Below are 121,896 nucleotides of genomic sequence, written 5' to 3'. Positions count from 1 at the left end.
GTACTCCAAGGCCAAATTTGCCTGTTACTCCAGGTGATTCTTGACTTCCTACTTTTGCATTCCAGTCCCTTATAATGAACATCTTTTTTTTGGGTGTTAGTTCTAGAAGGTTTTGTAGGTCTTCATAGAACTGTTCAACTTCAGCTTCTTCAGCATTACTGGTTGGGGCATAGACTTGGATTACTGTGATATTGATTGGTTTGCCTTGGAAACGAATAGAGATCTTTCTGTCATTTTTGAGATTGCATCCAAGTACTGCATTACAGACTCTTTTGTTGACTATGATGGCAACTCCATTTCTTCTAAGGGATTCTTGCCCACAGTAGTAGATATAATGGTCATCTGAGTGAAATTCACCCATTCCAGCCCACTTTAGTTCACTGATTTCTAAAATATCAATGTTCATTCTTGCCATCTCCTGTTTGACCACTTCCAATTTGCCTTGATTCATGGACCTAACATTCCAGGTTCGTAGGCAATATTGCTCTTTACAGCATTGGGCCTTACTTCCATTACCAGTCACCTCCACAACTGGGTGTTGTTTTTGCTTTGCCTCTGTCTCTTCATTCTTTCTGGAGTTATTTCTCCACTCTTCTCCAGTAGCATATTGGGCACCTACTGACCTGGGGCATTCATCTTTCAGTGTCCTATCTTTCTGCCTTTTCATAGTGTTCATGGGGTTCTCAAGGCAAGAATACTGAAGTGGTTTGCCTTTCCCTTCTCCAGTGGACCACGTTTTTTCAGAACTCTCTACCATGATCCGTCCATCTTGGTTGGCCCTACATGGCAAGAATCATAGTTTCATTGAGTTATACAAGGCTGTGGTGAATGTGATCAATTTGATTAGTTTTCTGTGATTGTGGTTTTCAGTCTGTCTGCCCTCTGATAGAGAAGGATAAGAGGCTTATGGAAGCTTCCTGATGGGATAGATTGACTGAGGGGGAAACTGGGTCTTGTTCTGATGGGTGGGGCCATGCTCAGTAAATCTTTAATTCAATTTTCTGTTGATGGGTGGAGCTCTGTGTATATATAGTATATATTACATACTATAGATATTGACTATTTCATCACAACCATTCATGTGTTTATTGCAGTTACATAATAAGTCTTGAAATTGGGTAAACTAATTTCTCCTACTTTATTATTTTTCAAAACTGTTTAGGCTATTGTAGTTTTCTCACCTATCCTTATGAATTTCAGAATAATATTGTCCAAATCTACAAACATCTGACAAAGATACGCTGTAAATATGGGTATAACTGGCATCTTTACTAAGTTGAGTCTTCAGCTATTTTTATCAGTCGTGGCTGGTGGTGGTAGTTATGTTGCCTTTTGGATTTTTAACCAGACAAAATCTTTGCTGCACTGCTAAGAGTCATCTGTGGTCATAACCTTCAAAGAGTGTAAGAGTGAAAGTTGTTCAGTTGTGTCTGACTCTTTGCGACCCCATGGACTATACAGTCTGTGGAATTCTCTAGGCCAGAATACTGGAGTGGGTAGCCTTTCCCTTCTCCAGGGGTTTTTTGCAATCCAGGGATAGAACCCAAGTCTCCCCCACTTCAGGCGATTCTTTACCAGCTGAGCCTCAAGGGAAGCCCAAGAGTCATTTCATCTCCTGGCTATATTCTTACGCAAGGAGGGTACTCACGGATCCTAAGGTATTAAGGCTGAGGCAGAAAATAGGTGAGCTTACCGCACAGGGTCCAACAAGATGCCTGTCAACCCATCCCGTCTCCCACTCACTCCCAGGAGAGGGACCTCTTAGCCTCCAGCTAGCTAGGGACAGGGTTTAGGGGCATGACCTCCGCTCCAGCGGCCGAAGTTCCTCCTAGGCGCGTGGGGGCGCTCTAAAGTGGCTGCAGGTCCAAGCGGCGCTCTTTCTCAGCCTCTTTGGTCCGGACTGAGGCTTTCGGGACGGCGGTGGGAAGATGGCGACCTCCAGGGACCGGCTTGGAACCTTGGAGGCAGAGGGGAGCTCAGGTCGCCAGGGATACTCGGGAGTCGAGGTGGTGCTTTCTTCTGATCCCGCCACCCCCGCCCCGCTGTGCCCTCACGGTGGGTCCGCGTCTGGGCTCTGCCTGGCTGTCGAGCGCCAAGGGGCGTGGTTAGCCTGAGGGCGCCTGGGGTATTTAGGGCTCCCAAATTTTTATCTGCCTCTCTCTCCCACTGAGTATAGTTCTAGAAGACGCTCCTTCCTCGGGAAGTTGAGCTTTTCCACTTACTTAAGAAACCTTCAAAGAAGCCTCCTGTTGTGATTTTGGCTCCATCGCGGTGACATCTTTTTTAAAGGGACGAGGCAGAGACTAGGCAAAAAGGATGTGTGTTATTGAGTAATTCCCAGTGCCAAGTACTTGGATATTTCATTTGTTGATTTGCTTTATTTTTAGTTAAAAAAAAGTTAGGGAGGCGCGAAATCATGAATTCTTGCTTAGAAACCAGACCCAGGTTTTCTCTAACTCGCGGAGAGAGAGTGTATCCAAATCTAAAAGCTGAGGGTTTCACTGAAAAAATAACTGAGCGGAGGTAACAGTGTTCGAACTCTGTTGTGTCAGGACCTAGACGGTTCACCATGTGGACTGCAACTGTACTGGCACTAGCATTTTCTTTCTGGAGAGACTGGTTTTCAAAATATATTTCCTAAGTAGTCGGTGCCTGAATGTTGTGACTTAAGGTAAAAAAAAAAAAAAAAAATATATATATATATATATATATATATATATATATATCAAAGTATTGCATTTAAGCTCAGAAGGTAAAGCGTCTGCCTGCAATGCGGGAGACCCGGGTTCGTTTCCTGGGTCTGGAAGATCCCCTGGAGAAGGAAATGACAATCCACTCCAGCACTCTTGCCTGGAATATCCCATGGACGAAGGAGCCTTTTAGGCTACAGTCCATGGGGTCGCAAAGAGTCGAACACGACTTCACTTTCACTTTCATCCATAAAACTAAAACATTTTATTTTAGTTTTTATTTTCTAGTGAAAATAGTTTAGTTTATTTTCTAGTGAAAACTAGAAATTTGAAATTTGATTGATATCGACTGTTTGACATGTTTTTTCTCATGGAACTAGGACCTACTCTTCTGTTTGTAAAGGTGAACCAAGGGAAAGAAGAAACACGGAGGTTTTATGCCTGCTCAGCTTGTAGAGACAGAAAAGATTGTAATTTTTTTCTATGGGAAGATGAAAAGGTATATCACCTTTTTGGATATATTTATTTATTTTTGACGTGTGTGACATTTTGTTGAGAATGTATGAGATAAACCTCTTAAGAGATGAAGATACCATGTTTTTTGGTCCAGAGATTGGAATTTATATTTACTTTGAACTTACTCTGACTATTGATGTCTTAAACTACTGTCTCAAAGAATGAATTTCCTTTAAAACTTTCTGAGGTATTAATATTGAGTTTGCAAATATAGATTTCTTTGTGAAGAATGCAAGTCATGATCATTCCAGGAAATGTTTTAGAAAAACCCTTTTTGGGAAGTGTTTGCATCAAAGATCCTTTTTTCAGCTACTGGATGGCTGAGGAAGGCACTTAGAGATACATTTATGAGCTTGGTATCCTCTTGGCTCAGTGCCAATTCAAGTTTCTGAAAGTTTTGACTAGAAAACTTTCAGCTTTGTTAGGTTTATTGGCAAACAATCTGTGTGCCACTCTTTTGTAGACTTGTTAAGATCACCATGTGTGAATTAATCTCTCAGTGCTTCAATACGTTGTTTACTATTTGAAACTGCTCTAGAGTTTCCCCAGGTTAATGTCTTTTGTTTTCCCCTGAAATGAATGCCTGTTTACCGCTTTGAGCTGCTTGAGTTTCTGGCTTCTTGGTGTTTGAATATGATACCACTTTTTCTAGGATATTAGCCAGTTTGATGATTTACTAAGTGGGTTTTGTACTTTCTTTCAGTTGTCAGGAGCCAGACTTGCTGCCCGGGAAGCCCATAACCGAAGCTGTCAGCCTCCTTTATCCCGATCTCAGTGTGTGGAAAGGTACTGATGGGATGTCACTTTTAATTTATTATCCCATTGTTGATTTTTTTCTCTGTGCCTTCAAGTTTACTTTAAGTAATTAGTGTATTTTTGTTGTGGTAAAATGTGTATTTAACATTTGCCAGTTCAGTTGCTCAGTCGTGTCAGATTCTTTGCGACCCCGTGAACCACAGCACGCCAGGCCTCCCTGTCCATCACCAACTCCCAGAGTCCACCCAAACCCATGTCTATCGAGTTGGTGATGCCATCCAACCATCTCATCCTCTGTCATCCCCTTCTCCTCCTGCCCTCAATCTTTCCCAGCACCAGGGTCTTTTCAAATGAGTCAACTCTTTGCATGAGGTGGCCAAAGTATTGGACTTTAAGCTTCAGCATCGCTCCTTCCAATGAACACCCAGAACTGATCTCCTTTAGGATAGACTGGTTGGATCTCCTTACAGTCCAGGGGACTCTCAAGAGTCTTCTCCAACACCACAGTTCAAAAGCATCAATTCTTCAGTGCTCAGCTTTCTTTATAGTCCAACTCTCACATCCATACATGACCACTGGAAAAATCATAGCCTTGACTAGATGAACCTTTGTTGGCAAAGTAATGTCTCTGCTTTTTAATATGCTGTCTAGGTTGGTCATAACTTTTCTTCCAAGGAGTCAGCGTCTTTTAATTTCATGGCTGCAGTCACCATCTGCAGTGATTTTGAAGCCCAGAAAAATAAAGTCAGCCACTGTTTCCACTGTTTCCCCATCTATTTCCCATGAAGTGATGGGACCGGATGCCATGATCTTCATTTTCTGAATGTTGAGCTTTAAGCCAACTTTTTCACTCTCCTCTTTCATCAAGAGGCTCTTTACTTCTTCTTCACTTTGTGCCATAAGGGTGGTGTCATCTCCATATCTGAGGTTACTGATACTTCTTCCAGCAATCTTGATTCCAGCTTGTGCTTCCTCCAGCCCAGCATTTCTCATGATGTACTCTGCATACAAATTAAATAAGCAGAGTGACAATATACAGACTTGATGTACTCCTTTTCCTATTTGGAACCAGTCTGTTGTTCCATGTCCAGTTCTAACTGTTGCTTCCTGACCTGCATACAGATTTCTCAAGAGGCAGGTCAGGTGGTCTCATAGTCCCATCTCCTTCAGAATTGGCAGGTCAGGTGGTCTCATAGTCCCATCTGTTTCAGAATTTTCCACAGTTTATTGTGATCCACACAGGCAAAGGTTTTGATGTAGTCAATAAAGCAGAAATAGATGTATTTCTGGAACTCTCTTGCTTTTTCGATGATCCAGCGGATGTTGGCAATTTGATCTCTGGTTCCTCTGCCTTTTCTAAAACCATCTTGAACATTTGGAATTTCACGGTTCACATATTGCTGAAGCCTGGCTTGGAGAATACTGAGCATTACTTTCCTAGTGTGTGAGATGAGTGCAATTGTGTAGTAGTTTGAGCATTCTTTGGCATTGCCTTTCTGATCACGTGGACCACAGCCTTGTCTAACTCAATGAAACTGAGCCATGCCGTGTGGGGCCACCCAAGATGGCCAGGTCATGGTGGAGAGGTCTGAATGTGGTCTACTGGAGAAGGGAATGGCAAACCACTTCAGTATTCTTGCCTCAAGAACCCCATGAACAGTGTGAAAAGGCAAAAAGATAGGACACTGAAAGATGAACTCCCCAGGTTGGTAGGTGCCCAATATGCTACTGGAGATCAGTGGAGAAATAACTCCAGAAAGAAAGAAGGGATGGAGCCAAAGCAAAAACAACACCCAGTTGTGAATGGGACTGGTGATGGAAGCAGGGTTCGATACTGTAAAGAGCAACATTGGATCAGATCAGATCAGTCTCTCAGTCGTGTCCGACTCTTTGCGACCCCATGAATCCCAGCACGCCAGGCCTCCCTGTCCATTAACAACTCCCGGAGTTCACTCAGACTCACGTCCATCGAGTCAGTGATGCCATCCAGCCATCTCATCCTCTGTCGTCCCCTTCTCCTCCTGCCCTCAATCCCTCCCAGCATCAGAGTCTTTTCCAATGAGTCAACTCTTCGCATGAGGTGGCCAAAGTACTGGAGTTTCAGCTTTAGCATCATTCCTTCCAAAGAAATCCCAGGGCTGATCTCCTTCAGAATGGACTGATTGGATCTCCTTGCAGTCCAAGGGACTCTCAAGAGTCTTCTCCAACACCACAGTTCAAAAGCATCAATTCTTTGGTGCTCAGCCTTCTTCACAGTCCAACTCTCACATCCATACGTGACCACCGGAAAAACCATAGCCTTGACTAGACGAACCTTTGTTAGCAAAGAAATGTCTCTGCTTTTGAATATGCTATCTAGGTTGGTCATAACTTTCCTTCCAAGGAGTAAGCATCTTTTAATTTCATGGCTGCACTCACCATCTGCAGTGATTTTGGAGCCCAGAAAAATAAAGTCTGACACTGTTGCCACTGTTTCCCCATCTATTTCCCATGAAGTGATGGGACCGGATGCCATGATCTTCATTTTCTGAATGTTGAGCTTTAAGCCAACTTTTTTACCCTCCACTTTGACTAGGACCATAGCCTTGTCTAACTCAATGAAACTAAGCCATGCCTGTGGGGCAACCCAAGACGGGCAGGTCATGGTGGAGAGATCTGACAGAATGTGGTCCACTGGAGAAGGGAATGGCAAACCACTTCAGTATTCTTGCCTTGAGAACACCATGAACAGTATGAAAAGGCAAAATGATAGGATACTGAAAGAGAAACTCCCCAGGGCAGTAGGTACCCAATATGATACTGGAGATCAGTGGAGAAATAACTCCAGAAAGAATGAAGGGATGGAGCCAAAGCAAAAAGAATACCCAGCTGTGGATGTGACTGGTGATAGAAGCAAGGTCCAATGCTGTAAAGAGCAATATTTCATAGGAACCTGGAATGTCAGGTCCATGAATCAAGGCAAATTGGAAGTGGTCAAAGAAGAGATGGCAAGAGTGAATGTCGACGTTCTAGGAATCAGCAAACTGAAATGGACTGGAATGGGTGAATTTAACTCAGATGACCATTATATCTACTACTGCGGGCAGGAATCCCTCAGAAGAAATGGAGTAGCCATCATGGTCAACAAAAGAGTCCAAAATGCAGTACTTGGATGCAATCTCAAAAACGACAGAATGATCTCTGTTCGTTTCCAAGGCAAACCATTCAATATCACAGTAATCCAAGTCTATGCCCCAACCAGTAACACTGAAGAAGCTGAAATTGAACGGTTCTATGAAGACCTACAAGACCTTTTAGAACTAATATCCAAAAAAGATGTCCTTTTCATGATAGGGGACTGGAATGCAAAAGTAGGAAGTCAAGAAACACCTGGAGTAACAGGCAAATTTGGCCTTGGAATACGGAATGAAGCAGGGCAAAGACTAATAGAGTTTTGCCAAGAAAATGCACTGGTCATAACAAACACCCTCTTCCAACAACATTGCATAGGAACCTGGAATATTAGGTCCATTAATCAAGGCAAATTGGAAGTGGTCAAACAGGAGATAACAAGAGTGAACATAGACATTCTAGGAATCAATGAACTAAGATGGGCTGGAATGGGTGAATTTAACTCAGATGACCATTATATCTACTACTGTGGGCAGGAATCCTTTAGAAGAAATGGAGTAGCCATCATGGTCAACAAAAGAGTCCAAAATGCAGTACTTGGATGCAATCTCAAAAACGACAGAATGAAGTGGCGATAATTATATTAACAGTGTTGTGCAACCATCACACCACTATGTTCCTCACCCCAAAGAGAAATTCTGTCACTGTTAAGTAATAACTCTCCATTGCACCTTCCTCCAGTCTGTGATAACCTCTGATCTACTTTTTGTCTCTATGAATTTGACCATTCTGGGTACTTAAGATAATGGAATCATCCATATTTGTCCTGTTGTATATGGCTTATTTCACTTAGAGTAGGGTTTTCAAGGCTCATCCATGTTGTAGCATGTATCAAAACTTCATCCTTTTTATGGCTGAATGATATTCCTTTGTATATGTGTACCACATCTTGTCTATCCATCAGTGGACACCCAGATGTTTCCACCTTTTGGCCGTTGTATATAATAGTCAACACATGTTGGTGTATAAATAGTTTGAGTCCCTGTTTTCATTTCTTTATATATATCTCTAGGAGTAGAATTACTGGATCATATGATAATACTGTTTAGTTTTTTGAGAAATTACCAACCCGTTTTCTACAGTAGCTGCACCATTTTACATCCCCCCCCAGCAATGTAGGCAATGGCACCTCACTCCAGTACTCCTGCCTGGAAAATCCCATTGGACGGGGGAGCCTGGTAGGCTGCAGTCCATGGGGTCGCTACGAGTCAGATACGACTGAGCGACTTCACTTTCACTTTTCACTTTCATGTCTTGGAGAAGGAAATGGCAACCCACTCCAGTTTTCTTGCCTGGAGAATCCCAGGGACGGAGGAGTCGGGTGGGCTGCCGTCTATGGGGTCACACATAGTCGGACACGACTGAAGTGACTTAGCAGCGGCAGCAGCAGCAATGTAGGAGGGTTCCAGTTTCTGCATGTCTTTGTTAATGTGTACTATTATTATTTTTTGCTAGGAGAGACATCCTAGCCGTTGTGTAGTGGTATGTCATTATGCTTTTGATTTTTGTTTTCCTTCTGTATTAATGGTGTTGACCATCTTTTCAAATGCATTTTGGCCATTTATATATCTTCTTGGAGAAATGTCTATTCATGTCCTTTGTCTACTTTAACAAGGTCATTGCTGTTTTTGTAGTTGAGCTGCAGGAGTTCTTTATATGTTCTAGGTGTGTGTGTGTGCATGCATGCACTCAGTCGAGTCTGACTGTTTGTGACCCATGGACTGTAGCTCGCCAGGCTCCTCTGTCCATGGGATTCTTGGGCAAGAATATTGGAGTGGGTTGCTACTCCAGGGGATCTTCGCAACCCAGGGATTGAACCTGAATCCCTTGTGTCTCTTGCATTGGCAGGGGGATTCTTTACCACAGGAGTGTATCAAAGGGTCTCATCTTTCAATTTTTTTTGTTGTTGTTGTGTGTGCTTTTGTTATCATAGCTAAGAATCATTGCCAAATCCAGTTCCATGAAGATTTACTGTAATCTTCTTTATTGAAGTAGTATTAATAAAAGAACTAAACAAATTTTTTAAAGCTATAACATCTGTCTTTAAAAATCTACATTTTTAAAATGTTTTATTGGGTTAACTGGAATTGAGTCACAGGTTTAATTTGTTGGTAAACTTGTGAAGAAAATTCATCCTTTCCTTTGTGGTAGGCATTGTGCTGTATGTGCTGGGAGATGCTTCTTACCAAGCCTCTAGTCTGGGTTGCTGATGACAAACAGGTTTTCACTCTCGTGACAGCTCTTTCTGGTTACCTGGGCTGCTGTGTTGAGAAGGATTCTGAAGTCTTGTCTAGGTTAAGTGGAAAGGATACTGGGATCTGTTAAAAATGTCTTCCTGAGCTTTTAATAGATTTTAAAGTCCTTTGATGGAGGTGACTTTTTTTAAGATAACTCGATTGCCCCTTAACTACAGTACTTAGTCATATCTACTTAATTTACGGGAATTAACTTGGTATCTACTTAATTTATAGGAATTAAATCAATAACGAAAAACGTTGAAAGGAGAATTAATGAAAATTGGGTATCACTGAGCCAGGCATTATGTGAGGTGTTTTCCATGAGAAGTGAAGTGAAAGTCACTCAGTTGTGTCCAACTCTGCGACCCCAAGGACTGTAGCCCACCAGGCTCCTCTGTCCATGGGATTCTCCAGGCCAGAATACTGAAGTGGGCTGCTGTTTCCTGCTCCATGAGATACTATTTAATCCTGCCAAGGTGGTTTACTTAGATGAAAATTGAGGCTTGGAGAAGTTAAGTTAACCTCATCAACTTCATACTACTAGAATGACTGAGCGGTGACTCAAACTTATGCCTCTCTGACTCTGAAGTGGTATTTTTAAGCATATAGTTCAGTTGAGTTCAGTTAAGTTGCTCAGTCGTGTCCGACTCTTTGCAACCCCATGAATCACAGCACGCCAGGCCTCCCTGTCCATCACTAACTCCTGGAGTTTACCCAAACCCATGTCCATCAAGTCAGTGATGCCATCCAACCATCTCATCCTCTGTCGTCCCCTTCTCCTCCTGCCCCCAATCCCTCCCAGCATCAGGGTCTTTTCCATTGAGTCAACTCTTCACATGAGGTGGCCAAAGTATTGGAGTTTCAGCTTTAGCATCATTCCTTCCAATGAACACCCAGGGCTGATCTCCTTTAGGATGGACTGGTTGGATCTCTTTGCAGTCCAAGGGACTCTCAAGAGTCTTCTCCAACACCACAGTTCAAAAGCATCCATTCTTCAGTGCTCAAACCAGATAGTAATTAATATATGATGTGTAGTAATTTAATTTAAGGAGATTTAAGAATATAAAAGTTATATAGAGATATATTATTATGAGGTTATTTTAACGAGATAGAATAAATGCAGAAAGTAGAAAGTAGGAAAGCATCATTGTGGTTTCTCCTTTTGAAGCCATCACTTTGGTCATTTTCTAGTACTTCTGGCCTTTTTCCTGTGCAAAGGGGTTGTGGTCATAATGTGTACTTAGTTTTGTACTCAACCATGTCACTTTTAGCTAATAAGCATGTATTTCATGTTATTGCATAAAAATATTGGTGATTCAGTTAAACTCCATAAGAAAATTTAGATGATCTTCTTTCCTTACATAATAAGATTTTAGCCTGGAGCTAAACCACTGTGCAAATCTTTGTACTGCCAGAGTATGGATTTTGATACTGAAGAATTTTTGAAATGCATATTTCATGATAATTAGAAATAAAAACACTGGCTAGAATATGAAAATATTAAAATTTTTTCAAAAGGTTATTTCCTGGGGGCCATAATTTCATCTGTTTCAGTGCTGATTATTGAGAGCTTGTCTTAAATCATCTGTGATCCAAAACCTCAGATTTTGTTTCCCAGGCCTCTGTCCGTTTATCTATCCTTCCATCCATCCAGTCATTTATTCATTCTTTGGTGAGGACTCAAAAAGAACTTAAAATGCTAGTAATAATGGAGTTGAGATATATTTAAAAATAATACAGTTCAAAGAAGAATGTACTGTGTTGCCAGTATTCTTAGAAAAAACTGGGTATTTTGGAAGGTCAGAAGCTTTACAGATTACTTGTGCCTTCACTAACTGATTTCAGTTTAAGGATATGGTATTTAAATAGGTTTTGGAGGATTGGTAAAAGTTTCCACTTTTTAAAGTGTAGTGTCATTGATTTTACTGTATCACTTTATAGCTGATGCTCTTATGCTTTCTTATTTGCTTGCTACAGAGTGAAAAGTTTGAAATTAGTCATTCTTCAAAATTAAAAATGTTGCCTTTCTAAAACCAAAGCTTATTAAATTACCTGTTCTATGCTATTAATTGCTTATTCTTTTAGTGTGTCTTCAGTTTGAGACTAGCAAATTATTTTTGTGTGTAATGGACCTAAGGATGACATACTATTACTTGAGATTATAATTGTTTTCTAATTTAATTTTATACAACTCATTTGTGTTATCTTATTAAGTAACTATATTTGAAAGTGTTAAAATGCATTTAAACATTATATCTATTCTATAAAGCACACTTTTATCTGTTACTGTGACATAGCATTAGCTTTTCATTGATTTACTTTTGAAGTTGTTAGAAAAGAACAATTGTAGTTATTGAGATAAATTGACCTTTGCTACTTGATTTTTATTATGGAACTGGCAGTGCTGCACAGACTTCTAAGTTCTACAATATAGGATTTGATAATCATTTTCCTAATGTTACTCTTTGAACCATGCTTTATATTTCATATGTGTTCAGCTGACTGATTTACATTTTGTGCCTGAGACTTGACTTTCCTTACAGTTTTTAGCTGCCTGGTATGTATTCTATTATGTAGTATGGTGGCATCTTTATCATGATCCCTGAAGTCTTAGAGAAGATATATTTTAATGCTAAAATCAGCATTAATTTATGTGCATCCAGATAGTTTTGTTTAGTTGATAATTCATTTGGTTATATTTTTTTCAGAGCTCATTTAAACTCAGATTTTCAAGGTCTGCTATTAGGGAAATGCCATAAACATAATTTGTCTACTCCTGGAAAGGCAAATGGAATGTCAAATGGAGATCAATAAAAGTGACATTCAGAATGCTAGCCTGCAGTTTGTGAGTCATGCTGAGCCGTGCAGCAGAATGAATTTCTTCTTGCCCCCGGGTGTGTGTAGTAAGTACAAATGAGGAGGGAGCGCTGAGTAATCCTTCGCTCTGGAGAGTCTCATCTTCTTCCTACCAAGCTTAAAAAAACTCTTATGTCTGAATGTTACATAAAGCCATGTCGTTGAATGATGATGTAATTTTGAATAGAAATATGCCTAAGATCTCAGTTGATCTTGTCAAGAGAAGGTTACTAAACTAGCAATAAAAACTTTCTGAAGGATAGTTTTGACCAGACACAAAATATGTAAGTGGAGGTTCATTTAACGTTGTTCTTTTTCTTTTCTTAAAAATAATTATACTAAGTGCCTTAAGATAGTCCCATGTAGTTAGTGAATTGCCACACTAGCCCCTGGCTTTGAACTTTAGTCTCTTCCTGGTGATTTGCACTTTCTCCTGCCTTCAGTTGGCTTCAATGGGTGTGTGATAGGCAGTCTTTTTGACTGTTTTTAAGTAGCAGAAGCTGACATATCATCATGTCTTTGGGGAGCTTCCTTTCTCCTTTTTCCTGTAAGGCCTTTGATTGTTTTTGTCATTCATTCAATGATGAGTATTTACTTCTCTGATATCAAAAGTGTGCTTCGGTTCCCAGGGCTTCTTCAGGCGGTGCTAGTGGTAAAGAACCTGCCTGCCAGTGCAGGAGTTGTAAGAGATGTGGGTTTGACCCCTGGGTTGAGGAGATCTCCTGGAGAAGGGCATGGCAACCCACTCTAGTATTAATGCCTGGAGAATCCCATGGACAGAGGAGCCTAGCGGGCTACAGTCCATAGGGTGGCAAAGAGTCAGACACAACTGAAGCAACTTACATGCCTCAGCTCTGTTGCTCTGGTTTGGTCCTTGACTGCAGTACAATAACTTTGTGTTTCGGGACTGAGTCATAGGATGATGGCAGTGACACTCCACCTACAGTCTGGCTGGTGGCAGTTTTAAATCATGTCTCAATATCCTTGATGCTAAAATATGAAAATATATGCATCTTAGAAGTGATGAAATAGGCTGATTGGATTTTGCTTTTGTGATCCAGTCTTTCTTCTAATGGGTGGGTTTATTTAGCCTGTTTGAATGGTAGGTACGATAGATACGCTTGGTCCTGGTTTTGTTGTATGATTTTTATTGCTTCTTTTTATTCTCTTTCACTCTATGGTCTGTGTTTGCTTTTATTTTTTTAATGTGTGTTCCTTCTGTATTTTTGTTTTCATGGTTGCCTTTGTGGTTTTTTAAACCAGATTTAATTTTTATGTTGCCTTCCTTCATCTAAAAATGAGAAATGGTGACTTTATATATTTCTCCTTCTTCTGTCTTTCCTTCTCTATAGTTACTATCTGATTTCAGTTGATTATTTCTTTTTAGGGTTAACCTCATACCTTTGATTATTGCTTATAGCACTTTTACTTGATTTTTCAGTTTTAAATTATATTTGGCCTTTGGCTCTAAAACATGAGAAAATCACTGTACTTCTGCTAACTTCCCCTTTCTCTTCCCCTTCTTCTGCTGGTTTTATCTGGATTTTTATTGTTTCCATTTTATACTCTGATACTCATATTTTTTTCTCATATTAGTCTGTGGTCAAATGGATTTAGTGCTGACTGACAGTCTACTGTTGTTTCATTTGGCTGAAATTTATCCTCCAGCAGTTTTAATTCTTTCATAAAAAAGGCTTTTATTAATTAAAAAATAATTTACATCAAAATATCCATGTGGCTATTGTGTGATTCCATTTATATTAAAACATGTATTAATCATAATGACTTCTTTTCTGTACAACTTTTGTTTTCCAACTAGCTAATAACAGTTTTGAGTTTATTTGTTTTGTAATGACTGTCTGTTTAATTATTTATGTGCTTCAGAAATGATTCAACTGCAAACTCTCTGCCTGTTGTCCGAACTCCCTCAAAACATTTAGATGTAGCATAATCTCTTAGCTTCACCTTCTTGAAGAAATCTGTCCTCAAACTTTCTGAACTGCTCCTGACTGGAAAAGTTGCCCTTTCTCCTTGACATCCAACTGTCCAGCAGTTTCTGCATGAAGTACCCAGATTACAAAACTGTATAACCCGTATTCTTCCAAGTCCAAAAATATTTAATGCCTTTATTCTTTGTTGTTTTTTTTTTTGCAATTAGAAATTTAATCTCTGTTTTTTTCTTTTCAGTCAGTTCAGTTCAGTTCAGTCGCTCAGTCATGTCTGACTTTTTGCGACCCCATGAATCGCAGCACGCCAGGCCTCCCTGTCCATCACCAACTCCTGGAGTTCACTCAAACTCACGTCCATCGAGTCGGTGATGCCATCCAGCCATCTCATCCTCTGTCGTACCCTTTTCCTCCTGCCCCCAATCCCTCCCAGCATCAGAGTCTTTTCCAGTGAGTCAACTCTTCGCATGAGATGGCCAAAGTACTGGAGTTTCAGCTTTAGCATCGTCCAATAACAAAACTTGTTTCCTAAGGCACTTTTATCTAAGAAATTGCTGGGAGAAATATTAATAACCTCATATACTCAGATAACACCACCCTTATGGCAGAAAGTGAAGAAGAACTAAAGAGCCTCTTCATGAAAGTGAAAAAGGAGAGCAAAAAAGTTGGCTTAAAGCTCAGCATGCAGAAAACGAAGATCATGGCATCTGGTCCCATCACTTCATGGCAAATAGATGGGGAAACAGTGACTGACTTTATTTTTTTGGGCTCCAAAATCACTGCAGATGGTGACTGCAGCCATGAAATTAAAAGATGCTTACTCCTTGGAAGGAAAGTTATGATCAACCTAGACAGCATATTAAAAAGCAGAGACATTACTTTGTCAACAAAGGTCCATCTAGTCAAGGCTATGGTTTTTCCAGTAGTCCTGTATGGATGTGAGAGTTGGACTATAAAGAAAGCTGAGCGCTGAAGAATTGATGCTTTTGAACTGTGGTGTTGGAGAAGACTCTTGAGAGTCCCTTGGACTACAAGAAGATCCAACCAGTCTATCCTAAAGGAGATCAGTCCTGGGTGTTCATTGGAAGGATTGATGTTGAAGCTGAAACTCCAATACTTTGGCCGCCTAATGCAAAGAGCTGACTCAATGGAAAAGACCCTGATGCTGGGAAGGATTGAGGGCAGGAGGAGAAGGTGATGACAGAGGATGAGATGGTTGGATGGTGTCACCAACTCAATGGACATGGGTTTGGGTAGGCTCCGGGAGTTGGTGATAGACAGGGAGGCCTGGCGTGTTGTAATTCATGGGGTTGCAAAGAGTTGAACATGACTGAGCGACCGAACTGAACTGAACTGAAGTTTGTTATTAGTCTTTGTTAGTTTGATTAGTATGTGTCTCGGTGTATTTGTCCTTGGGTTTATCCTGTATGGGACTCTCTGTACCTCTTGAACTTGCTTATTTCCTTTTCCATGTTGGGGAAATTTTCAGCTATAATCTCTTAAAAATTTTCTCATACCCTTTCATTTTCTCTGCTTTTGGGACCCCTATAATTTGAATGTTAGTGCATTTGATATTGTCCGAGAGGTCCATGACACTCTCCTCAATTCTTTTCATTCTTTTTACTTTATTCTGCTCTTGAGGAGTTATTTCCACCATTTTCTCTTCCAGCTCACTGATTTGTTCTTATGTTTCAGATATTCTGCTATTGATTACTTCTAGAGTATTTTTAATTTCAGTAATTGTGTTGTCTCTGTATGTTTATTCTTTAATTCTTCTAGGTCTTCGTTAATTGATTCTTGGATTTTCTCCATTTTGTTTTCAAGATTTTTGATCACCTTTACTGTCATTATCCTGAATTCTTTTTCAGGTAGTTTGCCTCTTTCCTGTTCATTTATTTGGACTTCTGTGTTTCTAGTTTGTTCCTTCATTTGTGTGGTATTTCTCTGCCTTTTCATTTTTTTTTTTTTTTTTAACTTACTGTATTTGAGGTCTCCTTTTCCCAGGTTTCAAGGTTGAATTCTTTTTTCCTTTTGGTTTCTGCCCTCCTAAGGTTGATCCAGTGGTTTGTGTAAGCTTTGAATAGGGTGAGGTTTGTGCTGAGTTTTTGTTTGTTTGTATGTTTTCCTCTGATTGGCAAGGCTGAGTGAGGTGGTAATCCTGTCTGCTGATGATTTGGTTTGTATTTTTGTTTTGTTTATTGTTTAGATGAGGCCTCCTGCACAGGGTGATACTGGTAGTTGGATGATGCCGGGTCTTGTATTCAAGTGGTTTCTTTTGTGTGGGTTCTCACTATTTGATAGTTCTCTGGTAGTCAGGGTCTTGGAGCCAGTGCTCCCACTCCAAAGGCTCAGGGCTTGATCTCATGAAATGGGCTGTTGTCCACCATAAAATGCCTGTGGTACTGCACACAGTTCGTATTCTCCAGGTTCCAGTAGCTCATTGTCAGAAGATTGTTGGCACAGGATCAAAACCAAATTTCTCTGCTTAACTTTAAGTGCTCGAGAGATGAAGGATTCCTCTGAGTCCTCCAAAGTGCTGGCTTAATGAGTTACTGGTCTCTGTGACTCCAGCTCCAAAACCCTGTGGAGCAGCAGAAAAGCCCCCGAGAAGGGCACTTCTGCACACCAGCCTGTGGAACCCCAGAGATCAGCAGGACAGAATGTTTTGCTGTTTTGCACGTGAGCTTCTCAGAACTGCCTCCATCAATAGTGCTAAGAGTAGAGGAACTTTGTGGGAACATTTTTTCTTTTAAGAGGTAATTTTTCTTGCTAAGTATGCCATAAGAAATTGAAGAATGATCTTAATTTCTCATTTTAAAATGACTGTCTTACTGAGCCAGACTGGTTAACACTTCCAAGTTGGAATACATGGATTTGTCAATAAATTTAAAGGTGATAGTAGTCTCCATTACTATTAAGTTGTTTGAGTAATATATTATATTCACATTTTAAATGAATATTGATCTTTATCCAGTGGCTAAATTGGAGCATCTCAATTCTTACGAAATCGCTGATCCTTTTCTACTTTAGGTATGCAGCCAGACATAAATTCTAGCCAACATTGTACAGTTTTTTGTACCTTTACTTCCTCATACAGCACTCTTTGGGCTTCCCAGGTAGTGCTAGTGGTTAAAGAACCAGTCTGCTAATGCAGGAGACATAAGAGACACAGGTTTGATCCCTGGGTCGGGAAGAGTCCCTGGAGGAGAGCACAGCAACCCAATCCAGTATTCTTGCCTGGAGAGTCCCATGGACAGAGGAGTCTGGTGGGCTACAGTCCATAGGGCTGCAAAGAGTTGCACACGACTGAAGTGACTTAGCATGCATGCTTGCACGCGCAGCACTCTTTAAGAAGTAATACTTTTTGCATATTAAAACTGGCAAAAATCAAATGCCTTTAAAGTCACCAACTGAGACTGTATTGCTTTGTGTTTTGTTGCGTCTTGAAGGTACTTGAAGTTTATCGAGTTGCCCTTGTCTCAGAGAAAGTTTTGTCAGAGCTGTCAGCAGTTGCTGCTGCCGGATGATGAGGAGAAGCATCATGAACATCAGGTAGTGGGTGATGTTTCTATCACCCAGTTAAAAAGGCCCAGTAAACTCCTCTATCCACTGGAAAACAAGAAGACAAATGCCCAGTATTTGTTTGCTGACCGGAGCTGTCTGTTCTTGGTAGACCTGCTCTCGAACCTTGGATTCAGAAGAGTACTGTGTGTTGGGACCCCAAGGTATGTGATAACAGTGTTTTAAAGGCTTCTCCCATCACCACTTTCTAAACTATAAGAAAATGTAGTGAGTAGTTATTTGCTGTATAGAGGGTACAACGTGCAACCTTAAGTATACAGTGTAGTCCTTCTCTGAAGGAGTTTGTAATTTTTATTCCATTCAAGAGAAATCTTTCCAGATTTCTGATGTATGGTAGAAGATTCTGGTTTGAATCTTCAGTTATTTACTATTAATTCTAGAGTTTTCTGTTTTAGATGAGATCCAGCATTTAAAAATACTTCGAAATTGAAACTTTGCCTATACCTGCGAAATTTTCTTCAGTGTTTCATTGAAATGTTAGAAATATCAGGAGACCACTGATGGGTTTTTTGTTTGTTACATGTGACATTAGTCGTTTCTTACTAAATTTGCTTTCACTAATTGCTTTAGGTTACATGAGCTGATCAGGTTGAAAGAATCAGGTGACACGAAGTCTAACATTAGAAGCCTTTTATTGGATATTGATTTTCGGTAGGTTTACAAAGTATAATATTTATTCTCCTTCATTGTGTTCTGTTTTTTTTTAATGTTTTCCTTTTACTAATCCTGTTATAATCCTTTACTTAATATAGAAGTAGTAATTGTTTATAAGGTATTTTTTCAGTTAGATAAACTCAACATGTAAAAGTGAAAGGCACTCAGTTGTGGCCGACTCTTTGCGACCCCATGGACTATACAGTCTGTGGAATTCTCCAGGCCAGAATACTGGAGTGGGTAGCCTTTCCCTTCTCTAGGGGTTCTTCTCAACCCAGGGAGTGAACCCCAGTTTCCTGCATTGCAGGAGGATTCTTTACCAGCTGACAGGGAGGCAGTAGGCTTTTTGCTAGTATGCTTCCTAAATTTTTTCTGTGAATGTATCTAGTTGTCTTTGGCTTATAATTTAGACATACATTTCTATTGAGTGAAATTTCTTCTTATATACTTACTTTTCAAGGGTAATTCTGAATTTCGTCTAGGATTTTGTTTTATCATAATGTCTTAAATGGGATAAGATGTGTATTTTAATATTTTTAATGAAGGATGTGCATACTACCTTTCACTGGGTGAAGCCTGGAGTGAAGGGAGTGCTAACTAGGAAATAGGTTCTGAGGCGGAGGCTAATTAATAAACAAACAGATAAGCTTTGTGGGAGAGAATCAGAATTTAAACAGCACCTGATATGTTCGAACAAACAGATGAGACAGTGGACCACGTTTTGAGTCTTCCCTCTGGTTGTAATTGAGAAAATACAGATTTTTGATTTACAGCACAGGATGGCAGATGTGTCCATCCACGGACTCTCTGATTCTGTAAACTTGAAGCACCCTTCCTGTTTTCTGTAATTGTTTGAATTCTAGGAGTTCATGGTAAGTCTGTGAGACACCATGTCCTTAGTATATTTTTCTTGTTCTTGAGTGTATTGAAGGAATGAATCTTTAAGTTTTTTTTTAATCTGATAGAACCTATTTGGCCAATAGTCCAGTAGTTGTTGTGTTCTCTCCAGCATTACTCAGATTCTCTGTGAAATTACATATGCTTTTTCTCCCTAAAACAAGGCAGACAGAATTTTAAAGTGTAGAAGTCACAATAAAAAGTACAACTTTCATCATTTATTTTTCTTTAGATTTCCAGGTTAGCTTTGGGTTATCTACTGTAAGCCTGTATGTGTCTCAGAAATAACCCACATTTTCTGCAGCTCATTCCTTATTAACAAGACGAGCACACTCTTTACAAATACCTATTTGATGTTAGTAATCTTTGGGAAAATGAAATTCCACGAGTGATAATACAGACTTCTTAAAGATAAACTCAATTTATTTTTTTAAACTGAGATATAACTCATTTAAAATAGACCATTTTAAAGTGTGTATTTTAGCAGTTTTTGGTATATTCACTGTTTTGTATCTGCATTCTATCACCCATAATTGCAGAACATTTTTAATCACGCTAAAGAGAGACTCCTTACTTCTCCTGATAAGCTCCTTACTCCTCCTGATAAGCGTCAGTCTTCTTTCTTTCATTCGGATTTGTCTCTTCTGGATATTTTATATAAATGGAATCATGCAATATATGCCCTTTGTGTCTGACCTTTTTCACTTAGCATAATGTTGTCAAGATTCCTCCATGTTGTAGCATCTAAGTGTACTTCCTTTTATGACCATATACTATTCCATTGAGTGAATATATCAATTTCTTTTTTAACTACCTTGTTTATTTCCTAAAGTATTATTAAATGATTATAAAGGTATTATTTTAAAGGTAGAAATTTAACTTCTGAATTCTTATAATAACATGAAATATTAACTATAACTGATATTTAGTAAATGCTTGTCACATATCAAACCCTATTCTAAATTCTTTGGTCCCCACAGTAGCCCTCTAGGATAGATACTATTAACATTCTCCTTTCCTCAGAACAGAAAACTGAGGTACAAAGAAATTAAATAACTTGACCAAAGTCACAGTCATAATTGTCCTATGGTAATCCTATGTTTAACTTCCTGAAGGACTCCCAAACTGTTTTCCAAGGTGACTGCACAGTTTTTCTTTCCCAACAGCAATATATGAGAGTTCCAATTTCTTCACATGCCCATGAACACTTGTTACTGTCTGTCTTTTTGAAATAGTGTCTCATTGTGGTAATGATGTTGAGCATCTTTTCATGAACTTATGGCCAATTGTTTATCTTTTTGGAGAAATGTCTATTCAGTCATTTGCTCAATTTTAAAAATTGATTATTTGTCTTATTGTTGAATTGAAAGAGTACTTAATGTATTCTGGGTACTAGACTCATATATAATTCATAAATATTTTCTCTCATTCTGTGAGTTGTCTTTTCACTTTTATGTAGTCAAAAGTTATTCTCTTTTCTTTGGTTGCTTGTGTTTTAGGTGTCATACCAAGAAACTATTACTAGTCTAAAAGCATGAATATTTATACTTCTTTTCTTCTAAGAGTTTTTAATTTTTAGTTCTTACATTTAGTTAATTTTGAGTTAATTTTTTAGTAGGATGTGAGGTAGGGGTCCAGTTTCATTCTTTACATGTGGATATCCAGTTGCCTTGGCATCATTGTTTAAATGATTATTCTTTTCCCATGGAATGCTCTTGGAACCTTATTGAAAACCATGTGACCATATATGTGTGGATTTATCTGTAGACCTTAGATTCTGTTCCATTTATCTGTGTCACGTGACCATGTATCTGTGGATTTATCTGTAGACCTTAGATTCTATTCCATTTATCTGTGTCTGTCCTTATGCCAGGCCCATGCAATCTCAATTGTTGTTTTGTAGTGAGTTTTGAAATTGGGAAGTGTATATCTTTCAACTCAATTCTTTTTTGAGATTATTTTGGGTATTGTGGGCTTATTACATTTCTGTATGAATTTTAGAATTACCTAGTCAGTTTTTGTAAAAAGCTAGCTGAGCTTTTTAATAGGAGTCACATTGAATTTGTAGATCAATTTGAGGGGTTGTTGTTTAGTTACTTGGAGAAGGCAGTGGCAACCCACTCCAGTCCTCTTGCCTGGAAAATCCCATGGACGGAGGAGCCTGGTAGGCTGCAGTCCATGTTACTAAGTCGTATCCAACTCTTTTGTGACCCCATGCACTATATAGTCCACTGGGCTTCTCTGTCCATGGGATTTCCCAGGCAAAAACACTGGAGTGGGTTGCTATGTCTTTCCCCAGGGGATCTTCCTGACCCAGAGGTCAAACCCACATCTTTCCATCTTAAGTGTTCTGTTTCATGAATATGAGCTATCTTTCCATTTATTTAGCTCTTCTTTAATTTCTTTAAACAATATTTTATAGTTTTCAGTGTGCAGGACTTGCACTTCTTCTTTAAATTTATTCCTAAACACTTCATTCTTTCTGTTGTTTTTGTAAATTAAATTTAAAAAAAATTTTATTTTGTGTTGTTCATTGCTCATGCCCTGATTTACTTGCTTTTTTTTTAAAGTTGCAATAAAATATACATAGTATAACATTTACCATGTTAGCCAGTTTTTTAAGTATACCATTCAGTAGTGTGAAGTAAGTGAAGCATATTCCCATCAGTGTGCACTGTTCTCCAAAACTCTTTTTTGCATCTTATCTGATTTACTAGTATTATTTTTTTAAGTTAATCATTGTCACATTAATTTTTAAAAATTGCTTAAAAAGAAATTCTAAGTCTTATTACTGTTTTACTTTTAACTTGAAAGATTTATATTGTGCTTTGACTCTTTTGCCTTAAATGCCATACCTTGCAGTTTCACCTTTCTTGAGCCTATAGTTAAATCCCCTGGTCTAAGTAGGGAGTACGTGATGTAGATAAAGTTGTTTTATAACCTATGGAACACACAGAGGCTTTTTTCTTTCTGTGTCTGCAAACCTCTGTGTGTTGCAAACAAAAGCTGAAGGTATTGAACTATGGTCTCCTGGCTTAGCTTCTTTGAAAGCTACTCTATTTTTGAGTCAGTTCTATAAAAGGTCAGCACTGAGTGCTAAGAGAGAGCAGGTTTAACTGAAATATGTTACTAGTCAGAATGAACTCTGCCTGTTGCCTGTATTTACATTATGATGGAGTGTGGGGTTGGTTCACATTTTTCACAGAGACCACAATTAAATCAGGGAAACATTCCTGTGTAGTATAGTGTGGCAGTAGATAGTTCCTTCGGCACTTTGAATTTGGCTTGTTGTTGCCCTACAGAAGGTCTTTGCAGAGCTGCAGAGAACTATCTCAACTCTAGGGCTCTGTGTATACGTGCTGTACATGTTCTTTCCTTTCCTTCCCTCCCTCCTTCCATTTATTTTTGCCTGCATTGGGTCTCTGGGTATGGGCTTTCTCCAGTTGCAGCAAATGGGCATCTTATTGCAGTGGCTTTTCTTGTTGCAGAGCACAGGTTCTAGAGTGCAGGCTGAGATGCTGTGGCTCGCAGTCTTAGTTGCCTTGTAGCATGTCAAATCTTCCTGGACCATGGGTAGAATCCATGTCCCCTGCATTGGCAGGTGAATTCTTAACCACTGGACCACCAGGGAAGTCCTAAATGCCCTTTTCTGAACATCTAAGATATGAACTTCATAAAGAGATGGAAATACCAGATCACCTTACCTGTCTCTTGAGAAATCTCTGTGCAGGTCAAGAAGCAACCGTTAGAACCGGACATAGAACAATGGGCTGGTTCAAAATTGGGAAAGACGTATGTCAAGGCTGTATACTGTCACCTTGGTTATGTAACTTATATGCAGAATACATCATGTGAAATGCCAGACTGGATGAATCACAAGCTAGAATCAAGATTGCCAGGAGAAATATCAACAACCTTAGATATGCAGTTGATACCACTCTATAACGGCAGAAAGCGAAGAGGAACTAAAGAGCCCCTTGATGAAGGGGAGAGTGAAAAAGCTGGCTTAAAACTCAGCATTCAAAAAAAGAAGATCATGACATAGTCCCATCACTTCACAGCAAATAGATCGGGGGGAAAGTGGAAACAGTGACAGATTTTATTTTCTTGGCCTCCAAAATCACCACAAACAGTGACTACATGAAATTAAAGATACTTTCTCCTTGGAAGAAAAGCTATGACAAACCTAGACAGTGTTTTAAAAGGCAGAGACATCAGTTTGCTGATAAAGGTACATATAATCAAAGCTGTGGTTTTTCCAGTAGTCATGTATGTATGAAAGTTGGACCATAAAAAAGGCTGAATGCCACAGAACTGACTCTTGAATTGTGGTGCTGGAGAAGACTCTTGAGAGTCCCTTGGACAGCAAGGAGATCCAGCCAGTCAATCCTGAATATTCATTGGAAGGACTGATGCTGATGCTGAAGCTGAAGCTTCAGTACTTTGGCCACCAGATGCAAAGAGCTGTCTCACTGGAAAAGACCATGATGCAGCTGTCTCACTGGAAAAGACCATGATGCTGGGAAAGATTGAGGGCAGGAGAAGAAAGGGGTGACAGTGGATGAAATGGTTGGATTGCATCACTGACTTGATGGACATGAGTTTGAGCAAAGTCCAGGAAATAATGAAGGACAGTGAAGCCTGGCATGCCGCAATCCATGGAGTTGCAAAGAATCAGATGTGACTTAGCAAGTGAGCAACAAGAAAAAGAAGATATGAAGTTAACATTTGCTAAGATGGATTTCTGTATGCTCCAATTTTAGCATGAAAGATGTGAAATTCTGTTTGGCAAACTACATCCAAATAAAGTTATATCAAAAAGCTGAATTTCTTAAGTTCATTTCGTGAACTAATTTTATTCAGCTCTTGATTACATTTCCTGTGTGTAGAACATGTTTCATACTTGGTAACTGGCTCTCATTTAAAGAGAATGAATGGCCAAATTAAATGGATGTCCTTTTGAGCAGTTTTCAAGTGTATGCATTTCTGATTGGTTTTGTTTGCCTTATTCAATGGAGAGAATAATTCTTTGTGGCCAATTTCATTTTAAGAGGGTAATGTTGAGTGCTTTTTCGTAATTTAAAATATGAATAATTATGCTCCCTTATTTGTGTTTGATGGAAGCTTAGAGCTGAAACCTTGGCTTTTTTCTCTCTCTGGCTCTGCCCACTGCTACTGAGAACATTTTGGACAAGTGTGCTGTGCTGAATTTTATGTAAATAACATTTTCTTTTTTAATTAAAAAAAAATATCTATTGCATTGTGAAGCAGTGAAAAAAGTGGAGGGCGGTAGAAATACATTTAAAAAGGGATTGTACACTGGGATGACCCAGAGGGATGGTATAGGGAGGGAGGTGGGAGGGGGGTTCAGGATTGGGAACATGTGTACACCCGTGGCGGATTCATGTTGATGTATGGCAAAACCAATACAATATTGTAAAGTAATTAGCCTCTAATTAAAATAAATAAATTTAATTAAAAAAAAAATTCCCACTGTTGGTGGGAATGCAAACTAGTACAGCCACTATGGAGAACAGTGTGGAGATTCCTTAAAAAACTGGAAATAGAACTGCCTTATGATCCAGCAATCCCACTGCTGGGCATACACACTGAGGAAACCAGAAGGGAAAGAGACACTTGTACCCCAATGTTCATCGCAGCACTGTTTATAATAGCCAGGACATGGAAGCAACCTAGATGTCCATCAGCAGATGAATGGATAAGAAAGCTGTGGTACATATACACAATGGAGTATTACTCAGCCATTAAAAAGAATACATTTGAATCAGTTCTAATGAGGTGGATGAAACTGGAGCCTATTATACAGAGTGAAGTAAGCCAGAAGGAAAAACATCAATACAGTATACTAATGCATATATATGGAATTTAGAAAGATGGTAACAATAACCCGGTGTACGAGACAGTAAAAGAGACACTGATGTATAGAACAGTCTTATGGACTCTGTGGGAGAGGGAGAGGGTGGGAAGATTGGGAGAATGACATTGAAACACGTAAAATATCATGTAAGAAACGAGATGCCAGTCCAGGTTCGATGCACGATACTGGATGCTTGGGGCTAGTGCACTGGGACGACCCAGAGGGATGGTATGGGGAGGCAGGAGGGAGGAGGGTCTAGGATGGGGAACACATGTATACCTGTGGCGGATTCATTTTGATATTTGGCAAAACTAATACAATTATATAAAGTTTAAAAAAAAAAAGAAAAAAAAAAAAAGGTAGCTTTCTCCAAACAGACATGAGAGCCTGTGGAAGGCCTGCATGCAGCCACCTGTATGCCAGGGATTGACTTTTTCACTCACTGTAATTTCCTTATGATCCATCCAAGTTGTTTGAATTTTTATTACTGAGTTATGCTTCATTTATTATTTTGTTTCTTATTATTGCCAAGTGATGCTCTATTGTAAAGAGATATCAGTTTATTCACCCATTAAAGGATATTTTGGTTCTTCCAAAAAAAAAAGGGATTGTATTTTTCCCTTGCTCACACAAGGAAGAACACCTCAATGATGGTTGATCTACAGCTGTCTAGTCTTAATATATATGTAAATTAAATAATTGATATGGATATATTATCAGCTATTTGGGATTTGGTTAAAGAGGAAGACATTTGTTAAATAATGGTAATTGACATTGTCCCACAGTTTTTGGAGTATTCCTTAGGTTACAGTGTATAGTTTAAATATTTTCCGTTATTTAAGCCTTCTGTTTATTTCTTCAGTTTAAATTTATGTCAGCAGATGTACTAACAGTATCTTAAATGATATTGAGGGATATTGTATTGAGAATGGTGAACAGATGTTCTTCTGTCTGCACAGAATAAGAGGAAATGGGTTTAGATTACAGGAGGAGAAATTTTGGTTGGACATAAACCTAATTCCTTAATATTAGAGACATTGAGACATAAATCTTTATAGCTGGTATTTATTAAAATAATGATACCTGAAATCTCAGTATGTGCTTTATAGCTGGCATTGTATTAAACACTTTACATAATTATCTTATGTATTCTTACCTAGTCCTATGGGGTAGAAATCATTTTCCCATTTTGCAGATGAAGAAACTGGGGCTCAGATAGGTAAAATAAATTACTAAAGTTATACAGCTAGTAACTGAGAGACTTAAGAGTTTGAAACCATGCCCCCTGACACTCGAGCTGTACTCTTAGTCACGGTGTAATAGAAAGAGGATAAACTAGGCTTCTTCATTGTATTAAATACTCAACATGGTTGGTGATTATGCAGATGGTATTAAATAACTATCAGTAGAAGTAGACTCAAAGAAGTGCCTCTATCATGATTCGGTAAAGAAGTTGTATAAGTAAATATGTGTCCATGATTTTTTTCAGTCTTTCCACTAGCTTATGTGTTCTGTAGAAGGATGGTGTGGTCCTGTGTGAATCGTTTTTGACAAAACTATGAAAGTTCAGAATCCTATTGAGATGAAAGAGGTTTCTATATTACACAAAGAAAACCCTCAGAAGTCAGCAAGAAAGACATTAAGACCCATAGACATAAATGGGGAAAACAGAGATAGGCAGTACAAATAAAATTAAGGAAGAAAGAAATTTCAGTTTTCTAAGAAATCAAGTAAATGCAAGTTTAAGCCATAAATGTGATATGAATTTTGCCTAGTAAATTAGTAGAAATTATAATGTGTTAATACCCAAAGCTGGTGTTCCCATTCATTAGTGATTGCATTTTCAAGTACTATGTTAGAAGAATAAAATGATTCAATCAGTAAATAAATATCCTCTTTCCTGGCACTAATTCAGTAAATATGAAATGCACATAAATTCTTTTTCTTATGTATTAAGAAGCATATTTTATTAAGCTAATGTGCAGTAGACAAAAAAAACTGTATTAAATACCTTTTTTGTTAGCCATAGAAGAAAATAACAGCTATTGAGCAGAAATGTTGATTCAGTATTTTCCTTAAAGTTATTAGCTTTTAATATTAGAGACATATTTTAACTGCCAAACCAACTCAAGCTTAAAATGCGTAATAATCTATCAGGAACATAATTATTTATTTATAATCTTCTGGTCCATAGGAATATGTGTGTTTTTTGTATATGAGTTTTCTGTAGTTTTCCCACTGACTTGTTAAAACTTGGGACCATAATCTAAGTTTGTTATTCATCCACTATTGTTAGCTTCTTGAGGTTTGGGGAAAGTATTCTTTATTTCAGAAACCTGAAGGATGATGAAATTGATTTTATTTAAGGTGTGATTTCATAATTTTAAAATTTAGTTTACATTTATTTACTATGTGTCTGTGACCAGACAAGTAACTACAGTAATAAATTATTTTACAGGTATTCACAGTTTTATATGGAAGATAGTTTTTGCCATTATAATATGTTTAACCATCACTTCTTTGATGGAAAGGTAAGAGTTATGACCATTATCTCTTTCTTCTTTTCTTGTATTTCCTTCATTATTTTTCTACAGTCTCTCAAGAGCAAATGGTGACTGTTCCTCTATTTATTGATATTTACTTTTGTTTGCTCACTGAGTGTTATTGAGCATCTAGGGGTGATCATGTTATTCACCTTTCATGCATTTCACTGCTTCTTGGGTAAAGACCTACTTTCTCCGCAAGACCCATGTAGCTTTGTGTGATTTGACCCTTCCGCCCTCCAGCCTGTCTTCTTGCCGTTCCTGCTTTGCTGTTTGTATTCAGGGCGTATGACATTCGTCTCGGGCTGGCCTTTCCATCACAGGGGCTTTTGCCGTGCTGTTGCCTCTTCCTTCCACTCCCTCTTTGCCCTGTTAATTTCACCTCATCCTTCAGAACCCTGTTCCAAGTTCCTTTCTCCAGCTTCTCCTACCCTCAGACAAGGTCAGGTTCTCCTTTGTAGATTTACGATACTGTAATTAAATAATTCTGTGGTTAGTTGTTTGATGTCTTCCTCTCTGATAAATTTCATGTCCTAGTTAAGGGGATTTATGGTTTTATTAAACTAATCCTTAAAAAATAGACAGTGTCAAGAAGAGTTAACCCCAATATATGAACTCTAGGTGATAATGATGTGTCAGTTTAGGTTCATCACTTTTAACAGATGTCCCACTCTGGTGGGGGATATTGGAATAGGGGAGGGGTAGGAGCAGGGGGTATGTAGGATATCTTTGAACCTTCCTCTCAGTTTCACTGTAAACTTAAAACTGCTCTTAAAAATTAGCCTTAAAAAAAGGAGAGTGGCTTAAAAAAAAAACCTTCCCTTTCAGTATGATGTTAATAATGTCCTTGTGAATAAACAACATAGCAAGAACTGATATTTCTAATCTTGTTTTGAACTCTTTGTTAGTCCCATTACAAAATAAAATCTGTAACCAACAAGTAATCATACCTGACAGAAGGCTGGCCTAAAATATTTGAAATTATCAAGACTACCTGAAGCATATCCACACATGTGCTGTGCTGTACTGTGCTTAGTTGCTCAGTCGTGTCCCACTCTTTGTGACCCCATGGACTGCAGCTCTCCAGGCTCCTCAGTCCATGGGGGTTCTCCAGGCAAGAATACTGGAATGGCTTGTCATGCCCTTCTGCAGAGGATCTTCCCAATCCAGGGATCAAACCCAGGTCTCCCACATTGTAGGCAGATTCTTTACTGTCTGAGCCACCAGGGAAGCCCAAGAATACTGGCTGGAGTGGGTAGCCTATCCCTTCTCTAGGGGATCTTCCCAACCCAGGATTGAACCGGACGTCTCCTGCCATTGCAGGTGTATTCTTTATTAGCTGAGCAATAAGAGAAGCCCATGTCCATACATATATGCATATATATTTATATTTTTTAAATGGTGAACTATGCTTAAGTATATATTGTGCTTTAAGATATTAACTGACAGACTGAAAATCAAGAAGACCAAAAGACCTATGCATTTAGGAAATGAAAGTAGATTCTAAATTGTTGGTTGGGATTGAAAAGTGAGTCTCCTGATTTAGTAGGTATAGCCAATGAAGTACTCCTTCCATCAGAATCAATTTAGCATTGGGATACACATTCTTCAGCAGTGAAAGCTATGAAAACCAAGTATTGAAGTAAATAGCAGTTACAATTAGATGTATTTCACTGTTTCCTGAAGGGCTTATGTGGTTGATAATCAGCAGAATTTGAGGACTGATTAGATGAGCTTTAAGGAGAACAAGAAATTGAAAAATCACTTGACAGTAGATGAAGAGGGGCTTTTCACCTCAGACAGTGACAGTAAGAAAAGGAGAGGAAAGAAGTGGATTCTGAAGACATTTCACTGATGGAAACCAGCAGACTTGATGTAATTACTATGTGTACACTTGGCAATTATACCTCATCTGGAAAAAAAAGATGACTTGGTGATACCTGTGTTGGGGAAGAGATCAAAGATACCATGGGGCCATGACCTGGGTTCATCTTTCACTCTTCAAAATGCAGAGTGGGAAGTTTGTAAGTGACATTTGGAAATGTTGAGTTTGTGGGGCTGGCAGAACATTGACATGCAAGTGTCCAGGGTGGCCTCTTGGAATTGTGGGGCCTTGAGCTCAGGGGTGCTGTCAGTGTTAGTGACACAGATGAGGGAGTAACTGAGCTTCTGTTACTGCTTGATGGTAGTGGTCAGGTATTCATTTGTTCTTAATACTAGACCATGACTTTGCTTTTTATTTTGAACCATAAAGACGAGTAAAATTATATTTAAATATCTAACAGTTGGCCAGCAATTTTGTATATTTCAAGAAAGTAACACATAATTAGCATTTCTCTAGGAAATTCTGTGTAAGTTTTATTGAGAGTTTATAGAATTACATTGCAAGTTTCTAGAATAACCGTTGGAATAAGCTGTAAAGACTGAGCTCCATGTTTTCTTTCCTAAAAGAAAACAGTCATCCAACTCAGGCTCTCCTTTCTCTGTGTTTTAGGAGCAGCCTCTAAATAGCACTGCGGTTGTAGAGAATGATCTGTAGAAAACTATTGTTTAATGATTTTATTGTCTGCCCCTTTTCTACCTACTGGGAGTCAAGGTTTTCAGTAGAGATTACCATGTAATAATCAATCACTAAAGTATTTAAGTGTCTACCAGGTGCCTGTCTGTGAAGGCATATAAGCCTTTGAGGCACCAAATACCTTTGAGGATCTAAGCCTCTGCCACTGCACAGCTCTCCACAGTTGACTGGATTAAAAAGCGGAAGTTTACTGTACAAGATTTTTTTCATAACAAATAATATAGTCTCTCGAAAAATAAAAATTGTCATACACCTTAATGGTTAAGTTGGTTAAAGTGTATACAGAGGGTGCCTATTTAAAATGCCAGCCACAAGTCGCCAGTCCAGGTTCGATGCACGATACTGGATGCTTGGGGCTGGTACACTGGGACAACCCAGAGGGATGGTACGGGGAGGGAGGAGGGTGGAGGGTTCAGGATGGGGAACACATGTATACCTGTGGCGGATTCATGTTGATATATGGCAAAACCAATACAATATTGTAAAGTTAAAAAATTAAAAAGAAAAAATAAATGCCAGCCACTGAGATGAAGAAAAGAGTTAAGTTATTGTCAGCTTTGGTGGCATATGCAAGCATCTTATTTCCCGCCTTGTTTCCTAAAGTGATCAACCTTAGGACCTTCAGCCACTCAGAACAGTACACCCCACCATTGATTCTTACCTGGAAAGATACTCTTTAATGTTTTCTGAAAATTTGGTTAAGTGTTCAGGCTTTGTTTACTTTTTTTTTCCTACTTAAAACTCTTAGGGATTTGAAGGTTTTTCAATAACATCATCTGTAATTTTAGTCCTTGATCATGTAGGCAGGTTAAGGAAATGCCAGGCAGCACTTGAAAAATGATTAACCTTCTTGACACCATCCTTTGCTGTAGGACTTCCAGGAGGAAGTTAATACTTTCTTAGAGAAAAGAGATTAGGGTGTTGTGATTTTTCCTTTCTTCAATTGGGTCTTCTAAGTTGATTTAATAGTAGAACAAAAGTACATATAGGTTTATTAAAGTTAAAATGCCATTAAACTTTAAAATCTACTGTTTTGTATACTAAAAGTGTTGATTTGGTTTTATAGATGAGTACTTGAAAGCTACTACAAAGTCAGTAGACTGGAGCTAGTATTATAGGTCTGTCTCTTGTTGATCTTTCCAGAAGCAAAAAAGGGATAAATATACTGGACAGTTTTTAATGTTAACTTTGCAGTTACTGGTTCAGTTCAGTTTAGTCACTCATTCGTGTCTGACTCTTTGCATCTCCATGGACTGCAGCACACCAGGCTTCCCTGTCCATCACTGGAGTCTACTCAAACTCATGTCCATTACATCAGTGATGCCATTCAATCATCTCATCTTCTGTCGTCCCCTTCTCCTCCTGCCTTCAATCTTTCTCAGTATCAGGGTCCCTTCAAATGAGTCAGTTCTCCGCATCAGGTGGCCAAAGTATTGGAGCTGCAGCTTCAGCATCAGTCCTTCCAGTGAATATTCAGGACTGATTTCCTTTAAAGTGGACTGCTTGATCTCCTTGTTGTCCAAGGGACTCTCAAGAGTCTTCTCCAACACCACAGTTCAAAAGCATCAATTCTTTGGCTCTCAGCTTTTCTTTATAGTACAACTCTTATATCCATACATGACTACTGGAAAAACCATAGCCTTGACTAGATGGACCTTTGTTGGCAAAGTAATGTCTCTGCTTTTTAAAATGCTGTCTAGGTTGGTCATAACTTTTCTTCCAAGGAGTAAGCGTCTTTTAATTTCATGGCTGCAGTCAACATCTGCAGTGATTTTGGAGCCCCCCCCAAAATGAAGTCTGTCCCTGTTTCCATTGTTTGCCCATCTATTTGCCATGAAGTGATGGGACCAGGTGCCATGATCTTAGTTTTCTGAATGTTGAGCTTTAAGCCAAATTTTTCACTCTCCTCTTTCACTTTCATCAAGAGGCTCTTTAGTTCTCCTTCACTTTCTACCATAATGGTGGTGTCATCTGCATATCTGAGGTTATTGATATTTCTCCCGGCAATCTTGATTCCAGCTTGTGCTTCATCCAGCCCAGCATTTCTCATGATATACTCTGCATATAAGTTAAATAAGCAGGGTGACAATATACAGCCTTGACGTACTCCTTTCCTCATTTGGGACCAGTCTGTTATTCCATGTCCAGTTCTAACTGTTGCTTCCTGATCTGCATGCAGATTTCTCAGGAGGCAGGTCAGGTGGTCTGGTATTCCCATCTCTTGAAGAATTTTCCAGTTTGTTTTGATCCACACAGTCAAAGGCTTTGGCATAGTCAATAAAGCAGAAGTAGATGTTTTTGTGAAACTCTCTTGCTTTTTTGATGATCCAGTGGATGCTGGCAATTACTAAAAACACTTTAGTTAGTTTGTTGGGAAAATATGTTAGTAACACAGTTTCATGGCCTGGATAAGCTTTGTTATTTGTGAACTTGCATTTATTTACTTTTCATTTTTCAAATATGCCTGCCATTTACCTGGCACTCAAAAATACATGCGTGTTTAACTGGTGATTTGGGGCTCATTAAATTGAAATTGTGGTGGTGGACAAACCAGATAGGAAAAATATGTCTTATTCATCTTTGTGTCTCCAGTGTTTAGTACAGTCCCTGTTTGTTGTTTGTTGTACAGTTTCTGTTTGTTGAATTGAATTTAGCATTTTAGATAGTCTTCATGGATAGTGAGTTTCTCTCTTTTAGGTTACTAAGTTTAGTTTTTTAATATAACTATTTGAAATGTGTAGTCCTCTGATAGTGATGGTATTTGAATTTGCAATTTTATAAACCCACTTATCAAGGAACCTGAAGATAAAATCTTACGAGGCCAAATGAGAGAGGCTTCAGGATGTCACTGAGGGACTCTGGGGTGATAGGGTGGGTGAAGTTCAGGATGAAGAGAGAGACGGAGCCAGTGCATTCTCCTTGAAGTAGGGCGAAGTACCTGACTCTAGTCCTGATTTAGAAATGAGTTTCTGTTTGTTCCAGGCTGCCCTTGAAGTGTGCAAGACATTTTTACAGGAAGATAAAGGTGAAGGAGTCATCATGGTGACAGATCCTCCATTTGGTGGCTTGGTTGAACCTCTGGCTGTTACATTCAAGAAGTTAATTGCTATGTGGAAAGAAGGTCACAGCCAAGGTGTATGATTTATTATTTACTGCAAAATAAACATGTATATGCATCTACTTCCTATCACATATTAGCAGACCTTAGTGAATCAGAGCACTGAAAAAATACACATGCCTTGAGTTCTCTTCTTTGTTGAAAAATAGGCTTATTTGATGATGACTTCATCATGATACACTTAGTTTTATTCTAATTATGTGTTTGAAAAATGGCTCATAAGTAAAATGTTTGATTTTGGTGGGCATAAGGAGGCATTATCCGTGAACATTTAACAGAATATCAGTGAACTCTTGTCACTTATTTACTATTTACTAAATGGGCACTATGTTCCAGATACTGTTTAGGTACTGGAAATGGAGTGGTAAATGGACACTCACCTCTGCCCTCATAGACCTTATATTTCATCTTCCAGAAGCCTTACCCACAACTCCAGAAGGGCACCTAGCCTCTGGGCCAAAGCTCTGAACTATGCACAGATTTGTTGGGGAAGGCTGGCCATCAAGTAGCCTAGCAGTCACACGTGGACACCTGACTCTAGAAATGGGTTAATGACTGGGGGATATTCAGCTTAAAGTGGCTTAGGACTTCAAAGTGTTTTATATAATTGCCTAATTAGTCAGTTTAATCATTTTTCAGTTTCCAGCCTGCAAATTGATAAATATAAGAGTGTCAGGAATTAAGTGATCAAGCCTCTCCATTAATTGTGCTATATAAATAGTGTGCTTTGGGGATAGGATGCAAATGAAATCTGAAAAGTGACTCATAGTGCTAAGTATCCTACTTATTTTTGGTTCTGAGGTCTACTTTTCAGAGTGGACAAGTCATTGTTGTTGGGGAAGCAGTAAAGAACCCTGTGGGCTTGAATTTGGTTCTACTGCTTATTAGCTGCATAAATTTGAACAAAGTGCTTAAATTTTGCAGCTTCGGTTTCCCCATCTATGATATGAGATTACTATATTAATATCTGACGCCAGGTGTTGGTAAAGAGATAACATGTAAAAAAGTTCCTAGCATTGTGCTCAGCCTGTATGAGGTGTTCTGTAAATAATAGCTATGTCCACTGTCTCTCATAAAAATTAATTTTGATGGAATTGTTCATAAGAATCTCCCATGATTCAGAAAAGATGTATCCACCCTGAAAGCTGGCATAGTGAGTTATGGCAGAGATAAGGATTCAAATCTAAGGCCTTCTGCCTTCTGGTCTAGGAATCCTTCCACTGTGTCACAACCACCTTTGTGCTTCATAGTGAAACTCATTTTTTATTTCTCACTTTTTAGGTAATATCTTTGCCTTTACCTAGACCACAGTGATATGCATATAAAGTTAACTTTTATATACATACCCCGTGTAGCTGTGGTTAAATAGACGAGAATGTTTCCATTGACTTTGGGGAAAAGTCAAGTTGTAAATGGTACTCCAGTAAATAGTCTCTCCTTTTGTATGATTTAAATGTATTGAAGGATTACAGTTTCTCCCAATACCATATTTTTTTCAGTAACAACTCTCTTCTTTATGTTTTCTCTGATATCAGTTTTTTCTTTTCTGTTTTTTTTTGTGATCCATTAGATAACAGTCAGAAAGAACTACCCATATTCTGGATTTTCCCCTATTTTTTTGAATCCCGAATTTGTCAGTTTTTCCCAAGCTTCTGCATGTTGGATTACCAGGTATAGTAAATATTCTGTTTTCTGGCATGGTTGGGAAGTGGATATTCTGCTTAAATAAATACTCTGGTAGGACTATCCATCAGTTTTAGTAAATGCAAACACTATAAGCTATATGAGACACTAAAACTCTATCATATGTAACTTAGTGCAGTGGTTCCTGGTGTCTGTAATCTCTAGGGTGCCTATTAAAAATATAGATTTTTAGGTACCAAAATAAGCCTACTAAATCAAAATCAGAGGGTAAAGCTGTAAGAAAAAATATTTTACCAAGCCTCCCAGGTAATTCTGAACTCAGCCAGGTTTTAAACTAAATGATCTAATGTTTCACATCACCAGGAGAGTGGGCAGCACCCCAGGATCATCATTATGAACATGGGATTTCTCCATTCAGAGGTGGTAGAGAAGTAAATCACTTTTTCTGGTGGGTGGAATGCCTTGTACACTTTACTTTGTTGTCCAGAGGATGCCAGGAGCTCCAAGGAGGGGTTTGCCCAAAGTCGTGTCAGAACAACTAGTGTTTCAGAGAAGTGAAGATGCTGAGGTGTGAGTGTGCTGATTCAGGGCACTGACCAGACCTTCTCTGTCACGTCCCTGCCGTTCAGCTCGTCTGCTTTAGTGTCCACTCTCCTGGATTCATTTCCTTGAGTTCTGAGTTTAACCCTGTTGTTGCCATCACAGTGTGTGGTCAGCAAGTGAGCACTGTTTCTTCTTCTGTAATGACATTTTTCTGTTTGAGTTTTCTGAGCAGTTGACTAGTCTCTGATCAAGGTTTTTCAGCCCCCAAACTGTAAAAGTCTTCACTAGTCATTCCAAGCCAGCAGTTGATTCTTTTCTTTTATTAATTGAAGCATAGTTCATTTACCATACTGTGTTACTTTCAGGTGTACAGCCTAGTGATTGTATTATATTATATAATTTATTATATAATATACATTATATTATATGCAGATTATATTATATTATATGCTATTACAAGATAATCGGAGAAGGCAATGGCACTCCAGTCCAGTACACTTGCCTGGAAAATCCCATGGATGGAGGAGCCTGGTGGGCTGCAGTCCATGGGGTCGCTAGGAGTCGGACACAACTGAGCGACTTCACTTTCTCTTTTCACTTTCATGCATTGGAGGAGGAAATGGCAACCCATTCCAGTATTCTTGCCTGGAGAATCCCAGGGATGGGGGAGCCTGGTGGGCTGCCATCTCTGGGGTCACACAGAGTCGGACACGACTGAAGTGACTTAGCATAGCATAGCATAGCATAGCATTACAAGATAATAGGTATAATTCCTGTAGCACTTGGCTCTAATCTTTGTACGTCCTGAAGATGTATACTATTATGAAAATTATTTAGAAATAATGTGAGAAACAGTGTTACTAAAAATGAGGGCACAGATCCTACCTGTAATTCTACTCCAAACAGCAAATATATTGTTGAAGTAGAGTTGACCCTTGAATAACCAGGGGGTTAGGGGTACAGTTGGAAATCAGTGTATAACTTATAATTAGCCCTCTGTATTTGAACTTTCTCCATATCTGTCGTTCTGCATCTGTGGATTCAGCCTAATTTGTTTTGATAGTATTTACTATTGAAAAAGATCCATGAATAAGTAGACCCACACAGTTCAAACTTGTTTGTTCAGGGGTCAACTGTATTCACTTCTAGTCTTCTCAGAAAATAGTTTTACATATTTGTAATCATAGCAGATGAATATGAATTCTGTTTCCTTCATGGTGCCTTATATAAATGTATGTTTTAAAATGTAGCTATATAATCTTATGCTTTATTATTTCATTAGCAGACTGTATTGTTATTCTCTCTTTTTTCAGACTTAAGAGGTTGCTTCCACCTTTAAACATCTTTTATTCATAGAATTTTTTAATATTATACATAACTCCCTTAAAATAAATTTCTAAAACTGAAATAGAGTTACAAAAGTTACATTGTCAAGTTTAATGGACATTTTCATGGCTGTTGAACCACATTAACAGATTCCTTTCCAAAACTGTGTAGCACAAGTCATTTTAACCTTGATTTCTTGAGCTCTGCTTTAGGCAAAATCTGTATCATAATTCTTCTCAAAGCTGGTTTACTTTCCTTTTTAGGGCATCCAGTTTTCTGTTGCTTATCTGAAGGATGCTTCTACTGTAATATGGACACTTGCAATGCAGAGATAGCTGACATATCCTAGAGATGTTAACTGAGCAAGCCATTTCTGGCTTCCAGGTACACCTGCTGCCTTTGACAGTGAATAATCATACAGTATAATGTTTGGCACATAGTAGGTGCCCTATACACATTGAGTGAGTAATTGAATGAAAAAGAGAATGAACTCTGGAGTTGAAAAGGAACTAGGTTTTAATCCTAGTTCTGGCACTTAATAACTAGGCCTACACATTTTATCTAACTCTCTGAAACTTATCTTGTTAAATGAGCATAGTAACAATATATCTGGCTCATAAGGTTTTAAGAATTACTTGAGATAATATCTTAAAAAGCTTAGCCTTGTCCCTGACCCACAGCAAATGTAGAATAAAGGTCATTGCTATCAGCATTGTTGAAACCATCTTGATACTGTCATCATTCAGATGGTCCCAGAGTCAGGGTAAAACTTTTCTTCAGGTCTCGTTTGTACAGCATCTGAGACATTAAAATTGTGAAACACATCATTCCTCAGAAAACTTTCATCCACATTTTGTTGTTGTTCAGTCACTAGGTCATATCTGACTTTTTGCAACCCCATAGATTGCAGCGTGCCAGGCTTCCGTGTCCTTTGCTATCTCCTCGAGTTTGCTCAAACTTATTTCCATTTTTTCACTGTGGGCAAGAGTTTGAAATGGTGAGGAGGCAGAAGAAGGCAAATCCAGGATAAGGCAGATGCCAGCAATTAATGTGGATTAACCAGTTATTGTTTGTTTAGACAGGCTGTGTTACTACCAAAGAACTTTTACAAATGTTGGAGTTTTAGTTTTGAGAACTAGTTCCAAGGTCCAAGTTTACTGAAAGTAGTTATATAACTCAGTGCATTGGGGGAAAAGGTTCTAATTAGATCATGTATATCAGACAGGGTGAAAGCAGTGTTTTCAATTAGAGAGAAAGCCAACTTTTGAGAAGAATTAGAATAAAACTATAAAACAAAACAAATCTTCATTTTTTTGTGATTCCTACTAAAGATAAGAACTACTGCCCCATTACATGCTCACTGGGAGAAGATTTTGCCAGATCTCCTGGGGCGAATGTAAACCTCGTTTATTGTACTTCACCTTTGATGGTTTTTCTGTTTTTTGTTTTTGTTTTGAGACTTTCTCTAGACTTATTATTATCCTTTCCAAACCTTTTGCATTCTTTTTTTTCTATTGTTACTTTAGCTTCATTTTGTGGTAATTTTTTCCCTTTTATATTAAACTGCCTTCATCAATTGAAAAATTTTCAAGTTTCCTCTCCTCCTTCACAGATCTTTTCCCATAGACGTTGATTAGGCTTTCTTTCTGACTTGGTCTGAGATAATTATATGCCCCCAAACCACAATACAGTAAAAAAAAAAAACACACACACACAAAATCTCTTTTTTCAGAAATACTTTTTAGGTTAGGCAGAAATGCTGCAAATCTTCATAAAATATAAATCATGTAGAATCTTCAGTGATAAAGTACTTGATGAATACAGAATAAATAGTTATCTAAGACCTAGAAAGGAAGGATTTGGTAATGAAAAGAAATTCTGATTTAGAGTCAGAAGTTTGAGTCCTAGCACTGCCTTTTAGAAGCTATTTAATCTTGAGGGAAGTTACTTTATCTTTCCAGGTCTCTGTTTCCTTACCTGTAAAATAAAATAATTGAACCAGAAAAGGGATGGCAGATAAGTTTTACTTTTAGATGTAAGCCTGATGAATTGTCAGTGACTTCCTGGAGAATTTGTTGAGAATACCATACTCAGTGGCAGAAAGTAGTGAGATTGATTAGTCATGTCTGCCACAGGGTCAGGGTCAGAGAGTGGTAGATTCGGGTCCTGTATTTACCATATCTGAGCTGGATCATCTCACTTCCCTTCCACCTGGAACATGCTATAATCTCTTGTTTCTACTTAGTCTGGGACATTTATCTGGATTGTTAAAAGTAGAGATCTTTGCTTTTCTGGTTTTTTTTTAAAGCTATCATTTAAAAAAATCATCCCATTAGAAAACAGTTTTTCGAGGCTGATTTCATGTTAAGAAATGAAGACACTTTGACAGGAATTTCTGAGAAATGATTGTAAATTATAAGGTGACAAGAAATTCTCAAAACTCAATATATAGTAAACATAAAACATTTAATGGATTTGAAGTGATGAATAACACACAAACATGTCTGTGTATGTCTCTGTATATATCTATATGTATCTATACATATGATATTTAAAATAAGAGGTTACATGGAATAAGGTTTTTAACCTTTTAGAAGTTCTTTAATCTTGAGGGAAGTCACTTTATCTTTCCAGGTCTCTGTTTCCTTACCTGTAAAATAAAATAATTGAACCAAAAAAAGGATGGCAGATAAGTTTTACTTTTAAACTTAAGCCTGATGAATATATTACATATGTAATATATATGTAAAAAACCGTATTGCTATGGCAGAAGTTGAGTGATGGAGCTGAAGAGTTCACTTGGGATCTTTTGAATATAATGAAATTAAACAACATACTTTAGGGAGTTCTGAAAATACAAGTATGTACTGTTTTTATTTAATCTTTATTTCCCAGCATGACATTTCAAGCATAGTAGGTGCAGAGTAATTGTCGACTTGAATGTCTTGGTTTCCATAGAACTAGTTTCAGTCTTGTGTTGCAGAAGACATTTGCTTATAGATAAAATTAAAAGTTAGGAATTGCAGATATTTTGTACTTTCCCTCATTTCTATACAGTACTTCATCACATTAATCAGTTCCATGGGAGAAATTTTCTATTTGAAAATGCCTCTCATCATCATTGTGAGTGAAATGTCAGGGATAATGATGGGAAAATGGTGTATCAGCTCTACCACTAGTGATATGCAATTTGCAAAATTGTGTTTGCTTTACAGCACTTCCATAGGAGGTTTATTTGTGTGGATGAAGCTATGAAATATGGATGTATGTTAGAGGTACATTAATTTACCCTAGCAGCATGCATTTTACATACCATATGTTTATAGTTAATTAGCACAACAAACCCACATTTAAAAATAATAATAATCTCAATTAGGTTATGCAAAATCAAGTAATCAACCACCTTCCTGACACACACATTCTCTGACTCCTTGGGTAATCATAAAGAAATTGTTCTTTTCCCCCCTCTCTTCCATCTGCTATCTATTCTATTGCATGGAATATTCCATTTACTTAAAGTCTTTCTAAGGTACTCTTTTCCAGCATTTGAAAATCTTCATAAGATTCTCTTGGAAAGAATTTTTTTTCTTATGACACTCATAAATGTTCAGAATATCTTTGTTGGATTTAATAAGGTGCCATATATTTATTGAGTACATTGAGGAAGTGCGTTAGGGAAAAATTATGAATTTAAACCATTTTAAAAGAAAACTACTTAAAGTACTGTTTTAAGGTGATTGAAGTAAAGTCTGCTTTTGTGTCTTAGCCTCTAATAGGTAACATATATTCATAGAATTTTAAAGTTGGAAACAAGCATAGCTTTAGCATAGGCTAACTTCCCAATATAATAATCCTCTCCACTAAATTCATGACAAGCAGCCATCTAGCCTCACTTGAATGCTTTCAGTGAGCAAAGTCCTACAGCCTTACAAGGCAACTCAATTTATTTAATAGCTCTAATCATTAGAAAATTTTCCCATATGGAGATAAAATATGCTCCCTATTAACTTATAACCATTGGTCCTACTTCTCTTTTCCAAAGCAATGAAGGAGAAGTCTAATTTCTATTCCACATGACACTCCTTCAGTTATAAAATAGCCATCAGATCCTCCCAGTCTTCTCTTTTCTGAATAAACACCCCCAGTCTGTAAAACTGTAAGTCCTATTTATCCTCATTACTTTCAGTAGAAATGAACTGGCTTTATTAATGTCTCTCTTAAAATGTAGCAACTGAATGCAGAGCTTTGAAAGTGATCTAACCTCTTCTCCTTTCCTTGTTAATGATACTGTAGTTGTTATACTCCTGAGCAATCCAGCTGTAGGCCCACACCTACTCTTACATGCTTACTCTAGACTGTGGACTCACTACGCTGACCTGTGTATGCTCACCATGCAGGACACCCTAGGGCTTTTTTCCTCACTGTCTCTCATTTAGTTGGGTCTCCTCACCTTGTACTTTTCTTTCCCCCCACTGCTGAAGCTTGTTAATCAGTCTTCCTAGATTTGTTCCCCTGTACATCTAGCCAGCAGTGCTACGGCCATGGGAGAACCTAGGAGTCTCCCATTAAAGGCCTCTCTTTCCATTGTGCTCAGTGCTTCCAGTTCAGTCAGTTCAGTCGCTCAGTCGTGTCTGACTCTGCGACCCCATGGACTGTAGCACGCCAGGCTTCCCTGTCCTTCACTATCTTCCAGAGCTTGCTCAAACTCATGTCCATTGAGTCGGTGATGCCATCCAACCATCTCATCCTCTGTCGTCCCCTTTTCCTCCTGCCTTCAATCTTTCCCAGCATCAGGCCATAAGGGTCTTTTCCAGTGAGTCAGTTCTTCACATCAGGTGGCCAAAGTTTTGGACACTTTGACAGGAATTTCTGAGATGCCTTATGCCTTATATTTTTGCAGTTCTCTCATTAAATAGCTAGCTTGTGAGTTCTGTTGTAAATTCTTAAGTGTAATCTTATGTAGAATCTATGCAATTTATTACTTGAAGGTTGGGATCTATCTTATAAAAATCTCATAATACTCTTGTGGGTGATCTAAAGCAGTGTTTCTCAAACTTTAGTGTGTGAAGAGGGCTTGTTAAAAATACAGATTGCTAAGCCCCACCCCCAGAGTTTGTGTTTTTAGGTCCTAGGTGGGACAAGAAATTGCATTTCTAACATGATCCCAGGTGATGCTGATATTGCTGATCCAGACACCACACTTTGAGAGTTAATGATCTGAAGAAAGATGGACTTAGTGGCTAGGTGGAATTCACGGCAGTTTTAAAACCAAACTGAGAATGTTTATGGTTGATAGGCTGGAGGAGGAGACGGGAGCCAGAAGCTGATAGGAATCATGCTTGTTGGTTTCAGTTTACTTTCCAGATAATCTGTAGAAAGGGAAAGTTGAGTTAGGGATATTAAGGAGAGAGGTGAATGCTTGAAGTAGTCATTGTGGGGAGAACTGTAGTTGATTTCCCTCTGTGTCTCCATCCTTCTATCGCCAACATATGCCAGGTCCTGAATTCAGTGTTTTACATACACTGGCTCATTTAACTTTCACAGCAACTCTAAGTTAAGTGTTAGTAACCTCCTTTTCCAGATGAAAATGATGCAGGCTTGCCTGCAGTCATATAACAAGTGAGCGGCAGAGCCACTGCCTGGCCTCGACCTGGCTCTGTCAGAAAGTGACGGTGGAGGGCCAAACCAAGGTGGCACTGAGCCTCAGGGAGCTGAAAACTGACATGCAGTGAATGCAGCCTGAAAAACCCTAACCAAGCTGGCACAGACCATCAAAGGTGGAATTTTTTAACCCCCAAAGCTAAATTCTTAATTATGTAATAGCACTTCTTGCAGAGTCTGTTGCGTTGGATACAAGATTAGAGTTCTTCTCTTAATCCCAGGTAACATGAATTTGTCGTAACAAATTTTAACTTTTTTATAATAAAATTTTACTCTCATGGAGTCCTCTCTGAATCTGTTGACTAATAAATAAATTCTTGCTTTTAAGAACTTATTGTCAAATGCTCTGATTTAATTTGTATCTTGGCATCAGTTTGTTCACTTATTGGTTAAAGAGTCTTAACAAATGTTGACTCAGTTGAGGAATTTTTATTTTAATTTTTTTTTTTTTTTACTTTCTAGGTAGATTATGATAATCATGCACTTTATAAACATGGAAAGACGGGACGGAAACAGTCTCCTGTGCGTATTTTCACGAATATCCCACCTAACAAAATAATCCTTCCTATTGAAGAAGGGTACAGGTAGGATCATAGAGGGACCTTGAAATACATGAGTCACTGAAAATGAAGTTCCATATATCTGACACAAAAATGCCTTTCATATTGACTCATGTAGTACTTTTATTATTGTTAAATGTGGCCTAAAATGTTGTATTGAATTTAATTTGAATTATACCGAGTTTTTGTAACATGCCTTGTGAACTTTTATCTACCTTGTGAATCTCAATAGGTATAAATATATGCAGCTCATTTCATCGAGTCTTTCTTTTCTCCTTAGATTTTGCCCACTGTGTCAACGATATGTTTCTCTAGAGAATCAACACTGTGAACACTGTAATTCTTGTACATCCAAGGTATAGTTTTCTTTAGAATGTGTTTTTACTCAAATATGTTAGTTTTATTTTAGTTCACTAGTTTCATTACATTTGCTTAATGCTATTTTTTTAATATTGTAATTCATATTACTGTATTAATGCCAAAGAATGTTCAAACTACTATACAGTTGTGTTCATTTCGCATGCTAGCAAGGTTATGCTCAAAATCCTTCAAGCTAGGCTTCGGCAATATGTGAACCAAGAATTTCCAGATGTGCAAGCCGGGTTGAGAAAAGCCAGAAGAACCAGAGATCAAATTGCCAATATTCATTGGGTCATGGAGAAAGCAAGAGAATTCCAGAGAAACATCTACTTCTGCTTCATTGATTATGCTAAAGCCTTTGACTGTGTGGATCACAACAAACTGTGGGAAATTCTTAAAGAGATGCAAGTACCAGACCACTTTATATGTCTCCTAAGGAACCTATATGCGGGTCAAGAAGCAATGGTTAGAACTTAATATGGAACAATGGACTGGTTCAAAATTGGGAAAGGAGTACATCAAGACTGTATATTGTCACACTGCTTATTTAACTTACAGGCAGAGTACATCATGTGAAATGCTAAGCTGGATGACTCACAAGCTGGAATCAAGATTGCCAAGGGAAATATCAACAGCCTCAGATATGCACATGATACTACTCTCATGGCAGAAAGTGAAGAGGAACTAAAGAGCCTCTAAAGAGGAGAGTGAAAAAACTGGCTTGAAACTCAACATTCAAAAATCTAAGATCATGAAATCCAGTCCCATCACTTCATGGCAAATAGATTGGGAAAAAGTAGAAGCAGTGACGGATTTTATTTTCTTGGGCTCCAAAATCACTGCAGATGGTGACTGCAGCCATGAAATTAAAAGACATTTGCTTCTTGGAAGGAAAGCTATGATAAACCTAAATAGCATAATAAAAAGCAAAGACATCCCTTTGCTGACAAAGTCCATATAGTCAAAGCTATGGTTTTTTCAGTAGTCATGTACGGGTGTGAATGTTGAATCATAAAGAAAGCTGAGCTTCAAAGACTGATGCTTTTGAATAGTAGTGTTGGAGAAGACTCTTGAGAGTTCCTTGACCAGCAAGGAGATCAAATCAGTCAATCCTAAGGAAATCAACCCTGAATATTCATTGAAAAGTCTGTTGCTGAAGCTCTAATACTTTGGCCACCTAATGCAAAGAGCTGACTCATTGGAAAAGACCGTGATGCTTGGGAAAGATAGAAGGCAAAAGGAGAAGGAGGCAGCAGAGAATGACATGGTTGTATAGCATCACCAACTCAATGGACATGAATTTGAGCAAACTCTGAGAGATAGTGGAGAACAGAGGAGCCTGCAGTCCATGGGATCGCAAAGCACTGGGCACGGCTTAGCAATTGAACAACAACAAGTTAGTGAATTATTGTTTATTAGTTATATTTTAATACAGTACCTTTCTCTAATCATAAAGTACTGCAGGCTTTTAAAAATATTTAGTTGCCTTCATTATCATTAATAATTTTTGAGTTATTTTTATATAGTACTGTGTGACTGCTAAAATTATTAGTGTTTCAAATAAGGCACTAAATGAGGACTAAATTTTGTTGAGGGCAAAATTGTTTCAAATAAGGCATTGAATTATTAGATACCAATCACTGTTCTGATGAAGCAGCAGTTAATAACAGGACTTTTTATGTGCCAGGCCCTGTCTTAAGTGCTGTACATGGACTGAGTCATTTACTCCTCACACAGCACTAGTAGACAGGGCTTTTCACGGGTGGAGAGGGACTGCAGAGGACACGCCTCCTAGTGACATTGTTAGGGAGGCAGGATCACCCTTGGGATATTCTGTTATTTTAACTAAATCCAGTCAAAAAGAACATGTGAAGTTTAGTTGGCTGATAAGCACATACTATTCTCTAAAGGAAAGGCTATATTTTTATAACTATTGGAAAGTACATTTTTTATAACTTTATAATTGTATTACTGGTTATACTGGTTTTTTACTATGGTAGCATTGATTATATTTATTTCCAATTAGTTTAGAAAGTGTCTGTATTCTTCATTAAAAAAAAATTATGCCCAAATCATACAAATTACAAAATGAGAAAAAAAAAGAAACAATTTTTTTAATTTAGAGATGCACACATAAGTGGAAAAGATAAAAACAAGGAAGTGAGCATCAGAAAAGCTAGGATAGGTGCTTCTCAGTGGGGAAGGAGGAATGCTGGACTAGAAAGGGGCATTTGGGGAAGTGTCTAGGGGACTGATGGTATTCTGTCTCTTGACTTATTGGGTTCTTCAGTGTTCACTTTATAATACTCACTAAACTGGATGTATGCATTTCATGTACTTTTTAAGGTATGTTTTATTTCATAGTTTTTAAATTACCCAGATAGTAACCTCCATCCTTCTAAATTACATTTTCTCAAATATGAATGTTATTAAGGATTATGTCAGATAGACTATAAAAACTATGAGTCATTAATTCTCTTGAAATTTTCTTTGAGTCCTTCTTCATGCAGTTTGGGTTGATTTATCTGGAGTGGACTTTCAAGATCATTTAAATAAATCCCCCAGTTTTAGTGTTAAGGAATCTGGGGCATTTGAGTTGAGTGGAGAAATGCATAAATTAAAATCAAAGTATTTAATTGTAAAGCTCAGGAAAGTGAGAAATAAGGAATGAATAATTTACATAGCTTTTAATAAGCCATTTTAATTTTTAATTATCAGACTTGATTCTTAATGACAAATTAATCATAATTTAAAAATTGTTTTTGTAGGATGGCAGGAAATGGAACCATTGCTTTCTCTGCAAAAAGTGTGTAAAGCCTTGTAAGTATTTAGACTTAGTGTTTGACTTCCTATGAAAACATTTGGGTTTTTCTTCATCTAAATGGAATTTTTATTTAACTGTATTGACAAAAGAAAAAAATTAATATAGAGACTTACATTAATTTACTTTCTTTTTAATTTTTACACTTATTAAAATGAACTTTCTCTTCTTCAGAGAGAGAGATGACTTTACCTTGTTTGGTTTGGCTTATTTTAGTAGGATTTTGTATTGTTCAGCCAGTCCCCATTGTATCAGTGGTTTGTGACTCATTGCAGAAGGGTGGAATTTGTTGCCACGTATCAGAAAGAAGTTAGCTGGTTTATGTGGGATTCCAATCTCTTAACCTTGGCCTCTTTAGCCAAACTATAATTAGCTAGGCAAAGCGATCACAATATTTGAAGTAAACACTATTCATACTTACTCATCATAAAGATTAATCTAATGAAAAATTCTATTAAATGAACCTCTTCTAAAACCTAATTTTTTATTTTACAGCCTGGATCCACTGTAGCATTTGCAATCACTGTGCTCTTCCAGACCATTCTTGCAAGGGCCCTAAAGACGGCTGCTTTATTTGTGGTGAATTAGATCATAAACGGAGTGCTTGTCCTAACATCTCTACATCTAAGAAAGTTAACAAGTTAGTTGAATTCCTTTATTTACTAGAAAAAATTTTTCTTGTGTACAGAACAATCCACAAAAGTGTGCAATACCTGAAGGACCCATAAGTGCTAAATTAATTGTTGCTTTCAGTGTCAGGCATTGTTTGCATAGATGGGGAGGAAGGGTATCAAGGTGAGTCAGAGAGTTTAAGATTTTACAGGCAAGACCAGTAAATAACCAAAATATAAGGTAGAAAATGACTGACTAACTTTCCTGTATGTGTATGTAATATAGTAGTTACAATTCAGAGCAACATTATACCAATGACAGTAGTTGATTTAGAAATATTATTGGTATTTCAAATGGGCTGACTTGTGATTACATTTTTTTCTTTTTAAACTAAAGGGATGACATGTATTGATTGAATCCTCTTGTTTTGCTGATGTGAAAACCAGATATCTAAGTTTAATATTACATTAAAATTGAGATCAGGATAAAAATTTTGAGCAATCATATAACTTGTGATAAAAAAACATCTTTTAGTATTAGAAGTGTTAGGTTGGTGCAGAAGTAATTGCGGTCTTGCATTGTTGAATTTTGCCATTTGATACTGGAATACATTCTTAAATAGATGTTACTTTATACATCCTTTTAATGCACATTTCTTTTCTTTTTTGCTAATGAGTTATTGTTTATTTTATATTTATTTTAGACTATAGAAATGATATTAGACAAAAAAAACAAATTTGAGCAATTCTTTTATTCGAGGTCAAAATGGGTTGTAAAGCAGCAGAGACAACTCACAACATTAACAATGCATTTGACCCAGGAACTGCTAGCATACATACAGTGCAGTGGTGGTTCAAGAAGTTTTGTAAAGGAGACAAGAGCCTTGAAGATGAGGAGTGTAATACAGCTGGTCATAGGAAGTTGACAACGACCAATTGAGAGCCATCATTGAAGCTGATCCCCTTACAGAGAAGTTGCTGAAGAACTCAACATTGACCATCCTATGGTCGTTTGACATTTCAAGCAAATTGGAAAGGTGAAAAAGCTCAATAAATGGTTGCTTCATGAGCTGACAAAAAATAAAAAAAGTAATTGTTTTGAAGTGTCATCTCTTATTCTCGGAGAAGGCACTGGTGACCCACTCCAGTACTCTTGCCTGGAAAATCCCGTGGCTGGAGGAGCCTGGTAGGCTGAAGTCCATGGGGTCGCTAAGAGTCGGACACGACTGAGCGACTTCACTTTCACTTTTCACTTTCATGCATTGGAGAAGGAAATGGCAACCCACTCCAGTGTTCTTGCCTGGAGAATCCCAGGGATGGAGGAGCCTGGTGGGCTGCCGTCTATGGGGTTGCACAGAGTCGGACACGACCGACGCGACTTAGCAGCAGCAGTTTCTCTTATTCTGTGTAGCATTTCTTGATTGGATTGTAATGTGTGATGAAAAGTAGACTTTATATGACAGCTGTCAATGACCAGCTCAGTGGTTGGACCAAGGACAAACTCCAGTGTACTTCCCAAGGCCAAACTAATACCATAAAAGGTCATGGTCACTGTTTGGTGGTCTGCTACCTGTCTGATCCACTACAGCTCTCTGAAGCCTGCTGACACCATTACATCTGAGAAGTATGCTCAGCAAATCGATGAGATGCACCAAAAATTGCAATGCCTGCAGTCAGTATTGGTCAACAGAATGGGCCCAATTCTCCACAACATCGCCTGACCGCGTCACACAGCTGCTTCAAAAGTTGAATGAATTGGACTACAAAGTTTTGCCTCTTCCACCATATTCACCTGACCTCTCGCCAACCAACTACCACATCTTCAAGCATCTCAACAACTTTTTGCAGGGAAAATGCTTCCACAACCAGCAGGCAGCAGAAAACGCTTTCCAAGAGTTGGTCAAATCCTGAAGCACAGATTTTTATGCTACAGGGATAAACAAACTTATTTCTCACTGGCAAATATGTGTTGATTGTAATGGTTCCTATTTTGATTAATAAAGATGTGTTTGAGTCTAGCTATAATAATTTAAAATTCATGGTCCAAAACAATTACTTTTGTACCAACCTGAATACTTGATGCTTTACTAACTACTTACGATTGTATTCTTTTCCATCTGTTTTTATTTTTTTGGTCAGTAGAAATTTTTTTCCATTAAAGCCCAGCCATTTGAATTCTGCCTACTATTTAAACTACCTTTTCCACTGAAAAGTGAAAATGAGAGTGTCAGTAACTTAGTCGTGTCTGACTCTTTGCGACCCCATGGACTGTAGCCTGCCAGGCTCCTCTGTCCATGGAATTCTCTAGGCAAGAATACTGGAGTGGGTGGCCATTTCTTTCTCCAAGGGATCTTCCCAACCCAGGGGTCAAACCTGAGTCACTTGCATTGGAAGCAGATTCTTTACCATTGGAGCCACTAGGGAAGCCCATATTGAATCTACTTTAAATAATTTAATTTATTTATTTATTAAATAATTTAAATAAATTTAAATAATTATTCCCACTAAGTAATAAAGGGTAGAAGTGGTATTATAAAAATTAATTAAAGAGGTATATTGAGTCTTAGAAAATACTTCTCCTTATAAACCTTTAAGAATAGAATACAATCTCATAAAGTAGGGGTGATCTAGGGGTGTTTTACTATTTACAGTTTAATTCTAGTTGCAAACAGGAGTTGGTATCATGCTCAGCCTTTGATCCTGTGATTTTATGATACATGGAAACTGAATTTGCATTTTGGTAATACACTGTAGGCTCTTCCTTGGTTCTTAAATAGCTCTGACTAGTCTATTTGTTAGTAATATATTGTTTTCATTGAGGAAAATCATGTAGTATCTTTCAGTACTAGATTTTATCCATTTTAATTTAAGACCAAATCTTTTAGGACGTGGTATACCTGATAATTCTTGAATAATATCACCTTCTCTTAGAGAAGACATCTAAATTGTTAATGGTTATTTTCAGATATTGCTTTCAAAAAGTTTTTACAATGAATTGACAAGGCATGAACTTTTTACAATAGTAAAAAATAATTTTTATGCTTTTTTTTTAAGCCTATATGGCATAAAAGGTCTTTTCATCTTGTATGTTTCATAGTTGTCTTATGTTACTTTAGTTTTCCTTAGTGTTAGTTTTTGTTTGGTTATGAACTAGAATGATGCTGGCTCCCTCTTGTGGTTAGAGCTCGTTTTATCAGTCACATAAATACTTGTAATTTAGAGGACAAATATCAATACCAGGTCAATTTAATTTTAAGTCAAAATAAATCAGCCAGTTGATTTATACTCAGTTTATCACTGTTTAAAGACTCTACCTCTGGAACATTTTGTTTATTCATATTACAAATGAGTATTTTCTTTCTGTTTTTGTTTACCATATCTTCTAGTGAAATCTGGTTCATGTTTAGTTCTTATCAGTGGATAAGCCAAAGAAAATTTGTTTGAATTTTGTATACAGGCATGCATAATAACATCATTGATTTTGCCATCAAGAGATTATACGTCATCACATTTGCTAAATCATAACTTTCCAGGACATTTTCCTACTTTAAAATAAATGGCTAGAAAAAAAGGAGACTTTTATAACATGCACAAAACAGAACGATGATGACTGTTTTGTTTTATTTTGAACTTAAAAGATACCCTAGTGCAAAATCTAAACACTTTGGAAAAATATTAAATTACCAAGCAAAATTCTGAATAGTAGTCATGTGGAGCTACTAATAATAGCTAGTATTTATTTAGGAGTTACTATATGCTGAGCATTTTATATACCTGAATAATTTATAGTAGTGTATGTAGTATCAAGGTAAAATTAAGAGCACAGTTCCCTGAATCATGCTGGTTCTGCCACTTCCTCATAGATGATTTCTTAGCCTCAGTTTCTTTCCCTAAAAAAGAAAAAGTGAGGAGAAGGAAAGGGAAGGGTGATGTCTGTCTGTCTTGTCTGTCTCCCAGCTCCTTGAAGTCAGGTGTGCCCATTCATGTTTGTATTCCCAACACTTAACATGTATACTGAGGGAACCAAAAGAGAGGCTGGGTTTGTCCACTAGGAGATTATAGACTGTATATGAAGCTGCTTTCCCAGATTTTGGTCCTGGGAAGATCAAGAAGCTTTCCCCTAGGACTTGTGGTGGTTTATAAGAAGGAGTCTAACAGTTGATATTGCTGGGCAGCCTTGGAAGTTTCCAGGTTTGCCAGTGCTGGCAGCCCCAGCCCACCCCTTTGTTCATGATATAATAAATGGCATGATTCTGCTAGCTTGGAGAAAGTGAATGAACAGACCAGTAATCTTTCTCAGCTATAGATTGCCTGTAACTTAGTTCAGAGAGCACCTGAAACAAAGGATCTGTTTTTGTTTTCTGGTATGATTTAATATTTTTTAGAGATTGACTTTCAGCTTATTCATTTTGAAGCTAGTCTTCAAGAGACCACTAAATGTGGACTTCCTGTATGGCACTTGTCAGGCTTTTAGGATACTGAGGAAAGGAAAATTATGACTATAAGATGAGCTTCTGTAAGCCTTTTCAGAGCTGCAGCATTCTTCTACCATTGCTAACTGTCAGTGTATCGGTCTTTTTCTGAAATATGTAATTCAGGGATTTGGAGATAGAAGTGCTGAGTTGAGCGGTACAGATGTACAAGGGGAAAAAAAAAAAACCCTCCCAACTCATTGGCTTGACTATTTACCTCTGTGGTGTATTCGTCCTGAATAGATTGTTCTAAATCTGTAGTAACCATCTTTCAAAGAAATTTCTTCTCTAAAACATTTTGCTTGGTCAGGACTCTATCTCCTTGTTACTGTGGTCAGGATTCTGAGGATTTATACTTATAATACAGTAAATTCTTTCCCTTCTGTTTTCTTATTTGGTTAGCTAGTTAATTAAACTTCAACATAATTACATAATTCACTGTGCTCATTCTCCAAAATAATTTAGCACCTTGTTTTTCAGAGCTGTCAGAAAGCAGAAGCAAAGAAAAAGCAATAAGATGAAAATGGAGACCACTAAAGGACAATCCATGAATCATACATCTGCTACAAGGAAGAAGAAAAGGAGAGAAAGAACCCATCAATATCTTTGCTCTTAAATGTCCAGTGACTGGAGAATAAGAAAGATTTATAGTGCAACCTTTGATGCCATTTTCTGAAAGTGCCATGTTGGACTTAAATTCTGTTGCTTTCAAAGGTATGCACCTTTCTAAGCTTGAAAATAAGGAGGTGGTATTTTGCTGGTTTATAGACACCCCCCCCTTTATACCCTCCTCCCCCGCCCCACACACACACTGCAGCCCCTCTGGAGACCTGCGCTGACTCACTAGCTTTTGGTGCTTTTTTTCTCTCTTTACATCTCTTCCAGTCATACTATTTTAGCCTCTTTTATCTGAAAAATGGGCACAGAGCATTCTTTTGCAGAAAGAAAGAAAAAAATAAGAATGAAAACCTGAGGTTTTGTTTACATTGAACATAGGAATATGTTGCTAGATATTTTAAATTAAAGATTAAAATATTGTACAGTGGCTTAAATCTCACTTGTAAAGAGAAATACAGTGTACAGTTGTTTTTTTTAAGACAGAATCTGAAGATGGAAAGAATTTTGACAAAGGCAGTCTAAAACAATTATGATTATGGTTATATTAATATTAAATATTTCTTTTTCAACTACTCTTTGCAGTTATCCTTTGATGGTATAGAATCACCTAAATGTTTGTTGAATTATGACTTGCTCTGTCATCTTATTGTCTTTTAACTTATGTAGGATGTTTCTTTATAAAAGTTGTAGCAGAGGCAGTCTATTTTGGTGATTCAAACTCTTCTTTCCTATTCTAACACTTCCTGGTTGTATGTCTTTGGCCAAGTCATTCACTCTCTAGAAGCCAGTGTTTCTTATCATTATAACGGGGACAACACATCTCAGGTTTGTTTGTGGTTAAATTAAATGAGGCACATGCACCTGGCTCTCAGTTCGCTTGTTAGCCTGGAGAAATGTTAACAGGTGAAGATGGTAATTATCTGGTGGTCCAGGGTTGCAGCGCTAAAGAGGAGTTTGAACAAAGAATTCCCCTCCCCATTTCTCTGCTAGGTATCTGACATTATCTTCTTCAGACTTAGTAGTTTTGAATGGCTTGTATTTGCATGATGACTCTCCTCTCTTTCCCACATGACTAATTTAGAGCACGTTTGGAGGCATCTCTGCTTGGGCTTAGCTGGAGCCCTCTAAGTAAAAGTAGAAGAACTGTACTTCATCTTTTATTTAAATTCCACCTGGTATTTTACGTTTGGATGGTTTGGTACCTGCTGTGGAATCCTCACACATGGCCCTGACAGTGTAGTCCTGATAGATCAGGTGACATCAAAAGATGAGCCAAGCTCCTGGATTTAACAAGCATCAGAAAATTCTTCTCTTGCCCCATTTTTGTGGGTTGCTGTAGTGATAGGAGGGGCAGGTTTTGAGGTGATTGGATGAGATATGAACCTTGTAGAGTCATTGTAAGAGTCTCTCTGATTCAGGCATAGGTGTGGACATTGCCTGACTTTCATGGTGTCCATGATACTATGGTTAAAATCTATTGAAATCTGCCCAGAAACTCAGACCCCTGAGGGACCGTGACTGCTGAAGAATTGGGTCCTGATGGCCAGTGGTTATCATTACCACATTTTCTTAGTTTTAAGATACCATCAATTGTAAAGTGTGCTATTGATGGAATCATCTTTTCAGGGGGAAAACACCCTTATCTTTTTAATTGTATATATTAAGTTTTAGATGTATCTTATTTCAGAAATACTGAAATGTGAAAAAAAGCCCATATTAGTATTGAGCAAATAGGGTGTTACTTATAATCAGGAATTCTGTACTGGAAAACTTCATTACCTTCTCAGAGAGTTAAAAATAGGAAGTTTGATGGTTTTGTTCTTGTGTTCAGTTAATGGTAATTTTAAGGACTTAACCTCTTTCTTTTCTCAGAGGATAAACTAACAGAATGTGAAAATGTCTCTGGGACATAAAGTGTGATGGGACATGAGGTCATTTGTTCTAATTAGGAATCTGCATAGCTGAACATTAAGATAGTTACTTAAAACAGCAGTAAAAGAAAATCCCTGAAATTTGACAGACAAACCTTTTTAAGCTTTTTAAAAGGAAATTTTTTTTTGGCCATGCCTTGTGGCATGTGGAATCTTAGTTCTCCCACCAGGGATTGAACCTGGGCTCCCTGCAGTGAAAATGTGGAGTCTTAACCACTGGACCACTAGGGAAGTTCCCGAAAAGGACATTTTTCTTAAATAATTGCAGCTAAATTTCATTCTGTTTCTTGTTTATATTACATAACGTAATGAAATATGACGTTACTTTGTCATATTTTTGTACTTCGTCGCTTTTTGTCACTTTGTAGGCCCTGAATGAGATTAGATTTTTTTTCCCCTACATTTAGTGTGACATTTGGACTAATTTATTTCTCTGGTATGCCTCAGTCTTTCCATCTCATTCTCTTTTTTCTGTTTGGAATATTTCCCTCCATACAGCCATCTTTTAAAGTGTTACGGAGCCTTTAGGCCCTGGTCCCAATCCCACTCTCTCCTGGTGAGTTTGAGACTGATACCAGCTAAGACCTTCCTCTCCAAGCCGCTTACTATTCTGCAGCACACTTGAGTCACTTTTTATGTATTATTCCATGATTGTATTGACAGCTTCTGTTTCCCCAAAAGGTTTCAGTTTCTTAATGTCAGTACCCACTTCTTAGAGTCTCATGTCTCCTAAGTGTTGTAGGTACTCAGTAGAAACTTGAAAGTATGGAATTTTCTACAGGTTTTCAGGTGGTAGGTATATTAATTTGCTAGGGCTACTATAACAAATGTATTGGATGGCTTAAACAACAGTAATTAACTTTGTCACAGTTCTAGAGCCTGGAAGTTCAGGATAAACGTGTTGACAGGCTTGGTTCTTCTGCAGCCTCTCTCCTTGGCTTGCAGGTGGTTGCCTTCTCTCTCTGTCCTCACATGGTCTTTCTTGGGTGTCTCTTTGTATCCACATTTCCTCCTGTAAGGATGGTCAGATTGCATTAGTGCCCACCTTAATGGCTTCATTTTACCTTTATCTCCTTTTTAAAGATGGTGTCTCTAAATCCAGCCCCTGTCTGAAGTACTGGGAGTTAGGTCTTCAGTATATAGATTTGGAGAGATACAGTTCAGTCCCTAACATTAGGCTTGCCTAAGATATGGAGACAAATTGCTCTTTTTCTTAGAAGGATTGAAAAAGAAAAAAAAACCTGGAGGCTGAGATGGTAAGGAATCTGCCTGCAGTGCAGGAGACCTGGGTCTGATCCCTGGGTCAGGAAAGTCCCCTGGAGAGAAGGAATGGCAGCCCACTCCAGTATTCTTGCCTGGAGAGTTCCATGGATGTAGGAGCCTGACGGGCCACAGTCCACGGGGTCACAAAGAGTTGGACACGACTTAGCAACTAACACACAACACTTTATTACTAAAAAATGCTAACCATCATCTTATAACAAAGGGATGCCACAAATCTTCAATTGTAAAGAAACAATATCTGTGAAATACAATAAAACATGGTGTGCCTTTGACTTAAATATAAAATGACAGCCTACGAAAGGTTGTGGTCTGATGCCACCTCCTTCATGATGTCCTCGATGGTGTCTCCAGTGAAACAGTCTTCTTTTGCCATTGAAAAATAGGTGTGTGTTTGTGTGTCTTGGACTTGTTTTCAGGCACTTAAATCACGTCCTGTACTACAACGACTCTCTGTGCTTGTTTCCCTCTCTAGCTTAGAAGCTTATTGGGGCCGGGGCCTGTGGACTTCATGGACTCAGGGAGCCAGTGAGCTGTGTCTTGCACACGGTGATGTCAGAGACAACCAGCTGCAGGACCCATGGCTGCCTTCCTTCTTCCACAAGCCTGGGAAGCTAACACAGTTAACTGGAAGTTAGTACCCAGGCTAACACTGTTCTTCACTCACCCAGTAGAAGCTCCTCATAAATCAGGGTTGGGTCAGGTGAATGGAAATGCTCATTCATGCCTCCAAACCCAACAGTGCTGCCTAATAGTAAGACGCTAATACACTTAGAGCTGCCAAGAAAGAAAAGCTTTAAAAAAATGCAAAGGAAAAATCTAATTTGACTTATTTGATGTGGTTTTAACTGGAAATTAGGACATGGATTAAATTACTTGAGGGTCAACTAGAAGGTCATTGATAAAGTGACGATAAGATCTCTACAATTTGATTTCAAGAGACTTAGTATAAATGTTAACTCTGCAAGATTGAGGGGGAGGGAAAGCATCAAAACTGAGCAAGCAGATCTCAGAGATTCAAGGGGTAAGTTATATCCCTTTAGCTGAACAGTCACAAGATTCTCACACTATTGCACAGCTTAGTACCCCTGCAGACTGCAACTGTGACATCCGTTCGTCTTTAAGAAACTAACCCTAATTAGATAGGCCAGTTTCTTCACTTGCAAATGTGGAGGTGAGGAGTGGGAAAAAATGAGATAGCCTAAACATTCTACATGTTTAAAGAAGACAAAAGGAAATAAAAGTTGCTGCCTGTTAACTTTACACTTAATACATGAGCCACCTGAGTCAAAGAAAATGAAAAGTAACTGATTCTACTACCCAGAGATAACTGTCACAGCTTATGTGTATTTTCTTCCAAAAATAAGATTACTGTATAAATAGCTACAGACACTTTAAATTTTTAAAAAATAGAATTGTAAAAATAGTTTTGTAATCCTCTCATAAAGATGTGAACATCAGTTTATATACATAATGACAGTATTATTCTTAAGTATGGATATATTGTATTTAATCAGTCTTCTGTGGTTGGGCAGCTAAGTTGTTTCCATTTTTCACTATTGTAAACAATTTGATGAATGTACTTACAACCAAATTTTTTCTTATTTCCAGATGGCCACATCTGGAACTTCACACCTATGATATTTCCTATGTTGTTATACGTATCTTGGGGGAAATTCATACTTTTCTGTGAAGGTTTCATAATATGTAGGTAGTTACTCTCCTCTGTCTTGTAACACTGAGGGTATAGCTTTGTTCACAGTCCTTTTCCTGTGTGGTATGAGAGACCATATTCAGGATAAGTTTCAGGAAAGTGGGCATTCAGTTTTCATAAGATTGTAAAGCAGGTAGACAGTGGATTTACCTAAATGCACCCCACCATCTAGATTATTGCCATGTGTTAGAGGATGGAGAAGGTTATCATGAGACCTGGAAACCAGGCAGCCAGCTCCATATTATCAATGGATCAGTTTATTACCAGGTAACTCACAAGTTGGGGTCAGGCAGACAATGATCTGGAAGCATTTGCAACTGCACTCAGCACCACCAAAGGAGCACTGCAACAGTTTTATATTAGTTCACCTAGAGAAACAGGAAGTGCATTCTGAAGTCAAGATTTATGAATGGGTAATTAGTCCTGGGCTTCCCTAGTGGCTCAGACTATAAAGAATCCGCCTGCAATGCAGGATTTGATCCCTGGGTTGGGAAGATCCCCTGGAGGTGGACATGAAAATCCACTCACAGTATTCTTGCCTGGAGAATCCCATGGACAGAGGAGCCTGGCAGGCCACAGTCCATAGGTTGCAGAGTCAGATGTGACTGAAGCAACTTTAGCACTAGTCTTGTGGGTGCCAGAATACGTCAGGGAAGGTCTTCGTCATTGTTTGGGGACTAACAGAGCATAAAGGCCACCTGGGCCTAATAATTATTTAACAGTATTAACTGCAAAGCTCTTGATGACAGAGAAGTGATTTACCACACAGTACAGTCCTGGGTAGGGCAATGGGAGGACAGGTGGAACTGTACATGGCTCAAGGTGGCACTGGTTGTGCTAACAACTATACAACACTCCAGAACATTAATACCTGAAAATGCATTTCCTTAATAACAAAAGCAAGTCCATTCTCACCTTGGGATACTGCCTCTGGACAAATTTGGGGACCATGCTTAATAGTTTGCAGGAAAAGCAAGGTAAAAGACCCATCTCTGAAAGGGAGCAGGGTAAACATCATGAGTTACAAACTGCCTGGCATAAAATATGCTTGAAATATTTGTTGCTGAATGAATTAGTCTACTTCTGTCACCTTTTCCCAGGGGCTAGATCCAGATAGATGGCAGGAAGATAGGGCTTATTTAGAGTTGAAGATCTTCCCACATTTCTTGTTTGAGCAAGTCAAAGGAAGTGAAAGGTAGATGGCTTTCTACCATAGATTTTAAGATGGAGAATCACAGGATGATAGTCACATTATTTTAACCAGGTCCATAACTTATGGGAACTTTTGAACAAGTTAACACATTTAGATGTGTAACAAGAGGCATCAGATGGACACTGATTCACACATCTGGCCAGGCTGAGCCCATGTCCCCTGCACTTGTGGAGCCCAGATTCCTTCGTATAGTAGACGCTCCAATAGCTATGAGACAAATCCTGACTGAGCCCACGGTCCTCATTTATTACAATGCGGCTACTAATATCAGTAGTTATGAAGCTTAAATGGGACAAAGAATCAAGGTATGTGCCTATGTCGGAGATTTTAAAGCAGAACTCTCCTACGTAGGCTGCAAATTGGCAGCACTCTGAGTGTTCCATAAATCCTGGGTCCCATTCCGTACTGTGCTGTGCTGTGCTTAGTCGCTCAGTCGTTTCCGACTCTTTGCGTAGCCCCTAAGGCTCCTCTGTCCATGGGGTTTCCCAGCAAGAATACTGGAGTAGGTTGCTATGCCTTCTTCTAGGGGATCTTCCCAACCAAGGGATCGAACCCAGGTCTCCCGCATTGGAGGCAGGTTCTTTACCGTCTGAGCCACCAGGGAAGCGCTTTTCATCAGTCTGGCGTGCTGCCTGGGCACGGTGTTTAAAGCAAAAGAAACAAAAAACCTCTACTGAGCAAGCAAGACTGAGGACCACCGGTTTGGAGACTGTTGAAGGGACTCTGGCTGATCGAAACCTCGCCTCCGTGCTCTCGCGAGGAAGTTCGGGCACCGGAAGTGCTCGGAAAGCGCGCGGCGGCGGCGGCAGCGCGGCTGGCGCGGGCAGGGAGAGCGGGAGGCGGAGACCGCCCGGGCCGCGTTGGCTGCGGTGGGGCACCTCGCTGGTACCGCCGCCGTCGGGGCTCTGCCGGAAGGGTCCCCAGCCAGCCTCCGACTAGGGAAGTCATTGCAGTGCCGTCCCCATGTTGCGTTTCCCGACCTGTTTCCCATCCTTCCGGGTGGTGGGAGAGAAGCAGTTGCCGCAGGAGATCATCTTCCTGGTCTGGTCACCCAAGCGGGATCTCATTGCTTTGGCCAACACCGCGGGCGAGGTGAGTGAGCCGGCGCGCAGCCACGAGGACACCGAGCCCGGGCCACCTGTCTACCCTGCCCCTCTCTGCAGTCTTGCTGCATAGTCTAAGTGAATATAAGGGACCATACACAGGAAAGGTCTTTCGTATACCCATTTCGCGCATTCTGTCACACAGCTTGACACAATCAAACGGTCCTGCATCCCGGAGACTCTCATAGTTATTTGTTAAATGGGGCTTTTAAAGGCTCATGAATCACTTATGAGTTGACATAGTAGTGGGTCCACAGATTCCGCCCTTCAAACGAAACAGTTCAGGCAAAACAAAGGTGAGTTGTCAGACTCGAGCTGTGAACATGCATGTCTGTAGCTGCCAAAGAGGATGTTTAAGAATCTTTATTCTGTTGTCCAGCATTCACAGTGTTGGTTGGTTGGCCACCTCCCATTAAAAATACCTTTAAATTGAAACAAAGAGTCATGCTTCACCTGATGGAATGTTCCTGATTCACTGATTCCTGATGTAATGTGCCTGAGTGTTGTCAGTATTTCTGCTGCTGCTGCTGCTGAGTCGCTTCAGTCGTGTCTGACTCTGTGCGATCCCATAGACGGAAGCCAACCAGGCTTCCCCATTCCTGGGATTCTCCAGGCAAGAGTACTGGAGTGGGTTGCCATTTCTGGTTCATATTATATTACACGTCATCAAGTGTAACCCAGTTGTAACTTTCTACTGAAAGTTTCTAATTACTTGGCAGACATTTTGTAAGGAAACCTTCACCTTTGTGTCTTTACTCTTTTGTCCCTTTGGCAGGTGTCCTGATAGTTACTTGGCCAGGTGGGAGTTGTCTTCAGCCAGGCTTGGAAACTAGTTGGAAAAGGGAACTTAGCAGTCAGGGAAACGTAGCAGCCTGGAAAGCTGTGTTGATTGTCATGGCTTTGTCGCCAGGGTATTGATGTCTGCTTTCTCAAAGCCCTCTATGAAATCTAGTCGCCTTCCGCATCCAGAGTGTTCTGGAATTCTGTCATGGCTCTGAGAGGAGTGCAGTTCCTTCAGCCACAACTGTAGAAGGGAAGGGAAAAAATAGGAGCATCAGTGTGACCAGATGAGTAGGTATAATTGTGGGCACTTGTTGCTTCCATTTTCTTAGTGAAGAAGAAAGGGCACTGTTTAGGAGTGAGGATGGAGAAGAAAATATTGGACTTTTGAGGACGGAAGAGAAGTTTGAAGAAGCCGACAGGGCGAGTGGACTAGTGAATCTAATGGGATTGTTCTTCAGTGTTAGAAGGCACATGAGGTTCGTGGTTCTGTAGTGAAACTAGTGAGCACGGTTGTGTGTCTCGTCTGTTCAGCTGCGTGGGTGCAGGTGTGGTTGGGTTTAACCAGAGTTGTTGTGACAAAGGGTGACAAAAAGCAGGAGATGCAAGGGAGTCGAAGTTATGTACAAGAGAAATGATTGTAGTGATGAACTTTGGATTCTAACCTGATTCCGTAGGGAAGTGAGGTCATGTGTGGGGTGAGGGAGAATCGGTGGTAGACTCATTGGATTGTATGTCTTGGTGCGGTTGAAGAACTGAAGTTGGGTATTAGTCGGGATGAGCAGGAAAGATACAGACAGTGATGGAAAGTGGGAAGTTTGCAGCTGAAGTTTATGGCAGCATTTGTAGTTGTCGGTAATGACAGTGTAACAGACATGACCCTGGGAATGACTGAGGTGAGGCAGAAGCTGTGATCATTGAAGAAGAGGTAGTTGAGAACCAAAAGCCAGGACATTGTTGCTCTTGAAATCACCAAAAATGATGATGAGTAGTGTTGGAAGGCATGAATGAGCCAGTGCATGCATGTGTGCTGAGTCGCTTCAGTTGTGTCAGACTCTTTGCGACCATATGGACTGTAGCCTGCCAGGCTTCTCTCTTTCTGGGATTTTCCAGGCAAAAATACTGGAATGGGTTGCCATTTCCTTCTCTAGGGAATCTTCCCCACCCAGGGATCATACCTGAGTCTTCTGCTTGGCAGGTAGATTCTTTACCGCTGAGCTGTCTGGGAAGCTGTATTCCTTTCTAAAACATAAGTCTCTTGTTGACATAAAAGTTAGGAAAATGTGTAGAGTACAGGGTTAAATTAGACCTTGTTTCACTCATTTCTTTGAAAATACCTTAAGTTCATTCAGACACTCTTGACTTTGAATTTTTTCTGATGGCTAAATATTATACTTGGTACAATTTAAAAAAAAATTTATAGTGGGGTTTAGATTTATTTTATTTTTGGAAATGGATGTTTTTATTATCTGCCATTATATCTGTTTTGTCTTAGGTTTTACTTCATCGACTTGCAAGTTTTCATCGAGTTTGGAGTTTTCCACCAAATGAAAATACAGGAAAGGAAGTGACCTGTCTCGCTTGGAGACCAGATGGCAAACGTAATGACAGTATTATAAAATATATGTTTTTGTTTTTCAGAAAGAGTATTCTGTAAAAAGAACTTATAGAAAGAATTTATTTTTCTTACACTGTACTAGAATTCTAAATACTGATTTGGGAATTTTGTTTTTTCAGATGCTTTATAGTATTTTCATGGAACTCAGATTAATTCTGCCATCTTGTTTCATGGCAGAGATATCTCTAAAATGAAATCTGACTTCTTGGCAAAGATAAGTCTAACAGGAAGTTTTATGAGAATATACAGGGTACTTTGGTTTTGTTCTTTTGCTGTCTTGTTCTGTACTGTTTTCCCAGAGCTTCATTTGCCACTTACTAGTCAGTTCAGGGAGAAGGCAATGGCAACCCACTCCAGTACTCTTGCCTGGAAAATCCCGTGGATGAAGGAGCCTGGTGGGCTGCAGTCAATGGGGTCGAAAGGAGTCGGACACGACTGAGCAACTTGACTTTCACTTTCATGCACTGGAGAAGGAAATGGCAACCCACTCCTGTGTTCTTGCCTGGATAATCCCTGGGACAGGGGAGCCTGGTGGGCTGCCGTCTATGGGGTCGCACTGAGTCGGACACGACTGAAGCGACTTAGCAGCAGCTGCAGCAGCAGTCAGTTCAGAGCCACCATGGCCTTTTCTTCCCAAAATGTGTTTTAGCATTAAATGGGTGTTTTGTAAATATTCCCTCTGCACAATTGTTTACCTCACCTGAAGGACTGTCAGTTTTGACCCCCTTCCTTCAATTTCCATGTGATCTTACTCCTGTTGGTACCCTGCATGTTGTAGCTTATCATGCTACTGCTCTTTGGACTGAACTCTCCTCTTCCATGTGTTGTTACACTGACAGTCATTTGAGCTGCTGTATATATCGGGTCAGCACAGGAAAATGCTGCAAGTCATCTGTATCATTGGTGCCTAAAAAAAAACAAATTGTTTTTGTAAAATGATATGTATTCCTCCTTGTTGCCTCCTTTTTTCCCTAGATAAATATAAGTATGTAAAAATGCCCTGAAAGCCTGTCACTCTACAGATAACAGCTATTTTGGTCTATATTCATTTTGCTCAGTTCTTGTTTCTTCTACTGGAAAAAAAAATAAGTATGTGCAAAATTAGAGAACTTGTGTAAGTAGTATTTTGAGATCTTGCTCTCTTCATCCAAAAACATCAGGATCTCAAAAATCATGAAAGTCAGTGTGTGTGAAAATGTATTTAAGTAAGTGATATTTTTATCATTAAAAAATGTCTTCTGTTTTTGGACAGTAAAATAGGGCTTAGCTTGGTAATGATTATTTCAAGATTGCTTTAAATTGTTTTAAAGAAGAGGAGACTTGGATTGCCTCTCATCTCACAGAGTTGTGTGTATTGGTATACAGTGAAACACACAGCCTTCTGTCTAGACGTTCTTCAATTTTATATGTTAGGAAGACATTAAAGACTTCTGTAGAGAAACGATACTAGATGATTCAGCCACAGTGAAAGGAAGAAGACCCATCAGTATTTGATATCCCTGTTCAATAAGGGTTAGAAATTAAAAAGAGGAATAAAAAACCTTCCCAGGAACCAAGCAGATGGAATCACTTTGTAACTTTCAGGTGGGGACCGGTATGTCTTGGTGATACAATATTATTGTTTATATGTTGATGTCTGTCTGTGTTTTCTGCTTGGCATCAAGGTTCCAGTCTAGAGGCTCTGAAATGTAAGATGTTCAGAACAGTACACAAGACAGGAGTAGGTTGCTCACAAAAGTCTGAGCATTTGAAAGTGTTGATACCAGCGTAACTGTATGCAAAGATACCTTTCATTTTTTTACTTATTTAAAGGAAGGATTTAAGGGTTAAATCATTTCTATGATTATGATATACTTAAAATAGTAAAATTGGGCAAGAAATGAAGTACCCGTTTTTCTCTTAAAATTACACTGACTTATTCTGATTATTTCTTCTTGTTTTAGTTTTGGCCTTTGCTCTTGCTGATACCAAGAAAATTGTGTTGTGTGATGTAGAAAAACCTGAAAGCTTGCACTCTTTTCCTGTGGAGGCCCCAGTTTCTTGTATGCATTGGATGGAAGTGACTGTTGAGAGCAGGTAGAGTGATAAAGAAAAACCCCAGTGGTCCCAGTAGGATGTTCATGAAATTTTCATTTTTTAAATGAAAAAGTGGAAACTTAGGTGTATCTGAGTATTGAGTATGTGTATTTGCTTTTAACCTTTTGTCTTAAGCTTATCAAGATGAATTTTTTTAATGTTTGCTAGATTTCTTTCTCTTCTGGAAAAAAATCTGTTTTATTATTGGAGCAGCAATGCCTGAATGGCCAAGATTTTTCTTCTTGGTTATTTTTAAAAGTTTTTATCAATGACTTATAGTTTCAAGTAATATTAGTTAATATTGCTGATTAGCGAATTAAGGTTCTGTTTTTCTGTTCACCATATATTTCATTCTGGAACTTTGTGTTTCTGTGTCTGAGTAAATGTTCTTCGACGATGAAAAGTGCTGAATTGAGCATTTTGTTTTGATACTGAATGAGTTCTTTTGTTTTTGTGGTCCCTATAGGTTCCGTATTTTGTGCAAATAGTTTTGCCTTAGTCTGTGAAATCAAGTACTCTGCCACGTTTGCAGTAAAGATAGCCTAAAGGGTCAGTAGGCTTAGTGAGTACTGAACATAAAAGTTGTTTTGGTTTTTTTTTGAGGAAATAAGATCATTTTCTTCTTGTTAGCTTTTCTGTTCTAATTAAGTTTTAAGTTAATATCAAATGAATTTGTAAATCCTGATTATTAATTCACAAATTTCCTCAGGAGGGGCTTGTAAAAATATTAGATAATAAGGTCTAGCCTGGGGTTTAAAATTCACTGTAGATAAAACAAGGATCAATCCATCATCAAATAATAAAGGTTGCAAGTGGTCATGTGAATTTATAGAGGAACAGAGTATACCATGTAATTTCTGTCCCAGTCCAGTTACCTGCTAAGTGTATTCCTAACACACTTTCTGTTAAGAGTTCAGAAATGTTATATGGAGATTCCAGGGTCTTTCAGGACACCACTTTTCACCTTATTCATTTCCCTCTGTATTTGGAGGTAGGATTGAAAAAAATGAGAGGATAAATAAAACTGTTTCAAAATACTTGGTGTCATCTTATATACACCAACTGGATTGTTACGTCTCCAAATGTGTGTGAGTCATAGAACCCATCATTACATCATGTAATAACTGCAGTGTTCTTTAAAAGTACTCTTGGTACTCCTATGTTCAGTGTTGGTTTTTAGAGGAAAGATAAGGAATCATAAATTCTCAGTCCATATCTGGTACTGATACTGAATACATATGGATGCATTTCATATGCTGAGAAAATTGTTTATGTTCCTCTTAACATAAAGTGGGTAGGCTGATTTTTTTTCTTTCAGAAATAAAGTTCAAGATAAATGAAGAATTTCCAACTTTTCTATTTCTTGTGTGTGATTGTTAAATGCCATACACAGTTTTACCACTGTAAAAGTCACTATTTTATTTGGTAATGTGTCATATGTAAAATTGGGCCTTTAAAAATTAATATTTTTTAATGGAAAGAGAAGTAGAATCTTTGTTTTTATAATACTTATTTTTGTCTTATTTTCCCCTTTATAGTGTTCTAACATCCTTTTATAATTCTGAGGATGAATCAAATCTTCTCTTACCTAAACTTCCTACATTGCCAAAAAAGTAAGTATCAGAGTTTAATCTCATTAGAATTAACCTTACAGGTTTCTTTCTTTTACTTTTAATGTTGACAATTTTCTCATGTGTTTTAAAAAAATGCATTTCTATTGAGAGTTTTTTACCCTAATCTGTTTGTTTTTTTTAGTTATAGCAATACCTCAAAAATATTTAGGTAAAGTATGCCTTTTTTGTTTTCAAGTAAGATAAATCTTTTATTATTTGAAGCATATAGTTGAAAGATAACCCAATTTATTTTTATATTTTAGTGAAGAAAATTCTGATGAAATTATTAAGCTTTTGGGAGATGTCAGGTAAATCTTGCAGACATCTTAAATAACAAGTTTTATTTTCTTAAATTTGATACTTTAGGCAGTTTTATACCAGAGTTCCAAAGATATTTTCTTTGTCATTTTATTTCATTGCTGACAAATACCTCTGAACAATAAACAGACAATATCTATTATTCACTCATTTTTATTGTATGATATTTGTGTCAAGTTTAATATTATGGTATACTTTGATTTTTAAAAAGTAAAGGAGGATAGAAGTGCTTAAGTTTCTGAAATTTAAATTGAAATCTTCAGGTTCTTTAAGCCCAGTTAATATGTTTAGCATCAGGGCCATGATAAAACTGATGGCACTTTATATTAACTGGAAAAGAGATGATTTTATTATTGAGGGTATATAAATACAATTGTTAAAATAATATATTCTTATTTTACTGTAAACTGAGGTTTTTTAGGCCGAATGAAATTTATGTTGTTCTTTAGGGGGGAAAAAAAGAACAAGCCCAATGTAATTGAAACTTGGTGAATTTATTTAGAGGTTCAGTCTCCCTGCTAGGCAGCTTGAGTGTGCAGATTATATGAGGGCAGCAACAACTTGTATCTTGGTGTAAGAACTTGGTCCTCTCTGTTGTCCTCAGCTTGTTGCATTATTTTTAATCAGGCTTAATATTCTTGTCCTTGGAGGAAGCTCTGGTTTTATTGAGCTTTATGCTTATGGAATGTTCAAAATTGCTCGAGTCACTGGGGTAAGTTTTTCTTTAAGATTCTTTATTTTTGCCTTAGAATGTAACAACTGACTGATTTATGGAAAAGAATAAAACATTACTTTTTTTCTCAGTTTCATTTCTTGGATTTACTTGTCCTTAAATGTTAAGAGGATAATTTTCTTACTAAGATAAAATAGTGATATGATGTCTCTGAAGATCAGAGGTTCTTAGTAGAATTAGTCAAAAAATTTTTTCTTAACTAAAAGATTGCTATGGTACACTTGCTTATGATTTAATGTTTTTCTAGCCTTGCGTTTAAGAGCTACCATTTGTGATTGGAATGTGATGAAAGTCATTAGAAGCAATCTTAGGCTCAGTCTTGGTCTTCTCCATACCTTTTTCTTATTCTTACAGTTCCCTAAAAGGATGGAAAATGTTGCAGGCTCTGTGGGCTGTATTAGTTCTCCAGCACTTGGGTGCATTGGTAGGGTCTGTGTCTGTGTCCTTGCAACTAAGTGGACACATGCCTTTATCTGCCACATACGTGGCAGGAGTTAACTGCTTTTTAGAGCTCTGAATTTTTGCTTCCTGTATTGTAAGCAGATGCAGTGTAGCAGTAACACTAAATATAATGGGGATTTGACTGTTTTACAGATTGTTGGTACTTGTCTTGCGTTATGTCTGTCAAGTGATTTGAAATCATTGTCAGTGGTCACAGAAGTTTCTGCCAGTGGTGCTTCAGAAGTTTCGTATTTTCAGGTGAGTATTTGAACCAGCAGAGAGTAAATATAGATTTTTAAAGGTTTGATTTTTATTATCCATATCACTGGATTCTAATGGTCATTAAAACAAAAAATTGACTTGGAGCTTCTAAATCTTAGAGTGTTACTGGTGAATACCTTATTATTCCAATTGCTAAGCATAATTTTCATCAAAACAGTGTTTCGATGGTCTGTTAATGACCAATATTAACTTGTTGCTATACCAGTTCATGTTTGTAACAAGTGTTTTCTTGGGATTTTGACCATAATAATAATAAAAGCTAATATTTATTAATTATTTAATGTGTGCCCAGTACTGAGTAATTCAGTATAATTTTATGTGAATCCTCACAGTAACCTAATAGATAGGTACTGTTATTATCCCCATTTTGTAGTTGAGTAAATGGCACGCAGAGGAACGGTAACTTGCTTGGTAAGGACTTGAAGGTGATGCTGGGCAGTCTGGCTCCAGAGCCGGGGCTCTTAACTAACACATCGCCTCTTGTGTGAGATGCCTACTGAAAGCCGGGGAAAACCTTTTCATTGTGTGCTGTTTGTGTCATAGACTGTGGAAACTGGGCTCCTACAGAGTATTTAGATGGTAGCTTTGCCTTCAAGAAAATCTTCCCGAAAATTTCATCTCAAATAACCGAGCCACTTAATCTAAGTATGTGTGAACTCTTAAACAAAAGTAGAACGAAAAGATGCAGGATGTGACGCAAATGAGGCCTTAGAGTTTCATTGTGTTCACAACAGCAGAGAGCTCTTGACTTCCTGCTGTTTGCTGGAACAGTTGTTCATGGTTGCTCTTCATCTTAAGGGTCTGCGAAAATACGATTTCCTGAATTGTGTTTGGTGCTATAGTAAAACAATTCACTCTTTATGTGGAAATTGTAAGAGATGATTTTAATAACAACTTTATTGTGATAATTCATGTACCTCTGTAATAGATAACTTGTATTTATTGGTAGCTATAATTCCTTAAAAATTTTTTAGATATTTGTGATCATTTTAAAAGTCTCTCATAATAGTGGTATAAATTAGATTATTACATTTATTCTAAGTAGAGAGTACTGCTAACTTAGAGGGGGTAATCTGTACATAGTTAGACGCTACAGATGAGAGAGTCCTAAAATTATATTCTGTTATTTTTTAATTTGTTATACTGAAAAGGAGCAAAATTCTGAGGTAGTCTTTCTGATACATAGTTATACCTTGACTCTTCCTTAAAAGTAGTAAATACATCTGTTTGTGACTCACTTTAGTATTTTGATTTGACAGCTTGAAACCAACCTATTGTACTCTTTCTTACCTGAAGTAACTCGAATGGCCAGAAAGTTTACTCACATTTCAGCTCTTTTACAGGTATTTATTTATAGCTTGTTTTATGTGACTGTTTACTATAAGTTTCTAATGTTGTATAAATAAAAAACTTGAAAATCTTACTTTTTAAAGCCAACTATACATGGCAGAGGTGTCTAGTCTGATAGATAAGCTTATAATGTCCACTGAAACAAGAAAAAGAAATTTAATTGAAAATCTATTCCAACCCATCTCTATATCTCCAAAAGAAAAGAAAAAAGTAGTTTAAATCTTTTTAAACATTCTCATAAATAAGATACTTTGTAATTTTAAAAGTTTCTTTGCAAATCAAATATTATGGAAAATAGTCATTCTAACAGCTTTTGAATATAATAAATACCCCCAATTAGCAGGTGATTAGTGTTTTAGTTAGTTGACTGTTTGGGCCAGGCCCAGCTGAAGGTTCTGTTGTTCTGGGCTAGGTTCAGCTATTCAGGCTGGTCTTGGTCGTACAGCAGTGGTCAGCTGGCTGGTCCAAGTATCTCTTAGCCATGATGGCTTTATCTGAACTCCACACTCCCCATTTCCCAACAGGCTAGATCAGGCTTGTTGGGTAAGTGGTGTCGACAGCGGGAGTGTCAGGAGTGTAAGTGGAAGCTTGCAAAGCCTTCTGGAGCCTTGGACTCAGTGACATTCGTGCTACTTGTCACACTGAGACACACGGCCAGCCCAAATCGACAGACTAGAGAAACTGACTATACACCCAGATAGAGGAGCTACAAAGCGCTGTGACCTTCTTTCTTCAGTCTGCCACAGTCACTAGTGTACTTCGTGTCAAAGATTTCTGGAGATCAGTATCTTTTTAAAAGGATACTGTTTGAAGATTCAATAGTTGACCAATCAGCATTTTAACAGTTAATGTACATAAAACACATTGTATATGTAAAAAGTTGAAAAATATCTATTTTACCAGATAAAAACTTAATTTGAGAATGTTTGGTAGTTAAATAAAAACTTAATTTGAGAATGTTTGATAGTTAAATGATTATCAAGTGTGAGCCATGGTCTCTTCTTTCTCAGGCTTAACTGAGTTAAAAGTGGTTTACAGTAAATCCTGGATTTCTTTGAGACAATTGGCAGTAAGAAGCATGTATTATTTAGTTAGCATATTGACTTAAATATTTTTTGCTACTTTAATACTTTTTCTTTTTGCTAATAGTATATAAATTTGTCACTGACGTGTATGTGTGAAGCCTGGGAAGAAATACTGATGCAGATGGATTCTCGTCTTACCAAGTTTGTGCAGGTGATGTAACTGGAGTTTCCCATGGAAGGTGTTTAGAGTGTATGATGTCCTTACTCAGTTCATGAGGGACATGAGAAAAATCGGTCTGATTTGTTCAAGGCTCAGATCATGATTTCTTTGAGATGGCTTGATCTAACCTCAGACTCTTGTCTCAGAGAGAGATAATGCCAGTCCTTCCCATTGGAAAAACTTAGGTGGGGACAGGATTGTGAAGTGGAGCTAGTAGGATGTGGCGATTAAGGACAGTTAGAAGAGCTGACTGGCTGTTTCCTCATAACTGCTATTCAGATAATCAATTTAAATATGGATTTGAGAGAAGGTTAAAGGTAAGAAAGGGAGTCATGTTCCTGTGATTTTGAATAAATAATGCTTATTTAAAAACACTTATCATGAGTTTATCCATCTTTCTCTAGGAAAAGAACACAACCACATCAGTGCAAGATGAATTCATGGACTTGTTGTTGTGGGGGAAAGCAAGGTAATAAACTTACATTAGATACTCTTGCTTTACCTTCTCTTTTTAAAGTAATTTATTTCAAAAGCAGTTCATTGTAAAAAAAAAATAGAAAATTCTGATGCACAAAAAGCAAAGAATAGTATGTATCTTTCTAGGCTTTTTTATTCACGTATTTATTTTCTATGTAAATGTAATCATTTTACGTGTATGTACCATGTGTACATATATCTGTACTTTTTAAATGTATAAAAAATTAAAAATTTTTATGTAGCTAAATCACTCTTTTCCTTTATTGTATTTACTTCAGCATTATTCTTAAAAAGATCTTTCCCATATTAAGCAGTCAAAGATCTTTATTTTCATCCAGAGATTTTTTTGGTGGTTTATGATTTTATTCCATTTACATGTTCCAGATATGATTTATTTGGTTGTATGTTGTGAAAGACATAACAACTTATTTTTTTCTAAGTGTCTAGATAATTGCCCAGTATAACTTAATGAGTGGTACATCTTCTCCTTACTGACGTGAATTACCATTTTAGTGTATAGCACATGTCTCGTGTCTATTTCAGTCTTTTGTGGACTTTAATATTTCCTGTTTTTGTCTGTTTCTCTGAGTACAACAAAGTCTTAATTTTTGTTGGGCTATTTCTTTTTATTTGTTTAAAATCTTTGTTTAAATTTGTACTTTGAAATTAAATGTTTTAAGTGATGCATTCAGATTTTAAATAGAGAAGACTAAAAATACTTTCTTTTTCATTCTAGTGCTGAACTTCAGACCCTCTTAATGAACCAGTTAACAGTAAAGGTGTGGTTATCTTTGTATTTTACTGGCTATGAACATAGTCTTAATTTTTTTAGAGTGGCATATAGTATCTTGTATGCTAAATGTTATATTTTTTTCTCTTAATCAGGGCTTAAAGAAGCTTGGCCAGTCTATAGAGTCGTCATATTCCAGTATACAAAAACTGGTTATAAGTCACTTACAGAGGTATGAAGATGACGTAGAATCTTTTGGTGTTGCATCCGCACGTACTTAGCGTTGGTTTCTTTCTTAGCCTTCTTTTCATCATCTGGCATTCTCTGTTTGAGTGTCTTCTAGATGAAATTTTTGCCTTAGCATTTGAGGGGAATCTTAGAGTGCCCAAGATTTAAAGAATTGATAATAGTGACTGCTCTGTGAAATAACTTTCCAACATCTTTCCACCACCCTAGGCCCTATCTGGGCTTTTTTCTCCCCCAGACAACCATGAGTTATGTCTTGAATAGGGCATATACCCTTTTTTGAGCAGTGAAATTAAGTTTGTTTGTATATCATTTTATATGTTATGTAAAAGCATGTTATATATTTTTGCATTTAAGTCCTTGGCAAGGTGTTGGTTGTGATTATCCTCATTTTCATAAGAAGAAACTGAAGTTCAGAAAGGGCATATGGCTGCCCCAAAGTTATTACGTGTCAGAGCCAAGACTGTTCTAGATCCTCAAGTCTCATGCCATTTCTAAACACCGCCACCTCAGTGAGGCGGCTTGCAGGTTGATGTTCAGTGTTTGACTTAGATTTTGATAGATTTCTTTTGCTGAGACCCCTGGCCCTACCCCTCTTTGAGCTGAGGGGTAGGGCTGTCTGTAGGGCTGTCGGCCTGGTCTCCAGTCCACACTGTGTCCCTCAGGTGTGTTCTCCACAGTGGATCTGATCATGTTACTCTTATTAAAACTTCCAGTGCCTTCCCATTTCTTAGCACCCATGTCCTTGGTGGCCTTCTCAAACTTGGCATTTTTGTCTCCTACCTGGGGCTTTTGTACGTCTCTTGTGCTTTTTGGAACACTCCCGCTGTGTTCTTCACTTATATTTTCCAGCTCTCAGCTCAGATGTTCAGGGAATCCTTCTCTAATTCCCAGACTAGTTCACGTTCTTCTCTTTCACCTATACCTGGTGTGTTTTCCTCTAAGGCATTTATGTAGTTGAAATGGTCTGATTATGAAATTATGAAACTGTCTGATTATGTGGTTATGACTCTCTCCCCCATTAGACTATCAGTGTTATAAGGACCCTTTCGTTTTGTTTACCATGAAGTCCCCATAGTGCCTGACCTGAAGTTGGGGCTTAATAAATATTTGCTCAGTGTTAAATACATAGCTGTTCGGTGAACAAGATGACCATATGACTATCTTAACAGTGCCAGGACCAACTGTGGGACATAATTTGATCTTATAAAGTTTAATCATGTGGCCAATTCATCTCACTAGTCATGACAACCAAATGATTCTGCTACAGTTTTTTGAAATAATTTTGAGAGCTAATAGTCTCTCATAGGAAGAAAATTAAAGTTACTTTCAGTTTTTATTTCTGAAAACTTAGAAATATTCAAGCAAGATGGTAGGTGCCTGCCACCATGATGACGGTGATGATACTAATTTATTTCTGCTCTGTTTTTGATAGTGGCTCAGAGTCTTTATTATACCATTTGAGTGAACTGAAAGGAATGGCTTCATGGAAGCAAAAATATGAACCTCTTGGACTAGACGCTGCAGGAATTGAAGGTGGTAATTTTATTTCTCAATAGAATGCTTTAAACTCACTTTACTTATTGGACAAATGATATTATTTATTTACTTCTTTTCAGATGCTATTACTGCAGTAGGTTCTTTCATTCTCAAGGCAAATGAACTTCTTCAGTAAGTATTGGGGATACTTGAATATTGAAATCATTGACTTGAGAATATTTCACTTTTTGTAATTGAGAACCTAGCAAATTGTTGTGATTTTCTTAAAATGAGATTTTAAGTTCTTATGAAAATTGCATGTTTATAGGATTAAAACAAACCAATAGCACAGTGATTGTAAAAATTCGCATGGTATTTTCCTATCTCACCCATCCTCACCTCAGGTCCTCTCTTCAGAGGGAATCCTTTAAACTCTTATAACTGTTTCTGGTTTTGGTTCTCTAGGTTACTTCCATATTTCTAAATTGTATGACTGTACTGCATTTCTTTTATTTATCAGTTTTTTGAAATTGTTCCTTTGTTTCTGTTTGTTTTTCCTAGACTCTCTTTGCTTTCTTTTTTCCTTGCACTGTCTCTCTTTACCACATTTTTAGGTTTTCTCCCTGTCTCAAGGGTAGCATCACATCCCTGGAATTCCCCTCTGTCCCTGGTGCCTCCTCTGTTAGCCTCCCACCTCACAACACCCGCAGCACCACCACCCTGCACCAATCTGTCCGTTGGTTCCGGCTCTTGTGCCAGCTACCACCCAGGCGTTTTCTTCATTGCTTTCATGGGTTAGGTCCTTACTTTCAGGATCTCCTCTGTTTCTTGGTTCATTTAATCACTTTGTGGAAAATGTCCTCCAATAACTTAGAAAACAGATGTGTAAGGGTAAGCCTTCTGTGTCCTTTTGTGTCTTTTCTCCTCCTGCCACACTTAATTGACGGTTTTGACTGGGTATGGATTATGAAGGGAGATTTATTTTCTCCGAGAGCTTTGAAAACATTGCTCTGTTGTGTTCTGACCTGTTTGTTGCTGATGGCAGGTCTGGTGCTTCTAATTCTCATTCCTTTGTATGCTGTTTTTTTTTTTCTTATCTTGAAAACTTTATTCTTCATCCTTGATACATTGAAATTTCACAGTAGTATTTTAAATGTGGGCCTTTCTATATATTGTACTGATAATAAAAAAAACGCTATTTTTAAGCTGAATTCTGTTGTATTACTATTTTGATAATTTCCTCTTCTCCCCCACTTTCTAAAACTAGATTTTTGTTCTAGAAATCTAGTTGGTCATATTAGACTTCGTGGATTGACCCTCTATGTCTTTTATTTTTACTCACATTTTTTAAATAGCTTTGTCTTTACTGTTTCTTATGAAGTTTTCTTGACTTGATTATCCAGCCCTATCATTCATCATATACATTTATTGTGCGTTTTTAACTATGTTTTAAACACTATTCTAGATGAGAGTATAGTAGTGAACAAAACTGATAAAAATCTTACCTTCATAGGTACTGTATTCTAATGTGATGAGACAGATAATAAAGAAATGGATAATTAAATTCTATAGCAGGTCAGATAGTGGTTTGTAGTGGTGGGAAAACCCATGTAGGGAAGGAGGATCTAGGGTGTGCTGGGGTTAGAGGTGCAGTTTTTTGGTCGGGGGGGCCTTGAGGGTGGAAGGAGTGAGCCTTGCTGATACTTGGGGCAAAGGGGACAGCAGGTATAAAGGCCTTGAGTTTGGAGCATGCCTGGCATACTTGAGGGGAACCTCCAGGAGCCACTAAGTGAACGTAACAAGAGTGTGAGCGATAGGATGAGTTGAAAGAGGTCATGGAGGATGGGCCAAGTCGTGTAGAGCCTGTAGGCCGCTGTAAGGACTTTGGCTTTTATGCTGGACATAATAAAGAATAACATCATAAGCTCTTACAGGCAGTCGGGGAACAGGATATGACCTAGGATCTTTTTGATCCCTCTTTTTATTTACTTAGTGTTGAGAATAGATTATATGAGGGCGAGGACAGAAGCCAAGAGAGAAATGGTGGTCAGAATCTGAAATGGTCAGAACTTGAATATATTTTGAAAGTAGAAATAAGTGGGTAAGATACAGTGAAAGACGGGAGAACTAGTAGGGTAAGTCTTGGTGGTACGACTGTTGGGATGCTGGCAAGAAGTCACTGGAAAGAAAGCTGGTGGCTGTGGTTGAGTAGGATGCTTGAAATTGAGATTTAGAAGGCTCAGGTTGGTAAAGAGGGTCTAGGGTGTGAACTTTGGAATAAGAGCCCAGGTGGAATGGAGAGTGAGGTCATTGGCCCGAGCCATGCTGCTGCATGTTTTATTATGGCAGTCCTGTCTTTTAATTACTAAGTGTTTTCTTATTTGTTTACTCATTTTTCAAAGCAGTGCTCTTGCTCTGTAGATATGACATTTCATGGCTCTCTGAGGACATTAATTAGATTTTTTAAAAGTCTTTGCTGCTTCCTGAATTATCTCCTGTTTATATGTCACTTTGCTGTTTGTTTTGGTCTCTTGTTGCAAGCTTTCTTCAAAAACCTGATGCCCGATTGTTTACTCATATTTATTCCTGAGGCAGTTTAAAGTTGCTTGGAGTTACTGGGTGCAGGGTGGACCAAAGCCAGCACGAGTGCCAGGGCATGCAGGCCTGTGCTGTGCCCTCTGTTTCGGTTTGTCCTCCTTTGCCCAGCCCCAGACGTCATCTTGTGTCTTCTGTTGAACTTGATGTTTCTAAGGATTGAGTGTCCCCGGGGTTCTGCTGGCTGGATGACTCTGTGCTGCTCCCTCTCTGAAGTGCCTCACATGTGGCCCCTGCTGGTGACCTTCACCAGTCCCCAGTCTTCTGTCTGCTTTTGAGATTTCTGAAACTTAAAAAAGCTTTTTTTTCTATCATCTCTTTGTATGTGAGTTTATAACATGTACACCCCTCCCCACTGTCGTTTTAATGGATTTTAGAATATAGATGTGTGTGCTCAAAGAACGGAGCAGGAGGGAAATGACATTTCTTTTCCTGAATGTTGAATTATTTTTTGGTTCTGCATATTTGCAGAGAGTAAACATAAAATACTAAGTTTTCTCTGATCATGTTTTAATATGAATGAAAGGTTGTTGATTGAACTTCTTGCTCCTTGGAGATAAGTGAAATATAGCATTATTTTAGATTATAATGGAGAAACTGAGACAGTGAGAATTTTAACATTAGCCTATAACAGATCAGTGATTGCCTGGGGTTGGGGTGAACTGAGAAAGACAGGAATCTTTTTTTTCCCCCATTTTTGCTGCAGGAGAATTTTGATCGTGGTGCTTGGTAATGCAAGAGATGTCACAGTTTTTTACGTCAGGTGTTGTACTGTGTACAGAAAGGTTAATGATACTGACCTACTTCTCCAGTAGTATTATGAGACTTAATGCTTAGAAGGGACTTTGAGATTTAGGGGTAAAAAGGGCACATATTATTTGCTTAGAGTAATTATCTTACAGATGTGAGCTTAAAGAGCTTTTAAAAAAATGATATCCATTTCTATATTCAGAAACAGTTTCATCAAAGTGTAGATGACTTCCACTTATAACACTTAATCTTCAGGGCACATTTATGTAAAGCCCAAGGAAATTCGATTTTTGAGATATGTTACTGTAAGGATAAAAATATCAACTTCCATAAGTAATGTCTTATTGATATCAGAGGTAATGGTAGTGACATAGTATACATTTATAATAATGATTTTCTGTTATGGTTGATATTTTTTCTTCTTACTGATCAGTGATTTTTTTTAAAAAACTGAGAAAAGTGCTGAAAACTGTTTTTGTTTTTTTTTTTTTAATTTCTTTTGGTTCCAAAGTTAGAAAAGGATTTCATACTTTACTGAATGCTTGGAGAGACTATTACAGTTTGTGGTAAGGCTGTTATAACCAGTTAGAATCTGAGTTATTTGGTTTATTTTTGAAAAGAATCAGGATTTGCTCTTTTGAGATTTTATTTTTAGCTATGTGTTTGATTTGTTAAATCTGTTCTAAAGCTTTAAATGTCATCCAGATAGGCTATACTAGAACAGTAAGGATTATTATATTCCATAGTAATTGAACAATGATATATGAACCTCATGTAATAATTTCATTTCTGATTTACTTTTATCTTTTAGAGTTATAGATAGCAGTATGAAAAACTTCAAAGCATTTTTTCGGTGGCTGTATGTGGGTAAGTTAATTGAATGAAGCATTCTTGTATTTTTAACACTTTTGAAGAAAAAATGTGGGAATATAAATTTGGAATATTCAATTACACTAGTAAAATTTTAAATACTTGTCAATGTAGAAAGAATAGTTTAAATGACCCCACTTATACACTTCACTCAGTTTAAGCAGTTTTCAACACATGGCCAATTGTATTTCTTCTTTATACCCTCCCATTCCCGCCCCCACAGATACAACTTCTAACATTGATTGTCTCTATCACTTACTGATAATTGACCTTTTTTTTTACTCTGTAATGTCTCTTAAGGTTCAAATAACATTTTTTAATCTCTACTTTGTATTAGGCACTGTTAAGTGTTAGATTTGGAGTGGAAAGGGGGAGAGAAAATAAGACAAAGCCTCTGCCTTGAATAGTTGAACTCCTGTTTTATACTTTGATCTTCTGTCTGTAGATCTGTGCCGTTCATTATGGTAGCCACTAGTCAATTATGGCTGTTTAAATTAGTTGAAATTATAATTACATATGCAATTCCTTAGTCATGCTAGCCGCATTTGAAGTGCTCAGGAGCTGCTTGTAGTTAGTGGCTGCCACGTTGGCCAGCACAGAACTAGAACATTGCCGTTATCACTTCTACTGGACAATGATGCCCTAGCTAAATAGATTGCAGGTGCACAGAGTCGGACACGACTGAGCGACTTCACTTTGACTTTTCACTTTCATGCATTGGAGAAGGAAATGGCAGCCCACTCCAGCCTTCTTGCCTGGAGAGTCCCAGGGACGGGGGAGTCTCGTGGGCTGCTGTCTATGGGTTCGCACAGAGTCGAACATGACTGAAGCGACTTAGCAGCAGCAGCAGCAGCAGCAGCAGTCCTTTCTTTGTGTCTCCGCATCTCTTTGCATTTGTATGTAATTAACAAATAGTTACTGACATGATATTAAATGTTTTAATGTTCATCCTACAGAGTGTGCGTATCTTATGTATGTAGTCCATTTGTACTGCTATTTTTGTGACCTCTCTTAATGTCTTTGAAATAATTTAGCATCCATTTCCTTCCAACACATGGAAAATTTAGTTGTAAATAGAATTTATTCCATAGTTCTTAAAATTCTAAAGAGTAAAATAGAAAGTAAATTACCTGTACTGTGCTAATATCCTTTTAAACAAATGCCCAAATCTTTTTTTAATTGATGTTTTTAAAACGTGACTTTTCATATTTGTTAGCCTAATATAATTGCTTTTAATAAAAAAATGAATGCAGTCAGTGGATGTTGACATTTAAAATTCTTGGATTTTTCTCAAAACCATACCAACACTAGCCAGAATGGGGAGCCAGAGTGTTTATCAGGCCAGCCTGTTTAATATCAGAGTTAATTAGAATAAATTGCAATGTTCAAATTAAATGAAACCTTAGAAGTGACTTTCTATTAGAGAAATAGTAGCTTGGTTTTACTTATAATTACTGGAGTAATTAGGCAGTTTATATTCTTATTGCATGTCCTAACTGTAATAAGAAGCTGCATTAGAAGATAAATGAATTACCACTCAGTCCTTATCATTAGAACAAAGCACACTAAATTGATCCCTGGGTCGGGAAGAGCCCCTGGAGAAGGACATGAAAACCCATTCTGGTTTTCTTGCCTGGGGAATCTCCCGGACAGAGGAGCCTGGCGGTCTACAGTCCATGGGGTTGCAAAAGAGTTGGACAGGACTTAGTACTAACAACAACAAAACAAACTGGATTGGAGAACTGGAGACCTAGCTGTAACTGGATGCTGCCACTAGTTAGCGCTCTAACCCTGGTTTGCTTTTTTGTAAAATGCAGTCTCCATGAAGGCAGGGATTTATTTATACTGCTTTGTTCCCAGTACCTGTATTACGCTCAGTAAGTAATTTTTGAATGGATAAATGAATGAATGGAACTAGATTATGGCTGGTTTTTTTTTCAGATGAATTAGAAGTCTGAATTAATTAAGAACAGTTTCTTAAAATAATCCCTATTTGCAGAATCATGTCTAACATGCTTTTTCCTGGCCAAACATTAGAAGCATATTCAAACACTATGCAAAGCACATGCAATATATTTCTTCACTTAGGTGGATGTATTATGTATAGAAAATACAGTATTGATGAACACGCCCCATGAAAGGACAAAAAGGGTCAACCACAAATATTAAAGAAGGTATATAAATACATATATACACATATATAAGTGTGTGTATACACACATAAATCTTAGTGCAAGCATCTTCATGTGGCAGAAAAGCCCAAGGGGAAGAAACACATCTGTTTGGCATTCTAAGCCTTTTGGAGGAAAGAAAGAATTGCCTGCACATTTTAAGAAAAGAAACATGACTAAGTCAGGAGGGATTCCTGCACACGCAGTCTTTGCTAAAGGCAGCAGTTTGGTTTGTTTGTCTGGAGTGGTAATGGGTTGTATTGAAGGAGAAAAGGAAAAATGGTTTAAGATGGCTATATCAACCGTTTTGAGCCTAAGAATATAAATCAAATTCTTCACTCTGTAGTTCTTAGAAGAAAAATAAGTTTTCCTTGGTGACAAGAAGCTGTTGAAAATAGAAAATGTAGTCCAGTGAAATACATTTAGACTTGAAATGCGTCTATAATTAAAATTATGTTTGGAGTTTCCCTTTAAAGATAGTTTTTTAAACTTTATATTTTCAGCAATGTTGAGAATGACAGAAGACCATGTACTTCCTGAACTGAACAAGGTAGTATATAATAGTATTTTTCCTATATGTGTTAATATTGCCCTGGTTGAGCTCAGCTGTGCTGGTCATCTTAGTAGTCTTATGCAGTTATTGTTAAGAGATGTTAGGCTGTAGGCACAAGAGAGATTCCTAGTAAGCCCTTTTTTTAAATATGCATGTTTGATATTTTTTATCTCACAGTATACTTTTATTATGGCTAAGCTTACCATTTTCATGTTTGTATAAGATTTTATAGTCTGTATAACATAAGGTATTTGGATTGCTTATTTTAACTTCCTAAAATCTTAAATGCATTTTTATTTTCCTTGAAAGTCTAGTATTTAGATATTAGTACCTATGTTCATGTCTGGTGAGTACCAGTTTTTTCTGACTGTAATAAGGATTGCTACTGTGACAAGTAGCAATGGAATCTCCTTCTCAGAATATCTTACAGAATAGGGCAGAATTCCCTTTTGGTTCCTGCAGCTCACTCATTCTCACCCCTCCCCAAAGTGTGATTCAGATAGATTAGGTGGTTTTCAGTTCAGTTCAGTTGAGTTCAGTCACTCAGTCCTGTCCGACTCTTTGCGACCCCATGAATCGCAGCACACCAGGCCTCCCTGTCCATCACCAACTCCCAGAGTTCACTCAAACTCACATCCATTGAGTCGGTGCTGCCATCCAGCCATCTCATCCTCTGTCGTCCCCTTCTCCTCCTGCCCCCAATCCCTCCCAGCATCAGAGTCTTTTCCAATGAGTCAACTCTTCGCATGATGTGGCCAAAGTACTGGAGTTTCAGCTTTAGCATCATTCCTTCCAAAGAAATCCCAGGGCTGATCTCCTTCAGAATAGACTGGTTGGATCTCCTTGCAGTTCAAGGGACTCTCAAGAGTCTTCTCCAACACCACAGTTCAAAAGCATCAATTCTTCGGCACTCAGCTTTCTTCACAGTCCAACTCTCACATCCATACAGGACCACAGGAAAAACCATAGCCTTGACTAGACGGACCTTTGTTGGCAAAGTAATGTCTCTGCTTTTGAATATGGTCTCTAGGTTGGTCATAACTTTCCTTCCAAGGAGTAAGCGTCTTTTAATTTCATGGCTGCAGTCACCATCTGTAGTGATTTTGGAGCCCCCAAAAATAAAGTCAGCCACTGTTTCCATTGTTTGCCCATCTATTTGCCATGAAGTGATGGGACCAGATGCCATGATCTTAGTTTTCTGAATGTTGAGTTTTAAGCCATCAAGAGGCTCTTTAGTTCCTCTTCCCTTTGTGCCATAAGGGTGGTGTCATCTGCATATCTGAGGTTATTGATATTTCTCCCAGCAATCTTAATTCCAGCTTGTGCTTCTTCCAGCCCAGCATTTCTTATGATGTACTCTGCATATAAGTTAAATAAGCAGGGTGACAATATACAGCCTTGATGTACTCCTTTTCCTATTTGGAACCAGTCTGTTGTTCCATGTTCAGTTCTGACTGTTGCTTCCTGACCTGCATATAGGTTTATGCATTAGGCATAACATAATAAATAGCCTTAGACCATGAAGAGATCTCTAGCTGTTGGAGTTGCTGATTGGAAAAGTGGGTTTAAAATACTTAATACATGCTTGTCACATTTATTGTTATATAATTTTTTTTAAGAAGCTTTTCTTTATCTTGATTTGTTTTCTTTATGTTCCTTTTGGATTTGATAGATGACTCAGAAAGATATCACATTTGTTGCTGAATTTCTTACTGAACATTTCAATGAGGTAGGAAATTGGCATTTCTATAGTGCTTTTTCAACAATAATTACAATAAATCTGGACAATGGTAAGAAGTAATCAAATTTAATCCAGTTTAAGCGACCTTATAGCAATTATGTATGCTTTTTCAACTACTGAACTAATTAATGGCAGTACTTATTTATTAAATGTAAAGCATATAAATTGAACTTTGTTTTTGTGTCTTACCATCCACAGAAGAAAAGAGTAACTGCTACTAACAGCTTTCTTAAAAAATAGAGTTTTTGGTTAAAATGTAAGATGATTTTTTTCTTTAATTAAACTTTATTTATTCTTTCTAGGCTCCAGATCTTTATAATCGAAAAGGAAAATACTTTAACGTTGAAAAAGTTGGTCAGGTATGGGCTCTGGATTGAATGTAGTTACTAATTTTTTAAAAATTAATTTTAAAACATTAGCAGTGTTAGTCTTTATTATACAAAACTTTCTGAAAGTAGCATAATGCCAAATTATATAGTAGCCCTCTCCTTTTACTAAAATCACCAAAGAGTAGCTTTAAACTTTTGGGGGGTCTTCGAACCCTTTATATTAAAGTTATTGAAAACTCCCAGAGAGCTTTTATGTGGGTTGTGTCTATGAATAGCATATATTGTTAGATATTAAAAAGTAAACAGAAAAAAGAATTATTTCTTAATTCACTTAAAAAGAACAAACCCTCTTTTCATTACATGTTAAAATGGAAAATAACTATTTAACAAAACAAAATTATGTGAAGAGTGACATTGTTTTATATGTTTGCAAATCTCCTTGATGTATGGCTTAAGAGAAGGCAGCTGCATTTATTCTGTTGTGATATGTTGTTTGATCAGAAAGCCTGGTTTTACACAGGTGTATAGTTGGAAAGGCAGAAATATTTTAATAGCTTTTTAGAAAATTGTGAATATTCTTTGATACTACACCAAATTCTGACAAACAGTAGTATCTTAGGTTAGTTCTAGCGTGGAATCTACATTGCAACAGTAGACTTTCCATATTATGATTCATTAAAATTTATTCATCTGCTTTTCACTTTGGAAGGATCTTGTTACCCTGTGGTTGATTTTGTAATATCATGTATTGATCTTTGGGAAAATACTGATTCACTGAATTACAGAGATCTTCCGTAGGCTGAAACCTTTCTTCATACAGTATCCAAAAGTCAGATTTTGTTAATATCATTACCAATCTCATCAGACAATCTTTAACTACTATGAGGCTGTCAAGCACATAGTAGCAGATATGGGTTTTCCAAATTTTTAATTTTTGCTTGAACGTTTAAATTTTATCACTGACAACAAATACTGTCAGTCATTTTGCTTAAAGTGACAGGATCCCTTTCTTTAGTTTCAAGAAAATATCTGCCACATACCCAAGAACAAATAATCAGAGTTTGCCTGCCAGTCATTCTTTTGAGTAAAAATGGAATTGCAGGAGCAACAAAGATGTGCCTAGCTTGACTCAAGTGCATTTGCATAAATGCTTTTCCTCATGGTAACTGTCATGCTTTGGTATGCAGCGAAAGTGCTTTATTCATACTCAATTCTGTCTCTCAGAATATTAAAAAGATTTTGTTGAGATTTAATAAAATTAATAATTTTAATAGCCTTATCAGAGATTAGTGAAACTGTATGTGGCAAAAAGGAATCCAGTGACTACTAGCATGGTTTGATTCTTGGTGGCAGTGCCAGCAGTTGTCCCCACCTGTGCTTTTGACCACCAGGGCAGATGTCATTATAGTGGAAAAGCAAATAATAGCTTTATACCATTATAGAAATAGTAATGACCTCATGGATCTTGGAAAGCATCTTGAAGACTCTCCGAGTGATGTGGACCACACTTTGAGAATTACTGCCATGGAGTAGATTGACAGTTGACAAACAGTTGAAAATTAATTTATAAACTTGAATATCTTAAGTTTAAAATATGTAAGGTTAAAAGTTCTATTTTCTATGAAAATAGAACATGATACTTAAACTCAATTTATGATTTCTATGTCTATTGCATTCTAATCTTTTAGTAGTCTGCACTTTGTTCAGTAGCTTGGCATTTAGTAAATTTTGGTCATCTCACAGAATAATGTGGTTTCAGAGGACTTGACAGTAAAAATAACTTGAGTAGAATAGTGTTAAATATAAGCAATTTTAGAGCCTAATTCTTTGGTTTACAAAGCTGAAATGTCTAATTCTCTATTTCTAGTACTTGAAAGATGAAGATGATGATCTTGTGTCACCCCCTAACACAGAGGGAAACCAGTGGTATGACTTTCTTCAGAACAGCAGCCACCTTAAAGGTATTTCATGAACCAAGCAGATTTGGGCCATGTTCATATTTATTTGAGACCAGTACCTCAGCAAGTATACTTGCTGAATACTTATTTAAGTTCTTTGATTTATCTTTTTGTGTCCATTTTATTTGATTAGAGAAACAGGAAAATAATAACAGGGTATGATATTACCATGTTCAAAAACACAGTATGTTAACTGTGATGTAGTAAGATTGCTTATTTTAAGTATTGTCTGTTATAAAAAATAGGATATTGGGAAGAAAACTATAGAGCCTATCAGAGAAGTCTGTTTAAGTCAGTTCCAATTTATTAGCTTTTAAAAGCATATGATGCTTTTAACTCCTATAATGATGCATCACTGTATTCTCCTGAGGTGGCTTTTTTTTTTTTTTAACTTGTTATGCCTTTTATTCTCTGGACTGTTGATACGGTAAAATTTTATTAAGCCAACATTATTGGGGATGCAACACAAAATAGCAACCATTATGTATCAAAACTTCTCCATTTTAGATGAAAAGATGTTTAAAGCATCTATTTCTTGGCTTTCTCAAAGAGTGATTTAACCAAGATTTAGCTGTTTCTTAGATCCTTGGGGTAATAGCCACCTGCTGCTGCTGAGTCGCTTCAGTCGTGTTTGACTCTGTGCGACCCCATAGACGGCTCCCCCTTCCCTGGGATTCTCCAGGCAGGAACACTGGAGTGGGTTGCCATTTCCTTCTCCAGTGCATGAAAGTGAAAAGTGAAAGTGAAGTTGCTCAGTCGTGTCCAACTCTTCGCGACCCCATGGACTGCAGCCCACCAGGCTTCTCCGTCCATGGGATTGTCCAGGCAAGAGTACTGGAGTGGGTTGCCATTGCCTTCTCCCTGCTAACTTGAGAGCCTGTGTTTTTAACTGCAGTCAGTAATGATCTCTGCTTCTTTCTGTTTGCTGTTTATCTGAATGAGGAGTGAGTGGGAGAAGTAGAGAAATCTCAGGCATAGAACTTTGCTTGTTCCTCTCTTGATTTAACCCTAGAAGTCCACATTCTTTTTCGGAGCAGAACATGTTTTATATTGCTTGAGAGTCTTCAAGATCACTAGAGAGATGTATTAACATAAGTTAGTATTGAATGGAGGGATAATAAAAGTACAGCTGACTCAGCTCATTTATTGTATTGAATCGGGATGCCCACGGAGTAAGGAACGATGCCTGGGGAGGCTGATAGCAGTGTGCGAGCAGTGATGGCACCAGGACCCTGTCACTGTTGGGCTCGTATCCATCATGAGGACTTTGGAAAAAACTAGTCCTACCCTTTTTTCTCCCCACATCTTCTGTAGCTGAATAGAAAGGCCTAACCTTAGTTACAGGCCTCATATTTAACTTCAAATTAATTCCATCTCTTAAGATGTTAGAATGTGACTTCAGACCAGCTCATTAATTTCCCAGTTTCTTAGTAGAGTATGAAGTAGTACAAATTGTCACTACATATCTTTTAAGAAACCCTTGATGAAACTTCTTCCTAGAACTTTGCAAAAATCAAGTGCCGAATACTCAGTGTACATACCTTCGCAGGGGAGGTGAGAGAGTTGGTGTCACGTGTGGGTGAGAGTGGGTGTGCTGGAGGCAGGGCTGCCCGGGCTGGGGACCTGCCCTGCCACTCGCTGGTGTGTGGCTGCGGGCACATTGCCTGACCTCTCTGTGCCCCAGTGTTCTCTTCAGTAAAGCGAGGTGATCACAGTGCCTCCCTCAAAAGCGGTTGTGAAGATTCAAAAAGTTAATCTAAGTGGAGCACTTAGGATAGTGCCTGCCACATAGCACGCAAGCAGTCAGTGTGCATTTGAAGTGTTTTTACTCAAAACACTTCTGACTCCAAAGTGAGAGGATTCTTTTCCTCCTGAGATCGTCTCTGATACGTATCCCACACTTCCATTATGACACTAACTCTGCAGAGTTAGCTCAGACTCCAGGGTTCAGGGCTTAGTCCCACAAGACTGCCCCCACTTCAGAGTTCTGTCACCAGGACTGGGTTCCCAGGTTACCCACATTTCTGTTCCACTTCACTACAAATTTGAGGGTTCCCATAATTCAAATTTAATAATTTGCTAAAATGGCTCACAAAACTAAGAAACACTTGACTTACATTTACCAGTTTATTATAAAGAATGCAATTCTGGAATAGCCAAGTAGAGTTGCACATGGGGTGAGGGATGGAGTGGGGGATGTGGAGTTTCCATCCCCTCTCCAGAGGCACACCCTTCCCAGCCCCTTAATGCAGGCATCAACCCAGAGGCCCTAGCTCTGTCATCTAGGGGTTTTGTGGAGTTTTCATTATGTAGGTGTAGTTAACTTACTGGCCATTGGTGACACTTCATATTTTCCCTCCATTGTCCTTAGGATCCCACACTGTATTGAGTTGTGTCTTCTTAGTCTTCTCCAATCTACGATAGCTCCTCAAGTCTTTCCTTATCTTTTTATGACCTGATTTGATGAGCACTAGTCAGGTTTTTCTTGGGGGGGTGCACAGCACTTCCCTGGTAGCTTATATGGTAAAGAATCTGCCTGCAATGTAAGAGACTTGGGTTCGATCCCAGGGTCAGGAAGATCCCCTGGAGAAGGGAACGGCAACCCACTCCAGTATTCTCGCCCGGAGAATCTCATGGGCAGAGGAGCCTCTTGGGCTATAGTCCATGCAGTTGCAACTAAGCAACTAACACACACAGTCATTTGCTTTGTAGAATGTCTCTCAGTTTGGGTTGTTGATGTTTTCTCATTGTTAGAGGGACTCAGTGCCAGCTTCTCTTTTCTACCTGGTTGGGGGATGGGGCTGAAAGTTCCAGGCTTCTAATCAGGGCTTGGTCTTTATGGTGACCAACCTGCATCCTGAAGCTACCTAGGGGCTCTTTAAAACAGAGGATGCTCCTATCATCATTATCACTCAGGAAATTCCAAAGGTTTTAGAGTTCTGTCCCAGGAACTGGCAACAGAGGCCAAGTATCTTTCTGTGATACCACAGCATCTGTCACCTGTTGGGAGCTTAAGATGTTAACATGATTAAAAACTCCTTTATCCAGCATAGCTGGGGCAGGAGGTGCTATGAGGGAGGCCAGTAGAGCACAGTGGAAGAGGATGGGCTTGGGAGTGGGACCCGGGCTTGATTCAGAGGTCTCACTTCTTGGTCAGTCTCACACTGGGTGATTGCCTAAACCTCCTAGGGTTCATTTTTTTAAAGAAAATTAGTAAAATAAACAGTATGATACTTATTTTATACAGCTGTTGTAAACAATAGAAATAACAGATATAAAAAGAATCTAACATACTTGGTGTCAGTAGTTGACAAATTATATATTACTTTCTACTGATAAAAGTACCCTTTTCAGAAATGAAGAGCTTATTTTCATGGCACCAATTTCTTGTCTCCTCTTTTTGTTTTCACCATCATACTCTTCCAAAATAATACTGGGTTGCTATTGTTACACCGTTGTGGCAAAGAAGAGGGAAGAGTGAACTTATTTCATTGTATGTCTTCTGGTTCTCAAGTCATCCTTTTCTTCTTATAGCCACCGGAAGCATATTGTTGGATTTTGGTGGGAAAAATAAAAGAATAGTAAACTGCCCGGACTCAGCTTGTAGTAAGTGTGGTGGTTTTCAGTGGGCTGGCCGCCAAGGATGTTGCAGAGCAGGAGGCCTTGGTCGTTTTTAGTGAGTTTGTGTGAAGGTACAGGAGAGTGGCCAGGGAGAATTCCACCATCAGATACGCTGTGAGGGCTGACTCTAACAGTAGGTTAGTTTTGCCTAACTATCTGGTTTGTTATAGCTTTTTGTTTTTTGTTTTTGTTTGAAACCAGAAAGTCCTTTGCTGTTTCCTTATTATCCTCGAAAATCATTGCATTTTGTGAAAAGGCGGATGGAGAACGTTATTGATCAGTGCTTGCAAAAGCCAGCAGTAAGTTTGAAAGAAATGCATGTTTTTGTATAGGAGCAAGAATATCTACAATATGTGGCTCATTTATGTAAATGATCATAATTATTAAGATGAACCATATGAAAATGCTGATACTTGTGGGGAGCCGGTGAGGCATTCCACTCATGACAAAGGTCATGAGGAAGGAGGCTCGGCATACGCAAAGGTGGGATCGAGCCTCAGGAGTCCCCCCGGATATTCTCGAGCATTTTCCCCCAAAAAACCAGAGTCTGCCTACTTTATTGCATATGCAAAGGCGGGATCGAGCCTCAGATACTCAACTGTTTTTGACTAACAGAAGTGTCAGTTTCATATGATTCACCCTAATATTTCCTCTTACTGTTGGTTTCTTACATAAATTAAAAAATAAATACATGGTTATTGAATATGTTGGCATCTTTAGTATTTTATTGATCCCCAGAACAAACTTATTGTAAATGATCTTAGTTACAGAGCTGATCTGTCTGTTAACTGCTGAAGGATGGATGATTGATGCTGTGAAACTTAAAAGAGATGGTTTTTCACCTGCCATCACTTATCTCCAAGGTCCTTTGGCACTCAGAGTTTTCTCTCTTCTTTACTGTCGTGACTGTCATTAAAATTTCTTGCATGAAGGTTTGGTGACATAGATGAATTTTCACTAGACTTAAACAGTGATGATCAGTCACTTTCTGTGGAGTATTTATTTCTGTATGTGTACATGCTTTAATTATATTTTTAAATCTTATTTAGGATGTAATTGGAAAATCAATGAATCAAGCAGTATGTATTCCATTATATAAAGATAGTAGAAGGTAATTCTGTTTACTTTTTGGGTGGTATAATTCAACAGCCAATTAAAATTTTTCTTACCTTTCTTTTCTTTTGTTTTAGTGAGGACTCCACACGTAGACTATTCAAATTCCCTTTTCTGTAAGTGTGTGTTTCTTCCCTGTCTTCTGTGAACAATGCAGTTTTGTTGTATAAATTGATAGCTAAATGTCATGTTTTGACATTAACTTTTTTCTTTAGGTGGAATAATAAAACCTCAAATCTACATTATCTTCTTTTTACTATTTTAGAAGATTCACTTTACAAAATGTGCATCTTAAGAAGACATACTGATATTTCCCAGTGAGTATTAATCTGAAGTTTGAATCAAGGAGATAAGATTCTAATATTTTTAATAATAAAACATACTGCTTCCCTCCCCTCCATTTCAGCTTTTAGTTAAGCTACTTTGACTTTAGACTTGCTAACTTAACTCTTCTAATTCTTAGTTTTCACATTATTAAGGTGGTAATTCCAAATTAGGAAGCTGTGTAATCCCTTTTAATTTTAGATTATTTAATTTTGTACTGGTATATAGCTACTACATATAGGATTTCTTTAGGCTTAGGGAAAGTATAACAGCAAAACAGTTGGTATTATATCTCGTGAACTTGTGGAACTTCAGAATTGTATTTGGGCTTCCCTGTAGAAAGGATTTTTCCCTCAGGTTTAGTGTTCAGTTCAGTCTCTCAGTCGTGTCCAACACTTAGTGACCCCATGGCCTGCAGCATGCCAGCTTGCCTTTCATTTGAGAATGCAAATAAAAGTTTTGAAAGATAAATCATATTCAGAATGTCACTAGGATCTTAAATGGTTTTAAATCTAAACCAAAGGAAACTTTTTGAAACCAAGATGTAGCCCAAGAGAAATAATTTGGGTCTGTGGCCATACCACCCTAAACTCACCCGATCTCGTCTGATCTCAGAAGCTAAGCAGGGTCGGGCCTGGTTAGTACTTGGATAGGAGAAATAACTTGGTTGTCCAAATATCCTCATTTTGTAAGGTATCTTGCTGCTTTGGTGACTGTGAGATTTTAAACCAAGTTGTAATTTTGATGTTAAGTTTGTCAGGGATTTGCATTAGTTATCAGTATTCTAGAGTGAGTGTTATAGTATTTTGGTCTGGGGTTTGGTGATTATGTAAATGTAATGACAGTCATTTTTTTTTCAAGCATATATAGATTATTGCCTATCCAAGTTGTTCTACAAAGTCTCTCCCCACCCCTCTTCTTTCTTCAAGATCTATAAGTAATGGACTAATTGCTGTTAAATTTGGGAGCTTCACGTATGCCACAACTGAAAAAGTGAGAAGAAGGTAAATCTTGAACCTTGTCTGGATGAGCTGTTTATATAGTAAATACAAATATAGGAATATGGTTAGAATCAGTTACAGTGATGATATTCTTAGGCCTTTGTCACATGCAACATAGGGTGGCTGGGTTGGTTATGTGTTTTATACTCAGAGGGTGATTTGACATACAGTTGAAAAGAACCTTACTGGCCTGCAGGAATTTCGTAGTATGGTTTCCTACAGTTAATACTTCTGAAGTCTCTGTCCCCTAAGAAAGTAATGGGATTGCAGGGGGCAGATGGCTAAAGGTCTTCTTATGACCAACAGAGATGTGGGGTGGTGGTGTCCTTCTTACTGCTCTGGGGCTTTCTTAGGTTAAGTGTAACAATACCGATATCATCTGGAGGCTTTGCAAGAGAAGGAGCTGACACTAATCCTAAACTTACCTTTTTCTTACTGTTTTCCATACATAAAGGAAGTACTTTGAAGTTGTATCTTTTCATATGTAAATCTTATTTTTACTTTTCATTCTAGTTAACTTTGATTACTCAATATGTTTATATGGTGTCATTCATAGAATTTCCAGAGGCTTAAGTCCTGACCATTGATGTCAAGAATTTTCTGGCACTGTGAACCAACCTCACAGATTTTTCTTTTTCCATGATTACCTGTTTTCAGGGCCTAGTTATATTTGTGAATAATCAGTACCATAGGTAATTGTGACTTTAGCATAAACTAATGATATATTTTAAATGTTACTGCATAGAATGTCAACTTGACATTTTCATTGTCAGTTTTTGGTTTGGTACCAGTATAATGCTATATATATAGTATTTTCTCGGTCATGATAACTTTGATATAACGGAACTTACTTAATTCTAGCACCTACAGTTGTTTAGATGCCCAGTTTTATGATGATGAAACAGTCACGGTAGTCCTTAAAGACACTGTAGGACGGGAAGGAAGAGATAGACTCTTGGTGCAGCTGCCACTGTCTTCAGTGTACAACAGTGAAGACTCTGCAGAATATCAATTCACTGGGACTTACTCTATAAGGTAACTCATATTAGTAAGGTTGTCTTTCTGATAGAACAGTTAAATGTTCTTTTTTTAAAATATATATTATACATTATAGTTCTTTAGGTATGATAAAGTCAACTGAGCAGAAGTACTTCTATTTTCTTAATTGAAAAAATACTGGCTTCAACAGCTCTCTTGTCCTTTTGCTTTGTTAGTAAATCAAGGATTTTTGCTGGAACAAGGTGGGGGATTATTTTGTGTGGAGAACAGCACTTCTGTTTTCAAGGATGACATTAGCCCTAGTTTGTAGTAGAATTATTTTATATTTGTCTTTAGTATTTTCCTTTCAGAATTAGGACCTTAATAGCCACAGAAGGGGTTCAAGGTCACTTCCAAGAGCTACCTTTAGATTGAGATTTAAGTAAGCAGATCTCTAATTTATTAATAAAATGAGTTCGTTTGCTTACCTTAAAAGTGAATCAAAAACCTTATTTTCTAAGGTTTCTGCTTTAATAAGATAATTTGGTCCATTTGGAAGTGCAGTGTTTTCATAGAATATAGTATCACAGCTTTTTTATACAATAGCTGGGAGAATTATGTTGGAAATGGGAATGTTGGTAGGAATCAAACCCTGATGCCATCCCTAGTAAACGAGGAGAAGAGCCTCGTTTCACTCCTAGGTCGGCTTTCTTCCCTCTCTAGGCTAGATGAGCAGCGTCATGCCATTCCCACCCGCACCATGCACTTTGAGAAGCACTGGAGACTACTGGAAAGTATGAAAGCACAGTATGTTGCTGGGAATGGTTTTCGAAAGGTGTCCTGTGTGGTAAGTGTTTACAAACTGTTACTAAGAGTAACATCAGTGGCAGGATCTGTAAGGGCCTCTCAGTGCAAACATTCTGTGATGTAAAGCTTTTATTGATTATGAACATGTAGTGGTCTTAGCTATTTAGGTCTCTTGTTCTAAGAAAGCTTACTAAGTAATTATTAACTGTTTTAGATTTTATTAATCTTGAAATTGTCACTGTATATGTGGAGTACAGAATGAAACCTGAGTTGAGTGATTTTGTTGTAAGTTGATGGGAAAATAATTTTCCTATGAAACTACTCTTCAGATTTCTGATTTTTAATATATAATATATTAAGCCATTTAAATTTTCTTTATTTGGCCTTTTCTTTAGTTAAGCTCAAATCTCCGTCATGTGAGAGTATTTGAAATGGACATAGATGATGAATGGGAGCTTGATGAGTCTTCGGATGAAGAGGAGGAGGCTGGTAACAAGCCTGTAAAAATAAAGGAAGAGGTGTTGTCTGAGTCGGAAGCAGAGACCCAGCAAGCTGGTGCTGCTGCTTCAGCTCCAGAGATGGTTATTAAAGTAGAAAAAGTAGACCCCGAGCTAGACTCATGATCTGGCTTGCCTTTATTTTATATGTTCTCATGTCAGGAAGGACATAGATGATGATCGAAGATGTGTTGGACCGCTTAATTTTCTTTACAAAATAAACAGTAAATTTTCCTTGAGTTTTTTATTCTGCTCCTTCTCTTAATGGTATAACCACTGTGAGAGGCTTTCTCCTTTTACCGAGATTTCTTTTTAATACTGGGTGCAGCTGCTGCTAAGTCACTTCAGTCGTATCCGACTCTGTGCGATCCCATAGACGGCAGCCCACTAGGCTCCCCCGTCCCTGGGATTCTCCAGGCAAGAACACTGGAGTGGGCTGCCATTTCCTTCTCCAATGCATGAAAGTGAAAAAATAAAGTGAAGTCGCTCAGTCGTATCCGACTCTTAGCGACCCCATGGACTGCAGCCTACCAGGCTCCTCCGTCCATGGGATTTTCCAGGCAAGAGTACTGGAGTGGGGTGCCAACTAGTGTTAAAGAAAATATAAATTGAATGTGAAGAAGTTTAGTCTTTTCTGTCAAAAGGTAGTATCAGGAATCATCCCTGTATCAGGAAGAAGTTCCTTTAGTCATTCATCACTGGAAGTTTTGATGCATTTAGTACTTTTAAAGTGCAGGCAACATTTATTTGTATTTTTCTGTCTTCCCTTTCTAGTTCATTTTAGAGCTACAGAATGCTTTCAAAATTACATTTGTTTTAATTAATTTTTTATTGAAGGATAATTGCTTTACAGAATTTTGCTATTTTCTGTCGAATCTCAACATGAATCAGCCATAGGTATACATATATCCCCTCCCTTTTGAACCTCCCTCCCATCTCCCTTCCCATCCCACCCCTCTAGGTTGATACAGAGCCCCTGTTTGAGTTTCCTGAGCCATATAGCAAATTCCCCTTGGCTATCTATTTTACATATGGTAATGTAAGTTTCCATGTTACCCTTTCCATACATCTCACCCTCTCCTCCCCTCTCCCCATGTCAATAAGTCTGTTCTCTATGTCTGTTTCTCCATTGTTGCCCTGTAAATAAATTCTGCAGTACCATTTTTCTAGGTTCCATATATATGTGTCAGAATATGATATTTATCTTTCTCTTTCTGACTTACTTCACTCTGTATGATAGGATCTAGGTTCATCCACTGCCAGGGTCCAGCCCCCGTGGATCCAGGGAATTCAAAGCAGGGACGGCATCGGCGAGGATCAGGAAACAACTGCTTAATTAAACATTAATTAAGGATATAAAGAGTGGTTAAATAAGGATAGCTCAGTGAGGAAATTCAGTGGAGAAAAGAGGCTGAATAACTTGGTTTACGTGGAAAGCTAATAAAATTCCAAAATAAGGAATTTGCGTCACCTACGTAGGCTGCAGGCATCCTCCTGTTCTCCCAAAGGAGAGGAGACACTAAGGCCTCCCCGGTCAGATTTTAGAAGCCCAGGCAAAATTAGTAGGCTTGACGAGCCTTCCCGCCCCAGATGGGAATTCAGCTGGAAGGTGAGAGAAAGAACGACATGGGGAGACCAAGTTTCGGTGAACAAGGCCCGCACTTTATTTTCCAAAGTAGTTTTTGTACCTTAAGTTGTGCATAGAGGATAATGGGCGAAGGGGCAGAGTCATGCAGGGACAGCAGTCCTTGATCCTAATCGAAGCCAGGCTTTCAAACTTATCATATGCAAAAGTTTAGGTGATTTACATCATCTTCTGGCCAGAAGGCCTGTTAACATTTTAAGATCCTTTCTTCAGAAAACTTATTTTTCTCTAAAGGTGATTATTCTAAAGTCAGGTGCCACCCTCCAAAAGCATTAGATAAAGTTGCATTCCTATAGGGCAAAGGTGTGGTGGGCTATAACAAGAAAAGAATTAACTCAAGGGTCCAAGGTTACAAACATAATCAATACACTGCCAGGGACACAGTAGGTAAGGGATATGGAAACTTAGCAAACATTGGCCCAACAAGTGAAAAACCCTTCACCAATACAATTTCTAATCAATCTTTTAACTGCTCAAGGGAATCTGTATTTAGACAGTTTAGAACACCTCATGCCTCTCACGGTTGGGAGGCTGTGAACAATCACATGTGGCCGGAAGAACCTATTCAGGCAGGCTAGAGGACTTCCAAAGGAGTTTGTAGGTTGAAACACTCTTGTCACGCCCAGGAACTTTATTAACTGGAGCTGTAAGTTAACTCTTTTTTCAGAGAAAGGTGGTGGGGGACAGTCCCCCGTAAAGTCAGAGGTGTAGGTGAGAGCACAAAGCAGAAAGTAGGCAGACTTTGGTTTTGGGGGTAGATGCTTGAGAATTTCCAGGGTGACTCCTGAGGCTCGATCCCGCCTTTGCATATGCCAAGCCTCCTTCCTCATGACCTTTGCCAAGGGCGGAGTTCCTCACGCTGGCTCCCGGCAATCCACCTCATTAGAACTGACTCAAATGTGTTCCTTTTTATGGCTGAGTAATATTCCATTGTAATATACCACAACTTTTTTATCCAGTCATCTGTGGATGACATCTAGGTTGCTTCCATGTTCTAGCTATTGTAAGTAGTGCTGCGTGAACAATGGGATACATGTGTCTTTTCAGTTTTGGTTTTGGATAGAGATGGTGTATTTGGAAAGGTGATTTTTAGTATAAAAATGGCGACACAGTGTTTCAGAGGAGTGTTGGTAGCAGAGGCCCTATTGGAGTAGATATGAAATAGATGTGAAGTGAGGAAGTGGACACCACAGAAGTAGGCAAGTCTTGAAGAATTTTGCTGCAAGAGAGGAGAGAAAAGAGGCCAGAGACAAGACTTCGGAGGCTTTTTTTAAAAAGATGGATGCTCTGAAGGCATATTTATATTACCAGAGGAGTGATCCTCAAGAGAGACATTGACCATTAAGTGAAACCTTCGAGAAGGCAAAGAGCCAAGACCCAACAGCCAGAGGAATGGTCAGCCTCGGGTTGGAGCATGGTGTTCCTTCTACATTCATAGGAGTGTGTGGGGACAGATGCTTGTGGCTGATGGAACTGTGGGTACGACAGTTTTCCTCAAGAGATATTGTCTCAGCAGAGAGAGATGACGAGAGGAAATCCTTGACCTCAGAGGGAAAGTGAATTCACTGAAGAAGTGTTAGCATTGAAGGTCCACTGGAGATTTGTAGCATAAATTAATAACGAACCCAATTAATGGAATCATTTTCTCCTGCTGCTCAGATGTTGGGTGAATTAAGTGGATCTTTGGCTTTAATCTGGGTTATGGTTTTGTCAAACCACTGCAACAAGAAAGGGATGAGCAGCTTGGAGAAAGTAATAACACCGTGACAGGGTCAGTGGGTTAGAAGGTGGAGGACTGTGGGGTTTTAGATTCAGAGGGATGGAGAGACGGGTGTGGTTTGCAGTGAATGGTACAGAGGACAGGAACTGGGGCCATGGTGGCTGCTGTTAGGGATGGAGAAAATCACTGGGGCTCAGTAGGTCAAGAATTGAATGCTTGGTGCTTTTGGATGACTTATCCATGTGGCTGTTCATGTAACAAAAATGACAGCAAGCAGGATGGAGAAAGTTACCCTGAGTAGGGTGCTGGGATCACCATTGCAGGAGGAGGAGGAGCTGACAGCTCTTTGAAAAGCTGCCTGTGCTCAGGGCTTTCAGAGGCCCAGGGGGGGATCTGTGACTTAGGTCACTTAGGAAGTTGGGAGGAAGCGGGGAATTGGACCCAGGCGGACTGAGGCAAGGCCGGGCTCCCAAGCCCCACACTGACCTCTGGAGAGATCGAAGCAGAGCCCAGGGTTATAGAGGACCCAGTGCAGAATAAAATTACGAAGCCAGCTTGTGAGCACAGCAGTGTCTCCCAGTCCTGTATCAGCTGTAGGTTGGCACTGCCTCCATCTGGGAGATTTGACTAAAGGCCATGATGGGGAGCGGGGGGTGAGGGGAGGTCCTTAAAGTTGACTTGGCAGCTCTCCTAGCTGGTTCTGGGAAACAGGTGTTTGTTTCCCTGGGGGGAACAAACTTAGCACAGCGCTGGTCACAGAGAGAATCCTGTGGGGTGAGGATGCGGCCCAATCTGATGGCCTGGGAGAGTGGACCAGAGTGAGCCCTGCTCAGAGGCCCAGGGCCGGACCAGGGATGGGCAGGCACTGAAGCACCCGTCTTTCCCCCGGTGTGGGGTGCATTTCAGGGCCTCTCTGGTGCTGGGTGCTCTCCTGGGTCATCTGAAGCATGACTGGGAGGGGAGCTACCCTGTTTAGGGCTCCGGCTGTTTGAAAAACCAGGCAGTTCCCAGGCCCCCAGGAGATGGCACTAGGCTGCTTAGCAGACCCAGGAGGGCCTAGCCCCAGCTGGCCCATGGACCTTTGCATCTACCAAAGTGTACACAAAAATCCCAAGTGCTCAGGGCCAGATGTTCTGGGGCCAGGCTGGGCCAGACCCAAGGCTGGTTGTAATCAGAGGGTCTCTACCTGCACCTGCTGCCACCCATCCCCCTCCTCCTGGTCTGCGTGCCTTTGGTTTTTCAAGGTTCTCCTGTGCAGAAGCCTGTCATGGAAGAGAAATAGTGTGGGAGAGGCTTTGTATACATTATCTCATATGGTTCTCTGAACACCTCTGCAACAAAGGAATTGCTCTCTTTAGTTCACAGAAAAGAAAAATGTTCAGAGAGGCTCCATGTATCCCAGTTACACAGCTAGTCAGTGTAACAGCCAGGATGCAAAACCCCAGGTAGCAATAATTGCTGCAGCTGAGAACTCAGTAAGAGCCAGGTGCCATTCCAAGCACATTGCACAAATAACTCATTCAAGCCTCAGCCCAGTCCTATAAGGAAAGTGCTGTTATTAGCATCGTCTCCATTTCACAGGTGGAGCAGCTGAGGCACAGGAAGTGTTTGCTTGTTCACAGGAATCACACAGGCTGCAGGGGCAGGATGGGGATGCCTGGTGCAGCACTCTTGCCGCCAACCGCAACACGTGCTGCCTTTCTGGGGTCTGTGCTCCACAGCCCCACTCTCCCTCCCGTGTCTTGGCTGCCTTGCCCCTAACCACGCTCTGGCCCACAGTCTTCCTGCAGTGGCACAGCCGCTGTGATGTCTGTATGGCACGACTGACAGTGATGCCAGGGCTTCATTCTCAGAGCTCCGTCCTTCATAATCACCATCAGCTCTGTGAGGAAACAGGCTGTGAGGGGAAGCAGTGCTGCCTTTCCTGCCGACTTGGGAATATGTGGGGGAACCCCAAATCCTGCCCCCAAGGTCAGTGTAGTTTCCTCCAAGACAGCACTGCCCATGCCTGTGACCACGGCCTCTCACTTTGCCTACTCAGCAGGCTCGTGTGTGTGTGTGTTCAGGATTCGCAGAGACAGAGCCGTGCTCTCCCCAGAAAGGTGACAGTGGGGAAGCTACCCACTATATTTGTGCTGTGGATGTCCTCTGTCTCATTCCCAATGTGTCAAGATATTTTGCATTTTGTTGGTCTACAGACTTCCACTGGGTAAAGGCTTCCACGGAAGATGGGAAGCAGGTAAGAAGCAGAGATGATCTGAATAAATACATGGCCCAGGCAGGGGGTGAATCTGCAGTTTGCAGCAGAGAAACCATTCAAAACACGAGATGCTTGGTGGTGAACACTGAGAGGGACTGTGTGACTCTATGGAATACAGACGAGAAAACCCACTTGGCCCGTTAGTTGTGGGCTAGGATCGATGATAATGCAGTGTCGAGAAAGTAAGTTTTTCCACAAAATAGCTCAGAGCATGACGTGTCAATTATCCCATTTACTCATCCAACATGTAAAAGGGACTTGAGGTGACAGTCTTGGGATGGAACAGGAACTGTAATAATGTAGTTTCCATTCCATAGAAACAGAAATTGGAGGAAAAGATTTGCAAATTGGCTCAGCAACTCAGTGAAAATGTGAGCCTTAGAACTCTCAAATGTCTAACCCAGTACTTTTCACTGCCCTTAGTTCCAAAATTCGTTTAAGGGTCTCTTCATGTTTAAATGCAAGACTAATTTACAGCTAGTTTGCTCTGGGCTGCACACTAGGTGTGTGACACATGCCACGTGGTCCAGCACACTTCTGGAAGCCGGAGGGACGGATGATGGGCTGCTGCCAGAATGTGGTGAAGATGACAGTTCACAAAATCACTGGTAACAGCAATGAAGACATGTTTTATGGGTTGAAGCAGAACAGAGTGGTGTGGCTCTAAGGGGAGAAGGGTGCAAAATGTGCCTACCTAGTTTGGAAGAATAAAGACTTGCTACCCCTCTGTTGGTCCCAGAGTCCAGTTCAAATGCTTTTCCAAAGCCTCCTTTCACTCCAGCCCTCACCATCCCAGACCCAGGCTAGCTGTCATCTCTGCCTCGAATCCTCACCATACCCGTTGTGTTTCCTGAGCACTAAGCCCGGGAGAGGACCTGGACTAATCAACCCCATACTGTGGGTATGAACTTGTCCAGCTGCCCCCACCCCCAGAAACAGGGAGCATTGTTAATTCCCTTTGTACCAAGGAGGACGGAGAAGCCCAGAGAGGTTAGATGATTTGCCTAAGGTCACACAGCTGGTGAGGGAGGGGTCAGCCGAGTTTCCTGACACAGTACATCTCTGACATCAACCACTTCCTCCCTTGCTTGTGAACAACAAACCTTCCACTTCTGGCAGGCAAACTCCTCCAGGGCAGGGACCCCTGCTGCCTGGTGGTAAATCCTCACTAAAGATCTGTGCCCTATTGGAAGCTCTGCTCTTGAAATTGATGTATTCCAGCACTTTGAGTCCTATATTGGAAGCCACAGCGCCCCCTTGTGCCTGAGAAGTCTTAACTTTAGTGCCAAGCTGGCCAGCATGGAAGGTTCCCAGGGCTCTGGGCCAGGGCAGCAGAGCTGAGCCACCCAAGGTAGGAGGGGCTGCTCCCCACAGCTGCCACATGTGGATTGCTGAGCCTGACCTGTGGAAATGCCTCAGTCCAAGAAGCTCGGGCACCACATGGTCTTTCTGACTGATGCTGGGTCGCTGGGCAGCACTCTGCCAGGCCCAGTGGCCTAGGAAGAACATTCTAAAGAGGAAGATGTGTGGGAGGGTCCCCATCAGGAGATGGGGTTCCAAAGGTCGAAGTGGCCTGCAAGTTGGAGGATGGCTGAAAGGCCCTGCAGAGGGCAGCAGTTTGCTTGTCTATGCTGTTCCTGCTGGGCTGGTTTCCTGACATGGGTACAACACAGGCCTCGTGCTCTGAAGGGCTCAGGCCCAGTTTAATGCTCTGTGGAACTAACCACATGAGAACAAGCAAAGGCTGTTTATTCTGAGCTTTCCTGAGCAAGGGAGGCAGTCTTGCCTTTGGATAGAGACTGGAGAGCAGGCTGAAGGGCTGGGAATGCTTTAGAGTGAAGAAGAAGGAAGGCTGCAAGCCTAACGCTGACTAGAGGCAGTGGGCCCCGGAAGGCTGAAGGAGGCCTAATAGAAGCAGGACAACCTATGTGGCTGTTAGGAGTGTGTATTTGGCCTTATCTGGTTGGTCCTGAGTTGGAAGCAGGAACAGAAAGTAGGAAAGCTGTCAATTACTTCAGTTCAGTTCAGTTGCTCAGTCATGTCTGATTCTTTGCGACCCCATGGACTGCAGCACACCAGGCCTCCCTGTCCATCACCAATTCCCGGAGTTTATTCAAATTCATGTCCATTGAGTCGGTGATGCCATCCAACCATCTCATCCTATGTCGCCCCCGTCACCTGCCCTCAATCTTCACCAGCATCAGAATCTATTCCGGTGAGTCAGTTCTTTGCATCAGGTGGCCAAAGTATAGGAGTTTCAGCTTCAGCATCAGTCCTTCCAGTGAACACTCAGGACTGATCTCCTTTAGGATGGACTGGTTGGACCTCCTTGCAGTCCAAGAGACTCTCAAGAGTCTTCTCCAACACCACAGTTCAAAAGCATCAATTCTTCGGTGCTCAGCTTTCTTTATAGTCCCATTCTCACATCCATACATGACCACTGGAAAAACCATAGCCTTGACTAGATGGACCTTTGTTGGCAAAGTAATGTCTCTGCTTTTTAATGTGTTGTCTAGGTTGGTCATAGCTTTTCTTCCAAGGAGCAAGCATCTTTTAATTTCATGGCTGCAGTCACCATCTGCAGTGATTTTGGAGCCCAAAAAATAAAGTCTGCCACTGTTCCCCCTGTTTCCCCATCTATTTGCCATGAAGTGATGGTTACTGATCATTGGCTATTGAAGCCGATTGTTGCAAGAAGATTCTTTGGCTTCCTGGATTGCCACTGTTGAGGTGGCCGTCTCCCTTCCTGCATAAATGGCTTATAGAAAGCAGATAGTTTCCTGGGCTGGTTATCCTTGATGAGTCGGTTTTCTGGGCAGGCTGCTGTAGGCTGCAGGTCAGAGTTCCATTTCATGCATGGTCTGGCTGTTGACTGTATATTCAGTTTCTCTCTGCTGTCACCATCTTGAAATTCTTGACAAGAGGCCGTGTATTTTCATTCCATACTGCGACCTGTAAATGATGTAGCCATTCCTGTGTTCTTTGGACTTGTGACCAAGGAAGCTTTCATGATCTAGTTGCAGTTAACTTTTACTTAGAATTCAAGTTTGTGCTGTTTGCAAGGACTGAAGGCCTCCTGGTGAAGCCGAGGCACAAACACCCTGGAGAATGTCTGCCTGTTGATGAGTCTGTTTCATGTCTGTTTCATTTTCAAGCCTGCAGAACTTCTGCCGTTTTTTTCTGTCTTGGTATGGCGGGGGTCTTCTGGGCAGTAAGGATAGTCAGTGAGCCTGGCCTGAAACAAACATCTAACTTGGGTCACAGCTCACTAATTTAGATCCTGTTCATTTTAAATAGAAAAGGTTTGATCAATATTTGATGAAAAGATTTGCTAAGCAAATGCACTGTGCAAAAAGTTTGCAGGAGGAGGGCAATATTTAATCTGTCTAGAGCAAAATTTTCAAGGACCTAATCAACACTGTGTTATGCAAAACCAATGAATTACCTTATAAGCATAAAATCTAATTTCAATGCATTCTTTGCTGTTCCTGTATTTGGAGGAGGTCATTGAGAGGTCGTGACCACCAGTTGACCTGTGCGGGGACCTTAGCAATCAGAGGCTCCTACCCCATCCCCTGTCCTTGGAGTCTACATTCTTCCCACTGTTTCCACACTAGGAGCTGTCTCAAGAATGCAACCTTGAGATAATGTGCTGTTGAGACCATTTGAACCCATTTAAGGCCTCTACATAAATTTTAAGACCAATAGACAAGTGTGGAAATCTGGGGCCACCCCAGACAAGCCTCATTTGTTAGCTCCCTTTGCTTGTTGAACTTGCCACCTACCAATGTGGAGCAGCTTTCTCTTTCTTAGTCTCTCCTTGTTCCCTCTAACCTATTAGGGAGTTTCTGATTTCACCTGGGGGAAGATCCTGAGCTTATTATCATGAAAGTGGCTCTGAATCCTCCTGCCTCTGGACATAGCCTCACGAAAGCGTCCTGAAATACTGAAAAGCAGGACAGTAAAATCCTTCTGCAGGGATTTGCTAATTTAGGCTTATTGCAAAAAAAGCACATCTTTTTCGGGTCCCTGCACCCAAGTGCTGAGGCGTTTCTGTACCTCTGTTACCCAAACTGCTCCCCGTTTCAGGTTTCCCGGGGACACCAACCCCACATGGGTTTCCCTGCAGTGCTTTGTCCTTCCCCTCCTTCCTCACCGTGAGTCTTTCTGCCGTTGTCTCTCCTTCCTGCACAAAGACTGCCTTCTCCAAGTGGTCCCTGCCTTCTGCCCCTCCCCTACCTGGTCCCACTGAAAAGCTCTGGAGGCAGACAGAGCAGCCTCCAGGCCACACTCTGCCACTTAGTCACAATGAGAACTTAACCAGGCTACTTAACTACTCAGAGCCTCATCTTCTTTATCTGTGAAATGGGGACACTGATCCTAGCCTTCCTGGGTCCTGGTGAGGGCCAAGGGGATAACGTTCATGGAAATGGATGAACTAGTGCTAGCCCAGCCCACACTCAGTAAACTCAGCCTGTGGTGGTGAATTCCAGATGGTAATGCCATTCACCTCATTGCTTTGGTTACATTTGTCTTTCTGGTGAAGGAAAATTTCCTTATTTATGTGTCACCTCAGACATCAGCTCTGGTTTCAATGCCCCCAAACTCAAAGGATGAAGACTTTTCTCCACTGAGGGTACTCAAGAGAAGATGCCATGGAGGCTGGCAGCAGCTGCCAACGAGTCCTGTCTTAACCTTTTGGGAAGACAGTACTATGGGCTGGAGCACAAGAGTGGCCTCTCAGGTGGCCATTTGCAAGGGGGCGGGCTCGTTTGCACACACAGTTTTGAAGGATTGTTTTAGGAGGAGTCCCTTTGCTCTGCAATCACCCATCTAAAGGAGAGGGATGGGGAATGGCACTGATTCATAACCAGAGGCGTGGGCACCGCTGCCTCCCTCTCTCCCAGGTTCCTCCTGGCTCTACCTTCTGACACTTTGGGTTTGAAGACTGCTGTGTTTGGCTGGTACCTGCATGGGGCAATGCAATCGTTTGCAAATACTTGGTGCTTACCTTCGTTCTCAGTGGCTAGAGGCACACAGTAAGTGCTCACTAAAATGACTTACCTGGCCACATGCCCCACTGCCCTGGTTACTTGGTGACCTTCATTTACCCTCCAGGCCTTCAATATTTGCAGTCTTCATGAAAGTCTCTGGGAGGCCTGAGGAACACCTGAATTATGGATCAGAAAACAAGACTGAGATGTAGTTTTTTTCTGATTGAAAAAAACTCAAGATCTTTGTTCCAGGGTTTTTTCAAACGCGAGTACCAGGCTTCTTATAATTAAAGAGGGAGAGGTGGGACCATAGAAAACACAAAACAAGAAGAGGTGTTTGACCGGCCCAAGCAGCCCTGCAGCTGTGGCTGCTGGCATCCCGTACTCCCTCCCACCACCCCCAGCGTCTCTTAATTCCTGGTCTGTACCTTCCTCTTTCTCAGCCAAATCCCCGGATCATGTTTTCTAGAAGCTTCCTGAGGGTGGGTACACAGAAATAAACTTTCTAAAATGTCTTATCTCTGAAACTGTCTTTGCTGTGCTCTGACTTCCACTGACAGGTTGGTTGGGTGCACACTTCAAAGTTAGAGATGGTTCCCTCACAGTTTTGAAGGCGTTGCTACCTTATCCCTTAGCTCTCCTGTTGCCAGTGACTTGTCTGTCATGTGTGATGACCTGCTTGTTGGTCTCGTTTCTATTTTCTCTTCTGGGTGCCTTTTGTACCCTCCCTTTTCCCCTAGTATGCTGAGGTTTCATGATAAGGTGTTTAAGTGGGACAATTTTTATTCATTTATTGAGCTATTAATGGACTTTCATCTGGAAAGTCATGCCCATCATTTACAAATGATAGTAAAATATGCAGTACTCTCTGCTGTCAATTCAACAGGGCTGATGGACTCTCAGAATGCTTTCATTGCTGTTGTTGTTTAACTCTTTATACCTTTCGTGGCAATTCGGGCATGATCTGACAAAACCAGAAAAAATGAAGCAATACCTGTTTACTGTTCCGTTCAGGAGAGGTGTTCACATCACTGATGAGCAAGTGTACATCCCATATCACTGTCAGTGGGTATTTTCATCTGTGTTAGAGAGTGAGACCAAAGTCAGGCCACAAAGCTGTTGGACCTCACAGATACAGATACGTAGGCATTAATAACCTCGAAAGATATATAATAGTGACGTGTTGTAAAAGGTAATAAAATGTGGTAAAGTAATTAGGAAATAATAGACGAGTATTCATTACATTTGCTTTTAACACAATTTACTTAACTGTAAGTTTATATAACTGTGAATAGTGGCTTTGCTTAGCAAACAGCTTAAGAAATTCCTGAAAATTTTAAAAATGTTCTCTCAAGTCAGAATGAGACAGTTACAATTCACCACTAGAACTGAATATCCTTCAGTTTGGGGACTTTAAAAAAAATGTTTCTTAATTTTTTTCTGCTCTTCAGTTTCTCAGTTCGCTCTCTCTGGAGTTCTTGTGGACTGATTCTCTTATTTTTTTTATCTTTCTCTCATTATTTTTGAAAATCTTATTGACTTTTGTGTTATTTTTTGAAAGATTTCTTTCCTCAACTTTGTCTTCCAATCTTCTAATTATTTTTTATTTTTTCTAGCATATTTTAATTTCGAAGAGCTCTTTCCTATTCCTTGATTGCTATTATTATTTTTTTCCTCCACCTCCTCCTTCGTATAGAGCTGCAATATCTTGCCTAATGTCTCTGAAGATATATGTGAACATCAGGTACGTGTGTGTGTGTGTTTAGTTTTTATTTCCATGCAGTCTTTAGCTTGACTTTGGACACATAGAATTCAAGATGCCCTTGATATATACAAGTGTGATTGTTAGCTCTCTGGGAATGTTCAGAAGAATGGACTAAATTGTAACATAAATTCAGACATTGGCCTGGGTGTGATGATGTCATCTAAGGACAGAGCAGAGAGCGGTCTTGGTAGTGCTCAACTTAACACCCTGTTTATTGCCTGGGCACCCTGATCTCCCTATTCTGTGGTGTTATTCCCCACCTCTAAGGCACCCATCACCTTTGCCCATGATGATATATTGAATCCATGCCTGACTGCCCTCTCCACTGAGAACAAAGGCTTTTGCTGTTCTGTTCTCTGATGCATATGGTAGGTGTTCAGTAAACTTCCTGGCATATAGCAGGTACTCAAAATACAGTTATTGAATAATTGAACGAATAAATGGCTATTTTCCCAATTTCCCTAGGAATGCCTGAGCCTGTGTCATTTCCTTCTTACTTCTGTTGCCATTTGATTCTCAGTGAATCTTAAAGCTGATTAGGACAGAAGTGGAGGCCGTATGTGGACTGTGAGTTTCCACCTGACCTTGGGTGGGGATGATGGTCAAGGCCTCTTCCCCAGGCTGAGGGGCAGAAGGAAGAAATGGCTCCTCTAATCCTGGTTCCTCTGCCCAGCGCCTTCAGCCTTACTCTGGTTTCTGGCCCGTCTAAGGTAGGTGGGGAGGAGGAGCCCAGAGAGGGGTTCAGAATTGGTTTGCATTTCTTGGTAGGAATGGGGGCAAGAGGATCAAGACTTAGGCACCAGATTGATTTTTTTTTTTTTTTTCAATCTGAAGAAAGATGCTTTTCTGTCTCTCCCATCTTTAACTTCTGCTGCAGCCAGCACAGCAGGTAGGGATCAAAAATGATTGACCCACAGTTTGGGAATAGAAATTAGAGACAGAATTAAAGTTTTAAAGATGGGACCAGGGGACTCAAGACCTCTTGGATCAAGAACCCTGTTCCTCAGAGCCACATCACTTTTATTTAGTATCTTGGCAAACAGAAAGTATCTGTTGTGCTATCATAAAATCAGCCTCCTGTATCCCTGGTCATGTCTCCCATTTGATTGATTTCTTTGAACTATCTTTGATAGAAGGGGTATCACCCAGCTGGAAGTCATAGACTCACATATGCTTTGGGAAAACATCTTAGTGTGTGCACAAGCAGTGTCCTGAACTTGCACTGACCTGGCTTTCCAAGGTCCACACTATGTTTTTCCTCAGCTTAGCAGGGCATGACGACCCCAACTAATCAGCCTGATGTACTTTTGTTCAGATTGTACTGTATCGCTGTATTTTTCTTTTGTTCTTTGCCCACAGTGATTTCCTCATGGCTTAGCCAGAGCAACAGGCTACTGATTATTAACCCCTGCAAACTTCTCTGCCTCTGGCTAGGTTTTCAAACTCAACCCAGTCTAACAAGGGCACTATAAGAAGAGCTGAAAGGAAAATTTCTAGGAGCTTCCTAGGTAGGTGGTCCAGTGGTTAAGACTCCATACTTCCCGTGCGAGGGGTATGGGTTCAATCCCTGGTTGGAGAACTAAGATCTCACATGCCACATGGCAAGGCCAGAAATATATAATATAATACATGTGAAGTGTGTGTTAGTCGCTCAGTCGTGTCCGACTCTGTGTCCCCATGGACTGTAGCCCACCAGGTTCTTCTGTTCATTCTTGCCTGTCCATTCTCCAGGCAAGAATACTAGAGTGGGTAGCCTTTCCCTTTTCTAGAGGATCTTCTCTACCCAGGGATCTAACCCATGTCTCCTACATTGCAGGTGGATTCTTTACCTCTGAACCACCAGGGAAGACCATATAATCTATATTATTATGTAATAAATATAAAGAAAGCTTCCATTTTGGTGCTTTGCTGGTAAAGCTGGGCTTTCCTGTCCCATTTTCTCCCCTGATCTGGACTCTGCATCACCTTTCTCCTGTGCATTGCCAGCTGGTCTGGAGCGGCTGTTGGCTCCTTTGTTAAGGAGGAAGTTTGCACCCTGAGTGCTCAGCCCTCTTGGTGACAGGTCCTTCAGGCTGAGCCATGCCAAGATGGGAACATGGGTGACCTTGTTTCCAACTGGCTTCTCCACTACCTGTCTTCACAGAGCTGTCATTTTCAGAAGCTATAACTCTGTGACCCTCATGCTTTTAGTGGAAATCCTAAAGGCTGTGAAAACCAAAAATTGTTTGCTATTTATTTTTGTAACTAGCTTGGCATCAAAATATGACCTGAATTTGGTGGCAAAACCTCACCTGAATGGAGGCTATTAATAGCTCCATTGAGTGTGAAGATTTGTATATTTTGGTGCAGAAATACTACTATGTCTGATTTTGTCATGCTATGTTCATATGTTTAATTGTGTGCTGTCCTGGATCCCCTGGGTGTATCTCAGATTGTGCCATACCAAGCTGCATGAGCATTCTTAAATTAGAGTTTCCTGGATTTCGACTCACAGCTGATCCAGGATTTGGATATGGGCCGTGGATCTGTGTGTGTCCTATGATAGGGAGAAGGGGAGCAATGCCTCTCAGAGTCAGACAGCCTGGCTTCAGCCAGCACATACTGGCTGTGGGGTCGTGGCAAGCCTCGTATCCTCCTGGACCCTCTGTCTCTTCCTCTGTAACGTGGCGGCCATGACAGTGCTCTCGCGGCACTGGGGCAAGGTCTGCCCTGGTTGCCTCACACCTGCATCTCCCATCACATCCTTGCTGGTCCCTTTTCTTGGATTCATTCTCCCCGAGATGTCTCCACCTGGCTCCCACCCTGTGTTCTCTTAAGTCGCCTCCCCCATGAAGGCTTCCTGACCCTGAAAATGAGGCATGGTCTTTCCCTACTTCCATGCACTGCCTCTTTCTCCCACTTTGCTTCTGCACCTCGCACGTGTCTCCACCTGCAGTGATCTTGTGTGACTATTAGTTTACTTGTAAATCGCCCGTCTCCCCCACTGGGAGGTAGGCTCATTCAGGCATGACTCTGGCCTGTTTCATGGCCACCTGCCCGGCAGGTCCAGCAGCCCTGCTGATGCCCAGTGAGGAGCAGAGAGGTGCCCAGAGAGAAAACAGAGGTGCCCAGAGAGAAGGGGAGTGGCTCCCTTGGATACATGCCCTCAGGGAGCAGGGTGATGATGGATACAAGACCACGGGGTGGGGGGGGGGCTCACCACGCCCCTGCACTCCGGGGTGCTGCCAGTTCATCCCTGGAGTTGGTGAGTTCTCCTTTTATATTTAGAAAGGATTGGAGGAGGCAGCAGAGGCTGCATGTGTTTGGGAGTGGGGGGTTCTGAGACAGGAAAATGGAAGGCAATTTTGGGTTTTTGTCAGGACTCAAGTGGAAGCCGATTAGATATTTCCTTGAAGGCCTTTTTAGTATGGATTTCAGGAAATAACTCAGAGGGGCATTGCACTCTGCCCACGCTGTGAAATCCTTGAAACCCTGGAGTTGGTCTCTGCTTTTGGCAAAGGCAATCCCCAGAAGCCTCCTGAGGGTATAGATAAGCCGAGGGCTCTGCGGGGAAGCCAAGCCTCTGGGTGCCACGGTTGCTGGAAGAGCCATTCTCTCTGGACCTATGTCCTTAGGTTTCCTGGTACCTGGACTGGGCAGGGTTCCCTGGGAGGGAGACTGTGTTTCCTGAGTCCTTTTACAGGACTTGAAGCCTCTCCAGTGATGAAGCAGAAGCAAGTCAAATGTGCTTGGTGGCAGCCTGCATGTCAGATGATTCTGAAAACAAACTGAAGCAAATGCTGGACTTAACAAGAGAGCACTTGCCCAAATTTCAGGGCAGTGGGGTGAAAACTGAGAGCTCTTACACAGCGGGAGGGCAGTGTTTTAGAGGAGGGGCAAAGTGTTTAGGAAACATGTGACTGAAATTGGTTAATTAGAGGTGTGATTTGAAATATTGAGCCCAAGGGTCCCAGAATGAAATATGTTAAATATTAGAGATCTTCAAAATGTATGCACGATGCCAACAAGCAGAATAGCCTGGCAGCCATGCACCTGCTATCCGGGTTTATAAAATTTCACCATTTTGCCAGATTTCAAATAAAAGAACAGTGTTACAGACACAGTTGGAGTCCCCTATGTACCCATGCATTTCCTCCCTCCCTCTAAATTTGGCTACTACTCATAGGCATGTTTTTATATTATTGATATAAATACTGTCTCCTTAAATAATTCTATTATTATATGTTGCTAAAATTCTATTTATTTATAATATAAAGTTGTCATTATGTAATAATATATACTATGTACATACATGCATTAGAAACTATTATGCCACTGCGTACAGCTTTCTGCAACTTACCTTTTATGTTGTTCAATATTATGCTTTGGAGATTTGCCCATGTTGGTCCACAGAGCTGTACTTCAGTCATTTCAACTCTGTAGAACATTCCATCATGTTAATACATCACAAGTTATTTATCCATTTTTCTGTGGATGGCCATTCTGAGGCTGTTTCTGCCATTACAAACACTACTTCAATGAATATTTTCATGCCACATTCTTGTGCTCTTGCTTGAGTTTCTTCAAAGTATTTATCCATGAGCGGAATTGCTAACTCAAGAGGTCTGCAAATATCCAGCCTCGTTTACTTTTGCCAGATTGGTCTCCAGTCGGTCAACACCGATCTAGCCTCCCATTAGCTGAGTAGAAGAGTTCCTGTTGCTCCACACCCTCAGCCACTCTTCAGTGTTGCCCAAGCGCTTCACCCAGAAAGATGAGGGCTCTGGAATTTGAGCCCACCATGAGGGCAGACAGCTGAGGGCAGTCTGCCAGCAACACCCCCGGCCCCTGGAAGCTGAGGAAAGCGTCCGTCTCTTCTTAGAGGGAAACAGAGGCCACCCTCCGCCTTCCCCCAGCCCCATGGCTCACTCCAATCTTGAACCCTGTGTGGAGCTGGCTGATCTCTATGGATCAAATCACCCCAGCTCCCTGTCCTCTGCCTTCCCCTCGGGTCTGACCTGAGTGAGAGGCTGGGACAGCAGATCAGGAGATGAGAGTAAACACGTCAAGGTGTCTATTCCTGCCACCCCCTTCTTTGGCCTCAGTCCCTCTGGGCCACCTCCAGTTCATCCTACTTCCAGGGGTGCTGTTCTCTCCTCTCACCCCTCTGGGCTTTGTGTGTTACCTGTTCCCCACTGCTACTGGTCTCACTGGCTCCCTTAATCAGCCCGCTTGTTATGAACAGTAACTAAACCCTTGGAAGTGTGCCATCTCCATCTTTCTCTGAATGATATTCTTTTTGATTTTTTAAAATAATTCAAATACTTATGAATACCATCCTCCATCAAGTTTTTCCATAAATGGAGAAACAATGAGATATAACCAAGTGACACAGAGAGCTGAATCCAGCCTGTGAGCAACTGAGCCACCCCCCAGCCAGATGACCTTCCCACAAGGATTTAGATTTAAGCCCCAGCAAAGTGACCAATGATGTCACATCACAGACCATGATGTCACATCACAGACCCACTCTGGGGGGGTCTTGCAAATAACTGAACTTGTCAGTGTTAAATCTATGAACTTGTCATGGGGGGGTTGAGGGGGGGGCACTGCTATACCTTCCTGAGAGGGTTATTGAGAAACAAGAGGAAATAGTCTAGGTCAATGGCAGAGAGGCCCGTGGCTGACCCAGCCCCCCTGGATGAACTAGGGAAAGATGCCCCTTCCTTGGGTGCTCACAGCCCTACAGGTAGTCTGGCAGGCAAAGCCCTTCCTGCTAGGGGAGGAGTAGGCCCTTGTACAATCCACAGCCTATGCAACAGCATGCAATGGCCCTGCTGAAGTCCTCACCCAATGTCCTTGCCAATAGTGGTGAAGATACAGTGGCTCCTGGATTCAGACAGATCTAGGCTCAAGTCCTGTTCCAGTCTAGTCTACTCCAGAAAGTTCTGCGGCACATCCAGTGAATCACCTGAACTCTTCTTGCCTTGAAGGAATATAAACACAGTCTCTACTTTGGAGAGCTGCAGTGAAGATGGAATGAAGAAAATGTCTGTACTATGTATGGACTTCCCAGGTGGCTCACTGGTAAAGAACCCACCTTCCGATGCGGGAGATGCAAGAGTCACAGATTCAATCCGTGGGTCGGGAAGATCCCCTGGAGAAGGAAATGGCAACTCACTCTCGTATTCTTGCCTGGAAAATTCCATAGACAGAGGAGCCTGGCAAACTATAGTTCATGGGATTGTAAAGAGTCAGACATGACTGAGCGACTGAGCCCAGACTGCACAGTGTAATATGTATACAAATGTCGGGCACACAGAAGGTGCTCAGTGAATGCTACTATTCTGACTTAGCTACTGTTATCTTTATGTGCAGTCAGCATGGTCCTCATCTTTCCTTGCAGGTGAGATCTATAATTCTCACTGGGAGGGACTCATGTTAGGGAAGGGGTGCTGCCATCATTTGGAGTTGGTGCTCTGAGATAATTTTCCTTCTCTGAAATCCTCCAGCTGCAATTACCCCAAAGACAGTTTTTCACTCAGAAGACCAGCCTCAACATCATCACTTTTGCTTCTGAATGTCTGGCTCCTTCCTCTAAACTGTTCTCCAACCCTCCTCTCTCCCCCCTTCTCCCCTCTTTCTTCTCCGGTCCTTCCCTCTCTCTGTCTCCCCGTCCCCTCTCTCCTCTCTCTTCTGAGCAGCCTTCAAGCTGCACAGATGCAGTGCTGGGTGCGAGGGGAGAAGCAGCTTCCCTGGCTCCCAGGTCTCAGGGTAACAATTGCTCTTCTGGAAGGAAATAATCACTCGGCTTCTAAAGGGAACCTATGGCCTCCCCAGACCCATGCCCAGCCTCTGCTCTGGGGAGAGTTTGGCATAGCAGGAAGGGATGGTGAGGAGGTCAGGAGTGTGTCCACTGCCCCACCCTACCTCTCAATACCCAGAATACACTTTCTCCTCCCAGAGAAGTCGGGTCAGGGTTCCCAGAGAGGGCAGTGGAAAGGACCAGGACGCTGGGAGCACATGAAGACCAACCAGGCCTAACCAGTCAGCATCCCCTTGACTGGGCAGCTGGTTTGGCTCCAGGTAGCATCTGGCAAGGTGAGGCCCCACAGTTTGTAATTGGTTCAAATTTATATGATCCAGTAGATGACTTTGTTTCTTGATGAAGACTGTTTTAGAAAGATCATAGTCATGTGGCTTTACTTAGAAGAAAGAGCACTGTTTCCCTAAGCAGCCGTGCTTGTGCGTGTGAATGTGTGGGTGTGTGTGCATGTGTGTTTGTGTGTGTGTGTGTGTGTTTGGGGGTGGGGTGGGGGGAAGTGACTCCCTCTAGTGGGCAGCTGTGGTAACACTGTAAACATGAGCAGTGAGCTGTGGGTTGAGAAATGCAGAAATGTACGGAAGGAGCTGCAAGTTGACTTATTTCTCCTCTTGGGATCCCCTCTCCACCTCTATGTCAACCTCCACCCCCACCCAAAATAGCTTCCCTGGCAAATAGGCTCCTCTGCCCCGCAAGATACTTTATTTCTTTTCATTTTTATTTTATTTTGGAGTACAGTAGTTTTGTATACAGCAAAGTGATTCAGTTATACATAGATCCATTCTTTTTTCAGATTCTTTTCCCATGTAGGTTATAACAGAACATTGAGTAGAGTTCCCTATGCTATTCAGTAGGTTCTTGCTGACTATCTATTTTATGTGTAGCAGTGTGTATATGTTAACTCCAAATTTCCAATTTATCCATCCCCCACATCTTTTCTCTTTGATAACGATAAGCAGCCGTGCTTGTGCATGTTTTTGAAGTCTATGAGTCTGTTTCTGTTTTGTAAATAAGTTCATTTGTATCATTTTTTTGATTCCACATATAAGTGATAATATAATATTTATCTTTGACTTCACCTAATCCATTCATATTTCTACATATGGCATCATTTCATTATTTTTTATGGCTGAGTAATATTCCATTCTATATATGTACACATCTTCTTTATCCATTCATCTGTCAATGGACATTAAGGTTGCTTCCATCTCTCGGCTATTGTATGAACACTGGGATGCATGTATCTTTCTGAATTATGGTTTTCTCCAGTTTTATGTCCAGGAGTGGGATTGTTGGACCATATGTTAGTTCTATTTTTAGTTTTTTTTTAAGAAAACTCCATACTGTTCTCCACAGTGGTTGTACCAATTTGCATTCCCACCAACTGTGTAGGAGGGTTCCCTTTTCTCCATAGCCTCTCCAGCATTTATTGTTTGTAGATTTTTTGACGGTGGCCATTCTGAGCAGTACAAGGTGATACCTCACTGGAGTTTTGATTTGCATTTCTCTAATAATTAGCGATGTTGAACTGTACAAAAAAGATCTTCATGACCAAGATAATCACGATGGTGTGATCACTAACCTAGAGCCAGACATCCTGGAATGTGAAGTCAAGTGGGCCTTAGAAAACATCACTACGAACAAAGCTAGGGGAGGCTATGGAATTCCAGTTGAGCTATTTCAAATCCTGAAAGATGATGCTGTGAAAGTGCTGCATTCAATATGCCAGCAAATTTGGAAAACTCAGCAGTGGCCACAGGACTGGAAAAGGTCAGTTTTCATTCCAGTCCTAAAGAAAGGCAAGGCCAAAGAATGCTCAAACTACCTCACAATTGCACTCATCTCACATGCTAGTAAAGTAATGCTCAAAATTCTCCAAGCCAGGCTTCAGCAATACATGAACTGTGGACTTCCAGATGTTCAAGCTGGTTTTAGAAAAGGCAGAGGAATCAGAGATCAAATTGCCAACATCCACTGGATTATGGAAAAAGGAAGAGAGTTCCAGAAAAACATCTGTTTCTGCTTTATTGACTATGCCAAATCCTTTGATTGTGTGGATCACAATAAACTGCGGAAAATTCTGAAAGAAATGTGAATACCAGACCACCTGACCTGTCTCTTGAGAAACCTATATGCAGGTCAGGAAGCAACAGTTAGAACTGGACATGGAACAACAGACTGGTTCCAAATAGGAAAAGGAGTACATCAAGGCTGTATATTGTCACCCTGCTTATTTAACTTATATGCAGAGTACATCATGAGAAACGCTGGGCTGGAAGAAGCACACGCTGGAATCAAGATTGCCGGGAGAAATATCAATAACCTCAGATATGTAGATGATACCACCCTTATGGCAGAAAGTGAAGAGGAACTAAAAAGCCTCTTGATGAAAGTGAAAGAGGAGAGTGAAAGAGGAGAGTGAAAAAGTTGGCTTAAAGCTCAACAGAAAACGAAGATCATGGCATCTGGTCCCATCAGTTCATGGCAAATAGATGTGGAAACAGTGGAAACAGTGTCAGACTTTATTTTTGGGGGCTCCAAAATCACTGCAGATGGTGATTGCAACCATGAAATTAAAAGATGCTTACTCCTTGAAAGCAAAGTTATGACCAACCGAGATAGCATATTCAAAAGCAGAGACATTACTTTGCCAACAAAGGTCCATCTAGTCAAGGCTATGGTTTTTCCAGTGGTCATGTATGGATGTGAGAGTTGGACTGTGAAGAAAGCTGAATGCCAAAGAATTGATGCTTCTGAACTGTGGTGTTGGAGAAGACTCTTGAGAGTCCCTTGGACTGCAAGGAGATCCAACCAGTCCATCCTAAAGGAGATCAGTCCTGGGTGTTCTTTGGAGGAACTGATGCTAAAGCTGAAACTCCAATACTTTGGCCACCTCATGCGAAGAGTTGACTCATTGGAAAAGACTCTGATGCTGGGAGGGATTGGGGGCAGGAGGAGAAGGGGACGACAGAGGATGAGATGGCTGGATGGCATCACCAACTCAATGGACATGAGTTTGGGTGAACTCCAGGAGCAGGTGATGAACAGGGAGTTCTGGCGTGCTGCGATTCATGGAGTCGCAAAGAGTCGGACACGACTGAGCGACTGAACTGAGCTATCATCTTTTCATGTACTTATTGGCCATCAGTATGTCTTCTTTGGAAAAAAAGGTCTTTTTATATCCTCTGCTTATTTTTTGATTGGGCTGTTTGTTTTATTGATATTGAGCTGCATGAGCTATTTGCATATCTCAGAGATTAATCTCTTGTTGGTTGCTTTCTTTGCAAATATTTTCTCTCATTTTGGGGGTTGTCTTTTTATTTTGTTTATAGTTTCCTTTGCTGTACAAAAGCTTTTAAGTTTAATCAGATTGCATTTGTTTATTTTTGTTGTTATTTTCATTACTCTAGGAGGTGGATCCAAAAAATATTACTGTGATTTATGTCAAAGAATGTTCCGCTTATGTTTTCTTCCAAGAGTTTCATACTATCTGATCTTCTATCTAGGTCTTTAATCCATTTTAAATTTATTTTTGTGTGTGGTGTTAAAGAATGCTTACCTGCTGATGAAGTACTTCCCCACCACTGATGGCTAAGAGCAGGACCTGAGTTTCAGGTGTCAGCTCTGTGGGATCAGTGTTACCTGAAGTTTACCTGAAGGGTAAAGGGTGAAGAAGACATAGAGAAAGTGATTTAAAGTGTTCCTGGAAGGTGATTCAAACCCCCTCATTTATTCTTACTAACCCACAAGTCCCTGGTGGTTTCAGGAAAGATAGGTCCTGGTTCAGAGCTATGTTGGATTCCCAGCTTTGTCCAAATCACACAGCTTTGTGACCTTGGGCAACTTAAACTTTCTGGCTTTAGGTTCACTTGGGTTCCTCATCGTTAGTGGGAAAAATAAAACATAAAACATAATCACTAGACATTACAGCGCTGCTTACAATAGCCAACGCGTGAAAGCAACCTAAATGCGCATCAATGGAGGACTGGATAAAGAAGATGTGGTACATATATACAATGGAATATTACCCAGTCATTAAAAAGAATGAAATGATGTCATTTGCAGCAATATGGGTGGACTTGGAGATTATCATACTAAGCGAAGTAGGTCAGGCAGAAAAAGACAAACTTTGTATGGTATCATTTATATGAGGAAGCTAAAAAAGTGATGCCAAGGGACTTACTTATGAAACAGAAACAGACTCCAGACTTAAAGAACAAACTTACGGTTACTGGGGGAGGGTTATTTTGGGAGTTTGGGATGGACACGTACACGCTGTTATATTGAAAATGGATAACCAACAGGGACTTTCTGTACAGACAAGGAACTCTGCTTACTATTCTCTAACAACCTAAATGGGAAGAGAATCTGAAAAAGAATAGATACATGTCTAATTGAATCACTTTGCCATACACCTGAAACTGACACAGAATTGTTAATCAACTATATATATAGTAATATAAAATATAAATAATTTAAATATAATTTAAATAATTATAAATAATTTATATAATTATAAATAATTTAATTATAATTTAAATGATTCCAATATAAAATAAAAATTAAATAGGAATGAACAAATTGTATGAGAAAAATCATGTTATCATTAGAGTTGCCATGAGGAGTGAAGGAAATAATGCAGTGAGGCAGGAGGTTACTTGGTGGGCATCCAGAATGAATGACTTCCCCTTCCTCCTCTGTTCCTCCTTTCTTCCAGAAGGAAATGTGAGACATCGCGATCATGATGTTAAGGCACTCCACTGAGCGGGTGGCTCTTTCTCTCTGGGAAATCTTGCTGCATGGATGTGTAAGTGGTGGATCAATATGTAGTAACACACTCGTGGCAGCAGCGAACATGAGACAGCTGTATCCATAGAGGCTCTTGTTGCTCCACAAACTCTATAAGGCCATGATATTTGTTTCCCTTTTATAATGAGGAAACTGCAGCACACTTCCATCACGCCCATCCTCATCCAGTTATTGGATGCCTGCCACATGCTGGCTTTCACTAGTTGAAGGGGACGATGGGAGAATTTGCAGGAGAGGATGTGTGGGGCTAGCCCAGCTCCAAGTTCTTTGCACTTGCCCAAGGTGCTTCCAGCTCAAGAGTTGGTGGTTCCAACATTTGCAATCGGGAGTTATTGAATTCCTGCTTATTATTGTTGAGAAACATCAATAAGTTATTAATCAAAAGATGAGATAACATAAAACTTGATTTGTAAATAAAATTGGAAGGACAAGGGTATATCCAGGTTGCTTTCAACCTCTCTCTTTGTTCTTTGCCAGGTTCCTCAGGGCTTCCCAGGTAAGGAATCTGCCTGCCAATACAGGAGACGCAAGAAACGCGGGTTTGATCCCTGGGTCAGGAAGATCCCCTGGAGTAAGAAATGGCAACCCGCTCCAGTATTCTTGCCTGGAAAATTCTAAATGGACAGAGAAGTCTGGTGGGCTGCAGTTCATGGGATCATAAAGAGCTGAAGACAACTGAGCACGCATGCATGCAGTGTTCCTCAGGGTCATTGGTTTGGAATAAGCAGATACTTATCCCAACACATTGCTTTAGAATACTTTCTGGAACCCCATGGGTGTGAAACTAGCTCCATTGACATAAGCATCTAGGTGCTTTGAGATCTTCCAAATACAGTGCAGCACAATGGTTGGTGGTAAAACTTTGAACTATTATACCAAAGGACAAGGCCACTGGATGGGAGGGAATCATCCCCTCCTGCCTCCTTTTGTCAAATGATTTGGTTGCCATGGTGGTGGGAGTTGGGAAGGAGATTGAGTACACATTGTCATACTGGAACTTTAAAGCCTTTGTGGGAATGTGACAGCTTCTCTTGTCACTGAGTCCACCTTGGCCTGGGACATGCCTGACCCTGGTAGATGCAGACCCCAGTAGAAGCAGAGTGGATGCTATGTGAATGTGTGATTTGCCATATGTGTGGTTTGACCAAATGGATTCTGTGTGCCTTTAAGTTGTTCCCCTGGTAACAAGCACCGAAGTGGGTCCTGGCAATTGGCTGGTCTGCACTGGTGTAACCCTTCTCTTTTGATGTTTTAGTCTAATCTCTCTTGGTCCTTCCTTCCTCCTCCCAGGTCCTAGTTTTAGACTGTTGTTTCCTCTTTGATCTGTCTGGGAGTTGAGGCTTCCTGCCTTGTCCCAAAAGATCCACTGTGAGTTTTTCCCGTTATGGCACTATGTCTATTTCCTCATGCCCACCACCCTCCTGCCTTATCCTCCTTGCTGCAATCAGGCAGTTATTTCTGCCCAGAGCTGGAGACAGAGTAGAGAGAACTGATGGGCAGGATAGCTGGCTGCTGGTCAGCGGCAACAGCAGGAAGATGGCGTCGTGGGGACTCTTGAGTCCATTTTCATGCCAAAGCACATCCTTCATGCTAAACTCCAGTGTGGTTCTACAGATGCCTGAGAAGCCAGCCCTGCCCACCCCAGCCCTGCCTTTGGCTTCATTCCTGGCTCCTATTTTCAATTAATCGAGAGAAGAAAGGCTGGTTAAAAACCTTTGGGGGTGGGCTGGTTTGAGACTGGGTGGTTGTATTAGTCTGTCCTATCCTCTCTCAGAGAAGTTTCATACAGGAAGGCTGCTGGCCAGTAGTCACTGCTATCATCTGCAAGGTTCCTTCACTGAGCGCCTTCTATGCATTCCACTGTCCTACATATTGTGGGGGATGCAGACCTGATCTATGTACTCAAAGAGAAAAAAAGTTGTGTGCAAGAATAATGGCATATATAGATCACAGACATACACCTGAGAGCTGAAACTATAAAACTGTTAGGGGGAAACAGAGGAAAAGCTTGATGACATTGGATGTGGCAATGGTTTCTCAATATGACACCAAAGGCACAGGCAGCAAAAGAGAAACAGAAATATTGAGCTGCATCAAAATAAAAAATTTCTGTGTTTCAAAGGACACAATTAGAGTGAATAGGCAACCTACGGAATGGGAGAAAATACTTGCAAATCACATATCTGATAGGGGGTTAATATCCAGAATACTCAAAGAACTCCTACAAAGCAAGAGCAGAAAAGAAAAAAAAAAAAAAAACAGCCTGATAGAAAAAGTAGGCAAAGGAAACGTCTCTGATGGTGCAGTGGTTAAGATTCTGCACTTCAACTGCAGAGGGCACAGGTTCAATCCCTGACTGGGGAACTAAGATCCCACATGCTTTGCAGCTCAGCTAAAAAAACTAAAAAGTAGATAAATAGATAGTCTCCAAAGTAGATATAGAAATGGCCAATAATCACGTGAAAAGATGCTCAATATCACTAATCATTAGGGAAATGCAAACTAAAACCACAATGAGATACCACTTCACACCTATTGGGATGGCTACTATCAAAAAACCAGAAAATATTCATGGCAAGGATGTGAAGAAACTAGAAAACTTGTGCATTGCTGCTGGAAATGTCAAATGATGCAGTTGCTATGGAAAACAATTCGGTAATTCCTCCAAAAATTAAAAACAAAATTACAATGTGATCCAACTATTCCACTGTGGGTATATAACTGAAAAGAATTGACGGCAGGAATCTGAAGAGACATTTGTACACTCATGTTCATAGCAGAATATTCACAATAGCTAAAACATGGAAGAAATCCAAGTGTTCATCCATGGGTGAGTGTTACATACATACAGTGTGGTATATATACACAGACCATGACATATGATTCAGCTTTATAAAGGAAGGAAATCCCAACACATGCTACAACATGAATGAACTGTGAGAAACTAAATAAGTGAAATAAGCCACTTGTGAAAGGACAGATAATGTAAGATTCCATTTATATGAAGTACCTGGAGTTGTCAAATTCATAGAGACAGAAGGTAGGATGGCAGTTGCCTGGGACTGGGAAGGGGAATAAGAAGTTATCATTTAACGGGAACAGAGTTCCAATTTTACATCATGGAAAGGGTTCTAGAGATAGATAGTGGTGACGGTTGCACAACAATGTGAACATACTTAATGCCTTTGAAAAGTACACTTAAAAATAGCTAAGGCGATACATTTAATTGATGTGTAATTTTGTCACAATTAAAAAAAACAAACCTCTTAATTCTATGAAGTAGGCAAGATTCCCATTATACAGGTGACAAAACTGAGGCATAAAGAAGTTAGGAGACTTCCTTAAACTTACACAGGTAATAACTGATAGATCTGGGAGTTGAATCAGTCAGCCTGCTTCCTGTAAATATCCGTATGGCCCATCCTCACTTGCTTCAGGGCTCTGCTCAATGCTCCCCCAGTGCCCCTTCCCCTTCCCTCCCTGCATAAACAGCTGTCCCTTCTCTAACACAGCCCCATCCTTGTTTTTCTGCTTTAGTTTATCTTCCTGGAATTTGCCATGACTTGAGTTATAATATACTTATATGGTTAATTTGTTTTAATTGTCTGTCTCCTGGCTTCATGATGACAGGGAGTTGGCCTTTTTGTTTACTCTGGTGTTGGTGTGCCAGGCATATAGCATGTACTCAGTAAATATTTGTTGAATGAATGAATCAGACATGTATTAGGTGTCTTCCATGTGCCAGGACTGGGAACATTGATGTATCACTGAAATCTGGTCCTTAGCCCAGGCCTCCTGGCCTGGTGGCAAGACGGGCAAACAGGTAGATGTCCACAGTAGATAGAGAGGAAATGCACAGCCCAGCCTGGGAGGAGGCCAGGAAGGCTTCCTGGAGGAGGAACAACTCCCTGAGCTTAGTTATGAAGAACAGATTGGGAGTGTCCGGGTGAAGAAGAGGAAGAAGGGCTTTCTAGGTAGTGGGAATAGCATGTGCAGAGTCCCCAAGGCCTGAAAGAGTGTTGACATTTAGGAGAACTGAGTTAGTGAGTGGAAGGGAGGAAGAGGTTTGAGTGCTGAGAGCATCTGCCCAGGCAGATCTTAGCTTTCTGGGGGCCCCTGTTAAGTCTGGAGAGCTTAAGTTTGGAGAGCTGTTCCTCTCTTTGTCTCCTTTCCTGTTTCCTGTGTTCTAAGGGATACCTTATAGTAAACCTATTCCAGCTTGGTGGGGCCTGGATTTCCATCAGCGATGTTTAGAATCACCATAAAAGGAATTCCCTGGGAGCCTAGTGAACTACGGTCCCGCAAGCTGTGTCAGTTCAGTTGCTCAGTTGTGTCTGACTCTTTGCAACCCCATGGACTATAGCGCACCAGGCCTCCCTGCCTATCACCAACTCCCAGAGTTTACTCAAACTCATGTCCGTTGAGTCGGTGATGCCATCCAACCATCTTGTCCTCTGTCGTCCCCTTCTCCTCCCACCTTCAATCTTTCCCAGCATTAGGGTCTTTTCAAATGAGTCAGCTCCTTGTGTCAGGTGGCCAAAGAATTGGAGTTTCAGCTTCAGCATCAGTCCTTCCATTGAATATTCAGGACTTATTTCCTTTAGGATGGACTGGTTTGGATCTCCTTGAAGTCCAAGGGCCTCTCAAGGGTCTTCGCCAAGATTTTGAACCACAGTTCAAAAACATCAATTCTTCCGTGCTCAGCTTTCTTTATAGCCCCATTCTCACATCCATACATGACCACTGGAAAAACCATAGCCTTGACTAGACAGACCTTTGTTGACAATGTATCTGCTTTTTAAAATGCTGTCTAGGTTGGTCATAGCTTTTCTTCCAAGGAGTAAGCGTCTTTTAATTTCATGGCTGCAGTCACCATCTGCAGTGATTTTGGAGCCCCCCGCCAAAATAAAGTCTGTCACTGTTTCCCCATCTATTTTCCATGAAGTGATGGGACCAGATGCCATGATCTTAGTTTTCTGAACGTTGAGTTTTAAGCCAACTTTTTCACTCTCCTCTTTTACTTTCATCAAGAGGCTCTTTAGTTCTTCTTCACTTTCTGCCATAAGGGTGCTGTCATCTGCATAAAAAGTCATCATAAGTACAAACCTCACTGGGGAAGGGATGGAAACTGGCCTTGCTGGAGCAGCCCTCCTTGGGGTCTGAAACTTGGCTTGCCTTAGCCATGGAATCTGCACACCCGCCCTGAGTGGCAGGTAGAGGAGTGCGGCCAGCCTGCCCCCCTTGGCGCCTGGAACTACTGCTCAGTGTTAGGGTCACACAGGTGGAAGAATCAGGACCTGAACTCAAGGCCGTGGTCCCAGAGCCTGGGTGTTCTTGCAGCATGGAGGACAATGGACCTCCCCGTTCTTGCTCTTCTTGACTCCTCTGAGCCCTCTACTGGCTTATGTCACTTGATTGGCCTCAGCCTGCTGACCAGGGCAGCAACAGAGGAACCTTACTGAAGTCTTGGATGCAGACTACCACCTGGAAATTCTTCCCAAAGCCTCTCAAAAGGTTGTAAACCAGGCTCACACTCTTCCTGGCTTCCATCATTGAGCCAGGCAGCAATAGGACACTGGGTTTAGTGGATACAACAGGACTCAGGTAGCTACCCTGCAGTGCAACCTGGGGAGGAATTGCTGTTTCTCTTGGGATGCCTGTGTGTGTCTCCTCTGTCAGAGAAGGCTGTACCATGCTACTGGCACTCACAGCAGAGCCAGGAGGCTGTGCGTGGCCCCGGGGTCTTGGTGGTTTCAATAAAGGTGGTGGATGCAAATAAGCTTTGGACCCTGATAATCGCTGGCTCTAGAGCAGAGACAAAAGGTGGTGGTTGGGCATTTAAAACGCAGCAATAGATGGAAAAGTAAATCCCGTCTTGATGCCTGATGGGCTGATGGAAATAGCCCTCATTGTGTTTTCTGCGCT

At 39.8% G+C, this 121,896-nt stretch overlaps 2 protein-coding genes and 1 long non-coding RNA gene across 16 annotated transcripts; all 3 read left to right on the top strand.

Annotated features, from left to right (window-relative positions):
- Nucleotides 1–1,892: 1,892 nt before the first annotated feature.
- Nucleotides 1,893–52,610, top strand: ZCCHC4 (zinc finger CCHC-type containing 4). 8 transcript variants are annotated; one of them, XM_086407765.1, is made up of 13 exons: nt 1,893–2,055; nt 3,071–3,189; nt 3,910–3,992; nt 17,622–17,897; nt 18,325–18,405; nt 27,642–27,714; nt 33,287–33,437; nt 34,993–35,093; nt 43,059–43,180; nt 43,437–43,512; nt 46,285–46,336; nt 46,833–46,977; nt 51,901–52,610. In XM_086407765.1, the coding sequence occupies exons 1-13, from the start codon at nt 1,929–1,931 to the stop codon at nt 52,034–52,036; spliced, it is 1,542 nt and encodes a 513-aa protein (XP_086263891.1). In that variant the 5' UTR covers nt 1,893–1,928; the 3' UTR covers nt 52,037–52,610. The 8 variants fall into 8 exon arrangements, with proteins under 8 accessions (XP_086263891.1, XP_086263892.1, XP_086263896.1 ...); XM_086407766.1 differs by lacking the exon at nt 18,325–18,405; XM_086407770.1 differs by lacking the exons at nt 17,622–17,897; nt 18,325–18,405.
- A 6,360-nt stretch (nt 52,611–58,970) lies between these two features.
- On the top strand, nt 58,971–92,215 carry ANAPC4 (anaphase promoting complex subunit 4). Of its 7 annotated transcripts, none has more exons than XR_015166215.1 (28): nt 58,971–59,269; nt 61,556–61,661; nt 63,622–63,754; nt 65,293–65,367; nt 65,510–65,536; nt 65,631–65,675; nt 66,313–66,397; nt 67,013–67,117; nt 68,401–68,484; nt 69,641–69,727; nt 70,141–70,205; nt 70,950–70,992; nt 71,099–71,175; nt 72,625–72,725; nt 72,809–72,860; nt 76,825–76,880; nt 79,558–79,604; nt 81,280–81,336; nt 81,651–81,707; nt 83,545–83,638; nt 87,458–87,555; nt 88,306–88,367; nt 88,447–88,485; nt 88,635–88,686; nt 89,623–89,697; nt 90,556–90,729; nt 91,396–91,519; nt 91,875–92,215. XR_015166215.1 is itself a non-coding variant. In XM_086407763.1 (28 exons), the coding sequence occupies exons 1-28, from the start codon at nt 59,141–59,143 to the stop codon at nt 92,100–92,102; spliced, it is 2,427 nt and encodes an 808-aa protein (XP_086263889.1). In that variant the 5' UTR covers nt 58,971–59,140; the 3' UTR covers nt 92,103–92,215. The 7 variants fall into 7 exon arrangements, 1 of the variants encoding a protein (XP_086263889.1); XR_015166216.1 differs by having other exon boundaries at nt 89,555–89,697; XR_015166214.1 differs by having other exon boundaries at nt 88,585–88,686; nt 89,555–89,697.
- Nucleotides 92,216–115,419: 23,204 nt separating this feature from the next.
- On the top strand, nt 115,420–116,650 carry LOC147370877 (uncharacterized). The gene is made up of 2 exons (XR_015166220.1): nt 115,420–115,969; nt 116,449–116,650. It is a non-coding gene; the product is annotated as an uncharacterized LOC147370877 (long non-coding RNA).
- The last annotated feature ends 5,246 nt before the right edge of the window (nt 116,651–121,896 follow it).

Source organism: Bos grunniens, chromosome 6 (genome assembly GCF_055505025.1).
Source record: "Bos grunniens cultivar Pamir isolate PY7600 chromosome 6, Bosgru_T2T1.0, whole genome shotgun sequence".
NCBI lineage: Eukaryota > Metazoa > Chordata > Mammalia > Artiodactyla > Bovidae > Bos > Bos grunniens.
Note: the sequence above shows the minus strand (reverse complement) of the source record. Positions and strands in the feature narration are given on the sequence as shown.

Coding starts and splice junctions, on each gene's coding strand:
- ZCCHC4 (XM_086407765.1), top strand. CDS start 1,929: ATGGCGACCTCCAGGGACCGGCTTGGAACCTTGGAGGCAGAGGGGAGC. Junction 2,056..3,070: donor CGCCCCGCTGTGCCCTCACG/GTGGGTCCGCGT, acceptor TCATGGAACTAG/GACCTACTCTTCTGTTTGTA. Junction 18,406..27,641: donor TTATTGGATATTGATTTTCG/GTAGGTTTACAA, acceptor ATTATTTTACAG/GTATTCACAGTTTTATATGG.
- ANAPC4 (XM_086407763.1), top strand. CDS start 59,141: ATGTTGCGTTTCCCGACCTGTTTCCCATCCTTCCGGGTGGTGGGAGAG. Junction 70,206..70,949: donor TTGTTGTGGGGGAAAGCAAG/GTAATAAACTTA, acceptor TTTTCATTCTAG/TGCTGAACTTCAGACCCTCT. Junction 70,993..71,098: donor TGAACCAGTTAACAGTAAAG/GTGTGGTTATCT, acceptor TCTCTTAATCAG/GGCTTAAAGAAGCTTGGCCA.